Below are 144,179 nucleotides of genomic sequence, written 5' to 3'. Positions count from 1 at the left end.
TAAAAAATAAATTTTACTCACTATTCAAAGTAGGAATTTTTGGGACTTCTCAATGATGGGCAAAGATTGAAAGGGATTTCATTTAAAATACTTCAAAATTAGTCCTCGCCTAAATACCACTCTGCTTTTATATTACAAAATGATATTCCAAAGATCCAACTGTTACAAAGTGACTTACCCATTACTGTGAGCAAGCTTATGGACACAGAAATATAGGCATGAAAGCTCTTCACTGCTCAATAGCCAAATTCATGCCTGGAAGTCAACCAAACTTTACCAGGGAAATGATTAGACAGAAAGAAGTAAAATTCCAAAACTGTAATAACAACAATTATAAATCTACATATTCTTTTACTTCTTTATTTTTAAAGGAAAGGGAGTTTCCTACTTTTCTGGAGGGATACAGTCTTCACAGAATGGGAGGCATGACATGGCAGAAGAAACACTAAGCTAGTTGATAATATTTTTATTCACACATGGAAACAGTGAGGGGAAACACGCCCCAACCTCTCCTAAAAATTGCCACCCACTAGAAATCAGGGGTAAACATGAGCTTTGAAAGGACATTTCTAATTCAACCATCAATGCATAGGTAGACAGAGTTAGAGAAACAATGTCTCTGGGTCATATCCTTGGGTTCTAGATCATAGTGTTCTTTGTTTTTTCTTCCTGTATACCAAAATGTGGATTGCATTGTTCTGCCTCTCCTCCCTTCATGCTAGATAAATAGAATCTGTGAAACTATGTGCCAAAAATAAAATTGTTCTCCCTAGTTTCTGTCACAGCAACAGGAAAAAGCAGCAAATATAGCTAACGATCTAACATATTTGGTTTCCTTTATATCTCCTGAGGTTTTCATAAACACAGAACACTAAAGGTAACAAAATTCATAGCCACAAAGAGCTACACTGATTCTAGGTTAAAGTGTACACATTAATTTGAGGCAGGTAAGTTAGAAAAATTAAGAAAGGGTATACAAATATGTAGACACAGAAAAACTGGAAGAAATAAGCATATTGATGCCTGCTTTCCAGAACTTGGGAGACAGAAGAAGGAGAATCTCAAGTTTGAGCTACTTGTCTCAAAAACACACTATCAACAACAAAAATAGAAGTGATACAGCCTGTGGAATAAAGGCTCACCTTAAGTCCTGTCTTCTGAGGATGTACATGCTATTCTCATACTAAAGAGATAAACCGCCAGTTCATTTCCATAGCTGAACAAAAGAACTTGGCAAATTCAACAGTATAGCCTACCAAAATAAGCCAACAAATTATTGAAACTTTCTTAATAAGGAAGCAAGTTCTTCTCAATAAAATGCTCAATATATTTTTGTTCATTTGTTTGCTTTCATTTTTTGAAAAACAGTATTTTTCCCATATAATATATCCTTATTACAGTTTCTCCTTCCTCTAATTCAAGATGCTCCCCATCTCTACCCCCAGCCTGATGTATCTCTTTTCTGTCTTTCCTTAGATAAAAGACTTTCAAAAGATAATAATTAATATTAATATAATTAAAACAATACAAAAAATTAACACGTCAAAATGGGACAAAGAAACAGAGGGCATAGGACCCAAGAAAAGGCACAAGAAACAAACCAACTCATTTACACACTAAGGAATCCCAAAAAACACTAAACTAAAAACCATAATACATATACAAAAAGACCTGTGCAAAACCTGCACATGCTGTCTCAGTCTCTATGAATTCATATTTGGGTTGATCATGTTGATTTAGAAGGCTTTGTTCTCCTGGTGTTCTCATCCACTCTGACACACACACAGACACACACACACAGACACACACACACACACACACACACACACACACACACACACACACACACATATATATATATATATATATATATATATATATATATATATATATATATATAGCATGTTTTGTGCCACTATTGCCTAAAAACACTTTTCAGGCAAGACAGATTATAATGAAAGAGTTTGTGGCTGGTTTGATGTCTACATTTTCCCTTTAGTAGCCTGAAAACTACCTTCCTGTAGCAAAGATGTCCCTAGGTGTATAGGTTTATGTCCGGGTCTTCAATTCGATTTCATTGGTAAAGGTGTCTACTTTTACCAATGTCCAGTGTCATGTTGTTTTTATTGAGTGATACCTCCAGCAGTTCTTTTATTGTTCAGGATTGTTTTACCTAAGTTTTCAGTGTCTTCATAGGAAGTCAATTGTCCTTTCAAAATCTATGATCCCAAGAAATCTAGTTGCAGATTGCTAAACACAGTTGATATGGTGGGAAGTATAGACCATGTGTTAATGGGATATCAGAGGCCACTTGCAGTTAGGAATTGTGGACCAACTTCTAGGAGGAGTAAACCAACTGTGTGTGAACTCGAGTTTGGGATTAAATGTGAAAAAGCAGATTCTGGCCAGAAGAGGCAAGATGACTCAGCATCTGTGCCTTCCCCCTCCCCAGATCACACTTACCTGGTATGCAATTGTTTTTCCACTCTCAGAGCTTTGGGGACACTTGGTGGAAATGCAGAGGGCTGGTGTATTTTTGTCAATGCATGTGCACACTGGCAGCAAACCTCTGGTGTCAGAGGGCTTCCAAGTAGGCAGTAGTTCTGCTTGCCTGGCCAGAAGAGCTAGAAGATGATTCATCTAATTTCAACTTACTGAATGTGAATACCAAAAACACTATGGGAATTTAGTACATCCCAACAGGAGTCATGGTCTTTTGCCTGGTTGTTTTGTCCTGTCTTGTCTTACTTTGTGCTTAATGTTATTTTATAGTTTCTATGGTTTCGATTAATATATTTTCCCACTTTCCTTGCATTTTCTATTTTCCCCATCCCCCCTTTCTTAACCACTGAAAGATAAATAATTTTACCTTTAATAATTCTTGAATGCCTAAGTTATCTTTAATGTTTTCTACCTTTCTTAAAGAGTAGTAGATATTTCTAATAGTGTTTATTACAATTAGATGCTTAATTTTCTTGTCCGTTATTGTTTCCATATTCACTTGGCTTGTGCTCCACCAACCACAATGATTAAAACATGCTGAGAAGACAGCTCGCAAAATTCTGCAAGAAATATCCATCTTTAGGGGTGTGCAGATTATGTCATAGAAATGCAAGAAATACAAAAGTACAAAGCAATGTGATTCCTTCAAAGGTTAAAAGCCCCTTAACATCTGCAACAAAAAACTGAAATGTCTTAAATGTCACATAAAGATTCATTGCCCTAGTTTTAAGGATCTGTGACATCAAAGATGAATCATATGAGAGATAAGTTAAGACAAGAAGCTTATTCAAGAGATTCGATGAGAAGTTCCAGAGACAGAAATTCTAGAAAGATGTGTGTGTATGTGTGTGTGTGTGTGTGTGAGAGAGAGAGAGAGAGAGAGGAAGAGAGAGAGAGAGAGGAAGAGAGAGAGAGAGAGAGAGAGAGAGAGAGAGAGAGAGAGAAATAGCAGAAATTCCCCAAACAGTAGTAAGCATAAACAATATACTAGTCTAGGCAAAAGAAAGGATATCAGAGATTGAGAAAAGGTTAGGAATTGCTGCATTCAGAAATTAATAAACAAAATAAGCAATCATTGCTTATTCAATACAACATAACAATAAGGTACAAAAAAGAACAAAAATAGAAACAAAGAGGTCAATATCCACATTTTTCAGATAATATTACTCCATGTATAATAAATTCAACAAAAATATACTCATTCTGACAACATTTGCAACATACAATGTCAACATAAAAATCACTGAATACCCTATAAACCAATGATAAACATAGGCAAAGCTAATTCAAGAAATAATCTCTTTTTCAAAATTGCTTCAATAAAATGAAAAGAAATAAAATCTCTAACTAAAAGCTCTTTCAAAGATGTTAAAGAGTTTTAAGATATCAGATATAAAACAATGAAAAAAAACTTGTAGAAATGCAGCACTGACAGCCTCTCAAGTTCACAACTTCCCAAAATAAATTGCTAAAATAATCATATTATCTGTGGTTTCAGTTGGGTCTTCATCAAAACTCCAATGACATCTTTATACATAAAAAAAACAAAAAAACCCACTGTAATTTTGAAAGTCATTCATTAAAAATCTCTGAATATGGGGTTGGAGATTTAGCTCAGTGGTAGAGCGCTTGCCTAGCAAGCACAAGGCCCTGGGTTCGGTCCCCAGCTCCGAAAAAAAGAAAAAAGAAAAAAAATCTCTGAATATTAAATACTACCAGAAGCAGAAAGAGAATTGCTGGATGTACCACAGTATCTGACTTCGAGCTCTGCTGCGGAACTGTAGGAGCAAGCATGGCATGCTACGGGCAACAACAGAAGAGAAATCACACAGTCATGGCCATCTGATTTTTTTCAAACATGTCAAAAGCATATGCTGGAAAAGAACCAGCCTTTTTACAAGTAGTGCTAGGAAAACTGGTTATTTATATGTAGAAGACTGAATCTAGGTCCCTATCTCTCATCCTGCTAAAAAAAAATCAAATTTGATTAAAGAACCCAATAGAATACCTAAAACATTGGACATAGGAGAAACCCTATAGAATAGAAGTGCAGACAATGAAATTTAGGTGGTACTCTGATCTCTCAGGAAGTAATAGCACAAATTCATAAATAAGAATTCAATCTTCTTTTTTCACTCTTCTGTGTATATGGATGTTTGCTCTGCATGTATGTCTGTGCGCCTAAAGCATGTAAGGCCCTCAGAGGCAAGAAGAAGGAGATAAATCCGACTTGACTGGAGTTACAGATGATTGTGGAAGGTTTTGTGGGTGCTGGGTATTGAACCTGTGTCTTCTAGGATAGTAACAAGTGATTTTGACCAGTGAGGCACCATTCCAGCTTGGATTGCCTTAATATTAAAAACCTTGAACAGTAGAAGAATTAATCCGTACAATAAAGACACCAAACAAAATAGAAGAAAAACCTTGCTATTTGTCTAGTAGGGTTAATAACATCCAGAGGTTGTAAAGAACTCGGGAGATGAAATTACTAAAATTTAGAACAAAGAATGCAATACTAAGTGGACAAAGGAACTGAGCAGATACTTTCCAAATGAAGAGCAAATAGCAAGAAAAATCCAGTATCTTCGGCTTCAATGAACTTAAAATTAAGAATGAATCCAAGTCACCAGATTAGCATGACAGTCTCTAAAATGAAAATGCCTTTGGTCCAGAGTATGGGTTGTCTTTATAGTGGTGGTAGAAAGCAAACTGGTCTACCAGCCATGAAAATCAGCATGAAGGTTCCTCAAAAATATAAAAATAAAACTACTATATAACCCAGTGAGCCACTGGGTATTTGATGAAAAAGAAATCAAATGAGCTTGTTTTGAAGACACTTGCATACTTCTGTTAAGCTCTGGACTATTCACAGTAGCCACATTATTGAGTTAGTGTAACTGCCCTCAGCAAACTGATAGATAAAGAAATCATAGAATCAACCCAAGATGGAGTTTTATTTTGCCATAAAACCAAGTGAAATTATTTAATTTAAAGGAAAACTAATTGTACTGAAGTTAATCAGGAGAACAGGAATTTCTTGCCAGATCAAATATTACATGTATTCTCTCATGTCAGAGTTAGAAGTGGAAGGATGAAAACAATAAAGAACTATTAGGAGAATGGAGCAGTTGCTAGCTCTTCTAGAGGACCCGGGTCCTGACACTCTATTCTCAGAGCATTCTATGCATTCTTCTGGCCTCCAAGAGCCCTATGCTCACACAGTGCACACATACGAGTTGGTAAAACACGGGTACATGCTCAAACATTTTTGATAGGAAATATTAGAGACGTTGAAGAGGAAAAAGATGAAAAAGTGATCAAAGGTAAATATGATTAGAACACATTGTGCACATTGTCTAAATGTTATAATGATGCATATTAATTTGTATAACTAACATTTCCTAGTATTTCCTATATTGAATATGTATCCAATATTATGTGTATATTCCACATGTATGCATATATATATGCATATATATATATTCACACACACACATGAACCATATAAATGGATAGCTTGTCTGGATATGTATATACCATATTAAACCACTAGAGGCCAGCATAGCACTTAGACTAAATACATTTTTTTGTTTTTTGTTTTTTGTTTTTTCTATTCTTTTCTTTAAGTCTTGTTGTCAGTCAAACTGTAAAAGTAGCTATTTAAATTTTCAGTCTTCTATTCCCAAGTTGAAAAAAAGTTGCCTCTTGGAGAAACTCAACTCTGTCTAGTCCTTTCCCACTTGTAATCTTATGCTTTGCCTTACATTGGTTATGACAAGACACAAACGCCTGTTCATGTTGCACTGCTAGAAACCTGTTTGTTTTCTAATGAGACAGAAAGAGACAGTAGATGTGGGTTTCATGGTAGGTTTGGAGAAACTTGGAGAGGTAAAGGGGTTGGGAATTATAATCAGGATATATTATATGAGAAAAAACTACTTTCAATAAAAAATACTTTCTAAACAAAGATTTGATTCATAGTGTAGAAGTCACTAGAGGAAAGAAAATAAGTTTATATTTAAGATAATGGTGGTGTCAATATAATTGTTATAAAAAGAAAATCTAACAACAGTATAGAGGTAAATCAAAAGAATTTTAATATTTAACATTGACCAAACTCACGTTGTGTCCCGGAATTTTACAAAAACTTTCGTGAATTAAGATTTTTAATGTGCAAAAAAACTGAGGGATGAGATACATAGGCAACCTTGGCTCTGATGGGAATCTCGGCAATGAAATGGAGTGGGCAGTACAGCACAAAACTGATTTTTAAGCCAAGGTTGCATTCTCTAGTGATCAATAGAGAACCTGGCAGTGCGACACAGAGGGGAGATAAAGACACCTCACACCAAGACCATAGGTAGAAGAGGTGGGAAGGGAAATTGAAAAGACACTAAGCTTAGATCAAGAGGACATTGCCACACATTGTAAACAGACCCAACAGGACAGACAGGCTGAATTAACTCTGAGAAGGTCAGCTTATTATAGGCCACGTTAATAGATACATATTCCATTGACTAAAGTAAACATAAGAGGGAATATGGCCCAGGAAGGTGAGAAATAATGCGATCGCTTATGTTCTAGTAATTAGTTGTGTTTTATTAGCATTTAAAAACAGAGGAAAGAAATGGAGGAAGATTCTACTTTGATTTGAGTAGGAAATGCACGGGATTCCCACAAATGCATAGTCATTTTAGGAATATTTACTGACTGGCGACTATATGCTAGACACTGACTTTCGTTGTGGAGAGACAGATTGACAATCAAAATCCATCTTGAGGAATAAACAAATATCAGAGTTGACAAGACATGATAAAACTCCTTTGCAAATACATAAAGCGCAGAGAAGAGTCAGCTGGGAATACTGGGCCAGATAAATTATTAATCATTAGCTTTGTTCCCAGCTGTGGTGACTCTTGTCAGCCAGTGTCCTATGGCAGCACCTGTGCTGCTTAATGAGTTGTCATGAGGGTCATTACAAATGTTCTAGACATCACTGTGATGTTTTGTTTATCTCAGTGTACTTAATATATTACCTTTTCTGCATGCGTTAAACATGGAAAGATTTGAAATGATTTTCAAAGGTTCTCCAGCCTTTGTCATAAACCCTGTCCATCACTTCATTTTCCTCATCTCTCTGCCCATTTCATCATTAAATATCAAAGAAAATTCTAACATCTTAAGTTTCACTTCATATATATAAATCAATACTTAATATAGATTTAAATTTCTTAACCTAACATTTTTATTGATTATCTGGGAGCTACGCATCATACACACCAATCACACTCACTTCCCAGTCCTTTTTGGTCCACTTCCTTACCCTTGTGACACCACCCCACCCAGAAAAGTAGAAATAAAAATAAGAATCAAGAAAAACAAATCCAGTTTGGGTTCTCTTTATACTCACTGGGGCGAAGCCAAACTCTCCATGGCCTGCCCCTTAAATAGAAACTGAGTCCTTTCCCTCCCACACTTACTCCAAAAGGTCATCAGTTATGTAGATCCACTCTTAAGCATTCCCCATTACACTTTTTAAGAGTTCTGTTCTGGAGGATGGAGAGATGACTCTGTGGTTAAGAGCACTGAGTGCTCTTCCTGAGGTCCTGACTTCAGTTCCCAGCAACCACATGGTGGCTCACAACCACCTGTAATTGGATCTGATGTCCACTTCCGGTGGGTTCTGACAGCAACAGTATACTCACATATATTAAACAAACAAACAAATAAATAAATCTTTTTTTTTAAAGTTCTATTGTGATCTGGCTTCTGGTTGAGACTATTACTTTTGGTGGCACAGGAAGCTGAGGTAGCACTAGTGGTTGTTACTGAAGCCTCTGTCTCTCGCTCTCAGCTGTGCATCTGCGGCCATCTATATCACAGCAACAGCAGCCTTGCTCTTCACAGTCTGCAGGAGCATGGATCATTGGCCTCAGCACGGTTTCTGTCAGCAGCACCAATCATTAACAGCACTCCTGATTGTGTGAGGATCATGAACCCACCAGAAAAGGAAGTCCATCAGAGGCAGCCCAGACCATAGCCATCAGCTTGGTCTTGGCTAGAAGCACAGAACACTCAGATCAACATGGCACACAGATGGCAACATAGCTTCAGAGGGGAGCCTAGATAATAGCACGGGCCACAGACAACATGGATCCTGTCTGAAGTTGGACAAAAGACCCAGACATTGCACTCTGCAGCAATATAGGCCATTGCCTCAGGTGACAGCACTGCCCATCTATATCAATATGACGCCCTGCAGGAGCAGAGTCCAAGAATATCCATGTGACTTCAGGCTGAAGCAGAGATTCTGGACATTTGCATGGCTCTCTGTGGTAACAGGAGTCACAGGCATGAATGCTGTCAGCAATTCCAAGGTAGTGGCTTCTGTCACCCAATTTGAAGTTTTAAAATGTCATGTGAGCAGCAATTGATCTTAAAAGCACCATATTTTCTTCAATTGAGAATTCTTTGCTTAGCTCTGTACCTAAAGAGATGTTCAACATCTTCAGGGAACAACCCTGAGATTCCACCTCACACCAGTCAGAATGACTAAGATCAAAACAAAGCTGACAGCAGATGATGGTGAGGATGTAGAGAAAAAATACTCTCTCCCATTGCTGGTGGAATTGCAAGCTGGTACAACCACTCTGGAAATCAGTCTGGCTGTTCCTCAGAAAATTGGAGTGGAGTACTACTTAGCTATTAAAAACAATGAAATTCTTTGTTATTTTTTACTTTTTAATGTATCTGAGTACACTGTAGCTGTGTTCAGACACAACAGAAGAGAGCATCAGATCCCATTATAGTTATGAGCTGCTATGTGTTTGCTGGGAATTGAACTCAGGACCTCTGGAAGAGCAGTCAGTGCTCTTAACCACTGAGCCATCTCTCCAGTCCCCTAACAATGAAATTCTTAGGCAAATGGATGGAACTAGAAAATATCATCCTGAGTGAAGTAACCCAGTAAGAAAAGAACACACATGGTTTGCACTCACTGATAAGTGGATATTAGCCCAAAAGCTTGGAATACTCAAGAAACAATTCACAAACCACATGAAGCTCAAGAAGAAGGAAGACCAAAGTGTGAATGCTTCAGTCCTTCTTAGAGGGGGAAATAAAAATACTCAAGGGAGAAAATATGGAGACAAAGTGTGGAGCAGAAACTGAAGGAAAAGCCATCCAGAGACTGCCCTACCTGAACCCAACTGGAATTTCTCAATGTTACTCTTACATATAGGCTCAAGAACTATGTAGAAGAGGGGGATGAAAAAGCCTGATGTCCAGGAAGTCTACTTTAAGTCTTCTATATATGGCAGGCTGAAATGATGAATTTTTAACAATAAGGCTGCCTAAACAAGACCTGAACAATGACAACACCGAATGGCTTTCAAACATGAATGGCTGGAATCATACAAGGCCCCCACCTCTTGATGGAGACCTATAAGTCATTAATGCCTGCAGAGAGAAAGAGGAGCAGTCCTCTTCAAGACCAAGGTCCCTTAGGTTATTCAAAACCAACTGGAGAGTCATAAACATATAGTATAGATACATATGCATGCACATCATATACATGTACTTTACATACACATACCTATACATCATATACATGTACATGCATATGTATACACTTGTGCATACAGATACACATACACACATAAACATGTAAGTATACATATACATGAACAATAACGAATAACCTGGGCTGGTTTTGTGTGTGTGTGTGTGTGTGTGTGTGTGTGTGTGTGTGTGTGTGTGTGTAACAGTTGTAATCTATGAAGAAAAGATGAAAAGCTCATGTATTTGGGATGTACTAGCAAAGACATGAGAGGTGTTGGTGTGGGGACAGAGGGGGGGTTGAAATGCTTTAAATAAAGCATCGATATAGGAAATTCTCAAAGAACGTTTAAATGAGGTAACCGGCAATACATAAGAAAGTAAATTTCGCAATTACAGTGACAAATTATCTTTCTGTTTCTAAAGCTACCTTCGGGAAGTAACTTGGACAGTGTTCATTTTCCTCACTTGAACATTTATTTTATAGTTGCAGGATTTTAGAATATTACCAAATCAAACAGTGGGACAGTCATTACTGAGCATGAATGAGTCTGTACTTAAACACAAGAACAATCAATCTCCTGCTGCTTCCCAGCGCACAGGCAGCAGTGGACCATCAGAGGATCTAGCTTTCAGCTCCCACTTGCATATTTTCCCCCAGAATCATAAGGAAAATCATTGCTTCTTAACTATCAACTTCTCTTGCTAAAAGAACCTTTTTCTAAACAACTCTTGGTATAAAGGTTTTCAGGATTTTTTTATGTTCCTTTTTCTTTTATTGGGTTTTTTATTTAGATTTTAAATGTTATCATCCCATCCCCCTCTCCCTGCTTCTATGAATATGCTGCCTCACCCACCCACTCCCTCCTGCCTCCCCACCCTGGCATTACCCTACACTGGGGCTTCAAACCCTCATAGGACCAAGGGCCTCTCCTCCCACTGATGTCCAACAAGGTTATCTTCTGCTACATATGTGGTTGGAGCCATAGATCCATCCCTGTGTACTCTTGGGATGGTTGTTTAGTCCCTGGGAGCTCTGGGGAGTCTGGTAGGTTGATATTGTTGTTGTTCTCATGGGGTTGCAAACCCCTTCAGCTCCTTCAGTCCTTTCTCTAACTCCTCCAATGGGGACCCAGTTCTTAGTTCAATGGTTGTCTGCAAGCATCCACCTCTGTATTTGTCAGGCTCTGGCAGAGCCTCTGAGAAGACAGCTATATCAGGCTCCTGTCAGCATGCACTTCTGGTCATTCGCAATATGGTCTGGGTTTGGTGTTTGTGTATGGGATAGATCCGCCAGATGGGACAGACTCTGGATGGTCTTTCCTTCAGTCTCTGCTCTACACTTTGTCTCCATATTTCCTCCTGTGACTATTTTTGTTCCCCATTCTTAGACAATCTGAAGCATCCACACTTTGGTCATCCTTTTTCTTGAACTTCATGTGGTCTATGTATTGTATCTTGGGTATTCTGAGCTTCTGGGCTAATATCCACTATCAGGGTTTGCATACCATGTGTGTTCTTTTGTCAGAGGGTTGCCTCACTCAGGATGATAATTTTTTCCATCCATTTGTAAGTCAAAACAACTCTGAAATGCCACCTCATACCAGTGAGAATGGCTAAGATCAAAAACTCAGATGACAGCAGATGCTGGTGAGGATTTGGAGAAAGAGAAACACTCCTCCATTATTGCTGGGATTGCAAACTGGTACAACACTCTGGAAATCAGTCTGGAGGTTCCTCAGAATATTGGGCATAGTCCTACCTGAGGACCCAGCTTTACCACTCCTGGGCATATACCCGAAAGATGCTCCAACATATAACAAAGACACGTGCTCCACTATGTTCATAGCAGCCTTATTTATAATAGCCAGAAGCTGGAAAGAACCCAGATGCCCTTCAACTGAGGAATGAACACAGAAAATGTGGTACATCTATACAATGGAGTACTACTCAGCTATCAAAAACAATGACTTCATGAAATTCTTAAAAGTACCTTTTAATGTGTGATGCAAAATACTCTAGTGGCTTGTGGAAAGGATACCACACCAGCAAATCCATTCGGATCTTTTTATATTTTCATTAGGTAGCATGAAGTTCTAAAGAACCAAGATGGTGGCAGAGTGTCTATTGTCTGTGTCATGGACAATTAATTCTCCTTCCTTTCTTTCTTTTCCTTTGAGCCAACCAAGCAGAACCCCTACCACCCACCTGGCACATGCTTAGAAATAGCTCCCTAGTAGGAGCTCCCAGGGAATCTCCCCACAAGCCACTTGTTATTCCTGTTTTGTTGCCGGGTACACATTTGAAGAAATGTTGCTTCCTACATTGTAAAACATCCAGATATTTTAGCTTGGTTTTCTTGACTTCAGGTTAGCTTGTAACAGCATCTCTCCCCACAAATTCTATACCCTAGTCAATAAACTCGCCCTTTCCTGTGTTTCTTCCAACCCTGGTTGTCAGTATATCCACAGCATGACTTCAGATGGCAGAAGTAGATGATACGGGCTCACTTTACTTTAAAAACTAGGCTCATAAAAGATGTTAAAAGAAAAAGAAAAACTGAAGAAATCAGAATTCTTGAATGTTCAGAGCACAGATGACTGGAATAGTGGTGCTTTAGGTGGAGTATGATTGTGTACTCCTCCTCCTCTCCCCTGTTCTGTGTGAGTGTGTGTGTGTGTGTGTGTGTGTGTGTGTGTGTGTGTGTGTGTGTGTCGAAGCCTCCTATCCCTTGGGTGGCACTGCTGTAAGATGCTGTGACGCTTTCGCAGCTGAGCTTTATGAGCCGTCTTTGGACTTTGTAGCTGAGATGACTGTGGAAACTGCCTGTTCTTATTTATTGGTTCATGAGGTATTTATTCTGCCATCTACTCCCACTACGCTGTGCCAATCCCAAAGCAAAAAAGACACTTGGTCTTGAACTAGATCCTTCAAATGAATGATCAATCATCTCACGACTTTAGTCCGCACTAGTGTTCAATGGTTGTTTGTGAACCTGAAGGATAGTAGTTAGCATTCCGAATCTGCTGATTTCCCCATATTTCATTTGTTAATGAAAATACCAGCCTGTCCATCTGATGTCTGGACAGGCTTAACTCAAATACTAGTTAAATTCAAGTCAACCTGAACTGTTAATTCAAATAGATCACTGACCTAGTAATGGTTCTAGGATAATAATTAACAAGAAACTTTTTTCAATAGTGTAAGCGAACAAAATTTCCAAAATATTACTAAGAGCTATATAAATAAAATGTTTATCTGGTTAACATATGGTTTTATTTACAATAGTCTTTCATTCTTGAATAATTGCATTCAATACTCATTTTGAAGTTGGTATGAAGCCATGACAAAGAGGGCTAAGTATTTGGCAACACAAAGCCACACAATTTATCAATATTTGGTAAAGCACAAACAGCATTTATAAAGACCAGATGGTCTTTGCAACATGAAATTTTAACTAATGGATATCATTTGTATATGAATTATAGAGTGAGAAATTGGAGTATAATCAACTCTAATTTTAGGAGAAAGAGACAATTTTCTTATCCCCTTTCTGGTCATGAAGTGCAAGATTATGTAACTGTCATGTACCTTTATGTGAGTGTACAAAAATATACCATAACAACTACCATAAAATGCAGATGGTAAAGTATTTATAGATATTAAAATATTTGAGTTCTTTCTTTTCTATATTATGAACTTGAGGTTAAGAAAACTGATACGACAGAATTGTACAACTGCAGGTCTGTCTTCCTCTGTGAACTTCCACCTTGAAAAGAGTATTTCCTCAAACTATCACAGTCTCTGTGAGTTTATATATTTATCTGCCCTGTTGTGTCTGAAAAAACTTTTCTTAGTGCCATGAGTTCCCTTGCCTCCACTTCTGCATAGTTCCCTGAGTCCTGTGAAGACACCCATTTATAACTAAGTGTTCCAAAGTCTCTCGGTCTCTGCACATTGTCCAGTTGGGGTCTCTGTTTTAATCTACCTCAGAAGAAGCTTCTCTGGTGATGGCTAAAATCGACACTGATCTGTGAGTATAGCAGAATGTCATTAGCAGTCATTTTATTGCTATGTTCCTTTAGGAGGCCAGTAGTATTTGGGTTTTGTTTTGTTTTGTTTTGTTGTAGGTCCCTGGCCTATCTAGTCTCAAAGCATTAGCCACTTTAGTGGTGTTAGCTAAGGCTTCAATCTTAGGAAGTGGGCCTTAAATCTAATTTAAAGTGTTTTGTTTCTCCCATGATGTTTGTGCCATGGTCATATCAGTGGGCACATTTTATAGGAAGATCAACTTTTATTACCCACAGTGCTTGTAGCTAGGAGATATTCATTATTACTGTCTCTTCGGTAGCAGGCAGAGTACCTTTGAGCACGTAAACGTTACCCAGCATAGTAATTGAGACTCTAGTTGAGAACCAGTTCAATTTCCTACTGTTCAGTGACATAAGCAAGTGCTGGCAAAGATTCTGGCAAAGGGGAGCATGAACATTTGTTAGTACATGTTTAAGCTGGTATAGTCACTACAGAAATCAGTGTGGAGATTCCCCAAAAAGCTGAAAATTGATACAGCTTAAAAATCCTACCTCATGCATATTCCATTCTTATGGATATACACAAAGGACTCCACATATGTTTTTTTGGATATTTTATTTACATTTCAAATGTTATCCCCTTCCCTGGTTTCCCCTCTGCAAACCCCCTACCTCATACCCCCTCACCCCTTTTCTTTCTTTCTTTTTTTTTCTTTATTAACTTGAGTATTTCTTATTTACATTTCGATTGTTATTCCCTTTCCCGGTTTCTGGGCCAACATCCCCCTAACCCCTCCCCCCCTTCTATATGGGTGTTCCCCTCCCCATCCTCCCCCCATTGCCGCCCTCCCCCCAACAATCACGTTCACTGGGGGTTCAGTCTTAGCAGGACCCAGGGCTTCCCCTTCCACTGGTGCTCTTACTAGGATATTCATTGCTACCTATGGGGTCAGAGTCCAGGGTCAGTCCATGTATAGTCTTTGGGTAGTGGCTTAGTCCCTGGAAGCTCTGGTTGCTTGGCATTGTTGTACATATGGGGTCTCGAGCCCCTTCAAGCTCTTCCAGTCCTTTCTCTGATTCCTTCAATGGGGATCCCGTTCTCAGTTCAGTGGTTTGCTGCTGGCATTCGCCTCTGTATTTGCTGTATTCTGGCTGTGTCTCTCAGGAGAGATCTACATCCGGTTCCTGTCGGCCTGCACTTCTTTGCTTCATCCATCTTGTCTAATTGGGTGGCTGTATATGTATGGGCCACATGTGGGGCAGGCTCTGAATGGGTGTTTCTTCTGCCTCTGTTTTAATCTTTGCCTCCCTATTCCCTGCCAAGGGTATTCTTGTTCCCCTTTTAAAGAAGGAGTGAAGCATTCGCATTTTGATCATTCCCTCTTGAGTTTGATGTGTTCTGTGCATCTACCTCACCCCTTTTCTATGAGGGTGTTCCCTCACCCACCCACAAAATCCTTCTTCACTGGCCTGGCATTCTCCTACATTTGGGCATTGAGCCTTTGCAGGAGGAAGAACCTCTCCTCCCATTGATGCACTATAAGGCTATCCTCTGCGACATATGCAGCTGGAGCCATGCAAATCCATTCAGCTTCTTCAGTCCTTTTCCTAACTCCTCTATTCGAGTCCCTGTGGTGTTCAGTCCAATGGTTGGCTGCCATAATCCACATCTATATTTGTGATGCTCTGGCAAAGCCTCTCTGGAGATAGCTGTATTAGGCTCCTGTCAGCCAGCACTTCTTGGCATCAGCAATAGTGTCTGGGTTTGGTGTCTATATATGGTATGGATCCCCAGGTGGGGCAGTCTCTAGATGGCCTTTCCTTCAATTTCCGCTCTATACTTGGTCTCCATTATTTCCTTTAGACAGGAGCAATTATGGGTTAAAAATTTGGAAATGAGGGGGTGGCCCCATCCTCCAATGGGGAGGGGGTTTGCCTAACCTCTGGATAAGGTCTCTACAGATTCCCCCCTGCCCCTTTGTTGGGCATTTCAGCTAATCTCTTCCCTGTTGGGTCCTGCGAGGCTGTTGCTTATCTGGCATCTGTATCTTTCTGTTGGCTACCCCCAGTTCCCCATTCCCCATTGCTACACACCTCTGTTTAATTTCCTGATCCTCTGAATATCATCCCTGTCTCCTCCCATACCTGATCCTGTGCCCTTTCCCACCCCCTCCTGTCTTCCTCCCAGCCCCTCAGGACTTCACATCTTCTTACATAGATACTTGCTCGTCCACGCTCATTGATGGCCTCTTTTTTTCCAGATTTTTTATTGGATATTTTCAGAAAAGCCTAGATATCTATCAGCTCATGAATGAAAATGAAATATGGTGCATTTATACAATGGAATATTTTACAGCTGTTCAAAAAAATAAATTTATAAAAATTTCAGGTCAATGGATGGAGACAGAAATAATCATCATGAGCTAGGTAACCCAAACCCGAAAGATAAATACTGCATATTTTTTCTTATATGTAGATGCTAGCTTCTAGCCTTTCGACATGTGTTTCTATCTGAATAACCACAGAGCGTAGGTACCTAGTAGAGGATCAGAGAGAGGAGGAGGGAATCTTCCAAAGAAGGGGACATAGAATATAATGTTCTGAAGAGATAAGGGGAAGCAGAAATAGGAAGACTGGGTTAAAAGGGGAAGGGTAATGCTGGGTAAAGGAAAAAATATGAAGAAGGACAACTACCAGTAAAGGTTTTTGGAAAGCCATATGAAAACCAACTACTGTAAAAGATTCATAAAATATATACATGTCTGAAATTAATTTAAATGGAGTCACCATATAATGAAAGAGATAATGCCCCACTTAAGAATTTTATGTCACTTTATAAGACTTCCAGCACCAGGAATGGGTTGTATTTTGCCGAATCATTGGCCAAAGGGCCCAATAGATGCCTGCAAAATCAGCTGTTACCTAGGCTATTGTTTCCTTGTCACAGCCCGATGCAAAGCCCTACTAATAAACACATTTAAAATTTTAATATCAGTAATATTTTAAATTTTAAATCATACTTATGTATTGATCTGTTTTCAGGAACTATGCTGGGGAATTGTTCAATTTTCTCTGTAAATTAGCATCAAATTAGAAATGCTGACAAGTAGTAATATCCAGACTTTGAGAGTGATTACAATGGGTGCATTGTTACAATGAGTGCCCTGTCTTACAATACATACATTGTCAGACAATGAGACATGAGTTTCCAAAACCATTTGTTAACAAAATAAACCCAGAGACATATTTTCACATGCTTGCTGAGGATATAATGGAGTGAAAGGCAACAGCTGTGTTTCCATGCTGGTATAAACAGTTATTAATAAAATTAACAAAGCCACTCTGTGAGCACACGCCTTTACTGTCAGCACTCAGAAGGCAGAAGTAGGTGGATCTCTGAGTGTGATGCCAGCATGTTCAATAGAGAGAGTTCCAGGATGGTCAAAACTGCAAGGAGAAAAAATTTCTCAAACTCCTCCCTGCACAAGAAAAAGACTGAATAGGTATTATTAACTTCTCATTTCAAAATAAGTAACAGAGGAGACAGGATGTTTAAAACTGAAGCTCATGTTGTATTCTCTTTATAAGCTGTGCTTTGTGAATCAAAGTTCAATTCTTGAAAACGTAAAGGGAGAGGGAATGTGCATAAGCAATAGAATCTCAGAATGCTTTAAATAGTGCTACCAAGAGACATAGGACGAAAAAGATTATAGGAGGCAGAATAGCAGAAAGAGATATTAACACAGATTTGTAGGATTGCTGGGTTAGAGACAAGAACAGTTTCAAAGGCCCCAGTGTATTTAGAATAAAGTAAAACCTCACCCAGAATGATAGACAAATTCCCCAGTTGAATCTTAATGTATTGGTTCACAGGGTGATCTGTAAGAAGAAAAAAAAAAGGTTTTCTAATTATCTGGGGTGGGGGGAGAAAACACTTAATCTTCCCCTTAGTCCTTAATCATGGGTTTACAAGACCAATTAAATTAAAATGTATACATTCAATAGAGATGCATTTGTAAGAAGGGCTGTCAAGAGATTTAAAGTACCTGGAACTTGTCATTGCCTAAGTGCCACTGGGTTTCGCTTTTACACATACTTCCAACACTGGGGTAGATCCAAACAAGGATTCCTCCAGAAGCTTCTCTGTCTGTAACATCCAACAGCCCCTCTATGTGGACTCTGGCATTACTCAATAACTGGTTCTCAGGGCTCTACGTCTCTCTTTAGGGAAAATGTAGCCCTGGGACAGAAAGGTCTCATCAATGTGCGTCAATAGGCTCTGCATGTTAAACAAAAGCCACCTACATTCCGATGAGACTTGCAATCATTTCTTCTGAGTCCATTCTCTAAGAAAGAGCTCAAAAAAATGAATGCCTCTAATGCAACTTCTTAAAGAACTCTTAACAAAATACCATTCCTTTTTTATTAAAGTACACAACACAATCTGAGTTTACTTTTAGCCCATGAAACTAGTTCTCTACTGTCAGTAACTACATTATTTTTTCTTCTTCAGGACTCAGATCAACTATTACTTCCTATGTTGTCATTTAACTACCATTGTTAACTATAGAGTATAGTTTCATTCAATGACTTTTAGAGCTCTTGTACTTCCTCATATTACTCTCCATTTACATATTCATAAAAGGACAGTAAGACATTCAAGCTTTCTATATTTCCTTATGACCCAATATGTAGTATAGACATTCATTAATTCATTAAATTATTTAGCGAATCAATATTGTAAATCAGATGAGTAGAGAGTATTGTAGTGAAGGCAGGGGAATGGCAAGTTTGAAACCAGTTTGAGCTACATGAAAGAGTTTGTCACAGAAAGGGAGTGATAAATACAGATAAATAAATATAAATGGTGCTCTAAATTTGTCTGTTGCTTATACCTAAGCAGCTCAAAGTCCTTCATGCATGCAGAGATTGGTATTAAATATTTTCACACACTTTTACTCCATGATTATCACCCTGCCCTGTACCTCATCACCAAACCCCATCTTATGGAGCAATGCTTTCTGTGTCCTTCAATGCTTCCCTGCTTTATTTCAAAACACTTTAAACTATGCATTCCTTTGGGTTGCCCCTAGATGCTATGCAGCTTCTTGAGAAGACATCAATTTCCTTGCCCAACTATGAATACTATGATCTATACCAACCTTCTAGCTATAAGACATCCAATATGCACTAGTGGCACTGAGTAGGGAGGGAGCCAACCACTCTGATTAGATTTAAGTCTTGCTCCACAAAAGGAAATACATGCGTTTCCAAAAGGCATTGCATGAAAGGTCCTAGGCCCTGGTAGAAGGAAAGTACTGAATACTTTTATTTAGCTAAATTGACATAGTGTTGAAGTGTCTTCTAAGTATTATGTTTATACTCATAGACAACATTCTGGAACACACACACACATGCACACACACACATGATGTATATGTATGTATTATATACATATAAACTATGAAAGTAATATAACAATGATTTTTTAGAAATAATATATTTTAACCAAGCTTGTTGTACTTACATGAAGTTTTAAGCATTGTAACTCATTTCTTATTAATCTCTCTTTTCCACTGTGTATTTAGTTCTTCCTGATCTGAGTGAACATTCATCTTCCCTCCACCCAGGTTTTCCAAGTGGAAAAACAATTAATCTATAAAATGCATAGTAGTTAGTCTTCCTAGACACTCTGAAGCCTCTCTACCCCAGAGAATCCCTACATGGAAGAGTGTCAAGAAGCACCTGTGTAAGAATCCAGCGAAAATTACTTTTACTACAAAATAACAGCTCGGGGTCCTTCTGCTTCTTATTCTGTAAGTGAATGTTAAGACTAGAGAGGCAAACAAATTCATGGAATTGAGAATTTTAACTACTTGAAATAAATATCACTAAATTCAATCTTTCCAAGTCACAAATGACTGCAAAGTGCCAATAATCAAGTGACTTGAGGATCCAAAAGCACAGCAATGATGCGTTAGACTTCAGGCCAGCAGCACCTTCCCAAGTCAGTGCACTTCCTACCTCTGGAACACAGCACAAGCCAGTACACTTCCCAAGTCAGTGTACTTTCTACTTTTGGAACATATCACAACCCTTTCATTCCTTAGTATATGTATTTGTGTCTATATTTTTGTCTATAAGTATATTTTTATACATTTACACATCTTCACCTTTGATGTTCTTTTTAGAAATTTCTCATTAACTTTCTTCTAAGTAATCTCTATAAAATGGATTTAGAAACATTTCAGCTCTTCAAATGTAGCTCCAACTGTTCTTGCCTCATAAATTGATATTTGGAGTCTTCTTTCCACAATTGGTACTCAATGTACCGAAAGAAACAACCAGAGAAAATACATCTATCTTTGTGCTTTGTATAAATCTCCTCTCCAGTATGACAGACTCTAGAAGAAGTAGGACCCTGTTTTTAGAGGAAGTATAGACATTGTGTTTCGAAATTACATGTGCCTTCTGTATGTAGGCTAAGTGAAGAACCAGGGTAAGGTGTTCACCTTGTTTTATCAAAGTGAACCCAAAAGGTTAGTGGACATTGCACAAAGATGCTGGATGCTGAACAATGTGCAGTTGTTGATAACAAATGAGTATGATCAGAATACTATAGACTATCTAGTGTGTATCACAGAAAAGTTAGAGTAGTTAAGCTAAAGGCTACCAGTCAGTGAAATATATTACACTATTAGAAAGAAGAAAATGTGCTTATTTCAACTGAAGAAAAAGGAAGTCATTGGTAAATCTTTATAGTCTCTCATGTTTACAAATATTAAGATAACACTATTGAGGTATCATGTTCAACATGACAAATGACATTCACAGAAAATTCATGGTTGCTTAATTATAAAGGACTAAATGTCTATCCTAAGATCACATAGACAACAAAGATGCCCACATTCTCTACTACTCCATTATTACTCCGGACATTCCAATTGAACAACTAACACCATACACCACAAAAATCAATCCCAGATTGATCAGGAAGTGAAATATCAAAAGGGAAACTCTTGAAGCACATAAAAAAATTGCTGTGAATATTGGTTTAGCAACAGATTCTAAGACACGCCAAAAACAAAAGCAAGAAAAGAAAAGTCTAAAAGTAAACAAGAAGTTCATCAAATTAAGTCATTTATTCACCAGAAGATATAACTCACCTTGTATGAATATGAAGGAATAACCTTGTAGGAAAAAACAAAATATTTACATTTGCATCTAAATACAAAACTGTGTGAAACTATCAAATAACAAATAAAAGAAGATTTTTATTAAAATTAATTATTTCAGTCCATAAAATGGGAGAGAAATATGCAACTTTCAGGAACCTGATCTCATAATTAGGAATTGGATCTCCTGCTGATACAGTATACATGTATATATATATATATATATATATATATATATATATATATATATATATATATATATCACCTTTATATATTTACAGGTATAAGACTCAGGGTGCTGAGCAGACCCTTTGAATACACGTGACATGAGCAGCTAGAAGACCTGTAAATATACATTCGGTCCCTATTTCCTTTTATATAGCACACAGTCTAGTTTTTCCAGGGGGATTTTAAGTTCATTAGAGGTAGTCATTATAATTGGCTTCATTTACTGGCACAGAAAGGACTTGTTCACAGACTGTTTTACCCTCTTCCGTTCTAGGTTACTCTCAGGCTTCATTTTAAATGGAAGATACACCCTAGACATTTAAATGTAGGGCATGGCTGCTTTCTACCTCTTGGAGTGAAGCAGGGTTCAGTCTTCCTGAGGGGATTTCTGAAACATGAGCCCTTTGAAGGCAGGCCAGTCCTGCTTTCTCTATTCTTCCTCTTCTTCCTGCTGTCACCATTGATCTCTTTTGTGCCTTCTTAATTCACAGGATTCTCTGTCTCACTCCAGGGACTCAGACTTTGTAGTTTAAGGAGTAAATGATAAAAAAATAATTTTAACAATAAAAATCAAGCAACCATCATATTGACTGTCATAGGTGTGAAATGCCAATGGCACACTACGTGAGAATGCTTTCCTAGGCCATGTGTTTCAATGGTTAGGCTGCAATAAAATGCAACAAATAAATACATTTTCACTGTGCTGATGTCTTTATAGGAAACTCTTACTCATAACGGCAAATCGGGAGCTTGGTTGGTCTTACATCTCCAAATTAAAGCTCTCTCAGAAATATTATATTTCACTAATTAAATCTAAACAATTAAGGAACTCATCTATAAGATAGAATGGATATTTATATTATTTCAATAGAATAGCCAAAACCTATTTCTAAAGCAAACAACCAACAGAGTGAATGCTTCAACCTACCAGTGTTATAGTCTCTGATAGAAAGAGAAGATAAGCATCACTGACTGTTTTTCCTCAGAAGCAAATGCCTAAAGATCTCTGATATCTTAACAGCGTGGCGAGAGGATTTCAGAGTGGTTATCTTAGCACTGGGAATCACAGTGATGACTGCTTCTGTTTCCCGCATAACCCAATCTGGCATCCAATTCCTGATCCTCCTCCCCAGTCTTGCAATTGCAATCATGTGCCACTGTGCACAGAAGCACTGCAAGCTGAGAGTTTGATGAACCTTGGTTACTTAGTATGGATGAGGAGGTGTAGCTCTACATGGTGAATGTGCATCTGGATCAACAGCTGTGGGCCAGCATCGCCAACCTGATGTGCAGTCATTCGCCTATACCTACTCTGCCAAGTATTGACATTGCAGTGCCATGGCAACACATGTGTCTACTGTGTACCAAGCTCTGTGCTAGATCCCAGCAACAGAAAAATAAAAACGAAGCAGGAACAGAAGGAATCTAGTAGGAATTCATGCCTTGTCACACTGAGGTGAGTATAGGTTTAATTGGATTAACGTATTAAAGGAAATAACTAGTAACTGACGTAGGGTAATTTGTAAAATGCCATAAAGGTAACATCAAAGAGGTATGTATATGTACTTTCCCTGTTGTGTAATGAACACGAGAATACAACAAAATGCACATATGTCTGCTCAGTTATACAGAAAGTCACGCACAAAGAGTAAACCAAAGAGTTAGGAGAATGATTAGCCACAGGAAGACATGAAAACTGAATGGAAATGTTTACATAACAAACAGATCAAGATTCTAACACATATAAAATGTATCACACACTTTGTCAATGAACTCAACTTCAAATAACCTTACAGTTACACTGAAGGAGATGGGAAGAAGCGCATGAATACTGAACAACATAAGCAACAGCGTGATTGATAACACTAGTAAGGTAGATCCCAGTAAATTAAATGAGTATGCAGACTCCACATGGACATGACATAATGGTGTGAGAAGAGAGACAGCCCCTCTGAGGAGTTAATGGGTAATTAATAGCTGTAAAAGGAGTGACTTGGGTAATAATGGGACATCTGTGATGTATCACAGCAGCTCCGGATGACAGACATTATTGATAGAGCTAAAATTGGTGTGGAGAAAATGAAGGTTGAAATGAATTACGTGAGCAATCTGAAATTACAGACTCCTGAAAGGCCTAGTGCATGCAAATACTGTTATTTCACAACTATCAAAGTTAGTGTCGCTGAACGAAGGAAAGATTTCTCATACTCCATGCCACGGCACACGAAGAAGCACAAGAGACTACAGTGCTGTTCACATAACCTCAACTGTACGACCTTGGCTCTCCGCAAGAATTCAAAAGCCTAATCATGAAGGGCATACTACATAACCCACACGTAAAATGCCATAAAAATGATAAGAGATCCTAGATGTGCAAACATAAAGAAATAAATCTATTCACTTCAGTAAGTGATCCTGGACTTGCATCAGGAAACAATTCACAGTGTGTTAACATAAATTAGTCACGAATTTTACAGCAATGTTAATCTTTTAGTGCATGGACTAAACATGTTAAAGATTCTTCGCATAGCCTCACACATTCCGCCCTTACTTTTCATATGAGACACCTAAACGTAGCCAGTTTGAAGGAACTAAAATTAAGCTCTGAGTTAGTGATAATGCTTCAGGGTTGAATTAAAGTAAGAAGTAAAAGCACATCCCCCTGGTGTCATTACACCAAAAGCAAATCCAAATTAGAATTCTGTATTCCATGTTCCTTTCTGTTGTATGAAATTATGCTTGCCCAAAGGCTGTGTTGTGAGTGTGTGTGTGTGTGTGTGTGTGTGTGTGTGTCCCTAATAAAGAGCTTTGCTCTGTATTCATGGAACAGCACATAAAGCATTCGATGGAGGGAGGATTAAGGGAGAATGTACAGAAATCTTAAAATTAGAATTTTACTGGGGATTAAGTTACCGAGTCCAACTGACCCAGGTAACAAACAAGATTTAAAAACATCCTGGTTCATCAAGCAATATCCAAATGTCATGGTCATCATTTATTGGAAACTCATTCTACAAGATTGTTTCAACTTTTATTTTACTGCTTTCAGCAAATTCTATACATGTTTTACTTCTTGCATGAAAAAGTGCATGCATTCAGGTTACAAGCAAGTATATGCTAGTTAACCTCAGTTGTACAAGCTGGATACATGTGAAGTGAAAGGCAAGTCGTTACCTTGTTCTCTCAAAGTCAGATTAAACAAATGGCCCAAGTTACAGTGAAGTAAAGACTCAAGGGACCCAAGATGTCCTCCTTACTGGCTGTGAGGGCCAACAACATTTCCAGTCCCTTGTAATGGAAGAGATATTCCCATTCTGTTGCCTTGCCCCATTTTGACTTCAATAATTTACCATGGTCATATAAAATGTTAACACTCGGCAAAGTTAGGTAAAGATTTCCTGAGTCTTGTGTGGTCATTGTCTTTGGAGCCTCTTAAATTTCCTTAGGAAGAAAAATACTTGGCTTAGGAATATTAGAAATTTGACATGAAGGATAAGAATTAGGGATGTTCACTTCTCACACTCATAATGTATGCACTGGCAAACAATAAAACTGGGCTAGTCCAGGCAACATAATGACTATTACAAGTGAGGTGCAAACTTATGAAGCCAGAAACCGATAATGCCATAGACCACCCTCACTTACAAGACCCTAAGAGTGCACTTTTTCAATTTTAAAATCAATTTCTACTTAAAGCACTCAGACACAAAGAGGTTTTAATTTTAAGATGCAGTGTATCTTCTGTTGAAATTTTCTAATTGTTTAAATGTTGACTGTTTTATAGATTAAACCTGCCCATTGATCTCTCCATTCCATGTGCAGCGACTCTATCGTTTCTCATGGAACCTATCCCTTAGCTGACCCTGATGCCCTCGAGTCGTGTCTTGCCTCATCTCATCTCTTCCTAGTTTGTTTATTTATTTTCTGGCATTTTGAATTATAGACATATAAATTTGATTTATCTCTGCATCACAGTTCATTTGTCAAATGTTTATGTTGAAACCTAGGAAGCACCATTTATGGTTTTATATGTAGAAAATTCAAACTCTGTTCCCAACCTCCTGATATTTATTCACCATGGTTTGCCACCCAGCTGCAGTTTCTTTCCATGCATCCTTTCCATCTCCATGTTCTATGACAGAGTCTCCATTGCTGCTATCCACAATATTTAATAACTTGCTACGAAGTAAGGTACTTGAACTTTTAAAAAGCCCTTCTAAGGCAATATTTATATATAATATATTCTTTATTAGCTGCATGTTTCTTTTTTTACACTTATGGTTACTTTAAGCACACTCAGTAACCTATAAGCTGCTTTGTGAGCTACTCTTAAAAAGATTACTATTTTAGTCAATATTTAGCTCTTGCCAATAAACTACAGATATTCAACATGACCATGACACTGAAATCCCCTCACAAATCATAGCATTTCAACAGTTTTGTGTTCTTACATGCTAAATGAGAACAATTCCAGCACTGAATTCATGAAGTTGATGGGAGAGAAGATGTAGATAACTATACTAAAAGTTTTTAGATCACATAGCAACAAGTATTCATGATCAATGTGGTAATTACAGCATGAGTGATGAACAGATTACCAACAATTACGTCTAAAAGCTCTACAAGTATGTCAAATATGCCTCTGAACTTGGCTTTCTGTGCTGAGCTCCCTTTGCCCATACTTCTACTGCATAAGTAAATATATTTAAAAACAGCCCAGTTGCTCGCTTCTGAGAGAACTTAAAATGCCCACTATGTACTCATGTCTTCAGCAAACTTGCAAATCTATGGCAACGCTTGTCTCCATACAAGTGTTTTATAAAGAAAGTAAGTGTCGCAACTTAAAATGGTGCCAATCACATGGGAGATGCTCAAGAGACTTTTCAAATAAGTATATTAGTAGATAAAGAAGAAAGATTGTTATAGTATTCCTTAGCATGTTTCCTAGATACCAAGTCATAAAGGTGTAGGTAAGCATAATGAAGTTTCTCCTTTCCTTAATGGTATAGAGATTGGTTACTACAAGGCCAGATGCTGCTGTGTGCTGATGCCATCTCTCGATGGCTTTCCATATCTATACGCATCCCAACGAGTGAAAATTAACCAGTGAAAATCTGCCTTTTGTTTTAATGATTAAGTGACAGTGAGACAAATTCTCTTCTGACATTCTGCTCTTTCACATTTGAAGTTTATATTAGGGATTAAGCAATTACTTAATATGTGTAAAGTTCTAAGTTATAGACATAAAATAAGAATAGAATAGAATAGGGCAGGATAAGACAGGATAGAAGAGGATAGGGCAGGATAAGACACGATAGGACAGGATAGGCAGGATAAGACAGGATAGGACAGGATAGGACATAGATGGGTTAGGACAAAGCAGTTCATGACAGATCAAAATAATATAAAAGAAATAAAATGAATGGCCTTGAGTGTCACCTTTCACAGTCAGCCAAAGTGTGGTCCCTAACATAATCTCAAGCTAAGGAAGAGGGTAGAGTGCTAAGTAACATAAACCTATATTATTGGTTGCAGCATTTCTTTGTCACTAACATTGAACACAACATTTGCACGTTAAATTTAAAAAAGAGGAAAAAAAACTATATAAAGGACATGGAGTGGGCTGGGGTCTGGGCTGAAGGGAAAGTTATCTTCAGGTTGACATTTCGAGCTTTAGTCACAAGAGGGCGAAATTGGATTTCACATAGACTGGAGCCCCACCCAGCATAATAAACCAGGTTTCTGTCAGTGAACAAGGGTGTAGCCAGAAACAGCACTGAATCTGCATTAGGAAGAAAACAATGGCAGTGCTGATCTTCGAAGGTTAAATGTTTGTTAACTTTGGTTTGTATTTTTATTTCTAGAGCCACAGAAAATTCACATAAAATCATCCATCAAGTGTGAAAAAGTCTTGGGTATAATTAGAGAAGCGCAATAATTAGAAAACACTGCAAGCCTGCTATGCTTACTTCTGTGCAGATGATTTTTCAAAGTTAGTTTTAATTGTACATACTTATGAGTACACTTAAATAGTGTGATATTTCAGTGTGTGTATACAATTATAACTATCAAATTATAGTATGAATATATCTATCACTAAAAGTTGTTAAATAAAGCATTTCAGAAAGATTTTACTAAGAAGTCATCCTTCATCCAAGAAGAAATCGTTGGTTTAGGAAGTCATCATGAGGAATTTCTAGGTAACAGGGTGTTCTGGCTTCCATTTGGTTGCTGTGAATAAAACTAAGACAAAAAGCAAATTAGGGGATGAAAGGGTCCTCCTCATCAGTTACATTTCATCACCAATGGAAATCAAGGCAGAAATTTTTAAGAATCTGAAGCAAAATCCATTTAGATCACTGTGTGCGGGTTCCCTTGAAACTACAAGCTTTAGCTTTCTTATGCAGCAGTCAGCTCCCCAGGGAATGGCAGGGCAGGTGACAGTGAGCAGAGCTCTCCTGCACTAAGGAGCGATCAAGACTGGAAGACCAATCTGACTGCAGGCTGTGTCAAATCTTAAAGGCAGCTAAAACAAGGGTCAACTATTTGGTTTGGCATGTCAGTAGGGGCCAAAATTGTCATTTTTTTTGTGGTCTTACATAAAGTTAGAACAAAGGGAAGATTAGTGTGGCGCTTAAAGAATGACCCAAAGTCGGGGGTTAGGGATTTAGCTCAGTGGTAGAGTGCTTGCCTAGCAAGCGCAAGGCCCTGGGTTCAGTCCCCAGCTCCGAAAAAAAGAAAAAAGAAAAAAAAAAAAAAGAATGACCCAAAGTCTTAAAGTTGTCCACCTTGGGAGGAATTTGTTACACTGACTCTGCATACAGTAGCCAGGCAAACTCTGTGGAAGAGACCCTAAGCCAACAGAGCAGCTCTGCTAAATAGACAAGTGGAGCTGGAGAAACCCTGGCTGATACCTTTGACAACTAGTCATGTTTAGATTTATAATCAACAACCCTGACAAACTCTAAACGCAGATCAGTTCCTTCCCCCTGGCCTACTACAGATCTCCTCTTGGCTCACAAATGTTTCACCCTCAGAAGTTTCAGCCTTTCTTTTGATCCTGGGGAACAGAGATGAGTCTCCAAGCTTTACGCAGACTCCAAGTTTTACAAGCACCAAGTCCACTGACAAGTCTGGGCCCGTCGGATACTGCCTGCTCTGGAGTCTTTCCTCATTTGAGAGGAAATGAATGTTTGTGCACTAATCCAAAGTCAAATCCAATTCTATTCACTGGATCTCTTTCCATGACTCCCCCTCACACACACACACACACACACACACACACACACACACACACACACACACACACACAGAGAGAGAGAGAGAGAGAGAGAGAGAGAGAGGTTCTTTCCTAGAGAGTGCTTTTTTGCCTGCTGAGTCTGTACTTTCCTCTGCACTAGATGTTCTCATCAGCATGCAAAAATGTCCACCTACAAACAAACTTTTCTGTTTCCAATTCTGATTTTTTTTTCCGGAGCTGAGGACCAAACCCGGGGCCTTGCACTTACTAAGCAAGCCCTCTACCACTGAGCTAAATCCCCAACCCCTCCAATTCTGATTTTAATTATGACTCCACTCCTCTGGTCCTTTTCATTCTAGTGACGTCACATTCCCAGGCGAAGGCATGTGTTTTAAAACTACCTGCAACAGTGAAGTCAGGGGAGATAAGCTAAGATTCCAGATGAAACATTGTGAGGTAGTTAATGTCTTTGAAGCAGCCATTCCCTGAAGAATTACACGGATGGGACACTCCAATCAAGCTAAACATTACTCTCAGCTTTAACCAGGGATCAAATTCTCTTCTCAATTATCACAGTAGACGCACAGATCTCTCTGTGACCACTCTAGGTGGTGAGGATAAGTGGCACTCAGCCCTAACAACATCACGTATACTACCCCTTTTGAGTTTCTGGGAACTGCATGGATGGGAGGGAGAGACGAAGAATAAAGAGTGAGGAGAAGTTGAGACAGGAAACACTCTCTTGTGAACATGGCACAGCCATTACAACCATGACCCACAGCATTGGGATAGTGGGCAGCATTGGGGTGGCTGTCGTTGGCCTGTCTTAAAGAACCATGAATGAGGTATACAGGGCCTTAGCTTGCTCAGATAAACTGCTTGTTACTGGTAGATTCTGGGGAGGAGCCACCATTGTCTTCAACTGGGCACTCACAAGGGAGCCTATGGTAATCAATGGATAGTTCCAAACCCACATTTACACAAACAGCCCAAGTTAAACTCAATGAGTCACAAAGCAAAACAAAACATGAAAAAACAACTTTATGAAATGAAGGTGCTGATAGAGATGGAAGGGATGGAAGGAAGTTTTTGAAAGAAACTGGAGTACATTTTATATATATATATATATTAAAATATTAAAAATAAAAATTTTAGATATATAATTTAATACTTTATTATGAAAGAAAAGTTATTATTAAAGTATACTTTTCCTTAAATAGCTTCTTTAATTTAAAAAAAAAGCAAAGAGTGTTTTGACTCGTGAATTTATAATGATTTTTAAAGCTTATTTGAGAATCATTCTCTATTGTACAACCAATCACATTTCTAAGTATATGTGAGAGGGACCAGTAAAGAAACTGCCAACAATATAACTCCTCCACAATATTGCTAAAGATTTTATTGTAGACACGAGAGAAAACACCAAGAGCAGCTGGAAGAATGCAGAGTAAAGAGAAAGAACAACAGATTGGACATGGTCAGGACCAGGGGAGCAGGAGGCTGGGAGGGAATAGTAGAGAGAGTAAGAGAACAAGAGAGAGAGTAGACCAAGCAAGAGAGAGTAAGGGAACACAAGTAGGATATAGTCAGTTTATAAGAAGTGTGAGTGTCTTAGTTAGGGTTTCCATTACTCAGAACAGACTCCATGACCAAGGCAACTCCTATGAAGGACAACATTTAACTGGAGCTGGCTTACAGCTTCAGAGATTCAGTCCATTATCATCATGGCAGGACTCACTGCAGCATTCAGGAAGACAGGTGCTGGAGAAGGAGCTGAGAGTCCTGCATCTTGATTAGAAAGCAACCAATTACCCTTCTCTTTCTTCTTTTTTTTTTAATTGGATATTTTTTATTTACATTTCAAATGTTATCCCCTTTCCCGGTTTCCTGTCCATAAACCCCCTATCCCATCCTGCCTCCCCTTTCTTCTGTGAGGGTGTCCCCCTACCCAACCATCAACCTCTTCCCACCTCTCCGCTCTGACATTCTCCTACACTGGGGGTTCTAGCCTTGGCAGGACCAAGGGCTGCCTCCTCCCATTGGTACAACAAGGCCATTCTCTGCTACATATGCAGCTGGAGCAATGGATCTGTCCATGTATACTCTTTGGATGGTGATTTAGTCCCTGGAGTTCTGGCTGGTTGGTATTGTTGTTCTAATGGGGTTGCAAACCCCTTCAGCTCCTTCACCCTTAGAAGGCATCCAAAAGAGATTGTCTTTCAGGCAGCTAGGAGCGAGGTCTCAAAGCCCACCCCAACAGTGACATACTTCCTCCAAGAAGACCACACCTCCTAATGGTGCCATTCCCTGAGCCAAGCATATTCAAACCACCACAGTGAGTGGCTACTGAAAGGGCGTCCTCTGAACTCAATAGAGTGTATGGTAGAGGGGAACGTGAGAAGAGCTAGTATGATAAAGGTATAACAGGTATTTATAAGGGAGCCTGGAGGCCAGCATGAGTTTTAATAGTGCCAATAGGTGCCTCAGGTAGTGCTATATCTATCCTTCGGCCAGAGGTAAGGGAAAGGATTCCTTCTGGTAGATGGGACCTATTTCACAAGAACTCGAAGAATGCTAGTTTTAATGAACCACCAGAAATCTTCCTATAGAACAGGTTGAGCTCTTTTCTGGATATGTGAACCATTGGACATAATATTAAGCATTTCACTTAAGCAAATACTCATTTCACATTGAAACACAGATTCCAACTTCAATCTCATAATGTGGTATATAGGTATTATATAGATACTCCTTACCAGGAAAATGTGGGGAAAATTATAGAGAAGACAGGAGATGGTAGCCAAGGAAAAAACACTCTGTAGGCTCGTTACCCTTTTAATTCCATATTTCTCTTGTATCAGCTTGTGTGTGTTGATGTAACAGTACCTAGTATCATATAAGTGACAATGTTCTTATAACTTGCATCAGAGCTCTTGGACAAACAGGGCATTTTGATCTCCCTTGGTTCATATTATTAGATAAAACTCTTCTAAAAGTTCATAGAATTAGGTATCTTATAATACATTATTTCTTCTGTATAGCTATAATGGTTTCTGTCCCTTAGCCTTACTATACTTAAATTTCATATAATATTCTTTTTAACCTTATTAAAAGAGTAGAGTTCTTATCATAAAATTAGAGGTAGTCTGTAGAGCAAATCACAACCAAAACCTGACCACACTGTAAAGCAAGTCACAGTCCAGACCTAGCCACACTATAGAGCAAATCACAATGAAAAACCTTGCCATATTCCCAGCAATTAAGAGTGAATAAGTAAAAGTACTTTGCTGTGAGTATCTTCCTCGTCCCCTTCTAGTAAGTCATAGTTACAGTCAACAATATCACAAGCACTTACTTCCTTTCCTCCCATTAAATTATTTACTTGTTCACATTTCATCCCAGTCGCTGCACCCCTCCCAGTCCCTCTGCATATAGTCTCTCCCACCATCCCTCTTCCCCTTCTCTTCTGAGAGGGTGGAGCTCCTTCCGAGAGTTTATACCCCACTAAGGCACATCAAGTCTATGCAGGGATAGCCACATCCTTGCCTATTGAGGCCAGACAAGGCAGCCCAGCCAAGGGAATGCCTCCACAGGGAAGCAACAGAATCAGGGTAAGCCCATGCTCCAAATGTGGGGGACCTACTTGAAAGCCAAGCTGCACATCTGCTACATATGTGCAGGGAGCCTAAGTCCAGCCTGTGTATGCTCTTTGGTTGGTTGTTCAGTCTTTGAGGTCCTCTCTGGGCCCAGGTTAGTTGACTTTGTTAGTTTCCTGTGGAGTTCCTATCCCTCTTTGAGCCTTCAATCATTTTTGTGAAAATTCCCAAGCTCTGTCCAACACTTGGCTGTGGATCTCTACATCTGTTTCAGTCAGCGTCTGTCTGGAGCCTCTCAGAACAGTCATGCTAGGCTCCTGTCTGCAAGCATAACTGCATCATTTACAGTGTCAGGGATTGGTGCTTGCCCATGGAGTAAGATTCAACTTGGGTCCATTATTTGTGGGCAATTCCCTCAGTCTTTGTTTCATTTTTGTCCCTGCATTTCTTATAGACAGGACAAATTTTGGCTTAAGTTTTGTGGGTGGGTTAATGTCCTTTTCCTCCTCTGGGGGTCATGGTGATTATAGGAAGTGTCATTTTCAAGTCCCAAATCCCCACTGCTATGAGTCTCATCTAAAGTCACTTCCATAGACTCCTCAGATCTTCTTCTACCCCATGTCTCTGACATGCCCTGGACCCCTATGGAGTATAGAGAGCAGAAGATCTGGCTGTCAATGGAGTGACAGATGTTGGGACCAAGTCCCTCTCAATTATAAATCTGAGAAACTAATGTCTGTTAAATTGTTAATGGCTGCTAATGAAATACTCGCTTACCCTTTTGATAACATATTTGCATATAAATGAATCTTTCTGGATGGACTCCATTAACCCCAAGGAGATGTTCTGAATGCTGTCAAGTCTCTAGGTCTCCTTTCTCATTGTCTCTTGCTGATATCAATAGGCTGTTTGATCTCTAATTTAGGGACATCATAAAGAAAGCAAAGACCCTTGACCACTAAATCAAGAGATGGAGTCCAGCTTCTAAAGAATGAAGTTCACTGAAAACTGAGAGTAAAAGCAAATGAAAAGGACTCTTTCACCCCACTAATCAAATGAAACTACGTGGCATGAACAGAAGGTCCTAGTGTGTCATCTACCGAGCTTCTATAGGGCTTGATTAACTGACCAGAACTTCTGTGAGGTGAACATTGCAAATCCAGAACCCAGAGGCAGTCTTTAGCTATCACATTGCCTTCCTCTGAATCTGACCTAAGGTCTTTGTGACAATTAGGCAAATCCTTTGAAATTTACAGTCATACACCTACCTTTTATCAACCAAAAGACTAAGAATACCATCAGAGGCCCATAGCTGAAGTCTCTCTACTTTGCTTTAACCAATGGGTCCTAATTACGTTAGTGTTGCTGTGACAAACACAATAACCAAAATCAACATGAAGACAAAGGACTATGTCTGCTTACACTGCCAGCTAAAAGTCCATCACAGAGAACAGAGAAGGCCGGGGCTCAAGGCAAGAACCCTAAGGCAGGAACTGAAGCAAGGACCCTGAAGGGCACTGCTTACTGGCTTACTCTAACATGCTCAGCTGGCTTTCTTTTCTGTCCTGGGGCCACCTGTCTAAAATGTCACTACCTATAGTGAGCTAGGCTCTCCCACATCAATCAGCAAATAGAAAAATGCCCGAAGACAGGGAACAGACCATTCTGATGGAGATAATCCTTCATATGAAGTTCCTGCTTCCCAGTGGATTCTGTCAGGTTGATAAAGCATAAACATCTTACCTAGCTGTTGAATGTTTCTATTGATGCATTTGAAAAGTGCACCAATTCATGACATTCATTGTCTTCTTACTAGACAACGTCGTTAAATTATTGCCATGCTCAAATTGGGTGTTGGGTAGTCTATATCTGTGCTTCTAGGTTCTACTGTATTTGGTCCCAAATTAAATTTCTCCCACTCCTTTGAGATGAGGACTGTTTGAGGGTGTGACTGTTTGATGTCGCTCTGGTTTTTTGGTTGGTTTGCATAGACTTTAGTGAGTGCCCATTCTCAAGAACGCAGATGTTAACACTGTGCATTGAGATAATATATTCGTATCTATTTTTCTTTTTGACGTCTATTTCCCTGAACCTCTCACCCTGCTGTTGTATGGAAGCATTAAATCCTACCACTTAATGCCTACTTTTGTCTTTTCTTTGGCAGCGTCTGCACACTCATTGCATTTCTTTAAATAAATAAACAAACAAACAAACAAATGGATAAATAAATAAACAAATGGATAAATAAATAAATAAATAAATAAATAAATAAATAATGTCTGGCCCTATGGAGAAAACTTGTTCTTGCCTCTCCAAGGTAAGGATCAGAATACAGGTCTCCAGAAACCAGATAAAGAAGGGCAGGATATTATACCTGACCTCAGTTCTCCTAAGCAAGATAGGAAGCAGAGATGGGAATACCCCCAGAAGCTCCCTTACAGGACAGTATCCAACAGACAATACCAAGATCCCACTGCCTCAGGAAAATGTAGAGATTGAAGACAAAACCAGAAATTTTTTTCTAGAATTTCATGTTTATAACACAAAAAGCACCTCCACTCACAGGTGGGAACAGAAAGATGGGAAAAGGGCGAGATAGAGACAGAAACACACACACACACACACACACACACACACACACAGAGAGAGAGAGAGAGAGAGAGAGAGAGAGAGAGAGAGAAAGAGAGAGAGAGAGAGAGAGAGAGAGAGAGAGAGAGAGAGAGAGAGAACAAAGTCAGGCTGTAAAAACCTTTGCAAAAATCATCTCTGATTTTTGGAGCTCTTCACACATACCCTTTTCCCCATTGAGTTTGTATCTTATTTTCCAGCAAAGCTATCATCTCAGCTATAAATTATACAATTATAGAGAAAGCTACTAACTTTTAAGTACAGTAGCCAAAGTATTTAAGAAACAGTATCATGGTAGAGAAATGAGCAGTTATTGAGTATCTGTCAGCAGCATTTAGTAGAATCAGGAATGGTGATGTGCACCTTTAATCCTAGCACTAAGAAGGCAGAGGCAAAAAGGTCTCTGAGACTTCAACACCAGCAGTGTCCAAATAAATGGTTCCCAGAGACTCAGTGCCAAGTAGAGAGATCCTGTGCAAAAATAAACAAAAATCCCACATATAGTAGTAGCATTTAAGTGTTTTGAGTTATATCAAAGTGTATTAAGCTATACACATTAAGACTTAGAGATATAAATTAATAATTCTAAGACTGTTATATGTAATGCCACCCTGGAACTCAACAGTTAAATATATAACAGTAGATGGTAGCATCATATCTCTCAGTGTTGGAATGGGCATGCACAAGAAAGCAAGGGAATAGGTTACAATGATCATTATGAGAACAGAGTAATCTGAGACATTCGTATGTCTCAATTAGTTTATAGACATTTAGACACATGTACATGGTACATACAGAAATGTTTATTGGTATGTATACACACAGTTAGTACACATACACAGACTTTACTCTTTTGCATGGATGGCCTAATTAAGACACCACTGCCTGGAAACAAACTTGGTGTCTGTAGTTCAGTCTCTGTTACCATTCTTCAAAAAATGGAAATAGGGCTCCTTGAAGAAATGACCAATTGCGGTTCTAGGCAGTTCTGAGCCTGGAACAATTTGAAAACCCAAGGAATTGTTTCACACACAATGTGACTAACAGTAAAGAATCGTTAAACACAAGAACACAGGAGACAGGTAGGATAGACGAATACAGCCACCTGCTGACAAGGCTCTCAATGGAATATTTTAAACTATAAATAAGGAAACATTAGACTATTACCGAAATCATAAAGTCCATATCGCCATTAACCAATTGGATTAAATGATACATGAAGACACACAGATAAAGTTAATCTGGAGGGGATTCCCACATACTCACTGTTTATGCACAGAGTCTTCACATAGGTTGAACACAGCTCCCTATATGGTTGGCCTTCACATGGTGACTATTTTCCAACAGTAGTGACGGGCTTTACAACTTGACAACAGACCTGACTGTCTCTGTCAGCTCATCAAGGTGAATACCAACAGTCATATCATTGTGGCAATGTGTAGTCTTGAGATAACAGTGCTAAAGACACTTCACCTCTATGGTCACAGTACTCATAACCCCAGGAAACTGAGAGTTAGCTGGGACTAATCATAAGAGACTTAACAGGTGAGTAGAATGTAGCACCTTGGACAGAGGTGTAGTAAAGAGTCGAAGTCACTACAAGAACTAGAGAAGCCTGTATAATGGCAGCCCTTAGTCAATGCCTGAGTGTCCTTATTAATTGTAAGGAAGCTGATGTCATGTTCAGGGTAGAGCATCTTGGGAGTAGGATGTATGGAAATCTGGACTAATTCCTCAGTTCACCTACACATCAACCCTGTGCTAAAAAAAAGTGGCATCTTTTAAAGACTGAAAAGTACCAATATGTTGATATAGCTATAAAAATACATTGAGCGATTATTTATTATTTCTGCTAGTGATAACAGGCTTTCATTGCTGTGAAGAGAGTATGACCAAGGCAAATCTTATAAAGAAAATCATTAGTTAGGGCTGGCTTACAGTGTCAGAGGTTTAGTCTATTATCCTCATGGTGGGAAGCATGGCAGTGTGCAGGCAGACGCTGTGCTAGAGGAGCAGAGGTTCTGTATCTTGATCTGAAGGCAGCAGAAGGTGACTGATCCCAAAGGTGGCCTCCATAGTAAAACTCTCCCTATAAGAAGGCCATGCCCACTCCAACAAGGACACACCTCCCAATAGTGCCACTCTGTATGGACCAATGCATGAGACTCTGGGGGTTGTACCTATTCAAACCACCACACCGTTATTGTGGTTTCTTCCCACATTTCTGTTTAAAGCACACATCCAATGCTAGTGTCAGCTACATATTAGTGAGACTAAAGATGTTATTTCTCAGCTTTATTCTGCAATTGTGACCTAGAGGCATATACCTCTACGATGCAAGTTAAGAAATCAGACATGTGTGATTGGATGAAGAGTTTAATCTTATGAAAACAAGTCCCAGAGATGCACTGAGCACTGTCCCACATTTCAAGTGCATACATCCTGCACCCAAAACTCAGAATTATTAATTTTGTTTTGTGTTAATTCTGGTGGCTCCACTACTGCCTCTGCTCTGGAATTGATAGAGGGGTCGAAAGGTTTTTCTTTGCGTTTCTTTTTTGCCCTTATGCAAGTCAGTGCAAGATGCTGGACAGATTCCCAAGGTAATACTGCCAACCTCCAATGATGCTCAGGAGGAAGGCCAAGATACAAGGAATGAGGAATATCACCCTGCAGAACGCTAGTGATAAGGAAACTCCCTGCTTGGAAATGACTTTCTTGGAAAAGCACCAAAAAGAGAAAATCCTAAACTGCCCTTTGCCCTTTACACTACCAAATCCCTAAACCGTTGGTTTAGTCAGTAACTTGGAAGGAAGCAAAAGGGGAAGCTTGGAGGGAGAGATAACAACCTTAATAGCTGGCGCCAATTTAAACAAGCAAGGACAAGAGGCTTGTGTGCATCCATGCTTAGTTTGTCCCCTAGGGAAATTCTGAGAAATCCGTTGGGAGTTCAGCCATCTGCAGATGTGAAATTTGCCTCTTGGTTTTTCAAAGATTATCGCTTTCATCAAGGCAGTCTGGATAAAAAGCGAGGGCTGTGGGGTGCAAGGCGCTTGGGAGAAAGGTGGGAAGCACATCTATCTGTCCACTAGCAAACAGCTCTAAAATCCTGACATGACCCCTCTCCATGTCCTTGGGTGATTTCTCTGTTTTCCCTCTCTTCACTGGGTTGGAAGAACCCCATTCTATCACAATAGCAAGAAAAGGAGAGGTCCACAGCGTTCAGCGTTCATACCTGTTTTTACTGTTTGCTTGTGTGTGTGTGTGTGTGTGTGTGTGTGTGTGTGTGTGTGTTAAAAGCAAATGAATCGTGTTTTGAGGGTTTGTAAAAAGACCGGATGCCCATTTTAATGTTTTCGGAATATTTGACTGTTTATCTCAATAGACAATCATCCTCAAATTCGGCGAAATGAACAGTACTGATAAGGAAGATGGAGAGGGTGGGAAACCCACACATTCAGATGGAGCTATCCATGCAGCCGCAGTGACAGGGGAGCACAGAGAGCAAGGACGCTCTGCAAAGGAAGTCTGTCTGCCCTTTCTGTTTTGTTGCACAATCCGGTAATGCCGCGGGTGTAAAATCGGTCAGAGAAAATCAAACTCCATCCTGGGGAGCAGCGTCTTTCGGGTGCAGCTGGCAGACTCAGTTCCTGGAAACCAAAGAGGCGAGTCTCCCCCCCGCGGATCGCAAGCAATGTGCTGCTCCGGCGGGCGATGACTTCATGCAGCCGGCTTGGAGTAGCCAGCCGAGGCTGCAGCTGCAGGTGGGGCGGGGGCCTTGCGAGCCCAGAGAGCCCAGCACACGCGGCCGGGCGGGCGGGACTGCTGCCGGGGGCAGCCGGGACGCGCCTCTCCATCCCGAAGGTAAGTCGCTGGTCCGCGCTATCGGATCCGAGCCAGCTCTCCGCCTGGTTGGGGACCAGCTTTGTAGGACCCGGGAAAGAAGGTCTATCCCCGCTGCATTCTGCTGTGGGAAATGGAGCAAGGGAGTGAAAGGTTGATTAGCCTTGAACTGAGACGGGAAAAGAGGTGTTCCGATGAAACAAAGGGGCTTTTTAGACTCCAGCTCTTAAAGGTGATCAGCCATTTCCGTAGCAGGTTGGTTTAGATACTGATGAGTATTAGAAATGTAAAACCGTCTGAATGCCCATTTAACCTTTGTGTCTTCTACTTTCCCTCAATCATTCCCTGGTTTGGGAGACGCGTGTCCTTGAAAGCAGTTCTCCACTCCATGTCCTCCTTGCTTCTCTGCCATCCCTGGTGTGATACCAGGGTGTTTCTTTTCTCATCTCAATGTCATGACACCTGCTTGCTTCAATACAGTGCCTTTGGGAGTCAGGGTGTAAGGAAAACTTCTCTCCCCTCCCGAGTTCTGCTTGATGTGGGCTGCACTTGGCAACTTTTCCCTTTATTTTACATCTTTCCTGTCAATCCGCTGCTCATTGAGTTTCAGAGATGCTGTATCTCATAATCTCTTTACCTTCTTCACGTCCATGACTGACTTCATCAAGGACCCAACAAGGGCATTGCCTCACACAGACTTCCTTATTGGGTATTCCCTTAACATACCGTCTGTAGTTGTGCATTTGAAATAAAATGTCCTGCTTTCAGCTCAGGACCGACATGGTTTTCTTTAAGTGCTTTTCTTGCCATCACGTCGTCACCCTGGTTGGCTAACGAAAGGCTTGCTTGAGTGGAATAACAGAATACATTGGGTTGTGCGGGCTGCTCTCTGCATACATGGGTACAGAAAAACTGAACAACAGTCTCTCCAGTTCTTTTAAATATTTCTAGTTCAGCCGAGGTGTAAGAAATTAGCTGTCAGAGTTTGGGGTAACGGTTCCAAAAACCGAGTAGTGGGTATGCCCCAGGATTCCTCAATAACCTCAAACTGGGACTTTCCCATTGGCAGACAGAAAGCCTGGGAATCTGCCCAATCCCAAGCTTGGATTATCTGAGCATCCCCAGGTTTGTCTCCTCATGTACAGGACCCTCATACCCTCACACAACATGAACTTCCCCACCCACAACCCCCCACTCCCAGCTCAAGTCCTTATTCTCAGCTGGGGACATAAGTCTGAGTAATATGAAGCAGTTAAGATGGCTGTTTCGGGTGCTGAAAATGTGTGCCTAAACAAGAGAGCAGTTTCGGGAAGGAGGATTGTATGGAGCATATGAGCCAACATTCCATATAGGAGAAGAGCCGTCGTCTCTCCATGCTTGAAATTGGAAAGGCTGTTCGACTCAACAGCCATGCCGTTTTAGTCAGTCAAGGTAAAGCAGAGAAACCCAGGAGGGACTTTAACCTAGACATGACACCTATCACCTCTTCCAGTGTTACCCACCGATTCTCTGCTGCCGGGCTAATTCTACTGTGTTCACTAGGTGTGCTGCTGTTACTTTTATAATTACAAATTCTCTTTGGTGACATTCTCTCTAGGAAGATCTGAGTTTGCCCCTTTGTCTCCACCTTCATTAGCTGGGCAGAAGGAGGAGTTTCCCACCATGAAATAGACCACCCCAGGAACTGGCTCTGAGGTTTTCAGGAACTGGGGTCATTTCTCTGTGTGTTTATTGTTGACTGCATCTTGAATATGTTTTTGTTTCACGTTTTAAACACTTGAGATTCTATCGTTTTGATTCAATCACATTTTCTAATGAAAGAAACAAAGAATAAGGTTGTAAAAGTCCTCACTTCCTCACTGTCCTTAATTTTAAAATACGTAACAAATCAATTCTTTTTCTGAAAAATAACTAATGTTTATATATACATGTCTATTATTATTTTTAATAAATTGGCAATTATGTAATGATCACTTGATCCTACAGGAACACAAACAAGAGCTATATGATTTGGTTAAAAGAGAGATGCCTGAGACCATCCTGATGGTGGCTAAAAATTCAAGGCTGTGTTATTTGCTTTCTAAGAAAACTGAAATATCTGGCAAGAAATTGCTTCAGGATCAAGGGGACGCTGCTTAGCGAGCTGGCAGGATGCCTGCCAATGTTTTCACAGGCGAAACTAATCCACCATGTGAAGGCCTGAGTTAAAGGCACCTAAAGACATCCATTTCATTCAGGCACAACTGGGGAGGAGGTGACACATGAGAACTCCTGATATGAACCTGGTTGTGTTTAAACTATTTTGAGAAATATAAGTTCAGAGCTCTAAGCAGAGATGTGTATATGTGTCCACAAACAAATGTGCATACACATACACATGTACACACATACACATGTACACACATACACATACATACACACATATTTACACTCACACATGTACATGCACATACATACATACATTCACACATATACACACACATAAACATTTGCATGTACTCACATATATACATGTGCACACACATATACATATGTACATGCACAGAAACATGCACACATGTATGCATATTCACACATATACAGAGAAACATGCATACATACACACATGCACACACATACACAAGGAACATACACACATATTCACACATACACAGGAAAACACCCATTTGCACATGCACACACATATGCACACACATGTACACATATATACAGATACATATACATACACAGGAACACACACAGAGACACACATGCTCTCACACACACTCACATAGATGGTGCTTTCACTGAGATCGAGTTTTTATCATGTTTCCTTTAGTCCACATGTTGAGAGAGGGAGACGAAGAGAGAGCGAGAGAGAGTTAGTTGATTAGCTGGTGATCAGAAATGAAGGAGGGATAGAGAATGGAATGGTTCACGGGATCAAGTGTTAAATGAGCTGCAAGTGTTCATGTAGGTCTGACAAGATGGAATTTATGCCAGTCAGTTGCTTTCCAACCACAGAAACATTGTGTGTTGAGTGGGCAGGATTATCAGAAGCTTGGCAGGCACCAATTGAGAGATCAGAGGTGACTCCTCATGACAAAGGAGTATGAGTGGTGTTTCACTGCTGCCAGTAGCTGCCACTGAGACAGCCTTACATAGAAATGATGAAGAACAGAAAAGACAGAGGAAGAAATGTCATATCTTTTTTTATCCAGTGCCTCCACTGTGACTGAGTAGGGAAAATGGGATCATATTAGAACTCTGGTCTACTCTGGGTGAAAGTATGAGACCCTGCCTTAAACCAACGCCAAAAGCTACTTTGAACATTACCAGTGGTGCCTTGATTGATAAAGCTCTCCAATACTTCCCTCCTTTCTGTAGTTATGATAACTAATCCCTAACACACAGGGTGATCGCTCATCCGACTTCTCTCTAACCCTCTGAAGCTCATCCATGCCAGCTAAACATAAACTCACTTCCGGTGCCTTCCTCCTGATATTAGACCTCCACGTTTTTACCAGTTAACCATCCTGCATGTTTTGAAGTATGTCCATAGATGCCACTGCCTCTTGTGTGAAGCCTTTTCTGATAAGATATGCTTTCTTCTCCTTTGTCTAAATCCCTATAGTTCTTTCTGTCTTAAACCATTGTGTGAATGTGCACTGTGTCCTTATCAAGAGCAGACATGAAAGAAAGAAAGAAAGAAAGAAAGAAAGAAAGAAAGAAAGAAAGAAAGAAAGAAAGAAAGAGAGGAAGGAAGGAAGGAAGGAAGGGAGGGAGGGAGGGAGGGAGGGAGGGAGAGAGAGAGAGAGAGAGAGAGACAGACAGACAGACCGACCAACAAGAAGGACATGGGCTAAAATCAGCGTATTACCTCAACCAACTGTGCAGCACCCTTCTATGTGCATTCGTGGCAAATGTTCATGGAATTTTCATGACGAAAGGAGTCAGAACTCTGTGCTGACAAGTGTGCAGTTGAGCATGGCCAGAGCTGACAGCTGCAGTCCATTTTGAAACACACACGTTAATCATCAAAAAAACGTGTATCTCCTTTATGTGTAATTTATTCTTAATATTGCTGTGTTCAGGAATTTGTCAGTGAAGGAAACGATAATAAATTATGCGCATCTGACAAACAGCTTACAGTCTAATGAGCTACATACCACGTTGGACAGAAATGCACTGACATTCTTAGCAGTACTGTAAAGAGGCTGGAGCCAGCTGGCATAGCCGCTCCTGATTCAAACAGGTGTGATAAAAACAATAGTAACCTAGACAAAATTCAAGAAGGGGAGGTTAAGTCTCAAAGGACTCCCTCAGATGTCACTTCTTTTACATTCCCCTAAATCGCCTGGTTTCTAGCCAAAATATAATAATTGCAGAAGAGCAAACACCGAATGTAATTTTTAAATCTTTACACTACCTGCACTCATGATATATTTATATTTTATAGTATATTTTATAATTTTTTAAAATGGTGCAAAGTGTGCACACATATAGGAAACTAGAACATATATATATGTATATATGTGTGTGTATATACATAGTATATGTTTTATGAGTTTTAAAATTAGTGTAGTAATTTAATTATGTAAAATTTGAAATCAATGTAACACATCAACTTACCATTTTAAACTAGTTTAATTACATACATTCATGATGTTGTACAAATGCCATGCTACCCATTCTCAGAAGCTTTTTGTCACCCTGAGCAGATTTTTTTGTGTGTTAAATAGTAATCTGTCATTCTCTGTACTATCAGCCACCTAGTAAGCTCTGCATTCTGTGCCCATAAGTTTGTCTATTTTGTGTCAGAAAAAGTGGAAACATTACACCAGTTGTCTTATTATGTCTGGCTTTTATATTTAATATGGTGCTTTCAGAATTCATCCGTTCCATTATGTGTCAGGACTTCACTCCAATTGAAAACTATTTTATCTATACTTGGACTACAGTCTGCAATTTTTTAGGTGCAGATCACTTTCAGTATACTGTACTGCTAACTTGCATCAAGTGTTGCAGCAGTCTTGTAGTATTTACTAAATCTGTATGCGTATGCCATAATTTATTCAGTCAAAAAAGTTGATAAGTATGTATTAAGTCCAAAATTGTCTTGTGGTTGCAAGCCATGGGTATGTGTTTATGGACACAGCGGTTTATGTGAATATAACATAAAAGTTAATAATTTTTATATTTGGTGGAAGTATGCCTGAACATGGATGTTTGACTTTCTAAGCTAATTTTAAAAATTCTGACCGTCTGTAGAGGGCATTTATGTTTACTCTCGAGCCATTGCAAGGACGCTTACAAGTGAGCCTAATTAATGAAACAGTGTAGCACAATCTGAAGGAGGAGGTAGTCTCACATTTTGTCATTTGTGGTTTGCAAAGAGAAACAAACACTCTATATAAATATTGGGAGATTTCAAGTCTCACATATTTTGTCATTTCAAACTAGTGCCAGTGCCGCGCAGATGCCGTGTCTTGTAGAAGGGATGGATTGGTGTACAATGATCTGGAGCAGCATTCTTTTGTTTCAAGATGTGGAAATGGATCAGTGTGTCTAGCCTAATGTAAGGCAAGCTCCGTTTTTTAAGCTCAGATACATGTGCCTGCTTTATGGGAACTCGTCAGCCTTTTCTGTTTCTCTCTGGTGCTTCCTTTTAGTTTTAGTGTTTGCAAGATGGAAAGCATAAGAGGAAAGATGGACGTAACTACTCAATGCATGAGGATATTTCCTTCCTCACGTGCAGGGCGGGAGAAATACCACAATGCAAAGATGAAGACATGAGTGCTTTGTCATGTATTTAAAACTCATGGGTTGCAAGAGTTTGTATTTAATGGGCAAAATCGTTCCACAATGTTGTTGCCCCTAGACGTGTGCCAGTAGTAAATTCTGAATGTTTCTCCCCCGTTTTTTGCTACCACTTAGGGTCTTAGTTGTCAAATGAAATTTGTGTTTTAACTCACTGGCTGACAAGACGAGCTACAGTAAGTTGCTTTTCCTCTGTCAACTTGTTTTCTAAAATTAAAAACAGGAAACCTAGAATAGTTGCGATTATTTAAACAATAACTTAATAAGGTAGGTGTGGTGGTGTCTGCTCGTAACCCGCTTCGTCCAGCAAGAGGGCTGCTTCTTGCCTGTTTCGTACTGTGAGATCTGGCCTTGAAAGCAAACAGAAACAGTAGAAAAACAAAATTCACTGTAATCTCTGATAACGGTAGTAGTGGGAGTGAGTAAATACCTTCCATTTTTACTACTTTTGTGAGATGTTTATAAGGATAGCTTGTAACCGCATCGCTTCCTAAGCATCGCCCTGACATAAGTCGAACTGAGTTGGAAATGCCTGAGCCTCCCTGGATGCTACTTCAAAGCAGTGGGCTCTGATCTGACAGTGCTGTGGGAATTAGGCTTAGCTTCTATTTTTGACTTTTGAGCAGCTGATTGGATAACCTGACACACGCGCTTGGCATCTCCTGTCCTCTCTGAATTATGCTCCATGTCCCCTCACACTTCTCAGTGACTCATTATCAGAAGTGACGGTGAGGGTTCGATAGGAGGGTGTTGACTTCAGAAGCCAAGCACCATGAAGAAATGGAAGTGCCTCTTTCCTGCACCGTCACCGCTGCTGTTTGCTTTTTCCAGTGACAGTGTTGAATCCCCAAGGGAAAGAAGGACGGCTTTAACCCATAAACACTCTTAATGGCCGTCTCTTCCCCTTCTACTCTCGAAGCGTCTGAGAGACTGCTGCGCGTGTCTGGGGAAGAGGCGAATCTTTTCTCAAACCAATTTCTATTTAATTGTTCTTGAGAATTTTGGATAGCGCTCTTTGATTAATGTGTAAAAATTGTTGACATTTTATATAGCTAATCAAAATAGTTAAATTACGAAAAGGGAAAATTAACCGGTAACTTTATGGTACATCATCACTAAGAGCTGCTTTTCATTTGTTTCGTAGTTGAATATTTGAAGCTCACAAATTTTATATTCACAGAGTGGTTCATTGCTAGGTTCAGCTAATTAGGTTTAATGAACAACAACTTTTAACTAATATTTTTAAAATGCAATACCTGAAGCACAAATTCTCTGGTACGATGACTATCAAGGGAATCCTCGAAGAGCAGATTTCAATTTTGGTTGTTGTCGCATGGCTCTCTTTTATTTACATAGAGAATTTATTTCTGCTTAATAAAACAAGTATGAAAAACACCAAGAGTTCTAAGTATTATATAACATGAAAATCATTGCTCGAAATTAATGTTGCAGGTTGAGAGAGGGCTCAACCATTAAGGTTGCCTGTTGCTCTTTGAGAAGACCCGAGTTTGTTTCCCAGCATCCTCACGCAGAAATATACAACTACCAGACTCAGGAGATCAGGTGTTCCCTTGTGGCCTTCAGAGGCACCTGTACTCACATCATATATCAACATTCAGAATCATACACATACGATTTACTAAAAACAAAAACTTAAGTGAGATGTCTGTGGTGATTGGCAGCTCCAGCTGCATTTGCAGCTATTCACTGTGATTGAGGGTCTCTTCGAGTTTTTCCGTGGCTAGAATATCATCACCTTCCATGAAAAGCGTAAGCCATTAGTGACTATCTCCTCAATTCAGAGCTAATAAATGGGCACCGTAAGCTATTCATCAAAGGCTTGACGTGGTGCATGGCCTCATTCTAAAGTGTGGTCTTGAGAACAAGGAAAACATCTCTAGGAAAGATACACACATTTCTGCATTTGTACCTTTATTGCAGATTAATTGAAGTGTTATGTGTGTGTTGCAAACTAATATTTTTAGTCAGTTATCGTGAATAGATATTTGTAGATTATGTATGTGTGTATCATGGCGTTATTATTTCAGATATTTGATTACTACAAAGTTAATTTCATTTAGAAGTTGGATAATACATGTTTTCAGAATTAAATCTTACCAGAAAAACTCAAAAAACCAAAACTTTTTCTTGCATTTTAAGATCACATGTTATACCTTCTTTTAATTATAGGCATTTATTTAAATGTTTAATCAAACATTCATTTGCAGGAGGAAAAGGCCTGAAAAGTGTGGTTTTTCAGCTTGAACAACAGACTAATTTAATTTATATTTTCATCAATTAAGTGTTATCAGTCCCTGTCATCAGACTTTCTCGTTTGAGTAATACCTTGTCCAATGCAAAGGATCTTTCCTGTATGTTTGCATTTCTAAACGTTTTCACAGTGCCTTTTGGAGTGTTAACTTCTGAACAGAGTTTTAGAGCCCGGACCCATATGCAGACAGTGCATATCATCAATCAGCAATGGTAGTTTAGGAATGTTAGTTCAACTATAAAGTATTAACATGTTGAAAGTGCTACAACTTAGGGGTCAGACAAATTTGAAGGTTACTGATGTTACTGTAAGGATTTCTCAGAATTGCTGCTTGTCCATGCTTAAAGCAAGAAAGGATCAGTGTACTTTCATCTGCTTTAACAGATTTAACATCCATACGTTGCTTTTAGAACAAAGAGGGAGTTTACTTGTACAGATGCATTGAATAGATGACCATTATTAAAACTGAGGCAAAGATGCTAAATGGTGAGTGTTTCCATCAATGTCTCAAATAACAAGGCTGAAAACAGTGAACCTAACAGGGGAAAGTGGATTACTCCTCATCCCTGAATAAATACAAGCAGTTGTGTTTTAGAAGTATTATATAATCCTCAAAGCATTTCAGTGTCCACTCTCTCATTGGACCATACCAACTCCCTAATGCTGGGAGAACAAGAATCACGCTCATGTTTCAGAGAGAGAACCTGAAGCTCATGAAGGCTAGGGACATGCCACTTTAAGGAGTATCTATATGAACAGCAGTGCAAAATTCAAACTCACTTCAAGACATGCTCTCCTCCCTGCTAGAGTATGTAAGATATGAATATAAAAATGAGAATTCAGGTTCAGTCTGCTACTGATTACGGATTCCTTGGCCGTCCTCATTGCAAATCTGCACCAGGAAGCCCTCTCCGAAGGTATTTGCATCAAGCCAAGGATGGATCTGTTTGGCATCCATCCTCTCAGTTGTAGTTCACTCCTCTACCCCACCCCCGAAAATATCCTAGCTGCTGTGCCTTGGGACTATGAACTACTTCCCCAGAATATACTATGCATAGCAGTTGAAGGTTGGAATTTGAATAAGCAAACATGAGCACTAATGATGGTTCCGATTTGAATAAAATTCCGATGCAGTTTGCACTTGTATAGTTCTTCCATTACTGAGACTGTATGTTTATTTATATATGTGCACATTCTCTAAGTCCAACTTAAGGCTAATTTTCTAGACTTTAGTATTATTTCTGAACCTAATTGCAACATAAAACTGTATAATACCCTGTATTAAAAGGTGTCCAAATGAGACAGAAAACCCTCTCCTATAACTAAACTACATCACCCAAATTCAATTCATTTTGACAGTTAATAATTAAGACACTTGTTTATGAGATTTGAATTGTTTAACGCTTCTGAAACATCAGCACTCTAACACAATTTTTAAAGTAATCTAGAACCTGCTGGGTATTCTTTCAACTCCTACAAAAAAGCATGAAAGTAAATACATTAATATTTTGAACTTTGGTCAAGAGTTTTTTTTTTAAGTTAGTCACTTACTGTTATTGAGATTCCAAATGTGGTTTTAGTACCTGTTTATTCTGTTGTTGTTGTTGTTGTTGTTGTTGTTGTTGTTCTCCTGTATCAGTTTCTGCAATGGTTTCCTATGTGCCATCATTAGTTACTGAGGCAGAACCTTTACTACCTATTGTTTCTTGGTTTCTTTAACGTCTGATACTGAAAACCCAGGGTGCACATTGGTTATTAAAATGTCAGGGTTTGGAGATTTAAGCTTTCAGTTGTAGTAAAAGCTAGAAACTAGAAGAATGGGCGTGGGGAAATGGGTCAGCTGATATGTACTGCCTTTGCAGAGAGTCCGAGTGCTGCTCTCAGTCTCTCTTTTGGGCTACCCTTAAATGAGTGTTCCTTCAGGTGAGATCGGACCTTCTTCTTTAGCCTACGCAGTCCCTGGCACTCACAAGCACACGCAGACAGACACACGCTTCAAAATAAATCTTTAAAAGTAAGATAGAGGAATAATCCATTATTCCTCCATTTAGCCTGTCATCTGCTCACACTGTTTCCTCTTCTGATTGTGCTGTCCAGTCAGGGAAGGAACAGCAGTTTGCTGATCGCGTGCTGAATTTCTGCTCATGGCAATGCCAGAGGAACACATTATCATTCCTGTTTCACAGAAGGACCAACCAGACAGAGGGTGATATTGAGCACATTGTCCATGGCTGCCCAAGAAATGCAGGATTCAAGCTAGGGGGTCTGTTGTGAGAGTCCACATTCTCAAGCACAATATTCCCACCTCTTCCCTTTGTTCTCCTGTTCCTCAAGCATCAAACCGGAGTGAGGAGAAATCAAAAGCCTGCGCATTTGTTTCTGCTACATGCTAGAAAGTTCAACTTAAGATTTGCAGAGACTTAATAGAATAAATACCTCTGCATTTATTAGCATAATACCTCTATTAATACTATCAGATGGAGACAACATGTAAATTTCCAATCATCACCACAAGTGAAAACTCATGACAGCCTCATTTTGTAATATGAATACTTATAGTAACTTTGGCAGCAATAATTCTATGATTTCTTAAAATTATTATCTGATACATTTCTGCCTTTAACTCTCAACTTAGTTCTTTCTGTAAATACTTTTGGTAAAAAGGCACAGATATTGGTGAGCATTTTCCTTTTGTTTTTGAGGTGGATTTTGCTACATGTACATAGCCTGTCTTAAGAGTGTCAGTTGCTGGGATGAGATGCCAGAAAGGCAACATTGAGAAGAAAGATTTATTTGCCTTACATAACCTCACAGTCCATTGTGGAATGTCAAGACAAGAACTCAAGCTAGCTGGGAACTTGAAGGCAGGAGTTTATGCCAAGGCAACAGAGCAGGGCTATGTACTGGCCTACTGCTCAACCTGCTTTCTTATAGAACCTAGGCCCTCCATCTTAGGAGTTCTTCCACCCACATCGATCACTAATTAAGAAAGTGTTCTACAGGGTTGCCTATAGTCCAAATTTACCAGCCAGTTGCTCAATTAAGGTCCCCTTCTCTCAGATGACTTAAGCTTGTGTCATGACATAAAATTGGCCAGCACATAACCAACATTTTGAACTTAATATGTATCTCAGTCAGGCCTTGAACTTTCTGTGAAGTCTAAGTTGATATCAATATTTTTATCTTCCTACCTTATCCTTTTGCATTATTAGGATTATTATAGACTTACATTACCATTCTCTGCTTTCCAGTAAGGTTTGTAATTAGGTTTGCATCATTGGGCGAATTGAGGAAAATGTATAGCTTTTATTAGAAGGGAAGTAAATTTGTCTAATGCTAAACCTACTTGTGTATAACTTGATGCATAGCTACACTTCCATTAAAGAAGGCTGTGAAATCAAAGTGTTCACTATTACATAAGGATAGTGTGTGCATTAAGGTCCCAGGCATGGTTTCCTTTTTCTTCCTCATCTACTGCCTCAGCTGTGAGAGCAAGTACAGCAAATGTTTTGGCTATCAGACCTGTCTGTTCTCTTTCCACACAGCAGCATGGTGGGCTTCATACCGCAGTACAATAGAGGTTTATCTTGTACCGGCTGATTGATTCCATGGAAGAGAATACAAACCTTGCATTTCCTCAACTCAACATCTAATTTTATACAGAGATTCAGAAAGTGATAACTTGTCTACAGCAAGACACTACCAACCCTCTGGATTGAGAGTTTTCAGAGGCTGTCTGTCTTTGATAGGAGGTAATTGCAGTTCTGTTAACATGTACTCTGGGCTAGTTTCCTGTTATTTGCAGTTTGAACCTGTTTTTGTCTTCCTGTACTGCAGCCTAGAACAGTTGTGGGCTTTATTCAAGATAACTTAAGAGTTTTGTTATGTTAGGCATCGGGAACTCAATGTACCGATAGCTCACAATAAATTGTTAATGGTAGTATACATGCTGCACTTCAGCTTACAAGCAAGATGTTTAGAGAAGTGTTCTCAAGTCAAGAGCCAACCAGGAAAAAAGTACAGAAATCTCAGTTGAGTGTGTGTGTGTGTGTGTTTGCATTTTAATGTATCTTATTATTTTTTAGTTATGTATGAGTATATGCATGTATGTGAACCACATGCGTGCCTGGTGCCCATGGAATCAGCACAAGACATCTGATTCCCTGGAACTGAAGGTATAGATGGTTGTGAGCCACCATGCATGCAATGCTAAGGATCAAACTTGGGTCCTTTGCAAGAGCAACAAGTGCTTTTAACCAGAGCCAATTCTCCAGACCATGTTTGACATTTGGGGGGGGGGGTAGAAAAAAATCTTACAGAAAAATTTCTACGTTACTGATACGTGAACACTTTAGCTGAGCTTTATTGTATTAAAAACCAGCACCACTTTTATTTTTCAAGTAGAAGATTTGAGAAACTAAGCAGCAATAATGATGGGAATTCTTTCATGTGGTAGACGTTTTCATGTCTGAATTTCAGTTTTGTTTCCTGACCCTAAAACTGCATGAAAACCTTCTAAGGTGTTTCATGTACTTCAGGAATGTACATAAAAATCAGGAAAATCTTGATTCTGTAATTCTGTGTTTTGTCACTAGGAAGAGTGACTGGGTAGGACCCCCGAATGCATATTTCAATCGTGATTCTGAAGCTATTTCTTTTGATGGTCAGGAAATGTTAGTGCTGCACTGTCTACAGTAACTGGGAACATGGTCAAGTTGCTGTCAGTAATGAGCTTGAAGACATTCACATTATTTAAACTATCTATTCTCCTGCACATTAACAAATTACTTCCAACTCTGAAAATTGTATAGACCATGCATCTAAGAAGAGAAGGATATGGGAGAACTTTAGGGAGGAGAAATCATGATCAGAGTATATTGTATGAAAAAGATTGAATAAAGCCTAAAAGGAAGTGATTACTAATCACATTTTCTGTCAGGGTATGGATAACTTGGGTTCAAAGAATTGGGAAATTGACTTAGCCCTTCTGGGACTCCAGTGTTCTGTTTTTATGTCTTACTTTTCAAATGATCTCAATTCTGTATTCCTGTATGACTAGAACTAATAAGGAATTAAGCGACATCACTAACAAAAAAACAAAACAAAACAAAACAAAACAAAAAAAAACCATAACTGCATGATTAGGCAAGATGGGTCTTCTATTTGTGAAAGCATTCTTTGGGATTTGTCTTGCTGAGCATCATTCTCCAGCTTTGAGTGGGAACAGTGACATCAGAGTGGACATCATTCAGTACATGTCTGTGGGAGCCACAAGGAGTAATGCTTTCCCCCAGCCATTGATTTTCTATAGGCCAAGCCAAGATAAGTAAAATTTCTGTCAAAAGACCATCAGTAAACATTAGTGATGATGAGTGTGGGCTATTGACTGTTTAAAAAAAATATGAGCATCACTTTGATTGCTTGTCAAGCATTTGACATCTGAGGACAAAAAATACTCTTTGAAATGATGAGCATTTTGTTTTATTAGTTGTCCTTATGAGAAATAATCCATCAAGTGGAGAACCCGTGTATAGGAGAGCTGCCAAAACATCAGATTGATTTCTGCTAAAGAGTCTTTATGGTCACTGTATGCTTCAAACTGTGGTTGACTTCAGTCCATTGTAAAATACCGACAGTAAATGTCCAATATAAAAATCTACTTGAATTTGCTTTCCTGAATATTCTTGGCATTTTCTTGCATTGTCTCACCTTTCCTGGGGATGATGGAAAAGAGCTAGGTGTCAGCTTTAGTATGAGTCACAGCCATGATGAGAGCTGGGAAAAGCAGGATTTGTGGAGAATGACTGATGCCGTACCTCACTTTTTTTCTGACAAATTCCTATAAAGTTCTTTTGTTGTCAGTCTGTAAAGTCTGACTAACAATGGCAGAGTGAGACTGTGGAAGAAGAGCATTGTGGGAGAGACTCGGGCACTGACACTGACCCAAGTTTCACTCTCCATGCTGTCCACGACATCTTTCTAGAAGATAATAACTGGAAGCCCGGGGGTTATCCTACGATTAGCACAGCGTAGTGCTACTGTCCTGCGTAAATTTGTTATGAGATTGTCCTACAGTGTCACTCCTAACCTTTGGGCAAATTCAAGTTTCAACCTTTAACCACTTTCAGCTAGGTATTTTTCTATGCAAAACAAATGGTTATTTTTCTTCTTGATCACTAAAAAATATCAGGAAACACAAGAGCCTGTTAAAATTGATAATATTAAGTCCCATATAGTTTTCACTTAGATGGGTTTTCATATACATAGCTAAAATTAGGAGTATTTATTTTTCTATAAGTTGATATGTAGCAAGCATAATTGCCACATGACATCTTTCTGCTGGTAAGTATTTACATGTTAGTTATAATTAGAAATTAATTTAAAATAAATGAACACATGCAATATGTGATAAAACTAAATTGTGGAGTAAGTTCATCTGCCATCAGGAGCATGATGGGATATGAAAGTAGCAAGGGAAGCCATGCTGTCTGAGTCAGACGGCAGAGATGATAAACATGAGCTTCTTTAAAAGAGCTACAAATGGATGTGGTTCTGAAATGGGAAACAGCAAAGACTAGAGGGAAGAAGCTGAATGCAGATTATTACTCAGTAAATCATCACCCAAATCTATGTGTTTTGAACTTTGAAACAGTTTTAAGTAGTTTATATGAACCCAAACATTATTTTTATCCCCTCACAAATATTTATATAGTATACTGATAGATGATTACAAAAAATATTACAACTCTACAGTGAGAAGAAAATACTTCTTTATTTAACCCATCATATCTGGATATATAAGAAATATGCATGTTCACTCTCCCTCTCCTTTCCTCTCCCCCTCCTTTCCTCATTCTCTCTCTCTCTCTCTCTCTCTCTCTCTCTCTCTCTCTCTCTCTCTCACACACACACACACACACACACACACACACCCCACACACACAACTTTTCACAACTTAGCCCAACCCTGGGATTTCATCTAACCCTCACAATCAGTTCTTCCTGATAATAGTTGTAAGTGCTGTCTTCTGTTCTCTATACCAATATCCTGGTACATGATAAACTGTGAGTACCATGCAGAACTCAGTAGCCCTCAGCATCCGGAAGTCTGGTCATGCCAGACGTGGGCAGCCCACAGAGCATGGCCCACCACATCCATGATGTTGTCCCTTCTCTTTCTCAGATGGCTCAGAATCCATCAGCTTAGTTTCCTTCAACCTTTAGTCAACCTCACTGTGAGTGTCATTCTCTGATGGTGATTTCCTAAGGGGAAAATACTCTGCATTCACCCATTTGTTTCTTGGATGGAGTAAAAAAGCAATAAATAAGCAAACAAACATAAGTAAGATAGCCACAAAACTTCAATGAAATCTCTTTGTGAAAATTTTAGGCTTAGAAGGGACATCCCCATAAGAACAACAATACCAACCAACAAGAACTCCCAGGGACTAAACCACCATGCAAAGTGTACACATGGACAGACCCATGGCTCCAGCTGCATATGTAGCAGAGGATGGCCTTGTTGGGCAACAGAGGGAGGAGAAGCACTTGGTCCTGCCAAGGCTGGAACCCCAGTATAGGGGAATGTCAGGGCTGGGAGGCAGGAAGGAGTGGGTGGTTGGGTGGGGGAAGGGGAATAATGTTTGAAATGTAAATAAAAATTCCAATTAAAAAAAAAGGTTAGCCTTTTGTCTAAACTCATCAAATACCTTATGCCTACTATCAGAAAATTAAATATACCCTTGACCCTACAGAGTTGTTATCCACAAATAAAGAAGAATGTCTGAAGAGCCACGTACAACATTCAACCCCACAATGCTGATTCCTGACTAAATTTTTCCCCACTCATGCCGAGTGACATGCTGTTTCAAATATGCATGCTGTATCCCACCTCCGATACACTTTTCATTATATATTGACCTCACTAAATAAATAATATATTTTGAAATTTTTTCTCTTCTTCTCAGCTAGTGTGCAAATTCCCTGTGGACCAAGTGTGGATTTTTATGACTAGTTTTTAACTGCAGTACCTGCTCACACATGTTGGGCCATAAATGCTACTGATACTCAATAAGCACTGCGAGACTGCGGGGGATCTCGAGTGAGGAAGGATGAAGAGGAGGTGAAAAGAGATGTAGGAAATGAAGAGATGAAAGGAAAGAGGGGTGCAGGGAGAACGGTGCAATGTTCTTATTATGTCATAAAATACAAATTTTAGTTGACAGTATGCATTTCCTTCATTCCCCTAAAATGGGCATTAATTATGCTGTCATCATAATTCCCATTACCAAGTCCTCCAAAACACTGTTCCCTTTCTACCATTTTTGCTGCAGTGTCTGCCTTGAGTTTCTCTTCCTGAAATGCTGCACTGTCCTTTACAGTCTTACAGTTGCTTTCAAATATAAATGAGAGGTCCTATTCTAAAGAATTTCTTTAGATACACTTGTGCTTTCTCTGTGTAGACTCCCTGCCCTGATTGTCATGTTGCCACTGAACCCACTCTGTATTATTGCGTCTGGTAAATATGTGATCCCAGCTCTACAGTGGAGTACTCAGAGTCAATAACTGTTTCCTCTTTCTAGAATAAATGACTTGCGCGTGACAGTTGTTCACAGATACTGAACTAATCAATGAACCAACTATCCACTCTTGCCCTCAAGACAAGGTGCTCTGAATTTCTTTCAAAATTTACAAAACTGAGGAATATGCAATAATGAATGCTCGCACAGGTCAAAAGCAAGGGCGATCAGCCAGCATAAATATCAACGGCTTTGCCATTCGGTTTTTATGTGCGCTGTCACAACTGTTCTGCAGCCTTCTTGCTGTATCCAGAAGGCACTGTGACCTTGGAGTCAGCCACTACCTTTGGCTCTCACACTGTTTCTACTCTCCCTTCCCAAGTACTCCCTGAGCCTTAGGAGCAAGAGTGCTTGATAGGTTTCTCATTCAGATGTGATCATTCCACAGTCTCTTCTTAGTCTCTGCACCTTGATCACTTGATTGTCTGTGTTAATCACCAACTTAGACAAATAACAGCTTCTGCGACGAGGGTGAGAGATGCACTGATCTACAGGTAAAAGGGACAGTCATTAGGATTCGGTTTTAAACTATTTTTAGGAGAATAATTGCAGTAGGTTTCTCCCTAGGTCATACGGCTTTTCTAGCCATGGGTTCATGGCCTGATAATGGTGCCAGATTTGTGTGGGTTTCATCTGTGGCGCAGGGTGTAACTACATTCAGAGAGGGTTTGGTTGTTCCCAAGATGTTTGTGCGACTAGTGTACCAGTGGGCATGTCTTGCCCATTCATCACTGTGGCTTGCAGGATCTACAAGGGAAAGCTGGTGATTACTTTCTTCTCTAATAACATGAATAGCATTTTTCAGCATTGAAAGGTAGCCAGTAAGATGAAGCTTCCAGGCCAATCCCATCTTTATTTCTCTATGCTCTCTGATTCATATATGTGTCATTCTCAGCAATATGGTCTTATTGTCAAGCACTGGAAACAAAGAACCACAAAATATATAAAAGCCCAGGCTAGACCAAATCCCAGCCTGCAAATTGGAATTGGATACAAAATCCCACATCTAGCTATTAGTAATTGTTAGCTACCAACGGAGAGAGCTTTCCCTAAGAATGTGGAGACTCCTGGTAAGTCAAGCACACTCTAGATGAACATCAGCACTAATCATCCTTGGTAGCTTTTTGGTAATGTCGGGCAGATACGGAGGGGAGGATAAATCTGAAAGGGGAACGAATATACTCAAAATATTATATTCAACTGAAAGAACTATAATAATAAAGTCATAGCTAACTAGAGTAACTCTGAAGGAAGAAAAAAGGCTTTCAAACTCACTATGGAGTGATTCTGGCTTTAATACTACTGTGAAAAAAATCATTGAATATCCCATGTTAATGAACTGTTAAGAATCTGTGGGTCATTTGATAGCATACCATGATAAAAATCTTTACATATTTTGTTTCTGAAATTCCCTTCCTGTGGTGTAGTCTAGGGTATCATCTTAACCTTCCCTTGCATGTGACAAAGATCATTGAGTCAAAGCTTGCCTGAAAGCTTATAGCCTAGGAGACAGGCTCACCTGTACACGAGTTAGGCTGACACTGACTCATCCCAGCAGGAAGATCTAATTCAAAACCGAGAAAACTTGAGAGGGGAATGAATATAATCAAAACACATCATAATCAACAAAGGCATAGCTAAGAAGAATAATTCTCAAGGAAGGAAAGAGGCTTTCCTCGTGGAGTCTTGTGAATGACAGTGCTTGCTGGGGTAGACAGGTAGTATGCTTGCTTCTACTAATCTATGAATGAATTGAATGTTTCCTCATGTAAGTTATGTGAACTAAAAATAGCAGGCCACAATTATTTGTAAACAGTGAAGAAACAACACTAGTATAAAGAAACAAATATTAAGCCAAAAAATCAACTATAAATAAATTAATTAAATGTAGCATACAACATGTGAAAGAGAAGTTAATGAAATCCATTTTAATAAGCAACAGAAATAATTTTTATAAATAGTAATATCTGCACTATACCAAAAAAAAAGAAAGAAAGCAGCAAATGACAAAACTTTGACTATAATAATTCTGTTATCCAGTGCTGAAATCTAAGTTAAAAATGAGAACTTCACCTTAGATTAAAGGAATGTTTATTAATTCTTTTGAGAATTTTGTGCAGTGTATTTATTTTGATCATACTCATCGTCTGTGCTACTTCTCCCATTTGTCCCAGATCAATTCTAATACTCCATAGTCTCTTTCTATAGTTGACATTGATACATGTATACAATTATATATTGCATACATACAACACACACACACACACACACACACATACACACACACACACACACAACTGGCTGAGTCCTTTTAATGTTGCTCAGCTCATAATGTTTTTGACCAGCTATGTAGGAGACTCATCTCTGGGGGAAACTGATTCTCACTCTCTCGATGGCTATTAATAGCCCATAGCTTTTCACTAAGGGTTAGAGTCCTGGGAGATTTCTCCCATCCAGTTGTCATGTCACCTGGGGTTCTCTTCATTTGGGTCTTTCTTAGGCTACCATACTGTTGAGATTTTCAGCTTTTCTGCCTGATACAGAAGTTATAACTTGACAGCCAATGCGCTGGTTCTCTGGCTTTCACAATCTCTCTACCTCATCTTCTGGAGGTTCAGAAGTTGGTGTGTAGTGTTAGCAAAATTCAAAATCAAAGAACTGCCATGACATTCCTTATCATCAACCTGGGAACTGTTTTCCACTGTGAAAATAGATGTGAATTGTTTCTTAAGGGGATTGCTGCTTTGTTTCATTCTGTCTTTGTTTCTGCTAACGACACTGTTATTTCATTGTCTATTTAATAAGCCACGACCTGGCTATGCAGGCATTTTTACCATTCTAAACCTGCCACATCTATGTCACCTTCTCTCGTTTAATTTTCCTGTGCTAATTGAGCTGGTATGAGTTCAGATGTCTGTGGTCCTTTTCAGGCCATGTACTCTACCAGGCATTTGATTTCCCAGGCAGAAGGTACAAAACGCTGTAACAGCTAACAGATAAGTTAAACATTACTACATTATCCTAATCATTCCTGGAATATTAAAAAGAATGGATAGGGATACTGCAGTTGTCTCTCCTAAAGTCAGTGTCTTGATGACACTTAAGATTTCTTAAATGAAGTTAGCCTTGAACTTTCACAGTCATTGCTTGCAAGTAATTCCCTGAGGAATTATCTTTATACTTATCTTTATTCTTTATACTCTCTCCACAGATAAGGTCTCACATTGCAGAAGCCAATATTTTATGCTTTACATGTTTTTATAGCGATTAATACAACAGTACACTGAGCTCTAACTCCCTGGTCATTATCTAACATACAACATGAAAAAGTTACAAATGGATGAATGTTTTTGAAATTCATAAAGCAAATTGACCTTGAAAAATAATATGGGAATCAGCATTGAAAATCTACTGGAATATTTATTTTTTAAATATACAAACCCAGAAATCAAACCCTTCATTGCACTCAGTGGTTGGGCAGGCAAAGTAAACATGTATTGTGGTACTAGAGGAAAGACACATTAATACACACTATGACTTTCACTTACACATTCTAATTTCTTTCTCATAAATGCTATTAAAGCTAATCAGCCATTTAATTGCTCTTATTAAACCTTGTGGCAAAACTTTAAAGAAGAAAAAGAGAAGAGATTTTCATAAAAACCTGACGTGTGGACTTATTTACAATCAAAATATAAATTTAGATTATGTAGTTACTAACAGGGACCAGATTAACTTTAATTGTATCCACTGCACATCACGGATTATTTAATCTTAATATCTACAATTGTATTGTGTGGAAAATGCTTCCCAGTTGGGTACAGTAAAGAAACAGTAGGACAATGTTATCTCACCACTGTCGTTATGTAGAAGCATGCGTCACTGGAAGACAGGAAGGAAGGAAGGAAGGAAGGAAGGAAGGAAGGAAGGAAGGAAGGGAGGGAGGGAGGGAGGGAGGGAGGGAGGGAGGGAGGGACGCAGGGAGAGGGAGGGAGGGAGGGAGGGAGGGAGGGAATGACAGAAGTGGAGAAAGGTGGTAGAACACTTGCCTAGCAAGTGCAAGGCCCTGGGTTCGGTCCTCAGCTCCAGAAAAAAAAGAAAAAAAAAGAAGTGGAGAAAGGATAGGGAGGGAGAGGGAGGGGAGGAAGGAATACCATCACGCATCTGTAAAATGGAAATAGCCACATTAAAGTATCCCCCTAATGTGATTTCTCTAGTTCAACACTGAGAAAGCCTGTTTTCCCCATCTCTGGAGAAATTTTTGGAAAAATCTTTGAAACCCTTAGAAAATGACACCTAACAAGCAAACCCAGATTACTTTGGGTAATTTCTGTAGAATATTAATTGTGGGCTATGGTAGAAATATCATTGTCATAGCAACCACTGAAGATTTTATAGGAAAGGAAAGGCTTGGTTTTCTTTTCCTTTTATTTATTTTTTCTTTTTTAAAGGAGATGACTGAAAAGATAACTTTTGAAATAGTTCTGACACGGTCTAAGATAATACAGAACGTTTAATAAATGTTAACTCACAATTGATAAACCTTTCTATTGAATTGGCTCCATTGTTTTTGTTAAATTGAATTGCCCTCCTACATGACAATTAGTTTCATGCCCAAACTTGCCACAGGGTCTCCCGTGTTCAGTTCCACTCTGTTGGCACTAAGGCTAAGAACATAGATTATTTCAGGAGCCTAGGTTTGCTATGGATTATAAAATCGGTACTATTAACCAGCTCCGGGATGCTTCTTGTAATATACTGAGAATTTCTTCAATAGTGGAAATCTATGTCTTTTCTGCTATAAGAACCAATAAAGTAAAACTGCTAATTTTATGATTGCCACAATTGGTTTCCTTGGAAACCCCTGGAAAGAGCTGCATTCATTGTCTTAGAAAGTGTGCTCGATTGCCAGTACATTCGAAGGGTGACACTTTGTCATCATGTCCAAATTAGTATCCTAATCACAAGGTCCTACAGTCAAAGAGGAAGAGTGTCACTGATTACTACCCAGAATTGTTGTTAGCTTGAGGTCAACTTTTATAGATGCGAGCTTTTTCGTGAATAGCAATATATCCAAAAGAGTGGATCTCCTTGTGTGGTGTACAAATCTCCCATGTAACAAGGGAAGCAAAGGAATGAAACAATAGAGTCCTAGGACCTTGGGCTAGGGAGCTGCAACCCTCTATCAGAGTGTTTTACGAAGTTCACTGAAATTAAAACGGGCAGGGGACCAAATATGGACAATGAAAGATAGATCTCATCACTGAAGCCAGCCCCTGATTGTTGTTACAAGTAATTTCCCATCACTTGGCTTCCAAAGCCAGTAAAAGTCCCCATATATTTTCTGGGTCTTTGTTCATTTTGTTTCCTTTGGTTTGTTCACTGCAGCTAGTGGTAATGAACACAGCTGCTCATGTTATTAGTAACAGAACTTTTGACTTTCAAATTTCTCTTCGAAAGCATGTGACAAGAAAGGTAAGCTCAGGTGTCTTAATTTAATAGAATCTATGAATATTTTATCCCGTTTATGCCTTCCCCAACTCCTCTCCCACATCCTTCTCAGCATCCTGCCCATTTAGCTTCATGTACTCTCTGTCTCTCTGTCTCTCCATCTAACTCTCTCTCTCTCTCTCAAATAAACTTCCTAGAGCAAAAAACAGACAAAAAGGAAAAGAAAAACAACTGCACAACAACAACAAATCCAGTAAGACAAAAAAAATTGGCAAAATAAAGCAAAACTGAAAAGCCCACAAATAGAAATCACAAAGCTAACTTTCTGTTTTTGGTTTTGTTTTTTGGCTAACTCTCCCTGGCATGGGCCTGCCCTGGAGTATGGTTTATCTATCCAGTGATATTCCTTGGAAAAACCTAATTTCCCCTTTACCAGAAGATAACAATTGTAAATAGCTTCTTCTTTACAGATGAAATCCTGTGTCCTCTTCCCATGCTCAGTGCTGGGAATTGATCTGGCTAGACCCGGCCTGGTTCGGCACATCCCACCACAGGCTCTCCCTTTGTATCTGGAAGACACTGCTCTGTTAGAGTCATGCATTGCCTTTGGCTCTTAGAGTCTTTCTCCCTCTTCTTCCTCGTAGATCCTTGAGTCTCTGGGGGAAAGATTTGGTACAGACATCTCATATATAGAACTGCATGCTTCAAAGTCTCTCTACAGATTACCCAGCTGTCAGTCGCTATGTTAATTGCCATCTACTGACAGAAGACATTTCACAGTTAAGGGTATAAAGATGCTCTGATCTATGAGTAGAGCAATATGTCATTAGGAGTCTATTTTAGGTGGACATATAGGCTGTTTTTGAGATTGTAAGTAGAGCAGAAATTAACATGGATAGGTTGTAGAATCCATGGCTATGTTCTCAGGAGTGGTATATCTGGACATTGAGGGAGATCTATTCCAAGCTTCCTGAAGACCCTCCACAATGATTTCTACAGTGACTGTGCAAGTTTCCCAAAGTGTGTGTTTCTCTTCTTTGCCTTCTTCTCAGGTTGTGCTGATATATGTATTGTATGTATGTATATATGTGTGCATATATATATATATATATGTATGTACACATACACACACACACTGGGAAAAGATAAAATCTCAAAGTAGTCTTCATTTGCTAAGGATGTTGAACATTTCTCTAAGTGTTTCTCAATCATTTGTGTTACATCTTTTGAGAATATTCTGCTTAGTTCTGTGTCTCATTTAGAATTGGATTATTAATTTTCTGAATATTTATTTTTTATTCATTTACATGATCTAGATGCTATTCCTCTTTCTGATGTATCTATATTAGTAAAGAGATTTTCTCATTATTGAGGCTGTGGCTTTCTACAAAGGTTGATGTCCTTTACCATGTAGAAGCTTTCCAGCTTCATGATGTTCCAATTCATGTTTGTTGGTCTTAAGTCCTTTCTGTGCCAATGAGTTCCATTTTGAAAAGAAAAATTCAGGGAATATAGCACTCTAAATGAAACATGTTCATTCATCTATTCAAAATATACACTTCAATACTAATTTATGATTTAATAGGACAGTTCTAATACATTTTTATAAGTTGGAGGAGAAACTTCCTAGTTAGACAGAAAACTAATCATTACTCACAATTAAGCTTTGACTCAGGAAAGAAAATAAAAGCTGGCGAACAAGAAATATAAAGATTTGGCAACAAACAGCCAAATCTCTTAAGTATGAGAAGGTTTTGCCATTGAAAAAGGTGTGATTCACCTCTAAGAAAGATATATTGTGGGGTTGGGGATTTAGCTCAGTGGTAGAGCGCTTGCCTAGCAAATGCAAGGCCCTGGGTTCGGTCCCCAGCTCGGAAAAAAAAAAAAGAAAAAAAAAGATATATTGTATCTATAGTACAACTGAGAAAAATGTTAATGTATTAAAATGATCCTGTAAAATCTCTGGCCTTAAACCTTATGGAAGCTTGTTGCTAATTTAAGGCTTTCTAAATTTAAACTCATAATTTAAGTAATTAATAACCTTGAAAATTAATTAGGAAAGTGACTGGTGGGCATTTCTTAGTTTGATGTTTATTCTAATTTGCTTCACATAACTTCTGTTTCTTCATTCTTTTGAAAATCAGTCAATCAGTACAAATCCTCCAGCCTCAAATAGTAAAAGTCCCCTTGCTGGCAGAGTTCCTTGTTAACATGAATGCAATTAAAATGTGAAGAATTGTGGTTAGCTTTTATCTTTCATCTACAGAATGTCTACATTTCCTCCCGGTTTACTAAGCTCAGAATATCCTTGAACAGTATTTAAATCAGAAGTACACTTTAAAGTCCTTTTCTCATAAAATTATTTGAAGAATAAAAATAAATCCATAAGTGTCCTTGTAATTATGTTATAAGATATTATTGTGAAATAAATGATATTTTAAAAAATACCATATTACCCAGTATTATTTCTAAAAACGTGTATTAAGTCAGAAGGGTTAAACTCCAGGCGTAAAATATGTAATATATTTTGTTTGAAGATAATAACTTACTGCCAGAAATGTGAAAATATTGATAACACATCTAGCATTTATGTGGCTTCTGTAGAAACTCTACACATAATGCTTGAGGAGCAAGCATTTTAAACACCATGCACCAAAAATTTTCAACTGTTCTTCCCTCAAACCCTCCCTGGCATTTTTTTGTTATTTTCTTCCAGTTATTATAACTGGAGTGAAATAAACTAAAAATTTTGGGTTGATTTAATTAATCCCTAAGTATATTGAATATTTCCCTTTATAGTTCCTTCCAGAGAACTTTGAAGCAATGGTTTTCATTTGGCATGCAGGGATAGCCGTTCTCTTATATTTCCTTAACTCTAAAGGGTTATGTATTTATTTTTGTAACATGACACATTTGGCATGAATTGGAGAACATATTCATGACGAGAAATAGCCAGTAGCACCTGTGAACAATAAAAGTAAAACATCTGCCATAACTTTTATAAACAATAAAAAAATGATCATTTTTATTAAAGATTCAGGTTTATTCTTTAGCTTGGCTTCATAGGACGTTTTCACTACGCAGTCTTTCTTGGTGATGTCTTAATTTTAGAAACTGACATAATAATTGTTATCATTTTATAATCTACCATGAGAGTGGACTATTAGGGAAAAACTAGTTTTTCTTTTTCTTGAGTAAACCTGGACGTACTCTATCTAAGTCAAAAATAAAAGACAGATGATTTAATGGAGACCGTTCTTGTTAGACTCGATTACACTGCAGAGTGAAAAGGTTTTGTCAGCTGTCCTGGTGGTGAACTGCTGGAAGACACCAGTGCGCAGAGAGAGGCTCTGTTATGTGATCAGTTCATCTTTTTTAATTGGCTCAATCTAAATGGGGCTCCTCTGTCCCATAGAGACTGGAAAATTGGGCACCAGGTCAATATTTTTACAAGTTCTTTAATATGGGTGCTGCTGGCTAGTATCTCTTTAAGGTACTTGCAGTCAACTCATTTAAAAGATACTTACAGTCTGCCAAAGAAATCAGAATTCAAAGTTTGTCTAATATAAGTGCTACAGAAAGTGGGAAATTAAGGCCAACCCTCTGGGGGAAAAGTCATTTGACTAATTAACCTGAATGAGAAGGAAGCTTCAAGTCTTCTTGTCAGTCAAATATGGACAGCAAATACTCGCTAACCATGGAAAGAAGCTAGAGAAGACAAAAAGTGCCTCACCCACCCGCCCTGGAGTAGATGTAGATATTTCAGTCTTTGCTTACTGTGGTGCACAGGATGGTACTACTGTGCTGGATAGTTTTACATCAACTTGACACCAGTTCAGTTCATCTAAGAGGAGGGAGACTCGTTTAATAAAATGCCAGACCGAGCTGTAGGAAAAGCTGCAGGGCATTTATTAATTAGAGATTTAAAGTGGAGGGGCCCAGATCACCTTGCCTGGTGCCATCCCTGGGCTGGTGGTCTTAGGTTCTATAAGGAAGCAGGGTGGGTAAGCTATGGAGATCATGCCAGTAAGCAACACTTTTCCAATCCCTCGTCAGCTCCTTCCTCCACCTTCAAACCCTATTTGAGTTTCTGCACTGACTTGCTTCAAGGGTGAATGTGGAAGTGTAAGCCAAGTAAATCCTTTCCTCTCCACCTTGATTTCTGTTCATGGTGTTTTATTACAGCAGTAGAAATCCTAACTAAGAGAACCCCGTTACCTTACCTGGTCAAAGCACATATTTTTAAATATTTACTTACTCTAGATAAGCCTTCCTATAAAGTTCAAGCTTTCCTGGAAATGAGCTCCAAGTGTCTCAGCCTATCTACTGCCAGCATAACTGATGTGAGCCAGCCACACTAGCTTATTCCCTATTCTTGACCTTGAACCACAGACTTCATTAGACTAATGACCCTGCTCAAATTTGTAACCCCAGAATGGATAGTAATGACCCTTACCACTTAGCAAATCAACTAGTGCTGAAATAAACAGAACTTTAAAAAAGCAGAGAACACGGTAGGCACTGGCTATTACTATAGGAATAACAATATAGAATCTGGAAATTAAACCGTTAGTTTGGAATGGTGGGCTCTTTCAGCAATATGATCAGAGGCTGTATATTCTTGGAAGATGAATTTCCCCAGCAAATCCCAGAAACGTAGAGGTAGATCAAATTCAGAAATAGAAGTTCATTTTTAATTTATGCTGTGTGAACAAGGCCATGTTAAGATATAAAACTTAATCCATGACTGGTGAGGAAAATACTGAAATTTCTAATTTTAAGTGAGGAAACTGATATTTGGAGTAGCCTCGGAAAAAACACTGTCACTTTTATGAGATTGATGGTTAAAGCCAATTGATGTGGCTATCTTAAACCTAAATTGTAATTAAATTTGTATAAAATAGGAAAAAACATCAATCATATCTTTTACCTTCTGTTACTGTGTACCTGGATTCCTTGGAGATCTCTTTTAACTTTAAATTCTAAGAGATGCCCTAGAGAAATGACCATGCTCAAGATGTAAACAGAATCAGGATGTCACTACACATAAATTTAAAGGACGGGAATAAAGAGTTGTTCCAAAGTTTTGAAAGTGAGGCCAAGTTGAAAATCTGTCTGTCTCTTGGCAAATCATTATCAGTGTGAATCTGGTTGAATGGACACTTGAGAAAGTGAACAAGTTCTGCACCAAACATGTATCTGAGTATTTCGATTTTTTTCCCCAATCACCATGGTGAGGCTGGGTTATTTTTTCCAGATATACATTGAGAAGTCTCTTGACTCCTGTGCTAATAGAGATGATCTGTGTATATCACGCCAGGGAATATTAAGGCTGCGGGTAATAGATCCACTCAGTTAAACATACCATGTTCATGAATTGAGGAGGGACAGCTAGGAAAAGAGCAAGCAGACATTTATATTTTACATTTTAGTTTTGTCATCTGAAAGCTCATAAGTGCCACATACCAATTTATGATTTCTGTGAACTTATTTTAAAACAGTATGGATTAAAATTTTCTCTCAATGGCAAGCAACACAGTCATACATGCTCCCTGCTCCAGTTGTTAGAAGACGCATATGAAGACCAAGGTGTGTGTCTGCTTCAAGTGTGCGGTAGGACCCAGGTACAGGCCCTACATACTTTTTGGCTGGTGGTTCGCTCTCTGTGAGCCACCATTGGCCAGGGTAGTTGGCTGTCTTCTTGTGTGGTCCCAACCCCTGTGCTCACTCTATTCCCCATTTCTCTCTCTCTGTGTGTGTGTCTGTCTCTGTCTCTGTCTCTCTGTCTCTCTGTCTCTCTGTCTCTCTGTCTCTCTGTCTCTCTCTCTCTCTCTCTCTCTCTCTCTCTCTCTCTCTCTCTCTCTCTGTCTCCCCCCACCTCTCTCTCTGATTTAAAACTTACAGAAATTCACCTGTCTGCCTCCTGTGTGCTAGGATTAAGGACATGTGCCACCACCTCTGGTCTTTAAATTCTATTTTTAATACATGTAAGCAGACATAAAATATTTTAATTGCATGAGTGAGAAAGTAGTCCCTTTACCCGGTGTTAGTTGGTGTTGACTATAATCTCAGATATAGCTCTAAAATCCAAACATCTCGATTTGAAGAGTACATTCTTCCTTTGCCAAATGTCATTTTAACAAAGATTATAAAGAAAATAAATGTTTCCAAAGTATTGCACCATAGCAGAAAGACAGAGGTATTTAAATTTGGGCATTGGATCATTGATGAACATTTTGTGCTCCTTATTGTAATTTTTGCAGTTTGTGCTTAGCCATTAGAAATAGACTATTAGAAATTTATCAGCACAAAAAGCATTCTGCCAAGAGTCGAGTGATGCTACTCAGAAGAGACATGACAATACCAGGAAGAATGATTTTTTTACCTTGGTCTATTTTTCATTAATCAATGTATTTATTCATTTTACATTCTGATTGCAGTCTTGTTCTCCCAGTCCAACCCTTACTGCTCCTCTCCCCAATCCCCTCTGAGAAGGGGGATGTCCCTTCTTGAGTACTAAACCCCACCTGGAACCTCAAATCTTTGCAGAAGTAGGCACATCCACTCCTACTGAGGCCAGAGAATACAGCCCTGGAAGGAGAACAGGATCCAAAAGCAAGTAACAATCAGGGACAGCACATACTCCAGTTGTTGGGGGATCATCATGGAGACCAAGATACACATCTGCTACATATGTGTGGGAAGCCTCTGTCCAGTCCTTGTATACTTTTTAATTGGTTAAAGATATCAAGGAACAAAACAAAATCATTTTATGTCTTAATTATATGCTAGGGTTACTAAACAGAACAAGGTCACCACTGTGTTTTCAAAACCTGGGCAGCGAAAAGAAAGTGGAAAAAGCAGCCTCCATACTGTGAGGAAAAAGGAAAGCTAGTGTAAGGTTAAAAACGTATGAGTATCAGGATGATGTGTAAGGCCATATTTACACAGAAACCACTTCTATCCACCCATAAGAACATATAGACTCACTAATACTACTAATACATTGAAAAGAACCAATACCTTCTGTGAGATTCAATTGCCAAAAGGGTCATATTGAATCAATAAGAATGACTGCATGAAAACATTGTCCAGGTCTGTCCATTGCCTAGCATGGCACTGATGTAGAAGGAATTTGTTTCACAGTCCTCATACAGGCAATGTTACTGTCAAGAAGATGGGAATGCTTGCTCAAGAAGACAAAATGCTGTAGAAAGTTGTTTAAGCTGTTTCATGTATAAAGCCGAAATGAAAAAGAAAAGACAAAATCTAAGATTTAATTTTGTGTTTGTCAGTTATAAATTAAAGTAAACAGATTGGCACACATTTATCCAGTTACCAAAAGATATAAAAATGGCATCTGAATACAGATAGTGTTCCCTCCAGTACAACCTCTAAGAGAATGGTATTCTACCAGTTACATGAACCAAGATTTAGTAGCTTTTGGTTATCTTTCATGGAAAATAAAGTTATTTTTCAACATTTCTTCTCATATTGTAGTAGGTTATTAGAAGGAATGTTAAATTTCTTTGGAGGAAAAGTGGCATTTCTTGATGTAAGGCAGCTCCCCGACCTTTCTGATGGCTATGAAAGTGAACACAAGTTTTCCCACAAAGGTGTCCCCTAGCCACAAAGAGGATGACTCGAAAAATTCTGAAATCAAAAAAAGCAATAGTTTTCAACCCTTTAATATCACTAAAAATTAAAATGTACCTCTCACAAATTTCATATTCCTTCCAAGTAACTTTAAGGTGAAAGTTATGATTCTGTAAGAATTTATTTAGGGAGTTACTACAATAGGCTTCATGCGTTTCTGTGTTTTATGTCGACAACATTTAAATATGAGCACTGAATTTTTATTTCTTCATCAACTAGAAAACTGTCATGTAACCAAAAGACCCTGGGGGAAACAGACTTTGCCAGAGGCTCTTCTTCTCTGTTAGCTATGGCAATGATCACCTAGGCTGACCCAGTAATGACAACACATTACCACATTTTCCCAACTATGAACCGACTACAGTTCACTGGCTGTGTTACTGCCAATGCGACTACTCTTCTTAGATGTGGAGATCATAACTTTCACACATATTGTTCTCATTAGAATATATCCCATGTGCAGAACCTGTTAGAATCAGACACTACCTACTATGATCAGGGAAGAGGAACTGACTGTGATAGCATTAGTGTTGCAGCTGCTTAGCAGCCATGCTGTAGGGATAATAAACCAACGGATAGAAACAATGACACCTCGGTTTCAGAGAGCTGCACATAAATTAGCCCAACAGGACGCTAACCAACTTCCTAGGTACTTAACATGTGATACATACACAGGTCATGAACATATTAATATAAGTGGACATCTGGACAAGCATGGGTCATTCATGCCAATTATACATTTTGCTTGATTTAGTATCAACAGATAGAGACCAGAATTACAGCCCAAGTGTCATACCTAGTTTGGGGTAAAGTGAGGAATTATAGATCTCTGTCAGATGCTCAAAGAAAAGCAGATTTTCACATCTCATCAGGAAATACATGCATCTTTTCCACTCAAATATTATTTTAATTGCTTAATATTCTTACAGTCCTCTTCAGTGATCAAGTAGAAAACTGAGGACTAGGGAGCTCTGAGCAACTGATGAGGGAGAAGAAAATAAGCCAAGGCCAGGTCAGGAGCAGAACCCCTTATTCCAGTCTCTGAACCACCTCATGCTGTAAACGATCAAGAGTTCATTGGTTCCCTTTACCTCAGATCATCTGCCTGATGCCTTCTCACAGACCATGAAATCATCCTCTGCTAACCTTGTGGTGTGTGTAGACCTCTCGCTGAAATAACTGTCATGTGGATTATTCCTAATCCTACATCTGGAGTACAGGCTGTCTTTGTACCTCAGGGATACTAACCCTTGAACCCTTAACAGTGTTTAGGAGCCTGCTGGATAAACAGTCGTCCTGTCACATTTATAAAAAAAATGTAGATCTACATTACTCTTTAATAAAGAAACTGATGTGTTTACCATCATAAATCTAGGTGATACTTGCTTCCAAAGCATTCATTAAATATAAATTATACAAATATAAAGTGTCTTGTTAACACCACTAGTGACATTAGCATTGGGTATTCAGTTTTCTCGAGTCACTGTTTTTATTTTCTTTGAACTCTATTTAAGACATGTTTAGATCTTCTTGAATCTTTGACAAAGCTACCTCCACTGTTTTTGTGACTGAATGATTGAGCTCACAATAAAAAAGTCTTAAGCATGTGAACAGTAACAACTGAAATGATACATTATTTACTAACGTGAAACCCAATCCATCACTGGGAAGGCAGCTCAAAGTGCAAGAAAAAGATTAATCTATAAGTAACTAAAAGTTGTCTAATACAACTGTGAAGAAAAAAACATGACGACGTGAAAAATAACCTTCGTTGCTATCAAGGAAGCGCAGAATGTGCAGCTTATGAAACACTGAGAAATTGTGTTCCAATAATCTGGAAGGGCATGTGAAATAGTTATATGTTGTTTACGCATATCCCTGTGTCATGGCGCTTGCCCTTGTTGAGATAGCAACCTGGCTCAGGAAAAGTATCAATACTTCATAGCTAGAATAAGTGGAAAGACTCAAGGCAATCTGATTCCCAAGGAAGCCTTTCTCCTCCTTCTTTATTGCACTGAAAACTGATAAGCTACCTCAGCCAGGAAAGTGCACAGATCCCGTGAGATGTAATATGTCATGACAAACTCTCTACATATGGCCATTGTTGGGTGGCTTCTGCTGGAAGATCTTCTGAAAATTCACGATCCCCTTAGTGAATGGGCTTTGAATAGTTTCTCCTGATGATGTTTCTAAATTGTACATATTAAAACTATTTTGGTTTAAGGCCAAAATAAATAAAATTATAGTTTACTATAATTTAATATATAATTTTACTATATATTTATCTTAGTGCTGGTGTTATAGTATATACTGTATCTTCACAGGCCAAGGTAAGCTGAGAGATGCCACAGTCTCTGTTCTACTAAGAGCATTTTTAATAGTTAAAGTAGAAAGCTTAAGAAGCATAAGGACAAATAAAACGAAACAGAGAGCTAGGAAAAGAAACAGTGTCTTATACCACATTCTCATGCTGCTTCAATAGCCTAACTCAGCCCGAGGTCCCAAGTTCTTAAACTGTAGGCCTACCCAATGGAGGGGACGCATAACAAAATATAGGAGGTTTTGAAATGATTAACACCTAAAATTTAATTCAATGAATTAAAATTAATTACTTAATGAAAGTGTTTCCAGCAGGATTTCCATGTTTCTTCGCAAAGCACTAATGCAGTCGTGGCCCTACACACACTTGGAACACTGTGTACTGTGCATGGTGTCACACTGCAGAGTTATCGGGAAATACGTCCTGTGCCCCTTAGATTCAAGAGCACTGTGTGCTATGGATTAGAGTCTTTTCTGTGCACAGGAACTTTCCTGATCTGTTAGAAATACAATGGTTTACAGAAACCAGATTATCCATATTTTTCTGCTGTCATTTTTAATGCATGGAGGCACCTGAATCTTGAATTATGCTATGTCAAATTTTTCAACTTACAAATAATGTCACTTACTGCTTAGAGGTTCAAAATAAATCCTCAGGTGCACTTTGTCTTTGGGTTAGGTTAGAATTTCCAGTAATTTCTGAAATGGTCCTAAATGTTCTCCTGCCATCTTGGACCACATATTTATATGACATAGGATTCTCAGCATTAATGATTATGCAAGACAAAAAAATCATAAACTCCAAAAACCATCAAGTATGTTCTAAGTCTCTAAGTACCTAATGTTTTGCTAATATTTGGTTATCTATATAAGAATGAACAAGTATATGCTCTACAAATTTTCTTTCTAAATCTGGGTGCCTTTACTATGTTAAAACTTCATGCCACAAGCCATCGTGGAAATAAAAGGGTTTATATCATTTTGCAACTGGTAACCCACGATCTAGACAAGTCAGGATGGGGATTGGAGGCAGGAACTCATGAGCCAATGGAGGTGTGATGCTTGCTAGATTTCTCCCATTGACTTGCTGAGTCTGCTTTCTTTTATCATCCAGACCACTATCCCGTGGGTGGTACTGCCCTAAGTGAACTGTGCCCTCCCTTGTCACCAGAACTGATAGGACTTCTAACCAAGAGCATTCCACATGAACAGCCTTTTGTCATGTAGTCAGCATGTACTGGGCAACCTTGTGCCTTGTGAGTCAGAACCCTTACAGTTCTGATCTGCTGTCTGACCCAAGAGAAATCATCTAAACCTTTTTAAAGTGTCAGATTTCTTTATCTGAAAAATGGGACAGCAAGTATTCCTCTCTCACATATTTCTGAATAGTTAATGTAAAGTAAGATAATGCATGGTTAGTTTTAGCACAGTTCCGGCTCCTGTGAGACCTGTTACTTTTATTGTTATTTTCTTTGTGTCCTGCCCTCAGCTCAGTAGTTTATCTCAACGTACATTACTTCTTCAGAAAGTCCTTGCTGTACTGAGTTGGTTGAAGGATTTTTACAATGTAATAGGGCAGTCGGTCCCCTTGCTAATTTCTCTCCCCACCCCAAAGGGAGAAACCACATGTCAGACTACTGCTTTCGCTCTGAACATCTTGTCTATCCCTTAGTTGTAAAATAATTTCACTGAGTTCCCACATTTTTAAGCCGTTCTCATTTGAAAATGGTTGGTTTACCCTAATGTGTCCCAGGAACTCAGAGTCACCTGTTCAAATAAGACTGATTGTTATAATTAATGAATGTTATTATTTTGAAGCTTAAAGATTTTTATTTTCATTTACCATATGCACACAGGGCCTCAACTCCTCTTTATACTCTAGGTATCCAGTGTTATTTTCTTGAGGGCTGACATTTACTTCCTAGCTTACTTTGTATCTTTTTCATTGGATATCTGCTTACAAGGAAAGGCCCCGTCCTCCCTTCTTTACAGCTCTTCCTTCTAAGACACCAAAGCTACACAGGACCAGAATGCTCAGGAAACGCAAATGTTGGACAAGTGAATAAATATGAAAAGGTATAGATGAAGTAATTTATACATGCTACAATCATGTCTCTTTTAAAAGAACAGAATAATCATAAAACATGTTAATTCAATAAGAATCAATCATGTAGTTGCCATATAATTTTCAGCATAAAGGAACCCATTACTTTGGATGCTTTTGAAGTAACTTGCTAAGTTTACTCACTTAAAGGCATACTCACTCAGCCAAGAGGCATAAGGAATTACTGGTCATATGACCTTTTATATATAATTCCTCAGTTTCCTCATCTGTGATATGGAAATAACAATAAGACATAGTATTATAAGGAGGATAAACATTTATTGAACATAAAACTCTTACATTAGTTTCAGGCACTTGACAAATATTACAAAATTACTGACTATAGCATTACTGTCCTGAAGGTTAAATGTTAAGAATAATGTTTCAGTGTCACATATTCCATTGAAGGTCAATGAAGCTAGGAGAATATTTAGAAGTCAGATTAAAAGAGACCAGGCAAAGTATGAAAGAAATACACCACACTAACATTTTGGAATTTTGCTTGCTTTCATTTTTTGAAAAAGGAAAAGCCCAGTGTGAGCTCATAGAGCTTTTTATTGTTTCTGATTACACAAGATCCCTGGTGACCTTCACAAGTGAAATTTCAGAGCACATTGCAATGTCCGGGATGAGGAAGCCAGATGGAAGCACTTAAAGAGAAAAAGGGATGGCAGGGTGTGGAAGTAACGTATCCGATCATCTCAAGAAGCCCAGCTATGGAACAGAAAAGGCTGCGGTATGAGGAGGAAGAGAAGGTTTATGTTGCGTGCACCATTTTAATATCTGGGAGAAGTTATTCATTTAGAAAAAAGCCTGAGTTTTGATGAGACTCATTCATAAGGCATAAGAATTCAGAAGGAAGAATTGTGCGGTCATTGGTGAGATGAAGGAAACAGAGGAAAGAAGTGCACACTGCGTACTGTAGAGAGCCCTTCACCTTTAACTCTGAGCGCGAAGGGAATTCAAAGATCACTGCCAGTGCTGATAAGACTTGGCAGTAGGTCATTTGTTCGCATCTGTTTTCTTTTTCTTTTTGAGGCAAGTCATTATTTGCGAGAGAGCAAAGTGCCAAGGACCAGGGGAAGCATGATCACAGGATGAAGGGGTTTTCTTAATCTTTCAAGCCAATGAGAGAAAGCTTTCGAGTGAATTAGAAGGGCAGTACTAGGCTTCAGAATCTATCAGAGGCAGGTAATTGTTAACTTACTGAGCTATCAATTTGCCCTGTTAGTTTTTCTTCAGATACCTGGGCAGAACTCAAAAAGAGAAGTAGTACAAAGTGAGAAAATACAAGCTTTAAAAAGAAAAATGCAGTTAATATTTTCAAGGCGAGCTATAATGTTTAATCTCTGTAGTTATCAAAAATTTTAAAATGTAGACTATGACATTGAAGTTTATGAATTTATCAGAACAAAAATCATAGTGCCCTATGTTGACCAAGATCTTTATAACGCAAGTTGAAATGAGTGCATGCAAAGCAGTTTAGCCATGTCTAAAACAATGAAAAATTGCATAACATTTCATAAAATAATTCTAATTCTGGAAGCCTAGTCTAATAAGTTAATTGTGTTTAAAAATATTATATCATTAGCAGTGTCCTTTGTCATAACAAAAATTTTAAAACCACAATTAATCAATAAGAAAGTGATTTAGTAAAGTTTTATCTACTTAGTAGGTAACTTATTCAGTAGAAAAGTAGACAGCTGTTATAAGCACAATAAGACTATGTACATCAATGCATTGTTATTGCAAGGCCACACATGGATTATGCTATTATCCATGTGTTCTCCATCAATCAATTAACACACCACATAGCATTAATCCTTATATTTCACATTTTCTTAGACTTTCCTTATTTAAAGACTGAAATGTTTGGAAAATGATGATTGGGTATTTTGTAGGCTGCCCCATGGCTGGAATTTGTCTAACACTTTCCTTATGATTAGATAGGATTCCATAGGATGTCCTCCATAATTCTTGGGCATTTGAATATGTGCTCCTCATTAAGGTGTGGCCTTAAGGTACCCATGGGTACCTCAGGTTCAGTGCCCAGTGAGCTTCTGGGAATTGTGTCTTTGCCTCGCATTCTAGTAAAGAACTAGTATGAGATTACATATTCACGTACTGAGTTGGGTTTACAAGCATTCTAGAGGTTGAAAATCAGGTCTTCATGGTTGCGCAGCAAATAAATGCTTTACCTCTGAGCAATTACTCAGCTTAATTTTGTTATTAAATCACTGTCCTAATGTCTTAGTTTGCAAAAATGCCAAGATTATCTTTTGTCTCTTTTGCTATAGTCTGCCTATTATAGACTTGGCCACTTCCTCAAGAATCTCGATTGCTCATAGCAAAGGAAACTAGACATACCAACATCTCTGTACTAGTTATGTTGTGCCCCTGAAGTGTTGGCACATCTAAACATCCATTGGTTGAGAGAACAATAACAACACAGACTGCTCTAGCTTATTTTTCCTTTAGAGGTCACCTGATTGGTCATGTGATCGTGTCTAATAGACTAATTTCTAGAGGGCATATTGTATATTATTGACCTTCACCATATGATCTGAAAGCAGAACTTTTTCATATCAGTAGAAGTCCAGATTCTGGTTATGACAAAACCACATAACCACAAAACCATATTATTCCAAGGTATTCCCACTAAGTCGTGAACTTATCAAATAATTACAGGAGATACAGCAATGCAAGGTGCACATTATCAGGACCTTGAGATTTGGAGTGTTATATGGTTCATAGTTTCTTATTGTCTCCTTTATAGCCCAGAAAGGTATGTGTAGGGTTTTTTTTTTCCTGTTGCCCACACAGAAGAGAAAAGCCAAAGTGTATAGCAGGGGCTTATTAATAACTCTACCTTGGCAAAGCTCTCTCTCTCTTTTTTAAAGATTTATTTGTTTTATATAATACACTGTACACTGTCATCATCTTAAGACACACCAGAAGAGGGCGTCAAATACCATCACAGTTGTTTGTGAGCCACCATGTGGTTGCTGGGAATTGAACTCAGGACCTCTGGAAGAGCAGTCAGTGCTCCCAACCACTGAGCCAACTCTCCAGCCCAGCAATGCTCTTACTATTCCAAAAAAATATTAAGGCAAAAACGTCAGCCATTGTTCAGGCTTCTATTTCAGTCAAGTAATTGATTTTGTTCTCCAGGTCACTTCTCTCCTACCTATGCACTAGCCAAAGTCAACCTCTCCAGAGGGTTACCGTAGTGAGGCCCACTGCTTAGCAAATCTTCTTTCCTTTATCGTCCAGAAGGACACTAAAAACATTGAAGTTGAATATGGCCATTTAAACTGGACATACCACATGCAGTCATAAAGTCCAACAAGAAGCTTAGCATCATTGGTGCTTCACATCAAGAGCAAGATGTCCCAAGTTAAATCTCTATGCCACGAGCTCTTGTGTGAAGCTGAACCTTTATCTGCAGGTAGACTCCAAATGTAGTAAAATGCTGTGAAAAGGCATAGCAGATCCTGCGCATCTCCCTTCTCTGTCAGAAATCCTATTAAGAATCTTACCTTCTGCTCCACTTAAATAAAAACCAAGTTTATGTATGCTACCACTACGTTCAAAGAGGTGCTGGCTAGGATGAAGGGTGAGCTGAATATCTCTTCCAAGTAGACAGTTAATGTGACTCATCGACCAAATTATTTAGATGGATGTCAGGGGGACCCAATGGAAATCTGTGTATGCTTTCCCATTCAGTCATCACTCAATATAGAGTAACATCTTGCTAAAAATATAATGATAACAAGATAAAGCACAATGTGGGGTCATGCAATACTCAAAACCTCTTCAAATACACTTGAAAACCATCCATCATACCCCAATCCAAAACATCCCGTATACCTGAAGAGTGTAAAGATGGATCGGTAAACTGTGGTTTGATTTATAATTCAGATTCTAGACGTATCTGATAAATGTTTAACATAGTTATGTTTTTCTTAAAATTCATGAAAAAAGAAAATGTGAGCAAAAATTGAAGTTATTAAAAATAAAGTCCAGCAGACATGATAAAAATAAAATTACAATAACAAAAATTAAACTACTCATTAAACATCAAGAGTAAAGGAGTTATGACATAATCAATCTGTCATATTTGAGAACAAAAGAATAGAATTTACCATTACTGAAAACCAAAGAAACCAAGGGTCTCATAATCTCAGAGACCCATGGAGCATTATGAAAAGTGCTAATATCTGTGTCATCAGACGTCTAGTGTGAAAAGGGAGCAAGCAAGGCACAAGGCTTTAAGAAATAGTAAACAACATGTTCAAATTGCCAGAATGTGAGTCCCAAGTAGCACAAGCATATGATAGATATTCAAATGGACACAATTGTTAAAATTCTAGGGAGGAAAACACAAAAGACTTAGAAAGACAGAAAGTTACACATTTTATCAACTCAATTGACAACAGATCTCAAATCAGAAACTACATAAGCCTTAAGTGTTTGCATAATGTATTTGAAGTATTGAAAAGAAGAAAATGGCCAGGGATTCAGCTTAGTCATCAAGAGCGTCCAGCAAGAACCACTTTAAAATCTGGTGTAGTACTTCACATTTGTAATCCCAGCACGTGAGAGGTGGAAGGAAATACAGTCATTTCTGGCTACTAAAAAAAGAGTTTGATACCAGCCTGGGCTACAAGAACCCCTGCCCTTAAAGAGAGTAGAGAAAGAGAAGAAAAAAGGAAGGAAGGAAGGAAGGTGGGAAGGAAGGAAGGAGAAAAGGAAGGAAGGAGAGAAGGAAGGAAGGCAGAAAGGAAGAAGGGAGGGAGAGAAGGGGGGAATGAGGAAGGGAGGAAGGGAAAAGGGAGGAAAAGCAAGGAAGGAAAGGGGGACGGAGGTGTAAGGAATAGAAGAAATTGCCACTTATTTTATTTCTAATTTGACCTTGTTTGACTTTTCTTAACCTGCCATTAGCTACCTTTTCTATATCCGAGATTGCAATCACATTTTTAAGACAGTTGGGCTACAAAATTAATTTTCAAAGTAACAGTGATCTTTCTAAATTGCACACAAATCTTTAATGCACAGTGATTATAGTACATAAACCAAATTTTATGCACTATAACACAATGGTTCCAGTTAAAAACTAGTCAATGGATGATCATATTGAGAACTAAATCTCGACACCTTTGCCCTCAGGCATAAGCCATCCCTTAGCCGGTGCTGCCTTTGCATTGATGTCTTTTTTTAACACAATTCTGAACTCATTCGACCTCTTGTGTATAACCTTCTTTTCTTTCCTGTACCAAGTCTTTTTATTTATCCTGCTAGCATATATTTGTCTTCTCTTGGCTTCAAAAACTCATTCTTTCTTCCTACTTCACACACTATGCAAGGCTGCATGTGTAAGAGGTTCTGTTAGAATTCCTTCTATTTTACAGATTTATAGCAATTTCAGGGATTAAAATCTACCTGTGCCTCTTTAGTGCATTCCACAATAATTCGTCCTGCAATTGTTGATTAAAATTGGGTCTTCAATGCATAAAATTAAAATTCTTACTATAACAATGCTATGTAGCTAAGTAACGGGCATATGTGGTGAGGGTTAACTAATGTATATTGAGTATGAGGAATTAATGGTCAACTTAAAATCTTGTTTGAATCTCTTCACAATGATTCTATCAAATATACTTGTGATTTACAAAACATTAAGGTATTGAGACTATACACTTGATTCAATAGGGAAATTTTTAATGATACATCAATATTTGAATATTCCTCAAAGTGTGTAAGATTATCCATCTGGCTTGAGAGCCAGTCACAAGACCTTTTGATGGTGTTGATGTCTGATCCAATCTTGTAGCATGTAACTTTTCAATAAATACTCATTGCGTCATAATACTATCCATAATTGAAGGAAGGGTAGAAAGCTTAGCAATCCATGTTTTTAATGTGAGTTTAACCCAGTTATAGAGGTGATTTGAGATATATCTCTATCAGCTTTCTTCCCCATATAGTGGAATAACAGTGAGTAATATTCTAAAGACTCTCAGAACGCCTCTGAAGGACTAACAGCTACATACACGAGTGACTTATTCAGATCCATGACTCGATTTGCTTTCTTCCAGACCCTTTCCCCAAGTTTCTATCCTATTCTTTAGATTAGTGGGATAACTTACTCCACAGAATGTATGCACATTTGATGTCTTATCTCGAATTCAGTTGCTGGGAGTGCAAACTAATAAATCGCAAACTCCTTTTGACTGATAGTGCTGTCTTACAGGACAATAAATGGCAGTATTGCAAAGGGATGTTGTAAAATATGTCATTCTTTGTAGGTCATACAGACCTCAAATCAACACCAACTTGAATTTACAAAGAAACATTTTTTATATGAATGACTTATGGGTAGAACAAAGTAGAAATAATGTCACTTGTATTCTACTCATGGAGGCTTGACATTTGTGGGCAGGTGGTATCTAACAGGTATGACTGTAATCTAAGAAGCTTGCTTCATTAGTCATCAGGAAGTTGCTATTATTAGTTTGCATGTTTGCCCTCAAGACATTAGGGTTTCATTTGTTTTAGCTTACTGTAATATCCATCCGCCTTTGTTACTAATACTTAATGGACATATTCTACCTTCACCACCTTATTTAAAAATCTACACACAGGCACACACACACGAGAGAGAGAGAGAGAGAGAGAGAGAGAGAGAGAGAGAGAGAGAGAGAGAGAGAGAGAGAGAAACTGTGTGTGACTGAATTTGAAAAGGCATTAAAGGTGTCTGGGAAATGGCCTTCAAAGGGGTTCTTATGCTTGTTTTATGAATAATTAGATGTAGCAAAATTTTTGAAATTGTGAATGAAAAATGCTACATGGAAATCTAGTGATGAAGCTAAATTAGTAAAATAAAGTAAAAAACTAATTAGAAAATGTGAACCCTTTGTGCTAATTTTGTTTCCCAACTTACAAAGGATACTGAGCCTTCTAGAAACATTTTGCTTGTTCTGAAGTCTCAAAATGTAATCTGTGGCATTGTTGTAGAGTTATTTATTTCAAACTTATAAAATATATCCTTTCTTATAATTAAAAGATATTGAAGATCCTTATCTAACATGGTAAAAAATGAAATCTATAGATACAGATCATTAATATTTCACTGAACACCTACTTTTCAGCTTCCTGAATACCAAGACCTGATGTGTCCAAGAGGCCGTTTCTAGTAGAAACCTGAAGAACATCTCTAAGAAAGAATAATCCAATGAATTGAGAACAAGAAGGTTTCTAATCAGGTAGGAATGCATGATCACCTCAGTAGCTTTTTTAAAATGATGGGTGTCTGACTTGTCCTAGGAGGGTTTGCTTTCAATTCCCTTGGAGGTCAAAGTGTTTACCAGAGAGTTCCTTGGAGGGAAGCAAATACAATAACAGCATGATGTTTTCCCCCTTTTTAGCTCATTGTTACTATGTGCACTTAGGTATCTCAGGCCACTTATCTCAGGAGGCTTCAAATGCAGAGTGGTAGATTAACCCATTCCATTTTCTCTCATAAGATAAGTCGTTTTCCTATGGTGTCTCCATGAGCCTACAGTTCTTTTTTTTTTTTTTTTTTCAATCAAAATCAAGGGCCTTGATAAAATCAGGCGAGTAACTGTTCTGGTAGAGTTTGTAGGGAAAACAACTTGGTTCTTTCTGCTGTGCCTCTAGACTTAGTTTTGATGCTGTGTGGAGTTGGAAGGAAGGAGGATGGGGCATGTCAAAGAGAAGTTTTCATGTAGTTGTATATGTCAGAATCCCACACCCAAATTACTTTTTATTGGTTATTTTATTTATTTACATTTCAAATGTTGTCCTCCCTCCTGGTTTCCCCTCCACAACCTCTCCATCCCATCCCTCTCCCCTTTGCCTCTATTAGGGTACACCCCACCTGGCCACCCATTCCTGCCTCACCACTCTAGCATCCCTTCAAGCTGGGGTATGAAGCCTCTATCAAACCTCTATCAAACCATCTCCCTCCCCATTGATGCCAGATAAGGCCATCCTCTGCTACATAGGTGGATGGAGCCATAGGTCCCTCCATGTGTACTCTTTGGTTGGTGGTTTAGTCCCTGGGAGGTCGGGGTGGTCGGGTTAGTTGATATTGTTTCCTTTGGGGATATAATCCCCTTCAGCTCCTTCAATCTTTCCCCTAATTCTTCCATTGAGGCCCCTGGGCTCAGTCCCATGGTTAGCTGTAAGTGTCAGTGTCTGTATTGATCAGGGTTTGGCACAGTCTCTTAGGGGACAGCAAGCACTTCTTGGCATCAGCAATAGTGTCGGGGGTTTGGTGTCTGCAGATGGGATGGATCCCTAGGTAGGGCAGTCTCTGGATGGCCTTTCCTTCAGTCTCTGCTCCATTATTTGTTCATACAACTCCTTTAGATAGGAACAATTCTGGGTTAAATTTTTTGAGAAAGGTGGTGTCCCCATCCCTCAACTGGAGGCTGTTCCGTTCTACTGGAGGTTGTATCTCAGCTTTTTTGGGTATTTTGACTAATGTCATCCCACTGGGTCCTGGGAACCTCTTCCTTCCCTGGCACCAGGGACGTTTTAGCAATTACCCTCAATTTCTTGATCCCCCACTGCTCTGTTCAATTTCCTGACCCTCTGTACTTCTCTCTCTTTCCATACCCCCTCAGGGGGATCCTAACCCCCCCCTTTTTTCCACTCTCTCTCATCTCTCCCTCTCAGGTCCCTCTCTTTACCTCCTGTGATTATTTTCTTTCCCCTTCTAAGCAGGATTGAAACATCCACACTTTGCTCTTCCTTCTTCTGAAGGTTCATATGGTCTGTGAGTTGTATCATGGGAATTCAGAGCTTTAGGGCTAATATCCATTTATCACTGAGTATATACCATGTGTTTTCTTTTGTGTCTGAGTTACCACACTCAGGATGATATTTTATTTTTTATTTGCAATTTGAGATGAGCGTTTTGGGCACTGAGCCTTCGTATTTTATGAGCCAAAAAAAGCAATGATGTCAATATCAAGGACTATGTTTTCTCATGTGCAATTAAGGACTCAATTTCTAGCATCACACATGACCTTTAGTTAGCATTTAAAAGACACATGATGGTACCCAAATCCTGTGGTGGGTAAAAGCTGGACTCTCAGAATTGCAGACAATCCTGAGAGGTCAGAGGAGACAACTACTTCTGTTGACATTCTGGCCCAAGAGGAACCTACCTAACACCCGCTGGTTACAAGAACGTAGGAACAGTCAGAGGCAGGACCCTTCCACTTTCTGCCTGTGCCCAGAGCTGAAAGCCAGTCTCCAGGAGCACTGACACACCTGAGAGCAAGATAAGATAAACTCTTCTGCTCCAAGCAATCTGCCTGGAGGCTTCGGGATACACAAACCCAGGAACAGCTAGCTCTCTGTTCCTAGATTCGAAGAAAACCGGTCTACAAGTGCTGACACACAGGCTTACAGGAGGATCAAGCTACTGTCAGAGACAGCAAGACAAGCTAACACCAGAGACAACCTGATGGCAAGAGGCAAGCATAGTAACCTCAGCAACAGATGAAGACTACGTGGCATCATCGGAGCCCAGTTCTCCCACCAAAACAAATACTGGATATTCAAACACACCTGAAAAGCAAGATTTGGATTTAAAAATCACATCTCATGATGATGATAGAGGACTTTAAAAAGGACAGATCATGGAAACAGAAGCTAAACAGAGACATAGAGAAACTAACAGAAGTTATGAACTAAATGGATTTAACAGATATTTATAGAACATTTCATCCTCAAACCAAAGAATATACCTTACTCTCAGCACCTCATGGTACTTTCTCCAGGATTAACCATATAATTGGTCACAAAACAGGAAATAACTCCCTTAAAGAAATACAGGACAACAGATGTAAAGAAGTAGAAGCCCTTAAAGTGGAAACACAAAAATCCCTTGAAGAATTACAGGAAAACACAACCAAACAGGTGAAAGACTTGAACAAAACCATCCAGGATTTAAAAATGGAAATAGAAACAAACAATAACGAAATCACAAAGGGAGACAACCCTGAAGATAGAAAACCTAGGAAAGAGATCAGGATTCATAAACGCAAGCATCACCAACAGAATACAAGAAAAGAGAGAATCTCAGGGGCAGAAGATACCATAGAAAACATCGACAACAACCATCAAAACACAAAATGCTCCTAACCCAAAACATCCAGGAAATCCTGGACACAATTAGAAAATCAAACCTAAGGATAATAGGTGTAGAAGAGAACGAAGACTCCCAAATTTATAGAAGAAAACTTCCCTAACCTTAAAAAAGAGATGCCCATAAACATACAAGAAGCCTACAGAACACAAAATAGATTGGGCCAGAAAAAGAAATTTGTCCCTTCACGTAATAGTCAAAACATCAAAAGCAGAAAAGAAAGAAATAATATTAAAAGCAGAAAGGGGAAAGGGTCAAGTAACTTATAAAGGCAAACCTATCAGATTACAGAAGACTTTTTAATAGAGACCATGAAAGCTAGAAGATCCTGGACAGATCTACTAAGAGAAGACAAATGCCAGCCCAGGTTACTGTATCCTGCAAAACTCTCAATGAACACAGATGGAGAAACCAAGATATTCCATGACAAAACCAAATTTGCACAATATCTTTCTACAAATCCAGCCCTACAAAGGATAATAGATGGAAAACTTCAACACCAGGAGAAAATCTACACCCTAGAAAAAGCAAGAAATTAAACTTCTTTCAACTAACCAAAAAGAAGAGAGCCACACAAACATAATTCCACCTCCAACAACAAAAATAAGAGGAAACAACAATCACTACTCCTTAATCTCTCTTAACATCAATGGACTCAGTTCCCCAATAAAAACACATAGACTAAGAGAATAGATCTGTAAAGAGGACCCTGCATTCTGCTGCATACAGGAAACACACCTCAGTGAGAAAGACAGACACTACCTCAGAGGAAAAGGCTGGAAAACAATTTTCCAAGCAAATGGTCCCAAGAAACAAGTTGGAGTAGCCATTCTAATATTAAATAAAATCAACTTTCAAGCAAAAGTTATTAAAAAAAATAAGGTTGGACAATTCGTATTCATCAAAGAAAAAATCCACCAAGATGAACTGTCAATCCTGAATATCTAAGCTCCAAATACAAGGGCACCTACATTCGTAAAAGAAACCTTACTAAACTCAAAGCACACATTGCACCTCACACAATAATAGTGGCGATTTCAACACCCCACTCTCATCAATGGACAGATCATGGAAACAGAAACTAAACAGAGACACAGAGAAACTAACAGAAGTTATGAACTAAATGGATTTAACAGATATTTATAGAACATTTCATCCTCAAACCAAAGAATATACCTCACTCTCAGCACCTCATGGAACTTTCTCCAGGATTAGCCATATAATTGGTCACAAAACAGACCTCAACAGATACAAGAAGATACTTAGCAGTGCTAAGAGGAAAACTAAGCTCTGAGTGCCTTCAAAAATCTGATGACTTTCTGAATTTCCTCAGATTCTGTTGTTATGTCTCCCATTTCATTTCTGATTTTGTTAATTTGGATGCTCTCTCTGTGCCCTGTGATTTGTTTGGCTAAGGCTTTATCTATCTTGTTGATTTTCTCAAAGAACCAGCTTTTGGTTCTGTTGACTCTTTCTATGGTCCTTTTTTTTCCTACTTGGTTGACAGCCCTGAGTTTGATTATTTCCTGCCTTCTACTCCTCCTGGGTGTATTTGTTTCTTTTTTGTTCTAGAGCTTTTAGGTGTGCTCCTGCTGACTGGCTTTCAGCTTAGGTCTGTCTTATAAACCCACCATTATATTTTCAATACTCTTACATGCATTTTAAAGTCAATATTGTATTTCTAAAATTCATACATTTTAACTTCTATTCTCCCACCAATATTATAGTATTTCCTTGTGTAGAGATAAGCATGTGTTTATGATCATACAGCAAATGTAAGGATTATTTTGGCCCTACTTTAAATAATGTTTAATAGTCATTTACGTCAGTGTGCTCTAATGATCTTACCATTATGACCTTATTTAACCTGAAGTACCACTTTAAGGACAGAGCTCTAAATATTATCACATTGAATCAGCAGCTGCAATGTGCAGATTTGTAGTAAACCATTCAGTCCATTACAATCTAATGTGATTTCATTTCCAATGAGTAGAAAAATTCCTCCTTGGCTTCATTGTAAACATGCTTTCCTGTATGTGAAAGTTCAGGAAATATTTTCTACCAGTGTTTGGATTTTTTTACATTTACTTCTTACTGTTTTCAAATACAGACACACAATAATATATGGTACATAATAACTTCACCTGGACTGCTCTTTAGTGGAAAAAATAATGTCTTGAGATACAAACATTAAAAAAAACAAATTACATTAAAAGAAATTACATTACAATAACATCAAAAAACAAAATTATCTTTTAATATTGTAGCTTTTTATATACTCAAACGCTCTTTTCTGATATTATGTTGTAGAGATATTATTTATTTTTTGGTCTATTCTTCAAGTTCTAGTGTTTGTCTGTCTGTTTTAAAGATAGTTGCTATGCAAAATAATTCTGTTTAATTCAGTTTTATGAATCATTAATCTTTTGGGGACTAAGCCATTCAGCATCCAGCAGTTTTCAAGAGTTTATTTAAATTATGTTTGTGTGTGTGTAAGTGGTAAATCTCATCAGCTGATAAAAAGGGGCAGGAAGGGAAAAGACGAGAGACGGCTAAGACTGAGTTAGGAGTGGAGAAATTAACCAGTCTTACTGATTGAGACTTCCAAGCAGCCACATTATGGATGAGCAGCCACATTGTGGATGAGCAGCTACATTGTAGGCAAAAAAAAAATCTTTGAAGAAAGAGTGAGAAAGCCCAGAGTGCATGCCTATATTTTGACCAGGATAAATGGATAGAATATTAATAAAAGAAAGAAAGAGAATTATGCTTTTCTTAGTAACAGAAAAAAGTACACAAATCCAAAATGCTATGTGACTGAAGCTCTGAGAGCTACTGCTCTGACAGGGGGGCTTTTGCAAAGGATGGATACATATTTCATCTAGGGGCTAATTCGTTCTTAATTTGTCTGTGGGAGAGTATTTCTTGAGAGTTAACTCCTAGCCAACTGATCTACATGTTCAGCAGGATTAACTCTTAAAAGGAGAAGATAATGATATTTTCTATTTTTAGTAATTTAGACTGTGAACTCATCACTCTGGACCAGGCATAAAACTTAGATCCTCCTCTTTTGACCACAAGGAATTATCTTTGACTAATGGACCTCAGCAAAGCCTAGATATCATAAACATTTCATATAAAAATCTAAATCTGAAGGAGGTACTTCTTTTCTAGTGAGATCAGGAAAACAGGAGGTGGCAATTCATCCTAGATGTATACAAGACTTCTAATCCTAGCCGCATCACTTTCTAAAGAGTTCAGACCATAAGGTCATCGAGGAACCAGATGAGGGACCAAACCCACAAATACTTAAAATATTTCTCATATCCACCTAGAAAATTTCTGGTTTGTGGCCAAGGACACTGATCAAGATCTCCTATCCCTAAACTGCCTGCTGGGTTCTATTTGTAGAGATCAGCAGCTGTCTCTGAAGATAACCTTTCTGATGTAACCCTGACTGCTGTTAGGGAATTTGGGGGAGGCCTGATCTGGCTTCTTCCCGTTGACTGAGGTCATTTCCTGTGGTGGTCGTTTCATCTCTCTAGCAAGCCTATCTAAAAGAAGGAAGATGCTTAGATATGTAGTCTCATTTGTGTAACAAGCAAGTGTACTTAGGAAAGGCGCAACTGAGGGACAGCACATAGATGGAATTAGGTTGTGATAAATAGCACTGTCTGACTATGGATTGACTGTGAACAGAAAGGCAAGAAGGTAAGTCCATACAGTGCCATGCTGAATAGATTGCAATTAATGTTAAATAACTTTGAACCATTTCCACCATAAAATGCAAAGATGCTATTCCAAAGATGATTTGTTGGAAGGATAGTGTTTGGCACTATCTAATTTCGAAATACAATCAAGGGAAATAGTAGCAGAAGTATCAAGAATCTGTACACAATTTTATCGACTCTTAGGAAGAGCATGAGAAACCCTTCATTTATTTGGCCAGTTGAAGGTCTCTCCACAGAGACCAGCTGGGCACAGAATACACCCCTGGATCCTTTATACTTTTATTTAGTTCTCTGTTTCCTCGGTTGTGCAATCTTGTGGGATAATTCAGTGTCACTGGCCATTTCATTTCTCATGCAGGGGAGTTTATCTCTTAGACAGAGGACCAAGGAAGCACTGAGTCTGGCTTTTTGTCATTTCAGGTACTGCCACTGTGCTCTCTCTCTCTTTCACCTTTGGTTCCATTGGAACAGGATCCCAGATCTCAAACCCTTTCCTACCATCAGAGACTGCCCCTGTAAAGAGCACTGTTCCTCAGGCTAGAGGTAAACGTCTCTAAAGCGTGTTTCTGGAACACAGTTCTCTACACTCACTGCTCATGAGTTTTATGTCACTGTGATTTCATTGCATCAAAGTGAAGATGTTTATGGATCATGAATTCATCCTCCTAGATTTAACTGCTCACCCCATCTCAGACTCATAACTATTTTGACTGCGTCTCTGCTCTGCACATCACTTACATCAATGTAAACAAACACGCTGTGCATTTTACTCTTTCGTGCGTCTCTATAGCACAGTGGTTCTCAACCTGTGACCCCTTTGGGAGTCAGTCAACCCTCTCACAGTTGTTACCTAAGACCATTGGAAAGACCATTGGAAAGCACTGATATTTATATTATGATTTATAACACCAGCAAAATTATAGTTATGAAGTAGCAATGAAAATAATTTGGGGGTTGGTGGGTCACCACAATATGAGGAACTGTGTAAAGGGTCTGTATTAGGAAGTGTGAAAAACACTGATTTAACATTTTGAAATAGGGTCCTACTTAGTTAGCTAAGTTGGACTTTAATTTACAATCCTCCTGCCTCAGCCTCCAGAGTTTCTGGGAATAAAAGCATATACCACCACATCTGCTGACTGTTTTACATTTATCTATCATTTTCTCTCTAGTGTTTCCACTCTCTGCCACTAATCCAATTACTGAAACCAAAACCGTTGGCTTTGTCCTTAACATTGTCACTAATTCAAAGTTCCTACATCTGGATTATCAACTTGGAAAGACTATAGAATCTAGTCTGAACCCATCTACCTCTCACTAGTTTTATTGAAATGCAGGTCATCATTGCTCACCTAGGGCAATAGGCAATATTTTCCATGATCTCCCACCTTCCTCCCTTGTGCTCTGTAATGAACGAAAGCTCCCCAATAATCTGAATAGATATGGAAAGAGGTGACATCATTGTTCAAAAGCTGCTTGATCAGAGTTAAAACAGAAATTGTACATGTTTTTATGATGAGCATGGCTCTATTCAGCGTTTCTGTAGCCTCAGTCTCCAAATTCATTTCTTCCTGCTTCCTGCTTCCTCAAACCTAGTATATTTTCCCCCTGGAAGGTTTTTTTTTCCAACATTATGATCTTTGCATTTGCTTTGGCTGAGGACTAGAAGATCTGTAAGGTTCCAACAAACTAGATTTCAGAAAGCATTTGCATTTTATTTTGTGAAGAAATTTGGGATAAGGAATTTTTGGAAACTAAAGATATATTTGTACATTATTCACACTTATAGAAATTCATCACTTGGTTAGATTAGAAGTGCGAATGTATATCTCAAAAAAGAGGTACAAATGGTAAAAGCGTGTTTTAAACATTGAACTATATGGGCTTACAGACATGAGCACTGTATAATGTATCTATATGACCGATACAGTTGACCAGTGGGCTGCATGGAAGATCAAAAGATGATCTATAGTCTACATGGCAAAAGGGAAGAAGATAAAACATGAATGGGCCCAGATACTACCTCAAGCACATGTGGCTGTTAACTATGTACATCAGTTCAGAGAGTAGATAGCAGCCAAGTAGTACTATGTATTTTTTAAGCTACTGAGTATTAAGTATTTAGGTAGCTTGGGGAGAAGGTTAGGGCATTTGAGAGACATAAAAGCATCACATGTGGAAGTCACCACAGTGGACAACACTTGATAGATACTCAAAGTCTTTAGCAAGATAAGTGGTTGAACTGAAGTGAGAGTGGTCACAGTAAAAATTTGCTTATATAATTATTGATCCATTAAGGAAAGATATCAGGGATCGTGATACTCAGTGTTTCTCTCTACCTGAGGAGTAAGTGTGAAAAGAAAACAAAAACCTACAATGAACTATATGATATTCTACAGTAATGAATATTAAAGTGAATTGTATCTTTCAATGTAAATGGATGAGTAATAAACAGACAGGAAATATGTGAGAATAAGCATATGTGTTTTCACACACACACACACACACACACACACACACACACACACACACACAGTCTCAAAGATCTGTCAGTCAGAGAGAGTCTGGCAGCTTCTTCCCAGCAGCAGTGACACATAATATCCCAGTTCTAGTTTCTTAATCAGCTTTTCGTTTGCAAGAATCAGGGATCCTTAAGGAAATGGGTAATTCAGAGCCAGGTAAAGGAAAATAGAAAATTATTCTAGAATATACTGTTGTTCAAAGAGGGATAGAAGATGTCAGTTATTGGTAAATATCACACCAGTTTGGCAACACTGAAGCATTTATATGAAGGATAAATTATGTACAATTATGTGTACATCTTTATGCAAGATAAATTAGAATCAGGACAGGTCTGAAAATAACTAATGCCCAACATGGCACTTTTCATAAAAGTTTGTCTACACTGAGCTAAGTTATGGAGTTAATTATAATTCTTATATTTATAAAAGGACAAAAAAGATAAAGAAGCAAATAACTTTATAGTGAGAAAGGCGGGTACAGTTATTAGTGAAGTTAAAGTTAATGTGTAAGTAAGATAAAACTCAAAGATCTGCCAGCATTGTGTACTCTGTTGTCACGGTAACAAAGCAGTTCCATAGGATGGCATTTTCTCAGACCACTCATTGATAAATTCAAACTGAATTCTACAAACAAAACTGTAAAGAATCCCTCTCCCCAAAAAGGTTTACAGATTAAAGAGAGTTTGCGGGAAGGAGCATTAAATCCTTAATCTGCATCCTGAGGTGAACTTTTTGATTGGAGGGTGTTATTGGATTAAGGAACAGCCCTCAAAAGGACTTGTGGTTTGCATCTTGGCACTGTGTCAAAGAGTCCCATAAGCATTCTGAGCATCATGGCTTTATTGTTGATATCTATTCACAGGAAATACTGAAGTATTTCCATTGGATGGGGCCTGGTGTTGGTAACTTTCTCTCACTGTTTGGGAAACATGCCACTTGTTACTTTGATTCAACTTTTTTTTACTCATTTGATGTTTAAAAAAATTACTAGCAACAATGAATCACTAATTTCAGCTAAACACTGGTCTGGACTCTAGGAGAGTTGGACTGTTGGTATTGAGTTCTAGGTCTGCTGTGGGCCTGCTCATCTCTTGTTAACATCTTATAATCCTGGCACTATTTCATTAGGTGGTTGTTTTTTCCTGATGGTATTCTCATTTCGCTTTGCCTGTGATTTGTCAATCATGGCTGGAAGAGTGAAGTTATCTCTATTACAGTAAGTCCAAAAAGATTCATAAGACTAAAAATAAATACTTGTGGGATTTATAAACATTCAAATTGGAGTTAGCTGAGATAACATTGAGAAGGGAAACAAATTATTAGGACTCCACACTCAGAAAAACTCAAGACAGTCGAACATGTCTGTCAAATGATACAACTGTATATCCAAACAGAATTATGAGTTTTGGAATTGTATATGGCATCTGACCATGAAACTATTGGTGTGTCTGTGTCTCTATGTGTGCATGTGCATACATACATACACACACATGTACATATACCACACACATGCACACACACATATATATATAAAATATTGAGAAATCAGCGAAATTTTAATGTGTAGCATGCATATATATATGCACACATATACTAAATATACATGATATATATATATATATATCCAGCTTACAATTTATTCTTAAATCAAGACTTACGAGAGATAATAAACAACTTTTCAATTCCCTGAAGGCTGGGCAGTTATTAGTTAAAATAAATCTGCTGGCCTACTGGCCTACACCTAGTTATAAATAGCAGTAAGACATGAGAACACCCAGAATGCCAAATGGGCCTTCTAAATATAACTCACCCTTCCTCCAAAGACTTCGAGAAGAATGCAGTCTTTTGTGAAAACATGGCCTTTATAAAGAGCACATGGAGGCTAAGGTCAGCAACTGTTAGACCAAGAAAACATTTGAAATATTCCCTTAGTCTGCGAACCCATATGTTGGAGGCATAAAAACTGAAGCCCGACTAAATTAATTATTTTACCCAGTATCAAATCATACACAAGCAATAATAACACGCAAGCCTGTGTCCTGTCCTCCACTGAACGTGACATAAGCTAGAAGGCAAGAACTACTCATTGCCATGGTACTCAGGGACGAGGTAGGTCCCGTTCTCTACCACTTGTCCCTCTTGCCACTTTTGGAGGATGATAACTGTAATCTGCCAGCCTCAGCTGTCGCCAGTTTTCTAAATTGTTCTGCCTTGTACAGGTCACTCCAGAAATGCCACCTCCATCTTGAAAACAGATAAGACTTGTTTTTTTTCTGTGAATAACTCTGCCTGGTGTTTGCTGACTGAGCTGCTGCACAGCACAAAGTACAGAAACATCTTCGGACAAATGTGCCGAGAGTGAAAGGTAGAAAGCTGGGCAGCGGAGATGACTTGCTGAGGAGAGAAGAGGGAGACAAGAAAGCAGAAATTTAACGTGGCTTCAATGATGAATATTTAGCTAGACATTCACCAGTACAGTACAACACGTTCCGATTTCAATTGCAAAGAAATTTCTGTTGTTGGCTTTAACACGGAAGCAGAGAGACGACAATGTCCCAGAATCTGCATGCATGTCTATCTTAAAAGTTTCTGAAAAGCTCCCTTGAAAACATGATGCTCAATCTGCACAATAAAGCCAAGATTGTCATGCAGTCTTGTAATGCAGCTATAACAGAGGCTTGGGCACTTCCGGATAGCTCAGTAGATAAAAGGCTTGCTCCCAAACCAGAAAGTCTAAGTTCCATCCCTGGAACCCAAATTCCTGAAAGTTGTCATCTGATCTCCATGTGAGCATCGTGATAATAGGAATATAATTTCCACACTCCTCAATAAATCAAAAAAAGAACAATGATAGATGGATGATGACTGGATGGATAGATAGATAGATAGATAGATAGATAGATAGATAGATAGATAGATAGATAGATAGATAGATGAGAAATATGATGCATACATACATACATGACTGATAGGTGATAGATAGATAGATAGATAGATAGATAGATAGATAGATAGATAGATAGGAAGGAAAGACAGAGGCAGGAGAATTGCAAATGCAAGGGCTGTAGTCTACCAGAAGTGTTCAAGTCCATCCTAGAAAATCCACTGAATTCCTGACTCAAAATAAATACTAAAAAGAAATCTTATAGCTATGGATCAGTAATAGATTTCTGACCTAACATGTACAAATCCTTATATTTAATCACCAGTACTGCAAAAAATATGGAGATAATATAGTCAAGTGATTGTGACAATCTGTGAAACATCACTGTTCAGTCAGTTGTTAGTTTAACAAAGTTCGTGTTTTATTTGTTAATTATTCCTCTTTTCAACATAAATCTTCTTAGATTACTAATATAATGTGAATCTTACCTTTCAAGTATTTTGTTTAGTGAAGGCTCTCATTTGAAAGTGTCTTTCGAGCTGAACACACACCTGCAGTCCCAGGACTTGGGAGGTAAAGGCAGGAACAGGGTGGGTTTAGTGTCACTGCTATGCTGTGGTCACAGAGCAGCTGGGCTGGACCACACCTAATTCTGTAGGAAGAAGGAAGGGAAGGAGGAAGTGAGATGCAAAGGTTAGACAGAGAGCAACGGAGAGTCTATAGATTTACATGTCAATATCTGATATAGTGGATGCATTCTCAAGGCCCATATTAATGCTTTTTATTTATTTTTAATATTCTGTTAATTTTAAGTAGTTTAAATAATTCTGCTATTCTTCAGCAAATACTCTTCTCCCTCTTTCTTTCACACTTAGACTAGAGTTTCACACTAGAGTTCAGGAAGGCTAATATATAGAAAAAGAAAGACTATGTTGTGTGCGTATGTCATTAATAAAAGGATTTTAGAAACAGTAATATTCCAGTATACAGTGAAGTGAAGCAATTCATCATAGTCTTGAGTGATGAGGGGGGTTCATAACACTGTATGTAAAGCAGTGTCTGCAAAGCACATAATTGGCAGGGATTATATACATATTTAATATATGCTAAATGCAGTCATAGAAAGTGTTATTTTCAACTGAAAAAGGCACGTTGATATGTATAAGCACAATTTCAACTGGAATATTCAGATATCACACAAAAAGTACTTGCTTGCACCAGAAGAGCTCATATTGATGTATGAAATGTGTGTGGTTTTAGTTAATGCATTTCCACTCATTCAGAAAAGAAAAAAAAATGTAGCATTGTGATGTCATGGCATGCCATTCTTAGACTTAAAACTGCTGTTCCTCTCCCATTTACCAAATATTGCCATCTGCTTATTTATCCTAGTTAAAACTCCAGACACAGTCCAAGTTTCTCATTCCAGAGCCAGCAATTTCAAGCATCCCACTATGGCGGATACTAATCATGTCCTCTGTAGCAGACACTTCTTCTCAGCGTGCCTTGCTTTCTAAACCTTGCCTCGGGGCTGGCAGCTCCACCTTAGACAGACTGATAGAGACAGGCCTAATTCTTAACAGCAGAGATCTAGTGAAGCATTTCTCTGAAGAACAGACTAAAATTCTTTAACAGCCATAGCAGAAGCAAAATTTTGAAGACAAAGTATATATTTAGTTAGCTATAATTCAAAACATGTAAATGTCATAAGCATCATATTTGCATGAACTAACGAACGAAAGAGGTCCTCTCTGTCTAATTCTCTTTCAGTTACATTCTCTACAAATCAATCCTTATTGCCTGACTCTAATCATCCTTCATTGTTTCATTTTCCTTTTCCTTTTTCAAGCCTTTCTTAGTCACAGAAGATTTGACTTTTGGAGGTTCCAAACAACATGTACCAAATACAGCAAATATCATGTATAAGTAATTGTGCTGGCTAATTCCATGTCAACTAGAAACAAGCTAGTCACTGGATACAGAGGAGTTGAGACTGAGAAATGCCTCTGAAAGACTGGGCTTTGATGACTGATGGAGGATTGGTCAGCCCATTTTGTATAAGGCCCCTCTTGGCTGGAGATCCATGATTCTAAAAGAAAGCAGGCTGAACAAATCATGTGGAACAAACCAGTAAGCACTACCCCTCAATGGCCTATGTATCAATTCCTGCTTCTGTTCCTGCCATGTTTGATTTCCTGTTGTGGCTTTCATCAGTGATGAACTACAATGTGGACGTATAAACCATTTCATCACCAACTTGCTTTTTAGTGACTTTTTTTTCATCACTGCAATAGAAACCGTAACTAAGACTAACTAACTCTACATGAGAACTAGCAGGCACCCCATTAGATGAACCACATCAATATTAGTGTTGAAATTATTAAACATTTTCTCACTTTCTCATATTTTGTTTAAATTTTGAAAACATTTTCTCAGGTATGATTTAATTTTCTCATAGATCCTTCTCAAAATCATAGTTACTGTTAATTATGTTTTTAGTTCCTTAAAGCTAAACAACCTTCATGACAATACATCTTGATTATAAAGAGCATCCAAAATGCATGCATACATATATATTCTAGACCAGAAATGTGAGGTTTGGAGTAAGAAGGTTTTATAGACCAAACATAAAAATCAAAAAGGATATAGTGGTTCTAATTAACATTAATATTAGTCAAATGACACGATTGAAAAATTCACATTCCGTAATGATTTAAATAATGATCAGTTTGTGAAATACTGTGTGGAAATGGCTACATATTCATAAAGAAATATTGAAGGCAAGCTCTAAATATAAAATGAAATAAGCTTAGCTTAGCATGCCCCAAAAGCATTATTAGAAAAGTATCCCTATCCAATAAATTTGATCTTTATTTGACTCCTTTTTTGATTTTAAAAATGGAAAAGTAAATTAATAAATTAATTTTTCAAACCTGTCAGTGTCACAACATACTTTTCTATTTTAAGACCATATATTATCATTTCTTTATTTATTGTATAAGTATGTATACACATGAATGCCAGAGGATAGCTTGCCAAATAGTTTCTGTCCCTCCATCACGTGGAACTCGGGAATGCAGCTCAGGTAAGACAGCAGACTTCCTGGCAACTGCCCTAAAGCAGCAAACCATCCTTCTAGCCCCTGGTTTTCTAAAGCTAAGCGTTTATCAGAAATACATACTGGGAAACACTTTAACTTAATGTGAAAGTAAGCAATTTAAAAGCATCTGTACTTCTTAAAATAACGCAGAGCTGGTGAAGGAAGTAAGACCATTATTTAGAAAGATTTACATAAGGAAGACCATTGCTAGCCTTGGGCTCTAAAAGCAGTTATGGTTTTGAAGTGGGTAGATCCAGGCTTCCATCCTTAGTGTTTTACTGACTGTAAGATACTAGTGAAGTCAGTTAACAGAACCTTCTGCTTCCGTTTCTTCATTTGTAATGCACAATAAATATTACCTAGAGATAAACCAGCAGTATTTCTGCTGCTAATTAACCCCCCTCAGCAGTAATATTACAGGGATCGTATCACAGGTCTTTGGAAGATTGAATAAATGATGTAGAAATCTCTAACAGGAGTATAAAATAAATCACTAGAAGTAGTCAACTCTGTTACCCAAAAGACATTGGAAACAAGCCATTTGCGAGATGACTTCTCTCCCAGAAGTCCAGCTGAGACAAGACTGTCCATCTGGATGAAAGATTCTCCATCAATGATAGGTTCTTGCTCTTGTCATTTCTCCCTTTACCTAACTGAGGTGTCTTCATATGTGTTGAACCTATAAGCCACATACATTCATTTGCAACATTAGTATAAAGTATTTATTAAAAGTAAGAATCTAGCCAGAATACAGCAAATACAGAGGCGAATGCCAGCAGCAAACCACTGAACTGAGAATAGGTCCCCCGTTGAAGGAATCAGAGAAAGAACTGGAAGAGCTTGAAGGGGCTCGAGACCCCATATGTACAACAATGCCAAGCAACCAGAGCTTCCAGGGACTAAGCCACTACCCAAAGACTATACATGGACTGACCCTGGACTCTGACCCCATAGGTAGCAATGAATATCCTAGTAAGAGCACCAGTGGAAGGGGAAGCCCTGGGTCCTGCTAAGACTGAACCCCCAGTGAACTAGACTGGTGGGGGGAGGGCGGCAATGGGGGGAGGGTTGGGAGGGGAAAACCCATAAGGAAGGGGAGGGGGGAGGGGGATGTTTGCCCGGATACCGGGAAAGGGAATAACACTCGAAATGTATATAAGAAATACTCAAGTTAATAAAAAAAAAAGTAAGAATCTTAGAAACAGATAACTGTTGGTGAAAAGAACTTAATTCAGACTGCTACGGATTGGCCAGAGCTTCCTGTGGCTGAGGTTACTGTTTAAATCCTGTTGTAAGTGGGAGCTCACTAAAGTAAGCATCCATGAATAACAGTTCATGTGTTGCTAGAGAAAAGGGAATTTAAGAAATTAATGAAAGAGGGCATGATCATCCCCTTCTAAGCTATCTGGCAAGATTGTCTGTAGAAAGTCAGAAAAGATGATATGAGTATGGTTTAAGAAAGTAAAAAGAAAAACAACATAGAAATTATCACCAGGAGTAAGGGGAAAGGAGGAAGTATTTGGTGAGCAAAAGTGTTTATGAGTACTCTTGAAGCCACTTAAATAGACTGAAAATACTTTCCAAAATAGATAGGGCTTCTGGTTTTGCTAACAGTTGTAAACTACATTCTCTTATTTTAAACTTTTGATTGGCTAAACATTATGAGGGCATTAAGACAATTAAATAGTAATGTAATCAACCAATTTAAGAACTTGTAAAAACAGATAAAATATATTCACAAAAGCAAAAGATAGGCTTACATTTATACTAATAGTGGGTAAGGTAAGGTGGGGAAACTCTTGCCCATGTTGACCAAATCAAAGCAGTGACATGTAACTTTACCAAGAACCCACACACTGTCACCACCAATTACTCAAACTGTTTTCGACAGATCACTGAGAGAGCATTAATTTTACCGCGTCCTGTTCTTGGAGTGCATTTATTTTCATTAGTTCACGTGGTAAAAGAGGGAGTCCCATGAAACACCGTTGTCAAGTATCGAAATACTTGGTTGTTTCTAGTAAATACCCGTGCAGTGTAGACTGGCCAGATTTATGAGAATACAGGTGGAATTAATAACAATTTTAGGTTGTATAATGAAAAATATAACTATTTGAAAATTTCTCCTAACTATATGCGCAGTGAAGCAATATACGCCAAAAGAGCTATGCTCTCTATCGTGTGTGCATCCACATGTGTGCCTACAAGAACCAAAGTTCCGCTCGTGACCCGCGGCAGATGGTAGAGACATTAGCAGCCGGGTGGAAAGCATTTGCTTGTGCTTTCCAGTCCCCCATTGTAAAAAACGTTACAGTTGTCAGAAAAGGCTGTTAAAATTCTCTCCATTTTTGGAAACCAAAAAGAAAACTCTTGATGAGGACAGACTTTCCTCATGTGACTCGATGGAGGCAGCATATTGTAATAGATCGAGTGCAGACTCAGATTTAAGAAGCCAGATGCCCCTTATTAAGCCAGACATTTATAAAAGCCGGAGTTACAAATGTAAAACTGTGCAGAATTTCTGTCCTCATTTTCTTTTGCTTTTGAAAACATATTTCCTTTCCAATACAAATGTTTATATAAATATGTATTAGGTTGATTGGTATCCTTCACAGAATTAATAAATACTTATATTTGACCAGTTCTTTCATTTTTCACATGGTAAATGTTAGCAGATTTGTTCCACGTAAATGAAAGCTCTTTAGAGTTTTTGACCACCGTTTGTAACACAGGGAAGTCTTAGAAAACACCGATGTATATTGAGTACTGAGTGCACAGGAAACTACACGTGATTTCATTATTTTAACATTTGCGAATTGTTGCCACTGAATTTGGGAGTGGAGCAAGACACATTTTTTCTGCTTCTGACATTTAAATCTCATTTTAAAAACTGCACTGTTCACGCCAGAGTCCTCAGTGTATGCTGGAGGCCGTCTCTCCATCCTCCTTCCAAGCCTGCGACTCCCATTTCATGTGTCCCATTTACAGAAGTAAAATTAGCATGTTCTTCAGTCACCATTTGGCTCATGACTCAATGTCACTATAAAAATCATCTTAGCAGCTTCGTAGGCTCAGTTTCTTCGAGGATACCCCGATGTGGAAAGCTTCAGTATAAGCTAGGAAGCGTAAGTACATGCGGTTGTGCAGCTCTTGAAACCTAACTAAACCTGTAATTTCTGCTAGAGGAAAGTCTGGTTTCTGTCTGTTTAAAATCGCACTATGATATTAGAAGAAATAAAGGGAATCAACTATGAACGTCCCCAAACCACTCATGTATGTTAGTTCAGAAAGTCCCCTTACATTTAATGCTTCCTGAGGACAACCTGATCACTTCCTTTATGCTGAGAGGGAGGGACCTTGCTCAGGGTAGGAGAGCATGATTATTACTTTTTTCATAAATGGTGACTGAATTGCGTTAAATATCATTTTTTGAAATTTAAACTTTAAAATTTAATCTATTATTTGGTAGCTCAATATTTAAAAATAAAATATCTTCCTCCCCCTACTCCAGACTTTAATTAAGATAACTTTATATTTGCATAACTGGTTATAGAAATGTATCATATTCTATGTCTATATACAATAAAATCATCATTAAAGTCTGGAAAATTCTAAACATAGCAACACAAATAGGAACTAAAGGCCATTATTACTGTATTTTCAAGGGTTTTCTCTTTATTTTATACAGTCAGAATGAATGCTAATTGCTCCTCTGCTAAACCTCTGTCAGCTGCTGGAATTTACTTGATGTTGTCTTCCTTCTTTCTTTCCTTCCTGTTTCTAGATATTGTTACTTATAACTTCCGGTGACAATTCTACAGAATTGCATAGCAAAAGTTCGTTCTCTGTGAGGTGATATGGTATTTGTAAAAGACATCTCTGTATCTGTAGTAGCTGAATCAATATACGGACTCATGCCCAAATACTTGATTTGGGTGAGGGAAGTCATTGTGTATGGGAAAACATGCACTTTGGGGAACCTAAGAGTAAAAACAAAACTAATAATGGGAAGACATGCATAGAATTCAAACCAGCTATGTATTTTGTCCATACATGTAACTCATTTCTTCTGCCCTGCATATGTTTATCTTGTGCTATCTGTAAGTCATTTTCTCTTATCATAAATCTATTGTTTATCCAAATGAAGTATTTTTAAATATTAATTTTATTTTAATAGCTAATATAATTATTAAGATGAGAACTGTAGCGAATTACCTAATGTTTAGTTTACAACTTATTTTAGATGTATAGTCTACACATAAAGGAATACAAAAGTATTTAAGAGGAGAGACTTCTACAAGAATAGTGCTTCTGCATCAGTTCTCACTGTCATAGACTTAATTCAAGTCCGATCTGTGGACAACCAGTTGAGGACAATTGCCACACACCTTTATAGTTTCCATACCCCTGTTTGTCCCAACATATGCCCATTAGCTAAGAGGGAACTAAATGAGAGTTCAAAGTTGTCAGTTCTGTTCACAGTGATACACTTTCCAGTGTCTTCTGTGTCTTATAATTCATACCTTCTGTTGGAAGTATAACCAATTATCTGCTTCATTCTGATACAGAAGATCTTCTTAAACTCAGCAATAGACCCACATATCATAACAGTCTGCAGAACAAAAGAGTAATAGGAAAAAGACAAGGAGCTTGTTCTATAAAATAAGACCTGCTTTTAAGCCATGGTCTGCATATGATTTAGTGGTCATTTAAAATATGAGACATTTTAAACTGAAAATGAGGTATTGATTCTTTTATCTTACTATTTTCTTTTTCCAGATGATGAATAATAACAGTTGTGTTCTTTCTTTTAAGTCACGCTTGGAAAATTTATTTTAAACAACACTCACTGAGAATAGAAACTATAAAATGTGTAATTCTATCACTCCATTTTTTCCTTAAATTACTATAGGTATATTCAGCAGGCTGATATTTTTATTTCACTTCTGAACCTTCATGGAAATGTAGAAACTAAGCATGTTGCTAATGCTGCAATAGCTAAAGACAATTTTCTTATAACTAATAAAATTTAATTATTGCAAGGTCAAAACATTATTACTGACTCAGAAACAGCCTCATAAAGATGTAAAAGGAGTGTGTTAGGAATTTATGAACCTACAAACTATGTTAGAAATGCACATTGTAAAAATTATAGCAAAACGCATTTTCTTATGTTTTAGTTAGCAAACAAATGAAAGGTCTGATTTTTGACATTCTAATGCATACTGCACTTGGTTTTCCTCACATCCTACCCTCCCCATTCCTCCCACTCCCGCTTTCTCTCCTATTCATTCCACAATTGAGAGAGTATATGGAACATTTCTTCCAGTTCATTAAGAAGTTCTCAACTTGTCATAGCTCGCTATCTATCTAGAAAGAGAGGTCACCATAATGCTGTCAGTGCTTTGTACGGACAAAATCCTGACTTACAAAGTGCTGTCAGAAGCTGGGGAAAGTGATAAAAGAGAAGATGAGTTTGGCTGAATTCTGAGGGCTCACTCTGTTTCACCAAGCAGATTTATTTGGAAACTGCATTCCAGGGGCAACAGATTTGAGCAAATACACCATCACAGATCTCTGCAAAACACTGTGCTATGTTCTCCAATACACCAAGCATGGCAGTGCGTGGTGAAGTAAAATCTGAAGAAGCAGAAGCCATTCCGCCTTAAAAGGAATTCTAATTCTTAGGATTTATAGACTATGGGTGAGGCTTTGGACAGTTTTCAGAATGGCCTATGATTGTTCTGGCAGCAGCATTTAAAATAGACTGTAAATGTAAGTGATTTTAAAAAATCACTATTGTGAAATAATTGGATATTGATTTCAAGGGTGAGAGATAAACAAAAATGCACTAAACATGGTGTAGAGTGTTATAGCAATTGGATGATGGTACAGGAGATGGTATTAAAGAAAATCAATAGCATGTCGCAAAAGAAAGGAAGGGAGGGAGGGAGGGAGGGAGGGAGGGAGGGAGGGAGGGAGGGAGGGAGGGAAGGAAGGAAAGAAAGGAAGGTAGGAAGGAAAACAATTTACCAGCAAAGAAAGACAACACTGAGAATAAGGTTTAGGAGAGTTTTAAGAAACATAAAGCTGGTGTCTGTATCTTTTTAGGAAAGAAAGGTGGAGTCATCACGGAAAACAGACAATCTTTGATGTGTAGTCTGGAAAGATCTGAGTCCTTCCCAAGGATCAGATCACAAGCAAAAGTCACCTAGAGGTGAATAAGAGAATCTGTGCAACTCTGAGTTCAGACTAATAATAGTCAGAAATGGCTAGGTGAGCCAACTGGCACAAATGTGTGACTTTTTCTGGTAACAGCCACCTGGTAATGAGATCAAAGAAAGTATGCTGGGCTGTTTTCTCAGCATGAAGCAAAGGTAGGAAGGCTATGATCAGAATAGAGCAAGGAGACTTCCGGGCGCTTACATGAAGAGGCATGAAGCAGTGCGCAGCTGAGTCCCATGGTACCGCACCTAGGAGACTGAAGTACAAGGAGCTGAAGGAATTAAAGGCAGGCTCCATGTGAAGGAACTCATTCACAAAGTGTGAGACGAAAGGAAGGTAGAGGCGACTGGACAGAGTAGAGGATTTCCAAATCCAAAGAAATGGAAATAAAGTAACCTTGAGTAACTATCATTACCATCTAGTCACTTGAAGTACATTAATTATCACATTAATAATTATGCAGTGCACCTCTTTACTAATTAATAACCAAGAACAAAATGGTTAAAGCTTTCTCTGCAATTCACTCCATGACTGAATGAACAGCAGAGCAACATCTGCACTCCAAAGTCTTCACCTTGGTGGAAGAAAATGTGTGGCATAGGCAGGCAATAAAGAGAAAGATTGGCCCATGGTTGTATACTTCTTAGTGAGCAGGTTCTGGTGCTTTACAGCTGCAGCTAGTTATCATAATTCTATGTCGTATAAGAGAAAACACACCTACTCATAACCAGAAAGCTAAAAGAGGAAGAGGAGGACCCAGGGTTCCAAAACTCTCTTCAAGGTTATGCTTTTAATGGTGCAACTCACTTCTATTAGATCTTGCCATGTCTGGTAGTAACATGGACTGGGTCTAAATGACTATGAGATAGATCTCATACTGCTAATCTGTTACATGTGGTTTAAACTTACTGACAGAGCCCTCTGGGAATGTATACAGCTTTCTTCTTCCAGATACACAGTGTCCTCTAGAATTCCCTATCACAAAGCAGGCTGGTCCACTAGCTTTTTGGCATGGAGCAAGGAAGACAGCAAACATCTAAGGACAATTAAATATGTTGTGAGTATATGTTTTTAGAGCTGGCCATTTGGTATCCTAAATCAGAGGGTTCCTCCCTAGGAAAGACTAATTCTCCATCTCCTGGAGGTCATCAGTGACCTGTAGCTCTTCATAGAGGAGTAGAAATAGTGAGAGTTTCCCTTCCTGTGTTGGTGTTTCAACTGGTTTTGTCATTGTTCAGGTTGTGATTAGGCATCCGTATTGAGTGAAGCTTTTTCTGTCATATATATAGAAGATATTATCCTACTGCAGAGGGGGTGGCCTGGTGGTCTGGCTCTTCAAATCTTTGTGTCCACTCTTCCACCATGTCCCCTCAGTGCAGATCTGGATGTTGTCTGTTGATCTCTCAGTTGGAGCGAGACACCCCAAATCAGTTCTCTGCATTTGACCAATTGGGACATTCTGCAGGGATCCCCATATTCTGTAAAAGTAAATCTCTTTGATTAGGGGTGAAAGTTACATATATTAAGGAATAATAAATGGACTCAGGTTGTATTTATATGTAAATATAACAACACTTAGTATTATTATATAATAATAATATAATAATATAGAAAAACATGAAGTTGAGAATGAACAAGTGGGGCATTGTAAGAGTCAGAGGGAGAGATAGAAATGATATAAATAGAATACATTTATTGAAATTAAAAATGAACTTAATTTAATTAAAAAGTCTCCATAATGACAGCTAGAAGATATACCATCTCAATAGAGGTTACTATTATCTAACAGTATAACAATGTCCATGTGGGGACTAGAAGGAAGACGTTCGTCCAGTGAGAGATTGCTCTGCTCTGCCTGGCAGTCTTCCAGTCTGCAACTCTAGCATGGCTGATTCAGCACAGTCTCCCTAGTTGTTCCTCCAGGTGTTGGAAGCTCCTTACATCATGTCACTTCTGCTCATTCTTCCAACTAACCACTCCAACAGTTTCTGATGGGTGTTGACAGTGACAATTTTATAATGGGTTGCTATCCATTTGTTTTGCTTTCTGTTGTTATTTCAATCTACCTTCTATTTGTTCTTTCTTCTCTATTTTTGCTTGCTACATACTTAATAAGCTCACTCACTTGAAACCAAAGTACATCTGTGTTAGATAATTTTCCATATAGACTTCTCCAACATATGGGCCTTTAGGGAACATTCATTACCTTAACTGTATCATTATTCAATTTTATGTATCAAGGATTGTGCTGGGGAACACACAATAAATTAAAGGGAACCTTTAATTTATTTTCCTCAGTCAAAATTGTATTTCAAGGAGTATGTCAGTCATCTAAAGCTATTCCAGGACACAAGAGTCCTCTTCCTGCACTACAGCAGTATTATTGATCAGCAGTGTTTGGAATTCCTGATGTAGGTGATACAGTATTGATCTGCAGTGTTTGAATTCCTGACGTAGGTGATATTAGGACACAAACTCTATCTGAATCCATTTCTCAGATAGTCTTAGCCTTTCTGTAATTAGTGTCCTGACTGCTCACTTGTGGACTGGATCACTTCACTCAACCCCTGCTTATTTCCAATTCAGTTCGATAGCAGAAATTTAACATATAATTTTAAAATAAAGTTCTCCATATAAGTCATGTATAAAGCTGTGGCATATGGGCTAAATCTGGCCCTATGCCCTTCTCATGACACTCTTACTGCGTTTGTTAAATGTATTGTTTGTGTCTCTTTTAGACTCTTAGTCAACATTGCCTAGTTGGAGTGGAGATCAAAGTACTGGATACTGAGTCCTGAGCACAAGAGGGTCCTGCTTTCCTTTGTTAAAGGTCTTACTTTTACATTTCATAGTCCTGGAGTGAAAAGTAGGACATCGTACACACCAAATATATGTTCTACCATAGGGCTATAACTCTAGCCCATTAGAATTTTGATTTTTTTAAAATAACTGTTATGTTGCTTTGTAATTATAATATAATTACACCATTTTCCCTCAGAGTTCTTCCCTCCAACTCCTCCCATAAGTCATCTAGTGCTCTCTCGCTTTCTCTCTCTCTCTCTCTCTCTCTCTCTCTCTCTCTCTGTCTCTCTCTCAATTCATGGCCTCTTTTCTTTAATTGTTACATATTTATACAAAAATGTATTAATACAACCTGCTCAGGCTGTACAGTGTTACCAATATGTATATTATCTTAGTGTTACCTATATGTATATTATCTTAGTGTTACCTATATGTATATTATCTTAGGACCAGACACTTGATATTGGATAGCCAGTTTAAATAATCTTCCCTGGAAAAGACTATTTCTCCTACTCTTAGCACTCCCCATCTGCCAATAATTCTTTGTCTAGGGTTGAGGCCTATGAACTTTCCCCTTTCTATATTACCATATCCATTGGTGTCCTTGTTGTTCAGGTCCTGTTTAGGAATGTGCTGTGGTTTGAATAAGTACGGCTTCCTAGGTTCATATATTTGAATGCTTAATCACCAGTGAATGGAACAATTTGAAATTATTAGAGATTGGGAGATGTGACCTTGTTGGAGGAAGTGTGTCCCTGGCTTTGAGTTTTCACAAGCCAGCACCAAACTCAGTGTCTCTTCTCTCTAACTATAGGTCAGGATATAGATTTCTCAGCTGCTTCTCTATTACCATGTCTACCAGCATGCCACCATGTTCCCCTCTCTGATAATAATGAAATAACCCCTCAAACTGTAAGCAAGCCTTAAATTAAATGTTTTTTTTATAAGAGTAACTTTAGCCATGGTGTCTCTTAACACCAATAAAACAGTGACTAAAACATGAAGCCATATTGATGAGACTTCATTGAAATATAACTTTTATGACGTTTCTAGTAAACTTGGCTCACACCAAACTTTATGCTTCCTTGGCTTCTACAATCCAACTCCCAGTCTCGTCAGTAGTGATCCTTGAGCCTTAAGTTTAGGAATTGGGTTCTGTTTGAGTCAACTGAGACTGGGTACCAGAATGTCTTTGCATTTTGATTGCTTTTGTTTTTCTGTAATGGCATGCATTTGTTGCAAAAGGAAATTTCTACAATAAGTCATGAATTATATTTATCTGTGAGTGTAAGAGTAAACATTTAGAATGCAGTTAAGAATTATGCTGGTTTAGTAGAGCCGCAGTTAGAGAGGTGTTGGTTACTGTGGGGGTGTGTGTACGACTATCGCACCCTTAGGGTATTTCTGGCATGCTGGTCATTCATAATGGTTTGACAAACGTTTCAGACAAGAATCAAAACACTACTTCTAACAATTGTTTCCTGTTCATTTTTAAGCCATTCATTAATCTCACTGTGTTAAACATTCAGCATTGACTCTTATTGCACTCACCTGTTTACTTTTCTTTCTCTTGTAGTCCCTGCTATGTGGATATTTGTTAGCAATGACTGATGTGGAAACTACGTATGCAGATTTTATTGCCTCAGGAAGAACAGGTAGAAGAAATGCAATACATGATATCCTGGTTTCCTCTGCAAGTGGCAACAGCAATGAATTAGCCTTGAAATTAGCAGGTCTTGATATCAACAAGACAGGTGAGTCACCCAATGTACACCTTTCCAGGAACATGGAATGATTTGGCATTTTCCTACCCAAGATTAGGGCACAAAAACAAAAAACAAAAAAAACAAACCAACCAACAAACAAACAAAACCAGCCACAACCAAAAATGCTTCCTTTGAAATTAAATGACACAGGTAAAAACAGTTCAGGCAAAATGAAAGTCTGGTTAGTTCCCCAATCCCACCATTTTTCAATGACTTCTCACTCAAAAATTAAAACCATAGTCCAAAAAATTCAATATCTACAAAACTTTCAAATTACTTATGGAAAAACCTTAACCAAGTTAGGACTCCTACCACGGATAACACTGGCTACCTCCTCCATTTCATACATACTTACAAAGATTCTCAAAGAATCATTTCAAAAGAGGTACCCTAGAACCATTTTTATTGAGACTGATAATCAAAAAGTTTGTTATAAAAGTGGTTCTTTATTATAGTGGTTTTTAAATTTTTGAGATTGGGTGGTTTTGTGGGAAAAAAATGTGTTTGGTCACCTGGCATTACTAGTGAAAAAGAAGAATACCTTAATACATTAAAATATTTGATAGTGTCTATTTTGAGTATTAAAATAAGTTCTTTAGTAGTTCCTCCAGCCATAGCTTCTTCAAGTTTATTAAGAAGACTAGCACAAAATAATGATTAAATATAAAAAAGAATTCATAATCAAGGAACCACAGTGTTATATACATAAGATCTCACTATTTTCTGACTGTATTTGGGACATTCAGTATGGCTTTACTCTGAGAGTATATTGCAAAAGTCTTCAGATTGTTGAGAAATGAGTAAGGTTATGTATGTGATTTTTAAAAGACAGAATTTTTTTTCAATTACTAAAAGTCAGTAGTCATAGAAACCATTTTAATTTTAGATTAATGACAAATGTTGACCACATGGCTTTGGGCTGCACAGACCTGCATATTCTAGGGCTCGTTGTTTCTCCACCATTATTGTATACACTTAATTCTCAATGCCCTTTGAAGAAAGACTAGAGGACATTATTTCGTTTTACTGTCATGAAATGAGTAAATACATTTTTCTTGTGGTACAGAAATCTTGCTGATTTCTTTTAATAGATTTATATTTTAATCTTACATAAATATTCAATTTTAAGTGATTGCATGAATTTCAAGAAGTCTTAAAATTTGAGTCATAGAGTAGTTTCCTCTGTTTTGCCTGCTAGCTTTAAGACCTTTTTTATACAAGAGAAAATATTAGATTACCATAGGTAATTTCACTAATTCTGATATTTATATTCATAAATATAAAAAGTAAAATATTGCATTAAATACAATTTAATTATATAATTTGAAAAAAATCAAATACATTGCTGGTTATAGTGTATCTTGTTTTCTAAAGAACTCTGGATTCTATTTACAATGATCTAAGCCCGTGTAAATTTTTTAGTTTCTCTTCAAATCATGAAGTCTAGAACTAGGCAAACTGTTAACATCACTGACTTTATCATTCTCCATGCACAGAACAAATAATAATAATCAATATGAATATCTAAACTATAAAATGTGCATACCTAAAAGCAAACTTAATACACATATGTCTATTTTCTTACAATACATATTCAGCAACATCATTCTCTTTCATTAGTTTACAAACATCATTTAACCACATCTCTGTTTGCAATGTGATGTCAAATTCTAAGAAGAGTCCTCAAGCACCAGGAGGCTCCAATCCTCATGGGAGTTGGGTTTCTCATGTGGTATTTATACAATCACTTTCATCCTGCAGTATTCTACTGTCTGTCATCTGCCTAGATATGACTCCCTTCAGTTGGTTATCAAACATGGTTCCCATAATGGACTCCTTATTCTGTGCTTGAATATACCCTCACATCTGGGCCTTCTGCACATCTTGAAGGCTTCTCCAGGACTCTAGTAATAAAAAGCTAGTGTATGAAAAGTCATAAGTATTGTCTGATTATGGTTTGATAAAACTATGTTTAAAGATAAATTTCCTAAAATACTTAGAATTACTGGAGTTTAATGAATGAGGTATTTAGTTTGTAAATTCTAAGACTAGAGGATAAATGGAAACCAAAATGACTCCGTGAGTGAACACACTTGCTGCACAGACCTGATGACTATCATTCCATCCCAGATCCCTCAGTAAGAGGAAAGAACTTACTTCTCAAAGTTGTTCTCTGACTGCCACATGCATGGTGTGTCGAGTGTGTTCCAGGAGACAGAAAGACACTCAGATGCATGTATGCATGTGCACTCATGCACACATACACACACACACACACACACACACACACTCACACACACACGTACACACACATATACACACACACTTACATGCACACACACGTACACACACATATACACACACGCACTTACACGCACACACATACACACACTCACACGCGCACATATATACATCCACTTACACACACACTTACACACACATATACACACACTTACACGCACACACATACACACACTCACACACGCACACATATACACCCACGCATACACACAAACACACACACTAAATTCATACATTCATTAAAAATAATAAATAATAGGGCCAGGCATAATAATGTGCAATTCTAATTGTAGCTCTTTAGAGACGAAATAAAAGGTTAAGAAGTTAGAGGTCAACCAGGACTACATAGTACACACTGTTTCAAGCAAAAAAAGATAATCTTTTTTTTAGTATTATATACAGATGAGGGCAGCATGGCCAGTCCACCTACCTTTACCCATTTAATTATAATAAATTTTCAGAAACTATGAGCATGAATACGAATATGAAACTATGAGTTACTGCAACAGGACAAAATATTTTGTCTGCCAAGTCATATTGGTTGTAGTAGCCAAATGACAAATGTGGACATCTGGAGGACTGCCCAGAGTTTGCACATATGTTAATTGCCCCAAGATAGAGTGAAAATATTGTTGAATATTAGTATTTGTGAAGGCACTGACTGAGATCACAGTGGGTATAATGAATGAGGGACACTTGACTGACACTGTGCATATATTCTTAAGGACAGATCAGAAACCAGCAAACTGTTGGACAAGAGATTGACCAAATAGCAAAAAGTTATTTTATCTTCTGTGATTACTATCAATTATGAATTACCAGAACTTTTGAGAAATCAGGTGGATTATCTGAAATGTATTCTATTAATAACGGGAAAGGTACATTTTAAATATTTCTTCAATTTAGAGAGTAGGAACATAATCCTGAACCTCTGGTATCTGTAGATCGAAAAGCCACATTTAAGAGTGATGAGCTTGGACATGACATGCCCTTTCACAGAAGGATAGCTAGACATTCACAGATCACTTGTTTTTTCCTTTCATTCTGATGTCAAGACAGGCTTGAACACAAAAATTCGTTGATCATACACTTCTAAGAAAACACTCTCGTCTATCACCTTTTCAGACTTCAAACTGTCCAGCATTCTGAAAGCCAGTAACCACGAGCTTTGCTTTGCCCTCTCTTTTCATTGTCTCTTACAGAAGGTGAAGATGATGGACAGAGAAGCTCCACAGAACAGAGTGGCGAAGCCCAGGGAGAAGCAGCCAAGTCTGAAAGCTAACACTCCATTCTGACGGTCATCAACACCTGACGATGTGGCGAATCTCCTGGCATTGCTCGGATGAATTTGCGGCCATGGGTGAAACGGAGGAGAAGAAAATGGCCGTGATGAATGGCAAGAAGCCGTTGGTTGCCATGTCACGAATGGGGGCAGAGCCTGTGTCTGCACACAGCCTTTCCCCCACCTCTCTCATTAGCAATGGTTGAAATCACCTGGCCTGTGCTTGGATATCATTTTTGTATGGGTCCTTTCACTTGACCGTTTAATGAAATGCTTGTAGAGAGTAGCACTGACCTAGCTGATGATTCCTGTAGCATCTGGCCCCTCATGATGTCAGAGGATTTAATTGTGTCTAATTGAAAAGGGTTGGTTGAACCCCAGAGTTTCCATATCTCTGGCTGGAGTATTGGCTCACCAAAAGAACCATCCAGAGAGCACAGTTAGCATTATGTCTCTGTGTGTGAGTGCTGTGTTATTTACACCGTTTTGTATCGTACAGTATACCTGCTCAGCACTGCCCTTTGATTGCTTATGTAAAACAAAATGAAGTACATTGACTGTGAATTTTTATACCACTCATTTTTTTAAAGGGCTGCCTTTTTAATTTCCCATAGTGTTGTGGTGTGCACGGGGCAGAACCTGCTTTTGTAAAACACGACTTTCCTCTTGATGACTTCTGAGGGTTATATCCAACAGACTCACTGAGCCCCCTTTGCTTTATTATACAGGCATGTGGAAATATCCATTAATGTGAATATTGCCTGAGTTCAGTTTTAGTATCTACACAGACCAGTGTTCTGTCTGTCAATATTGATTTTATTTCCAAGTAAGTTCTTTCAGCTAACAACTTCATTTTTCATGATTAAGAATTTTTAAGAATTGACAAGGTAGACAAAGAAAGTCAGATAATGCAAAGAACTGGAAACATTGTGTTCTGTGGATCACTTTGGTCACATTGATGGGTACCACTGTTTAACTTGGGAGGACAGCTTGTGAAGGAAGTGTTCTCCTCAAAGCCTGTGGGCACCCGTCTATAAAGGAAAGTCCTTGGGATGTGTTCTCCCATGTCCCCTCTCAGCCCTTTCATAATGTTATTATGCACTTTTTAATGTTTGTAAAATTTTACTAATAATTTGTGTGAATTACTTTGAGATATAATAATTATCACCCAACCACACTTTTACTGACGCTGTTGATGGACTATGCTGTGTTTTGACATCACGATTCTTGTATGGGGAATGTCTGTGGCCTATGTAACCCCCTCTGGTCAGTATTATGAAGCCAACTATCTTTGGTAATAAATAAGGATCCAGTTAGATGCCCAGGGTTAATCTGGGGCATCTTATTGGCAAATAACAGATGAAAGAAGGCCTTCGCAACAGAAGAGCCCCTAAGTGTCCTAGAGTGCAGGCATAGCTGCAGTTCCAGGTTAAGTAGGGAGCAGTGATTCAGCAGGCAGACTATGGGTGTGGTAGGAACTCAACCTGAGTCTGTAGTCACAGACAAAGTAGACAGGAAGTCTGCCCATATCTTCCTATAGTGCATTCATTACTGACTGGGAATACATGAATCTCATTAGTCCCCAACTGGAAGTTTTCCAGAAAAACAAGCAATGTATGTCTTTCTGGATATATAACAGTAAATACATTCAATATGAGAGGCCTTGCTTTGATCTAACTCATTGGAGGCTAGCTAAAATTGAAACAAATCTACCTATTGGTAGAATCAAAGCTGTGAACCTGTGGTTTATTTGAGACAACCTCTGATAATCTATTAACAATATCCAACAGTTTCAATGTCCTTGTTGAACTATCCTGGTACCTTTCTCGTGAATAGGAAGTTCATTCTTAAAGTTGTAGAATTCCAAATTGGTTTTACGTGCATTTTGTAAAGTGTTGAACCAGTGCTGAGTCCATCCCTGTGTGATATACTATTACTAATGCATGTGGTGCCATGCTTGTCTTCAAATATAGAAGTAGTGCTAAATGGGGAAGTCGTATGGAGCTTCTGATTTCCTTTGACCTCTTACTACTACTTTGTGTCCTGTATTCAATCCCAGAGGGATTCTCTGGCTGGGAAGGGAAAAAAAAAAATCAACATTCTAAATTTTCCACATTGCATAAATTTTGATTGGCAACATATATAGACTCTCCTGATTTTCATTTAATACCTGTTATTTGCAAGTAAATAATAATAATAGGGAAGTGATCTGTAAAGACAAATGGAAGAGTAGGTAGCCCGAGCAAAGGGTGTTATTTAACTATCCCAACGAAGTCACTTCAGGACACTTTCTTTTCACCTTTTGAAACACACCATTTAGACTTTAATCTTGCTCCCCTTTCACACATTAGGAAGTAAACACAAATAACAACAAGTTTTTGCAAGATTAAAAAACTAATTTGAGCATATATGTATTTATCGACAGAATTGTGAATCCACAGGTTATAAAATTAAAGCTAATTATACAGTATGTTTCTCTGTATGGAAAACTAGAAATACACTCATTCAGCTTGCATGTTACAGAGAAGGAGAATAAGTTTCAAAAATGGACTGACCTTTCTTGCGTTTGTACACATGTCTTTGGGGCAAAGACAGATGTGGCAAAGCCTACTTTTGTGGCTTTCCACTTAAATATTCAATTATAGCTTATTTTGAGAGTTTACTTCTGGTATGTAAACTGTAAATTTACATGCTATGTTTATGCTACATATGTGAACAAATATTCTTGCTTTTCATTTAGTTACCTAGAAACACAGAATTTTCCATTTTTAACACATTAACAATGAATGAGAAGCTGTTGAATTTGTTGAGTTTAACTTTTTTTTTTAACTGAGAATATTTTATGTCAGTACATATTCATCCTGAGCTCACAGAAATGCTTTCTGCCCTGTAACAGAAATCACGATCTTCATTTTTCAGGGAATACTAACATAGCCCGTCGATAGCCTACCACTGAGTCTTCCGCACACATGACAGCATGGAACCAATGTAGATTTTAAAAATGACATCTTTATCCTTCTCAGAGGAATAAGAAAAAATGTAACTGTTGGGCAGCAAGCTTCTGAATGAGACCTGCCGTAGTAAGGGGGAAAGTATAGTCGTTAAATTAAACCAAGAAAGGATCCATAATGATGTCTTAGAGGCCCGGAACTGTTCCTTCATTGACTGGCGACAGCCTGGGAAGTCATCTGTGAGCTTCTATGACTTTTGTATTTAGCAATGTTGCATGCTCCAATAATTGATATTAAAAGCAACACTTGTTTTCTGAAATGCAGTCTATGAAGACTTATTATTTACTGCATACTCTGTACTGATGCTGAAGAAAAGATTTCAAAACAGGATGTGGAAGGGAAACTCCCAAGTCTGAGCCATCTTGTGGTGCATGTCCCCAAGCTTCTTGGTTTCACTTCCCTGTCCTTTACCCTAGAAACTTCTGATCCATTTTACTGTAGTAGCCCAGTTCCTCACTGTAGCCTGCCAGAGCCATCTGCTAAAATGTCAATTGGAGCTGAAATGTCAACATCACCACCTATGCTTCTGGTTTGGTTACTTGAGAGAGAGTATTCAAACATGCTAAGTTTTTAAAACAGTCTCCAGTAACCCCCCCCACTCCCTCACACACACATAGATAATCCACTATACTGGTTTTCCCTAAATTAACTTCTTATATGATTTTTGCAACTTTCCTTCCCTCCTACCCACACCCTTATGTGAGAATTTCTCCAGTCAGGAGTCTAAGGCCTGAGGCATCCACATATTGCCCACTCCACTGCCAGGATTGGGATGAGTCAGCCATGACAGGGATTGTCACAGATACTCCTGTTTTCACTACATTGTGGATGACATTTGGTGTTAGGGGGTATTTGAGTAGACCTTTCTTTATCTTGGTGGTATTCTCTTATAGTTATTATATTCTTATCACATGCAGGTAGAAAAGACCAAAAGGAAACCAATGTGGGATTCAAGTGAACTCAGCCATCCATCAGTCAGGATCAGAAGTCCCTAGGACAAAGGGCCTTGTAAATATTTAAATTTGTCTTACTCAAGACACAAGAACAAAACACACCTGTGAAACACTCTCCCTGGGTACTTCTCATGTCTTTCTAATTTAGGATGTTAAGTGTGGAAATCTAATTTAACTTCAAACTGGATAAGGGTTGAGAATTCAACTGCTATTGAGATGTAAGTCTCCCTAATAGATAACATTTAGAAAAATATCATTCAGAATTCACTAGACAACAGAATTTGAAATTATACAGTAGAGAGGCATAATTATGAACAATGAAATTATACAAGTTGGAAGACATGAGAATTATGTTCCCCACTGGAGTTAGCAACCTTCCCACATCTCTTCCCTAGCCCTACTTAGAAAGGTTTTTTCCCTCCAATTCTGCTTTTTTTTCCTTCTTTTTGGAATTTACTTTGTACATCATCCCATTTAAAATGCATAATTTAAGAGAATTGATATATCAGGATAATGGGAGGACAAGCAACTCTTGTGTTGGAAAGGTCAATGCCATAATTGTTCTCTATGAGATATGAAGTAGATCTTGAAGTTGGCAGCAATATGTCCTTACTGTGGTATTTTAGTCAACACATATTGTTGGGAGCTAATAAAGGGGATTACACAGGTGCTGAATGGGTTTCTAAATGAGGTGTCAAAGACTTGAGTAAATAGATTTCTAAAAAAAAAAACTAGAAAAGGAGACAAAGAGATTCTTTATATGTTCTGAGCTAAATAATTTTTAATATTACTAAATGTAGTAAGTAAACATCAGTGATAATTTTCAATAATCCCTGGGTTTTAGATGAAGTTCTTTAATACACACATACACACACACACACACACACACACACACACACACACACACACACACACAGTCAATACACCTTGTAACCCTAAGGTTCATTAAAATAAATTCAGTTACAACAAATGAGAACAAAAGTGCATTACATTAATTTATAAGTGGGTGACTACAATATAATAGCAGTAAGAGAGAAATGTGGGACTTGCAAAGTAGATTCCTGAGGAGAAATTTTACTCAAAAGGAAACAAAACAAGGTCTATGTGCTAGAATTATTTCTTAAGACAAGATTTCATTAAAAGAAAGTTGTTTCCATTTTAAGATGACAAAAGATCTAGAGTAATGTTCACAGGTAGGAAGGTGGGGGTAGATCACAGTGTGTACTTGTTAAGTATGGGGAGAGGAACTGGGTCAAGTGGAGAAGTAGAACATAAGACTCTAGTAGGAAAGCATAGAAGATTGAAAAGCAGTTAAACATGGCAGATTGAGAATGTGTCTGATATAGTCTCTCCAGGAAATGGAGCAGAGGAGAGAGCACAGAAATCAGGGCACTCCAGGAACTCTGGACCACTGAACAGCCCACACCAAGTCTTCACAGCTAAGAAAGAAGTCTCCTTGTGGGTGTTAAATATCTTTCAGATAAGCTCAATGCTAGAGATGGAAGTTGTCTTAAGACTTAATTCAAAGGTAAGAATTCACAGTTTTAAGGGCCAAAGAAATTTTAGAAGGAAATAGAACACAGCTGAGCTTTTCTTTTCTTTTTTCTTTTCTTTCCTTTCCTTTTCTGTTCTTTCCCTTCTTTCTTTATGTCTGTATGTCATCTTTCTATCTTCCTTCCTTCCTTTCCTTCTTTATTTCATTAAGTAATTTACTTTACATCCTGATTGTTGCAGCTTCTTTTTTCTTTATTTTTTATTTTTAATGTTTTTAAAGCCCAATTATTATCCCCCCTCCCAATCAACCCTCAGATGTTCCTCATCAAATTCTTCCTTCCCAGTCTCCAAGAGGATGTTCCCATACCCCAACACCTGCACCCTGCCAAGTCTCCACATTTTCTGGGGCCTCAAGTCTCTCAAGGGGTAGGTGCATCTTCTATCATTGAGGCCAAACCAGACAGTCTTCTGCTATATATATGTCGGGGGCTCAGACTACCTAGTGCATGCTGCCTGGTTGGTAACGCAGTATATGAGAGATTTCAGGGGTCCAGGTTTGCTGAGACTGCTGGTCTTACTATGAGGTTGCCCTCTTTCTCAGCTTCTTCCAGCCTTTCTCTTATTCAACTACAGGGGTCCCTGACTTCAGACCATTGGTTGGGTGTAAGTATCTGCTTCTGTCTCAGTCCTGATTGTTGGGCCTCCTGGAGGGCAGCCATGCTAGGCTCCTTTCTGTAAGTACATCATAGAATCAGTAATAGTGTCACCGCTTGAGATGGGTCCCAATTTGGGCCTGTCACTGGACCTCCTTCCCCTCCATCTCTTCTCCATTTTTGTCCCTGCAGTTCTTTTAGACAGTAACAATTCTGGGTCAGAGTTTTTGACTGTGGGATGGCAACCCCTGATGCCCTGTCTTTCTACTGGAGGTAGACTCTACAAGTTCCCTGTTCACACTGTTGGGCATTTCATCTAGGGTTCCTCACTGAGTTGTGAGATTCTTTTACCTCCCAGGTTTCTGGTACATTCTAGAGGGTTCCCTCACCTCCCAACTTCTGGGGTGCATATTTCCATTCATTCTGCTGGCCCTTGGGGCTCAATTCCTGGTTTTCCCCAATAACTGATTATTTTCCCCTTTTCCCCTGCTCCTCCCACTTCCCTCTCCAACCCATTTCCCTCCCTCCCTCTGTCCTAAACAGAGAATTCACGACAGAAGAATCCAAATGACTGAGAAACACTGAAAGCAATGTTCAAAGTCCTTAGTGATCAGGGAAATGCAAATCAAAATGACCCTGAGATTCCACCATACACCAATCAGAAGGGCTAAGATCAAAAACTCAAGTGACAGCACATGTTGGTGAGAATGTGGAGAAAGAGGAACATTCTTCCATTGCTGGTGGTATTGCAAACTAGTACAACCACTCTAGAAAGCAGTGTGGAGGTTTCTCAAAAAATTGGAAGTACCTGAAGACCCAGCTATGCCACTCCTGGGCATGTACCCAAAAGATGCCCCACCATGCCACAGGGGTACGTGTTCCACTACGTTCATGGCAGCCTTATTTATGATAGCCAGAAGTGGGAAACAACCCAGATGTCCCACAACAGAAGACTGGAGACAGAAAATGGTTCATTTACACAATGGAATACTACTCAGCTATTAAGAATGAGGACATGATGAGTTTTGCAGGCAAATGGATGAAACTAGAAAATATCCTGAGTTAAGTAACTCAGACCCAAAAGGACATGTATGGTAAGTACACACTAATAGGTGGATATTAAACAAAAAAAGTACAGAATATCCAGGATACAATCCACAGAACTCAAGAAGGTTAACAAGCCAAAGGGCATGTGGGGATGTTTCAATCCCACTTGGGAGGGAGAAGAAAGCTGATTGAACTCCCTCCTCTCTTCTGAGCCTTCCCTTTCACCACACACCACCCTCCATCTTTCTCCCAGAAGAGGGAAGGCCCCCAGTGGATATCAAATAGCCTTGATAGACAGTTGCAGTAGGACTAGGGGCATCCCCTATTGTGGCAGGACAAGGCAGTCCAGTTAAGGAAAGAGAACCAAGGTAGACAACAGAGTCAGAGCCCCTGCTTTTTCTGTTATGGGTCCCATATAAAGACCAAGCTACATAACTCTTAGGAATGTTAAAAGCACCGAGGTCAGTCCCATGCATGTTCTTTGGTTTTCAGTTCAGTCTCTGTGAGCTCTTATGTGGCCAGGTTAGTTGATTCTTTTCTTGTAGTGTCTTTGTCCCCTCTGGTTCCTTCAATTCTTCCTCCCACTCTTCCTCTCTTCCGCTGGATTTCCTGAGCTCCACCTAATATTTGGCTAAAGGTCTCTGCATCAGTTTCCATCAGTTGCTGGGCAAAACCTCTCTGATGACAGTTATACTAGGCTCCTGTCTGCAAATATATCAGAATATCATTGATAATGTCAGGAGTGGGTTTCCTCTCAATGCGTGGACCAGTCATTGATTGGCCAGTCCCTTAATTTCTGCTCTATCTTTATCCGTGAACATCTTATAGATGGAACAAATTGTGGATCTAAGGTTTTGTGGTTGGGTAGATATCCTAACTTCTTCATTGGAAGTCTTGCCTAGTTAAAGGAGATGGGACTTCCTTACTTTCTATCCATGCCCTAATCCACATTTTCTTTTTTAAAGGGATCACATTCCTCTGCTAACAACATGTATTTCACAGGAATTACTTTCCCCATAGGAATGAAGTAGAGGTCTTGTCCCTTTCCTTCAGTTAATTGTATATTCTGACTGTGGATGATAGGCTCTATTTTATTATCGTTACTCATCAAAATTACTCTAAAATAAGAATATACATATATCCACATATATAGAGTAATATACATATGCATGTATATTATACACCCATATATAACATACATATACATATACATACACATGAACATGGACATACATATACATATACAAAAGTTGGTTATCAAGTAAATATACTTAGTTCCACCCCACAAATTCATATGATAGGAAGAGAAATGCCACCTGCAAGTTGTCTTCTTTCTGTTCAGCAAATGCATAACATGGCAAACACACACACACAAAGAAATAACATAATTATATTAGTACACAAAAATGCTAATTTCATTATAAATAAATGATCTAGGACTCATACAAGTCACATAATGTCCCAAGGAAATGTAGTTTGGGAATCTAAACCAGGAATAAAATTTAAGTCAATGTTCTAGGTTGACAATAACTCTGCTTTCAACTAAACAAAATCTTTCCAAATGAGCAACCATAAAGGCCAAACATATAACTTTACATTCTCAAGAGTTTAAATTAAAAATAGAAAGAAAACTTTAAAAATAACCTGATATATTTTAAATTGTCATTTCTTAAATCGTATGTTTGTCAATACTGAGTGCTCAAACTCCAAAATGTATTTCAGAAATATTATATGTTAAACCAGTCCACCCAAATGTGATCTAGGTGCCATCATTCACAGTATATTATCATAGGTCATGATCTACTTTGTATGAATTCAAAATGAAAGCTTTTCCCTTTGAGGGAGAGAAGCTATGTATGTTGGTCCAGTTTTCAGTGACCCCAAAGACAGACTTTACATCAGAATCTTTTGGAAACCTTTTAGGCATACGAAAAGCTGAAATCAATCTGTACAGATTATAATTTAGTTGTAATGTGAATCCCAGGTATGTATCAGTACTTTTAAATTTTTTATTAAACTATAATTAATATTTAAAGGTGAGCATATGTTTGTAATTATCTGTATTTTTCTAGAATAAACAGAGTCAAGCAAATATCATCAAGATCAAGAATCCAAATATACCAACACCTAGAATGCTCATCACATTTCTTTTTATTAGCCACCTGTGGAAAAAACTATATCCCATTTGACTGATAAAATGATTCACACCCATCTGTCTTTCCAACACTAAATCAATATAGCCTATCAACTAACACAGCAACATTCTTTTCAGATGGTCTTTCTGTAGAGTATTACTAATATTATTTCAGGCCAACGTGACCCATCTCCCAATTACATCCCACCACTTTGTATAAATATGCTCCAGAGAGCATAGGTCCTTCAGAGTATTCTATCTCTAGGTCCATCCAGATTTAAATTTCATTCTATCTCATTCTGAGTCCTGTGTGACCTTGGAAGAGACTGTAAGACATGGTTAGCACCCCTGGAGCAGATCCAGCAGGGTATGGGCCTTCATGACTATTGACAGTTCTTGGTGTGAGGCTTATTTGTATAATAATATACATAACATATTTTATGTTCCTCCTTCAGGAGATATTCTGCCAAGATTAATGACTCCATAATAATTAGAAGCACCAACAGGTCTGTTGGGCAAGTGTGTATCTTAACAAGATAATAAATGTTGTGGTCTTCAGGATAGCCCTTAAGACTGTTAGAAAGAACTCTGAAAACACATGTTCAAAATATATAATTTATCAACTATGCAAAATATAAGACTATGAGGGGCTTCATGGACCTAAAAGAACAGGGACAGCTGAACTCTGTATGAGCCAACTTGTCAAAAAGATATTAAGGATGTAGATGAAGAGATTTAGGGAGTGTTGATCTCAGAGTGGGATCCCACCCAGCTAATTTATTGTCTGCTTACAAAAGCAGGCAGATCTCTGAATCCATTGCTCTGTATTTAAAGAAAATTTTACTTGCTGTCTTTTTCTAAGAATCAGATGGCTAAAGTCGTAGAATGCTGATTCATGGGATAATCAAAAGGGAAACTGAGTAAACAATTGAATTGATAAGTAAATAAGAAAGTGGGCTTTGTTCTATCTGAGAGAGCTGAGCTAGATGAACTGTCTGAAGACCTGTCTCAAGCAAAACACAAGCATCAGTTTACATCCACCTCACTAACTTTAACTTATTTCTTTCGCTGCTACCAAACACCCTTCCTCAAAACTACTCCCAAGCAGAGGCTGGTCCTTGACAATTCCAGGTTATCAGATGGCTTCTCCCTGGTACAATCTTGCTGATAGATTATCAGGTGGCCTCTGCCCTTGATCACCAAGATTCCATCTTTTACTTCCCATTTAATTATCTATGCATCTCATAGGTGAGAATATGGTGAAACCAGTAACAGATTTCAATTTACGTTTTTATTGAAATTAGATTTGTCTTGTATACTTACATGCCAATTATAGTTTACTCTCCTTACACTCTTCCAAGCTCCATCCCCCTTCCCTAGATCCACCCCCTCTCTGTTTGCTTTTCAGAAAAAAGCAGGCCTCCAATAGATGATAGCCAAACCTGACAAAACAAAACACATAAGAAAAGGCAAACACCCTATTATGGTGGCTGAACAAGGTAACCCAATAGGAGGAAAGAGTCTCAGGAGCGGGCAAATAGTCGAAGACACCCACCCCCATTGCTAGGTGTCTCACAAAAGCAACAAGCTAAAAGCCACAACATATCCACAGATTACCTGGTACAAACTCATGCACGCGTCATATTTGTAACAGTAGTAAAATTACAGTTCTAAGTAGCAACAAAAATATTTTTATGACTGGGGTTTACCAACAAAAATAATTTTATGACTGGGGTTTACCACAACTAAGGAAATATATCAAAAGCTCACAGCATGAGTAAGGTTGAAAACCACTAGACAGAGTGTAGAGATGAAGTCTTCATGCAGGCATCAGCTTGAACTTACACATTCAGTGAACTGTGTATATGTTGTCCTAATGGGCCCCCTGCTCAGACTTCAAATTTTTACTGTGCAAGATTAAACAGAATTCCTAAGTCTACTTATTTTCTTTATTATAGTTTTGCAACATTCACTCCAACTTATTTTCTTTCAACTTTTTGATCCCATCAACTGTGTTCTGAAGAAACAGCATTTGCTTATCTTGTTGGCTATCTGCCTTCATCATATTCAAGGCATTGAAAAACATTCACTAAGCAAATTCAGTCTTAGTGTCTTCAATGGATTTTCCCCCCGGTAGCAAATTTAGGACATAATCATCCATTATAATGTATCATAACTGTAGTCAGCAAGATAAAACAGAAAAAAAATGACTTGAATTCCAGAGCCCCTCGCTATAATCCTAAGCAAACAAATTTTAGATATACTGAATACACAAGATATTGGGCCATCATTTATTGGAATGGAATTTCATTTCTCTGCTCTCAGACAGCATTCTGTTGTGTCTCTAGCCCATAAGAGAATATTTTGAATGAATCTGACTCTGCAAAGATAGCACTTGCAATTGAGAAATGGAAAATGTAGCTATCTGTTCCTTCCCTTCTTGGTTCAATCTGACACTATCCACTGGCAGTTGCTTTCTTTTTTTTTTTTTTTTTTTTTTTTTTTTTTGGTTCTTTTTTTCGGAGCTGGGGACCAAACCCAGGGCCTTGTGCTTCCTAGGCAAGCAGTTGCTGTCTTTCTTGATTTGTCTTCTTTCAACCCAGCCCACCTGCCTCTCACTGTCAGATTTTATGGTTGGACCAGGGACAGAGATGTAAGATGAGAGGATCAAGTAGGGAGATAAGGAGGAGAATGTAGAGATAGAGAATCAGGAGAGAAAGAGAGAGAGAGAGAGAGAGAGAGAGAGAGAGACAAACAGACATAGACACAGACACAGACACAGACAGACAGACAAAATTGAAGGGTTTTTGAGGTATTTGAGGCATTTGAGGGGCATTTGGAAACCCGGTATAATAGAAGCTTTCTAAAATATATTAAGGTGATCCTAAAGAGTCACAACTGGACATCTCTTGTCACCAAGCAAAGCTTTTAGTACTGGAACTAGGTTTCATCTAATTGAGTTATTTGCCAAAGGGGTCCCATGGAAATCCCCAAGCAATGCAGGGTATTTCAAAGGCAATAGGTTGTTCTTCACAAACTGACAGCAAGGCCTATTGCTGAGGACAACACCAACACAACTCACTGAACATGGAAAGGGAGAGCTGGGGCCTACATAGAATTTAATCCCATGTGGCTTTGGTATGGAAGAATACTCTGCATCCTACCTAAAGAGTGACATAAACACGAATCCAGCTTTAAACTTTTCATCTAAATCTGTCCTGCCTGTAAAACATGCTAGGACAATGGTGGTACAAACCTTGTGGGAGTAACCAACCAATGCGTGATTTGAACTGACTTAAGGTCCACTCCATGAGATGGAACCCATATATGACACTGCTTCGGTGACAAAGAACCAGAGACTAGATAGTTCAGAGAAATATGGTAAAACCAAATACTACCAGCCAAAATAAATAAATAAATATATAAATCAGCAAATAAAAAAGACTCCTAATGATACTCCGCTATAATCAAAGACCATGCTCAGCCATCATCAGCAAAGTATTGTCCTGCAGCAGATGAGAACAAATACATAGACTCACATCCAGACATTACACAGAAGACACAACTCTAATTGTGATGTCTTCATCAAATCCCTCCCCTTGGACCTCAGGGATCCTCTTATAAGAGGAGATCGAGAACACCAGGAGAAGGTAATCTGAACCAGCTGAGCAAAATTCACATGAACACACAGAGACTGAGACAGCGTGCAGAGAGCGGACATGGACCAGCAGCAGGTTCATAGATTTCAGTGTCACATTCATATGAGCCTCCTAAGGTTGTGAAGGGGTGGGACTCTTATTTTTGTCCCTACTATTGGGATTTTTTTTCTTTTGTTTTGCCTTATCCAACTTCAATCTGATAGGTTTTGTTTTATTTGATTTTGTTAAGTTTTGTTTTAATCTCTTAGAAGCTTTTCTTTTTTTTAATGAGAGACAGAATAGCCAGGGATCTGGACGGGAGGGGAGATGAGGAGAAATTGGCAGGAGTTGAGGAAAGAGGAGATGGTAATCAGAATGAAAAAACAATCTATTTTTGATTAAAGGGGAAAATAAAAAAACGAATTAAAAATAAAAAATATTAGCATCACACCTTTCTTGAATCATGCCATTAAGATTTAGGAACTGCACAGCTGATTTTAAAGCATGTGCCCAGAAACCTGTCTACTAATTAACTCAATATATGACTTTGGACAAATAACTATTCTGAATCTGGTTTGCAAACAAAAATTAGTAACTTTGGAATATTGATTAGAGTCTCTAAGAATACTAAAGGCTGAAGTTTTTAAAGAAATTTGACATTAGTTAATTCATGTTAAACCTGACACAGAGTCCTTAGCTCATAACACAAACATCAATTACTAACATTTAATCATTGTGTCCACACGCAGCTATAACTTTAAATGATGTTGGCATAGAAAACAGCTTTTATCCCTTAAGAAGTAAGACTGCCCAACTGCATTTATTGAAGAAATGTGAATGATTTTATTCTAAGTACTACATTTTTCGTAATGTTGGCTACCCAATAATTAAACCCTGAAACTGACTATGGAATTCAGGGAAATAAGTACTTAAGTTAGAAATGTCCTCTGGTCTGTCATAAGAAGGCCAAAGGTGGAGGAGTATTTTACAATTAGGAGATAGAAGGGGTACATAATACCAGGGATATCTAAGAACCAATGCAAGTTCAGCCCGATCTCTTCTTAACAAGAATTTTTTTTCATTTTTATTGATTATTATATTTATTGACATTTTAAATGTTATCCCCCTTAACAGTTTTCCCTCCACGAACTCCCTATGCTCTCCTCCTCCCCTGCCTCTAGGAGGGTGCTCTCCCACCCATCCACCCACTCCTGCCTCAGCATCCTAGCATTCCCCTACACTAGAACATCTAGCCTCCCCAGGACCGAGGGGCTCCCCTCCCAGTGGTCTGATAAGGACATCCTGTGCTAAATACCCAGCTGGAGCCATGGGTCCCTCCTTGTGTTCTCTTTCATTGGTTGTTTAGTTCCTGGAAGCTTTTTTGGGGGGGAGGGCGTCTGGCTGGTCGATATTGCTGTTCTTCCTATGGGGTTGCAAACCTCATTCTGTAGGTTGATGTCAAGGCAATACATGATTGGACAGTAGACAGTCGGGCAGGGACAAAGTTTTTGTAAGGAGAGAGATCAAGATGGAGGAGGATGGTTCAGATTTATCTGAGCTAGATCAATTTTATCCTGTCTAGGTGGGCTGTTCACATCTTTATCAATCGGCAGTGAATTTATTGTGTGGATGAATTGTGGACTGAGAATTTAACATGTAAATCTAATTGCTAAATTACAAGTTTCTGGAACTTTGATTTTAGTGGGCTAAAGAAAACAGTGTGTGAAAGAAATAGCTGAGAGGCAGTTGGAGCCTGTAGATGTGGTTCTGCTGCCCATGTGTGAGGTGTGTGTGTGTGTGTGTGTGTGTGTGTCAGGCATAGTAACTACCAGCTAGGGGACTGCACAGAGAGGGCAGCTAAAAGGGAGACAACTAAGAGTGTCAGAGTAGTAATCGGAGCAAGCAGATCTGGTTTGTGGGAACTGATAGCAAACATTCATCATTAATTTTTACTGTAACACCATTCAGCTCCTTCAGTCCTTGCGCTAAGTTTTCCATTGGGTCCGAATGCTTAGTCTGATGGTTGGCTGTATGCATCCATATCTGTATTGGTCAGGCTCTGGCAGAGGCTTTCAGGAGACAGCTATACCAGGCTCCTGTCAGCAAGCACATCTTGGCATCACAAATAGTGTCTGGGTTTGGTGTCTGCAAATGGGATGGATCCCTAGGTGGGGCAGTCACTGGATAGCCTTCTGTCTCAGCTCCACTCTTTGTCCCTGCATTTCCTTTTGACAGGAGGAATTCCAGATTAATATTTTTGAGGTGGGTGGGTGACCAAATCCCCAACCAAGGACCATGCCTATTCACTGGATATGGTCTCTACAGATTATATATCCCCTTTATTGGATATTTAGGCTAATGTCCTCCCTGTTGGGTCTTGGGAACCTCTTGTGTCCCTGACATCTGGGACTTTATAGTGGCTACTCCCAGTTTCCCTCCCCCACTGCTACTCTCCTCCTTTCAAATTTCTGACATTCTATACTTCTCCATCTCCTCAGGTTCTGAAACAGCCCCCGTCCCCAATCTTCTCTCCCTCCCAGATTCTTCTCTCCCTCTACTTTCTGGAGATTATTTTCTTCCCCCTTGTGAATAAGACTGTAGGATCCACACTTTGGTGTGATCTTCTTTCTTCTCGGGTTTCCCATGTGTGGCTATTTTGTCAAAGAGAACTTCAAACCAATTTCCCTCATGAATACTGATGCAAAAATACTCAATAAAATTCTTGCAAACCAAATCCAAAAACACTTCAAAATGATTATTCAGCATGATCCAGTAGGCTTCATCTCAGAGATGCAGAGATAGGTCAATATTGAGAAACCCATCAACATAATCCACTATATAAACAAACTCAAAGAAATAACTACATGATCACCTCATTATATTCTTAAAAAGCCTTTGACAAAATACAACACACCATCATGCTAAGAGTATTGGAAGAATAGGAATTCAAGGTCCAAACCTAAATATAACAAAAGCAATATACAGCAAGCCAATAGCCAACATCAAATTAAATGGAGAGAAACGACACAAAATCAGGGATAGGACAGGCTGCCCACTTTCCCCCTATCTATTCTTAACAAGTCTCATCTTTTCAGGTTCACAATATCAGTAGTTAGCAGAGGGTACCTATTCTCTCTCAATACTGTGGAGTATAAGGCTATCAACACTGGCATTGGAAGGAAGAGGAAAATCAATGGACAGTTTAATTTGATAACATTTCCTTTCCTCTCAAACTTCAAACACTTTTTCCCATTTTTTCTGTTTTTGTTTGTTTGCTTGCTTGCTTGAGATAGGGTTCCTCTATGTGACCTTGGGTGTCCTGCAACTTACTCTGGACCAGGCTTTGAATTCAGAGATTGGCCTGCCTCTGTCCCCCAACTGCTGGGATTAAAGGCATGTACCACTACCAGGGCTACACAACCCATACTCTTGGTCCCCCTTAGTAAACCTGAGGCCAGACCCAGTCTTGGAAGAATTGAAACAAAATGAGACTGTAAATGCCTGTCCAACTAAAGAAATTTTCTGGTGTACTCTATTTCACTTGATCCCAGATTTCCAAAATTTCCCCTTAAAATATTCTCTAGAGGGAAATGAGAAATTTTGTTTTCTGGGGGTTGGGGGGGTGGGGGAGGCATCCCCTTGAATTCTAGACTGGTAGTTTTTTACCAAATTAGAATATCATAAAAGCTGTCTTTAAATATATCATTATTTATGTAACTAACATAATCAAGTACATGAAAGAAATGTTATTTTGGATATTAAAAAAATAAGAGAAGATAATCCTAAAGTCTATTTTTCGCCCATCATTTACAGGGATTATGATGTGTGCTGACTACTTTTATGTCAATTTGACACAAGCTAGGGTAATCAGAAAACAGGGAGCCTCATTGAGAAAAATTATTGGGCTATAATTAAAACATGTAGTAAATTTTTTTAATTAGAGATCGAAGGGGAAGGGCTCTGTCCATTGTGGGTAGTGTCATCCCTGGCTTGGTGGTCCTGGTTTATATAAGATAACAGACTGAGCAAGCCATGAAGAGCAAGCCAGTAAGCAGCACTCCTGAGTGATCTCAGCATCAGCTCCTGCCTCTAGAATCCTGCTCTGTTTGAGTTTCTGACTTAGCTCCTTTCATGGACTGTGATAGATCAGACAAATAAATCCTTTACTCCCTAAATTGCTTTGGTCATGATGTTTCTTGATAACAGCACAAGACTAAAACATGATGCTTATCAAACTGTTTGCTCAAGTAGAAAATCTATCTTCTTACATGTAGTTATAGCAGTAGTAAAGTAAAAAGCATCCTTCATTTAGCTGTAAACCAATTTCAAACAGCAGACATCCTGGTCCATCAAACAGTACTTCTAATGAATTGCCTTAAGTAAATATTTATGTGTTCAGATAAGAAGAGAAAGTTGATTAACAATAATTAAACCAGCATTTGTACTCAAGTAAAACTATGTAATATACACATTTTTTCTATACTTCCTTATTTCTATCATCAAATCTCTATTTGTATAAACATTTGATAGATGATAAGTAATGGATATCTGCCTCCTGGTGGCCATACACTTTAAAAAAAATCAGTACCCTTGTCTCTTAAAATGTAGTGAAAAGATTTTATTTTAGAAAATAACTCACTTTGAAGGATAGTGCAAAGTTGACTTTGTGCCAATAAAGGACAATTCAATAGCATCAGTCCCACAGGATTCTGTTTGAGGGACAACATTAATAATAACAAATACCTTTGGATTTACTCCACGTGTAAGTTGTAAATGTATGCATATATATGGTAAAGTGTTCTCAAAGAAACCATGAAGCAACTAAAAGTTTGAATTTTATTACAAACATCTTCCCTTAAAACTCCCAATCTTAGCCCAGTGGGATAGCTCACCATGATTTGCTCTAGCTAAGCAAATCAAAGTCTTGTACTCTCTCCTTATACAATGTCACCTTTGTCAATCAGACCTGGCCAATAAGTGCAGGGTTTATGTGTGTGTGTGTGTGTGTTTGTGTGTGTGTAAGTATCTGCTATTCAGTAGAATAAACCTCCTGGCACGTACCAAACATGATTTGATAGGAGCACAGTATTCCTTACCAGAAATAAAAGTTAGAAATGTTGAAGACTCATGGAGCCTGCACAGGTATGCACTGGGCCCTCTGCATACATGATGTAGTTGGGGAGTTTGTGGGACTCCTAACAGTGGGACTCTTTTTCCTGCTCTTAGGATCCTTTTCCTACTACTGGGTTGCCTTATCCATCCAAGCCATGACATGAAGGTTTGTGCCTATGTTTGTGCATATTCTTACAGCATCTTGTTAGGGCATGTTCAGTTGATATCACTGGAAGGCCTGCTCTTTTGTAAAGCAAAATGGAGGAGGAGTGGTTCTGAGGGAAAAGGAAAGGGGAGAAGGGGAAAATGAAAGGAATGGAGAGACGGGAGGCTGTGGTAAGAATGTATTGTATGAGAGAAGAACAAATAAAAATAAAATAAATATATAAATATAATTTTTTAAAAGAAATGCTGAAGACTTTTACTAACGTGATTATTTGAAAGTGTGAGTTTATGCAATATTTTAATTTATTAATAATATTTAATTACTCTATAGGAAAAATAGTAAAATAACTTTGTGCTTTTTGGAACTAATAAGTATAGCTTAAGGCATAGCAAAACACCTTTCAATACACAAATGCTAAAATTAATTTGCAAGTTTTTAACAGATTAATTAGCTCAAGATTAAGTTTTAAGCTCTTATATCGGTTTGACTAGAATATGAGAATTTTGTTGGGAGGCACAGACACTATGTTGTGTTCACACATCTAGCAGTGTTTGTCTGCTGGGGGAGGAGAACTGGCGAGGTGCACTTGGTATAGATGATCGACAGCGAACAACTTAACTGAAACCAAAGCATTGACCACATCAGTATTGCACAGGACTCGTGCAGACACTACTGGAGATGCTTCCTTTCCAACCCTACTACTCATTTGAGAAGACCCCCCACAGTTCTGCTTTTGTAGAATAATGCCTGTCTTAGCAACAAAAAATTTAGTTCACTGGTATATGAATGTGTTTGACTAAGGAAACACATTCATTTGCTTATTTTGTCCCTTCATTGGATATTTTTTATTTACATTTCAAATGTTATTCTCTTCTCCTGTTTCCCGGACATAAGCCCCTATCCCCTACCCCTTCCCTTCTTCTATAAGGGTGTTCCCCCTCCCCATCTGCCTCCCCTTCCCACCTTCCCAGCATTCCCCTACACTGGGGGTCCAATGACATTCATTTACTTATAGTGGAAATCTATGTTTAAATTTTCAAATGTCCTTAGAAAATTTAACAGTCCACGAGTAAATAGTAAAATGAATATCCACATAGCAATTGTCCCCCTCTGATGTTATTCATCTTCAGCATCCTTGTATGAACTTTCTCCTCTACAGTCCCACAATTCTCAGTCACGGTGTGATTTTGAGGAAAGACAGCTGCAACAGTAAATACACATTAAGAAAAGACATTGGTATCTCTAAAATGTAAGAACTATTTCATGCCCAATGATAACAGCTTTAGCACAGCTAAAGAAACAAAGTAATTTCTGTCTATGAAAAAGATGCTAACCAAATTTTTATTTCATAAATCCACAAACTAAAGTTATTAACAAACACTTGAAACTCTTTTATTAATATTGTTATTAATAACTTATAGACTTGCAGATTGCAGTAAATATCTGCTAAATATTTGCCTCCTGGTGGCCATAGGTTGGTATTTTGTTTTATTTTGTTTTTGTTTTGTTCAGTGGTGAAAACTGGAAAATAGAATTTACTCAGAATAGCAATAGTAGGAAAATGGATGAAGAGATCCAGTGACCCCACTCTATAGTGTATTTCTGGGGTCCTACAGTGAGATTAAAGCTTAAATAGAGGGGCTGGGGATTTAGCTCAGTGGTAGAGCGCTTACCTAGGAAGCGCAAGGCCCTGGGTTCGGTTCCCAGCTCCGAAAAAAAGAACCAAAAAAAAAAAAAAAGCTTAAATAGAGGACTAAGGATTACACATCTGTGCAATCTCAGTCAAGGTTTTATCCCACTCACCACTGACTCCACATTGTTTGGACTTTGGTATCATCCTGGGTTGTGACTCAGGTTATTAGAGCTATGTGAAACCTTTTAAACAGGAGACAAGTTTTCTCTCTGGCTACTGCCAGGTTTTATCTTTTCTTTCTCCCACCATGAGATTCCTAATGGAAAGTGTCATTTCTTAGGGTCCATTGTTGGAACAGCCTGGTAGACTAAGACACACATGTGTCTCTAAAATATCTTTACTCTTCCAGGCCAATTATTATTATCTACATTTTAACACCTCAATCTTGATGTGAAATATATCTATTTTTAAAACATTTATAATAAACAGAATGTAAGTGGAAACTAAGGTTAGAACACATTAAGTGTGAGGTAGCTATGAATAAGAAACATTTTATCTAATATTTGGTTTCTAATTACTTTTGGAAGAGTTGTCACAATCAACTCCATCTTGCTTCTTTGACAGAGGGTTTTGTCATGAAACTGGCCACAAATTTAAGACCCTATTTTAGCAGCTTCTCTAGGGCTGGGGCTACAGTAAAAGGTAACAGGCTAGGTATGATATTCTTTCATTTCCAACAACTTGCTCTTTTGCTGGAGAATAACATTCTCAGAGGATATAGCTGATCAACTGCCAGGTGATTTGTCTGAAGTCCCTTCTGTCTGTGCTGTGGGCAATGCCCCAGCATCTCAAAATTATTGGGTTCCTTTGTCAAGAGCTGCACTTCTTTTTATAGATGGTGGATAGGGTCTCTGGAGGCCCATCAGGATCTTTCTCAAGCAGGTACCAGTTGGATTCAGGAATCAGTAGCCAAGGGAAACTTCTCAGTCTCCTCAAGACTCTTAAAATGATGGCGGCAAGTGGAAAAGCACCTGGGCTATGTCCAGGGGTTTGTTTTATTTTATTTTAAATTACTTTACTTTTGGTCTCCAAAGATGGGCTCAAGAGCAATGAGCTCAGGATCTACTTTGGGGCACTTTGGTTGCTATGGTGTTGTGTTTTATGAAAAAGAAAGAACCAGGATATATTTAATAGAGGAGAGGTATGGTGACATCGAAGGGGATGCCTCTGTGGGCCTGTGATGAGGCATCACTTCCTCTTGAGGTACCAGGCATACAATAGATATAGTATGAAATAGAGTTTACTTAGGACATTGGGAGGAGAGTTGAGAAGGGAGTATAAATACAGAAATGCAGAGAGAGAGAGAGAGAGACAGAGACAGAGACAGAGACAGAGACAGAGAGAGTCAGAGAGACAGAGAGACAGAGAGACAGAGAGACAGAAAGACAGAGACAGAGGGAGAAGGCAGCCAGAAACAGGTGAAGAGAAGGGGGAGGGGGGAGGAAAGAGAGGGGACACAGTGGGTAAGAGAGTAAGGGAGAAAAGAGAGGACAAACAGAGCCTTTTATACTGAGTCAGTCATACTCAGCCATTGTCAGGTAATTGTGGGGTAGAACCTAAAAGGAATGTTATTAAAAACAATGACTTCATGAAATTCTTAGGCAAATGGACGGAACTAGAAAATACTATCTTGAGTGAGGTAATCCAGACACAAAAGAACACACATGGTATGTACTCACTGATAAGTGGATATTAGGAAAAAATCTCCGAATACCCACAATACAACTCACAGACTATATGAAGCTTAACAAGAAGGAAGGTTCAAGTGTGGATTCTTTAAACCCACTTAAAAGGAGGAACAACATTCTCACAAGAGGCCAAGAGGACCTGGATGCAAGGGGAGACAGGAGTAAAAAGGGGGGAGGGAGCAGAACCAGGTATGAGAAGAGACAGCAGAGAAGTCCAGAGGGCCAGGAGAAGAACTAGAAATAAGTAGCAGTGGGAGGTAGGGATGTTGGGGAACCACTAGAAAGTCCGAGAGGCCAGAGATGCAAGGTTCCCAGGACCCAATGGGGATGACATTAGCCAAAATACCCAACAACACAGAGATAGAACCTGAAGAGACCACCTCTAGTAGATAGACATGGCGCCCAGTAGAGGGATGGGACCACCCAACCACCCCAAAATTTTTAATCCCGAATTGCTCCTGTTTAAAGGAAATGTAGGGACAAAAATGGAGCAGAGGCTGAAGGAAAGGCCATCCAGAGACTGCTCCACCTGGGGACCCATCCCATATGCAAACACCAAACCTAGATACTATTGCTGATGCCAAAATGTGCTTTCTGACAGGAGCCTGATATAGCTGTCCCCTGAGAGGTTCTGCCAGAACCTGACTAATACTGATTTAGATACTCACAGCCAACCATTGGTCTAAGCCCATGGACCCCAGTGGAATGAAGGAGCTAAAGGGGATTGCAAGTCCATAGGAAAAACAGCAATATCAATTGCCTGGACCCCCCACCACCCCCACCCCGAGCTCTCTGGGACTAAACCACCAAACAAAGAGCACACATGGGGAGATCCACGGCTCCAACTACATATGTAGCAGAAGACTGCCTTATCTGAAATCAATGGGAGGGAAGGCTCTTGGTCCAGTGGAGGCTTTAATGCCCCAACGGACAGGGTTGGTAGAGGGGTAAGGCAGAAGTGGGTAGGTAGGTGGAGGAGCACCCTCATAGAGGCAAAAGGGAGGGGGATGGGATTGGGGGTTTTCAGAGGGGAAACCGAGAAGTGGGACAAAATTTGAAATGTAAATAATGAAATAACCAATTTGAAGAAGGAGAAGAACAAGGAGAAGAAGAAGAAGAACTGCTCAGCTAGCAATGGGAATGGCTAGAATCCCAGGGTGAGGTCTCTCTTAGCTGGTTTCTTACATAATTCACTCAGACCTTTGTGACTTGCCTAGGTTTTCTGGCTTTGTCTTTATCTTTCCCTCTATGAAAAACACCCAGCCATTTAAATTTAGTGCAAATTCTCCTTTTGTTATGGGGTTCTTGAGAGAAAACCTCCTGAGTGGCCTGAATAAGTCAAACAGAGTCTTTAACTGCCACCATGGCTGTCCCAAGCAGAGTAACAGAGAAAAGCCCCCACCTCCTGTTTCTCTGTTTTTTAAAGGGGAAAAAAAGCAATTATAAATACACAAAAGGGCAGCTGTGGACATCTGCACCAAGACTGTTTACAGAAGCAGAGAGAAAACAGTTAAAGGTCAGGCACTTGGCCTTTCAGGTCAGGCTCACTTGCATAAAATTAGGACTGATCCGGTTTATCTTGGGAATTTTTACTGGTCCAGAGACCCATTTGACCTGAAATAATTACAGCAGTTAAAGTATTCTTAGGAGTACTTTTATGAAATGGAATAACTATAGTTCAGTAGACCATTACACTTGGTCTGATACAGGAAATTCATTTACTTTATTATGGTTATAAACCCTGTATTGGAGTCTCATCTGAGTTTTCCACTGTCATGGTTCCATTAGGCAATGCAATAGTCATATGAAGTTGAAAAACAAAAAGGAAAGAAATGGGATAAGAGGACTGGGATCTAGGAAGGAATGCACAGGAAATTCAAGGGGTACAGTGATCCTCTGTGGTCTCAATGGTAATGGGAAATAAGTGTTCTGTGTGCCCAGCTGCCACCATTTTAGTTTATATACGGTTTCCAAGGGGAGCAAAACTTAGGTCTATTTCTTGAAACACAAGGAAAGAAGTTAGCTTTAGAACATTTTTCATTTTGAAAAGTAATAAAAAATTTCACGAAACAAACTGTAGAGTCCCTATCTGTGCCTTTGCAGCTCCTCCCATCAGTAACGTCTCCCAGAAATATGGTGAATATGATAACTAGGTACTATCCGGATATTGCTCAGATTTCTGTGTGTCCGTGCGTGCGTGCGTGCATGCGTGCGTGCGTGCGTGCGTGCGTGTGTGTGTGTGTGCGCGTGAGTGCGTGCGTGCGTGCGTGCGTGCGTGTATTTGTTTTTGTTTGTTTGTTTTGAGACAGGGTTTCTCGGTGTAGAACTACATGTCCTGAAACTTGCTCCATAGACCACCAGGTTGTCTTCAAACTCCAAGATTCACCTGTCTCTGCCTCTTAGTGCTGGGATTAAAGGCTTATACCACCATGCCTGGATCTCTTCGCTTTTTCTTCTGGCTTCTGTTTATTTGTTTTGTTCAAATATTAATCCTTCGCAATTGGCCTGTGCATCAACGAATGTGTTAAACGTGATGTAAAGGGGGTATTATCAATTGTTATGCATTGGAGCACTTTTAAAGTGAGCTGAATCGTCTCACTTCGCTCTAAGCATATGCCCTGTCATTTTCCTGTGATTTTTTAGTTGATAACTTTCAGTTTATACTTTCCTAATAAGTTGCCCTACTCTTCATAACTCAAAAATCCCAACACCCCCTAGATTGAACATATAACAACCTTTTCTCCTCAGGATTCTGCACTGAAAGCCCAGATGAGCAAAATTGTCCATCACCTCCACAGTGACAGTGCATGCTTTTTCACAATTACACCTATTAATTTCTTTTGGTCTTTCATAGGGAATTGTTTGTGGTCATAGCAGCTAATGCTAAGCAAATGGGACATGCCCTTGACCTGATCACTTTCACCATTACAAATATAGAAAGCTTAAATTTTGTGGAAAACTAGTGACAAATGAAGAATTTTAATGCAAGACTCACAGATTACCTGCTTTCTAAAAATTTAGCATAAAACCTATTTCTTTCATTATGGTCATCCTGCTTTCTGGTCCTTTTCACCTGTCATTCTGTGCTGACTTCACTCTCAAAGGAACACAAACAGCACCCCTCACATCGCTCATACCATCGTATGTTATCTGTGAACTGGAAAATGCAGTGTTCCCCTAGAGGCACAGTTGCTTCTTTTCAAGTGCCGGGGAGCACTGACGGATTCCAATGAAAGAATCTACATTTGCAAGCATTGCACATGTCAGCACTCTATTCAAGAGCAAGCCCGGGCAGAACTGTTTTTCATTCACTGAAAGAAAATCCCTCTGGGCCTTGAGCGGGCTTGTCTTGTGTGCTTATGGAAACCCACAGTGGCGATGCATTGCTGAGGACCAGGATCCTCCTGCTCTTCTTATCAGAATTAAACATGTCTCTTGGCTGTTCTACAGCTGTCTGGTCTATTAAATAAAACACCAAGTGGCAACTTTATATCCCAGATAGAATGTCAGGAAGGATTTTATGTCAATGAATGAATGAATGAACAAATGAATGAATAATAGGTACAGTGAAAGAACATCACTGATTTCATAGGAAAATAACAGCATCAAAAATCTGTGACTGAAAGTAGCATGGGGTTCGTGACAGAAATATGTCACAATGAAAACACATGCACACACACACACACACACACACACACACCTTTCTTTGAGAACAGAGATTAGTGTCCATATTTTTTTAAAAGATTTATCATCGTGAGTATTTTATCTTGAGGTCAAATAATATTAAGAGTCTATTTCAGTTTGAATTCTGATTAAACATGTCTAGTCATACCTCTGCAATTGCCAAAGTCTAGATATTTTGTGAGTCTTATAAACTACAAAACGTGGCTATAAAAAGCACCCTTAACCTAGTTTATTTGATAAACTGTGATGGATGTTTTCCCTTTAACCTCCCAAATGATACAGATAACAAGAGGCTACATTGAAGTGGCAGAAGGGATATTAGGTATATTATAAAAGGATGATGTTGAAAATGTGGAGACCTGAGTGTCTTGTGTGTTAACGTTCTTTGCTCTTGACTCTGATAACAGCCTTGACTATTGCGTGCCCTCACACCCTTTTATGAGATCAGGAGTTGGAGGCAAAAAAGATATTAGTTCATTTTTTCCAAAACTAGCAAAAGTGAATAGTATGTTGCACATTTAATTTACTACATTGGAAATGTTTTTTATGCAAGCCACAGAAAGAATTTCAGCAGATCTATTTTGCCGTTGTTCTGCCTATGTTATACACATGAGACATTAAGAGAGGCAACTGTGACCTTCATTTCCTCCACTCATTTCATTACTTCCATCAATGTACCTCAAGAACAGACTTAGAATCCAAGGAGGAATCTTAAAAATGAAGAAACAACAATAATTTTCATGAAAAGCTAATATGATATCCAATTTATGGTGTACTTTTTATTTGTGAAGAATCCAGACATTTGAGGTAGACGTGTTATGTTTTGACACTCCAAAGTAATAATTACTCTCTGCTTCCTACTGCTAGTCTATGAATACCCCTTCATGCATCTGTGTTCATTCATCTATCTTTCAACTGTTCCTTTGAGAGTAGCCACTGTTCTCTCTATCTAATTTTAATTCATTCTGTGAGAAAAGCAACTTCCCAATATATTACTTGGTATACAGTAAAGGTAATTTGGAAATGCTTTATTTTCTTATTTTAATTTAAAAATTATGCTTTCTTTCTTAACCTGTCTAATTTTGTTTGAGATAATGATTTCTGGTTCCATTCATGTTGTCATAGATGATAAGATGCCGTCCCCTTATGACAGGTTATTCCATTGAAAATATTACCGAAATGGATCCATATTTATCACTCTGCACAAAACTCAAGTCCTCAATGTAAAACCAGACACACTAAATCTAATAGAACAGAAATGGGAAATATTCTTTAACTCATTGGTACAGGAGAAAACTTCCTGAATGGAACACAAATGACCCAAGCACTAAAGTGAAGAAATAATAAATGGGACCACATGGAACTGGAAATGTTCTGTAAATCAAAGGACACTGTCATTAGGACAAAAGGACAGCCTGCAGATTGGGAAAAGATCTTCACTAACTCGACATCTAACAGAGGGCTAATATCCAAAATGTATGTAGAACTTAGGAAATTAAACACCAACACCCCAATTAAAAATGGGGTACAGAAGTAAACAGAGAAACTCTCAACACAGGAATCTAGAATGGCCAAGAAGCACTTAATGAAATGTTTAAAGTCCTTAGGAACCATGGAAACAGAAATCAAAACAACTCCGAGGTTCCGTCTTACACCCATCAGAATGGCTAAGATCACAACTCAAGGAGCAGCACATACTAGTGAGTATGTGGAACAAAGGCAGCACTCCTCCACTGCTGGAAGGAGTGGACACTTGTACAACCACTGTGGAAATCGTTTGTGGTTTCTCAAAAGACTGGGAATAGTTCTACCTCAAGATCCAGCTTTATTTTTAATAACCAGAAACTGGGAAAAGCCTAGATGTTCCTCAACTGAAGGGTGGATAGACAATGTGGTATGTCTACACAGTGGAATACTATTCAGCTATTAAAAAGGACAACATGGGCCGGAGGTCCCACGCCCGTGGATCCCGGCCCCCAGCAGCTCTCTGCTCCCAGACCCCGTGGGAAAGAGACCTCACCGCCTGGTCAGGTGGGCACTCCTGAGGCTGCAGAGCAGAAGAGACCACCAACACTGCCCACCCCTGCCCACATCCCTGGCCCAAGAGGAAACTGTATAAGGCCTCTGGGCTCCCGTAGGGGAGGGCCAGGAGCGGCAGGACCCCTGCCTGAGACACCGCCCGAACCTGTAGGAAACAGACTGGATAAACAGTTCTCTGCACCCAAATCCCATGGGAGAGAGAGCTAAACCTTCAGAGAGGCAGACAAGCCTGGGAAACCAGAAGAGACTGCTCTCTGTGCACACATCTCGGACGCCAGAGGAAAACACCAAAGGCCATCTGGAACCCTGGTGCACTGAAGCTCCCGGAAGGGGCGGCACAGGTCTTCCTGGTTGCTGCCACTGCAGAGAGCCCGTGGGCAGCACCCCATGAGCGAACTTGAGCCTCGGGACCACAGGTAAGACCAACTTTTCTGCTGCAAGAAAGCTGCCTGGTGAACTCAAGACACAGGCCCACAGGAACAGCTGAAGACCTGTAGAGAGGAAAAACTACACGCCCGAAAGCAGAACACTCTGTCCCCATAACTAACTGAAAGAGAGGAAAACAGGTCTACAGCACTCCTGACACACAGGCTTATAGGACAGTCTAGCCACTGTCAGAAATAGCAGAACAAAGTAACACTAGAGATAATCTGATGGCGAGAGGCAAGCGCAGGAACGCAAGCAACAGAAACCAAGACTACATGGCATCATCGGAGCCCAATTCTCCCACCAAAACAAACATGGAATATCCAAACACACCAGAAAAGCAAGATCTAGTTTCAAAATGATATTTGATCATGATGCTGGAGGACTTCAAGAAAGACGTGAAGAACTCCCTTAGACAACACGTAGAAGCCTACAGAGAGGAATCGCAAAAATCCCTGAAAGAATTCCAGGAAAACACAATCAAACAGTTGAAGGAATTAAAAATGGAAATAGAAGCAATCAAGAAAGAACACATGGAAACAACCCTGGATATAGAAAACCAAAAGAAGAGACAAGGAGCCGTAGATACAAGCATCACCAACAGAATACAAGAGATGGAAGAGAGAATCTCAGGAGCAGAAGATTCCATAGAAATCATTGACTCAACTGTCAAAGATAATGTAAAGTGGAAAAAGCTACTGGTCCAAAACATACAGGAAATCCAGGACTCAATGAGAAGATCAAACCTAAGGATAATAGGTATAGAAGAGAGTGAAGACTCCCAGCTCAAAGGACCAGTAAATATCTTCAACAAAATCATAGAAGAAAACTTCCCTAACCTAAAAAAAGAGATACCCATAGGCATACAAGAAGCCTACAGAACTCCAAATAGATTGGACCAGAAAAGAAACACCTCCCGTCACATAATTGTCAAAACACCAAACGCACAAAATAAAGAAAGAATATTAAAAGCAGTAAGGGAAAAAGGTCAAGTAACATATAAAGGGAGACCTATCAGAATCACACCAGACTTCTCGCCAGAAACTATGAAGGCCAGAAGATCCTGGACTGATGTCATACAGACCCTAAGAGAACACAAATGCCAGCCCAGGTTACTGTATCCAGCAAAACTCTCAATTAACATTGATGGAGAAACCAAGATATTCCATGACAAAACCAAATTTACACAATATCTTTCTACAAATCCAGCACTACAAAGGATAATAAATGGTAAAGCCCAACATAAGGAGGCAAGCTATACCCTAGAAGAAGCAAGAAACTAATCGTCTTGGCAACAAAACAAAGAGAATGAAAGCACACAAACATAACCTCACATCCAAATATGAATATAACGGGAAGCAATAATCACTATTCCTTAATATCTCTCAATATCAATGGCCTCAACTCCCCAATAAAAAGACATAGATTAACAAACTAGATACGCAACGAGGACCCTGCATTCTGCTGCCTACAGGAAACACACCTCAGAGACAAAGACAGACACTACCTCAGAGTGAAAGGCTGGAAAACAACTTTCCAAGCAAATGGTCAGAAGAAGCAAGCTGGAGTAGCCATTCTAATATCAAATAAAATCAATTTTCAACTAAAAGTCATCAAAAAAGATAAGGAAGGACACTTCATATTCATCAAAGGAAAAATCCACCAAGATGAACTCTCAATCCTAAATATCTATGCCCCAAATACAAGGGCACCTACATACGTAAAAGAAACCTTACTAAAGCTCAAAACACACATTGCACCTCACACAATAATAGTGGGAGATTTCGACACCCCACTCTCATCAATGGACAGATCATGGAAACAGAAATTAAACAGAGATGTAGACAGACTAAGAGAAGTCATGAGCCAAATGGACTTAACGGATATTTATAGAACATTCTATCCTAAAGCAAAAGGATATACCTTCTTCTCAGCTCCTCATGGTACTTTCTCCAAAATTGACCAAATAATTGGTCAAAAAAAGGACCTCAACAGGTACAGAAAGATAGAAATAATCCCATGCGTGCTATCGGACCACCACGGCCTAAAACTGGTCTTCAATAACAATCAAGAAAGACTGCCCACATATACTTGGAAATTGAACAATGCTCTACTCAATGATAACCTGGTCAAGGAAGAAATAAAGAAAGAAATTAAAAACTTTTTAGAATTTAATGAAAATGAAGGTACAACATACCCAAACTTATGGGACACAATGAAAGCTGTGCTAAGAGGAAAACTCATAGCGCTGAGTGCCTGCAGAAAGAAACAGGAAAGAGCATATGTCAGCAGCTTGACAGCACACCTAAAAGCTCTAGAACAAAAAGAAGCAAATACACCCAGGAGGAGTAGAAGGCAGGAAATAATCAAACTCAGAGCTGAAATCAACCAAGTAGAAACAAAAAGGACCATAGAAAAATCAACAGAACCAAAAGTTGGTTCTTTGAGAAAATCAACAAGATAGATAAACCCTTAGCCAGACTAACGAGAGGACACAGAGAGTGTGTCCAAATTAACAAAATCAGAAATGAAAAGGGAGACATAACAACAGATTCAGAGGAAATTCAAAAAATCATCAGATCTTACTATAAAAACCTATATTCAACAAAACTTGAAAATCTTCAGGAAATGGACAATTTCCCAGACAGATACCAGGTACCGAAGTTAAATCAGGAACAGATAAACCAGTTAAACAACCCCATAACTCCTAAGGAAATAGAAGCAGTCATTAAAGGTCTCCCAACCAAAAAGAGCCCAGGTCCAGACGGGTTTAGTGCAGAATTCTATCAAACCTTCATAGAAGACCTCATACCAATATTATCCAAACTATTCCACAAAATTGAAACAGATGGATCACTACCGAATACCTTCTACGAAGCCACAATTACTCTTATACCTAAACCACACAAAGACACAACAAAGAAAGAGAACTTCAGACCAATTTTCCTTATGAATATCAACGCAAAAATACTCAACAAAATTCTGGCAAACCGCATCCAAGAGCACATCAAAACAATCATCCACCATGACCAAGTAGGCTTCATCCCAGGCATGCAGGGATGGTTTAATATACGGAAAACCATCAACGTGATCCATTATATAAACAAACTGAAAGAACAAAACCACATGATCATTTCATTAGACGCTGAGAAAGCATTTGACAAAATTCAACACCCCTTCATGATAAAAGTCCTGGAAAGAATAGGAATTCAAGGCCCATACCTGAACATAGTAAAAGCCATATACAGCAAACCAGTTGCTAACATTAAACTAAATGGAAAGAAACTTGAAGCAATCCCACTAAAATCGGGGACTAGACAAGTCTGCCCACTCTCTCCCTACTTATTCAATATAGTTCTTGAAGTTCTAGCCAGAGCAATCAGACAACAAAAGGAGATCAAAGGGATACAGATCGGAAAAGAAGAGGTCAAAATATCACTATTTGCAGATGACATGATAGTATATTTAAGTGATCCCAAAAGTTCCACCAGAGAATTACTAAAGCTGATAAACAACTTCAGCAAAGTGGCTGGGTATAAAATTAACTCAAATAAATCAGTTGCCTTCCTCTATACAAAAGAGAAACAAGCCGAGAAAGAAATTAGGGAAACGACACCCTTCATAATAGACCCAAATAATATAAAGTACCTCGGTGTGACTTTAACCAAGCAAGTAAAAGATCTGTACAATAAGAACTTCAAGACACTGAGGAAAGAAATTGAAGAAGACCTCAGAAGATGGAAAGATCTCCCATGCTCATGGATTGGCAGGATTAATATAGTAAAAATGGCCATTTTACCAAAAGCAATCTACAGATTCAATGCAATCCCCATCAAAATACCAATCCAATTCTTCAAAGAGTTAGACAGAACAATTTGCAAATTCATCTGGAATAACAAAAAACCCAGGATAGCTAAAGCTATCCTCAACAATAAAAGGACTTCAGGGGGAATCAGTATCCCTGAACTCAAGCAGTATTACAGAGCAATAGTGATAAAAACTGCATGGTATTGGTACAGAGACAGACAGATAGACCAATGGAATAGAATTGAAGACCCAGAAATGAACCCACACACCTATGGTCACTTGATTTTTGACAAAGGAGCCAAAACCATCCAATGGAAAAAAGATAGCATTTTCAGCAAATGGTGCTGGTTCAACTGGAGGTCAACATGTAGAAGAATGCAGATCGATCCATGCTTATCACCCTGTACAAAGCTTAAGTCCAAGTGGATCAAGGATCTCCACATCAAACCAGACACACTCAAACTAATAGAAGAAAAACTAGGGAAGCATCTGGAACACATGGGCACTGGAAAAAATTTCCTGAACAAAACACCAATGGCTTATGCTCTAAGATCAAGAATCGACAAATGGGATCTCATAAAACTGCAAAGCTTCTGTAAGGCAAAGGACACTGTGGTTAGGACAAAACGGCAACCAACAGATTGGGAAAAGATCTTTACCAATCCTACAACAGATAGAGGCCTTATATCCAAATTATACAAAGAACTCAAGAAATTAGACCGCAGGGAAACAAATAACCCTATTAAAAAATGGGGTTTAGAGCTAAACAAAGAATTCACAGCTGAGGAATGCCAAATGGCTGAGAAACACCTAAAGTAATGTTCAACATCTTTAGTCATAAGGGAAATGCAAATCAAAACAACCCTGAGATTTCACCTCACACCAGTGAGAATGGCTATGATCAAAAACTCAGGGGACAACAGATGCTGGCGAGGATGTGGAGAAAGAGGAACACTCCTCCATTGTTGGTGGGATTGCAAACTGGTACAACCATTCTGGAAATCAGTCTGGAGGATCCTCAGAAAATTGGACATTGAACTGCCTGAGGATCCAGCTATACCTCTCTTGGGCATATACCCAAAAGATGCCGCAACATATAAAAAAGACACGTGCTCCACTATGTTCATTGCATCCTTATTTATAATAGCCAGAAGCTGGAAAGAACCCAGATGCCCTTCAACAGAGGAATGGATACAGAAAATGTGGTACATCTACACAATGGAATATTACTCAGCTATCAAAAACAATGAGTTTATGAAATTCGTAGGCAAATGGTTGGAACTGGAAAATGTCATCCTGAGTGAGCTAACCCAATCACAGAAAGACATACATGGTATGCACTCATTGATAAGTGGCTATTAGCCCAAATGCTTGAATTACCCTAGATACCTAGAACAAATGAAACTCAAGACGGATGATCAAAATGTGAATGCTTCACTCCTTCTTTAAAAGGGGAAGAAGAATACCCTTGGCAGGGAAGAGAGAGGCAAAGATTAAAACAGAGACTGAAGGAACACCCATTCAGAGCCTGCCCCACATGTGGCCCATACATATACAGCCACCCAATTAGACAAGATGGATGAAGCAAAGAAGTGCAGACCGACAGGAGCTGGATGTAGATCGCTCCTGAGAGACACAGCCAGAATACAGCAAATACAGAGGCGAATGCCAGCAGCAAACTACTGGACTGAGAATAGGACCCCCGTTGATGGAATCAGAGAAAGAACTGGAAGATCTTGAAGGGGCTCGAGACCCCATATGTACAACAATGCTAAGCAACCAGAGCTTCCAGGGACTAAGCCACTACCTAAAGACTATACATGGACTGACCCTGGACTCTGACCTCATAGGTAGCAATGAATATCCTAGTAAGAGCACCAGTGGAAGGAGAATCCCTGGGTCCTGCTAAGACTGAACTCCCAGTGAACTAGACTGGTGGGGGGAGGGCGGCAATGGGGGGAGGGCTGGGAGGGGAACACCCATAAGGAAGGGGAGGGGGGAGGGGGCTGTTTGCCCGGATACCGGGAAAGGGAATAACACTCGAAATGTATATAAGAAATACTCAAGTTAATAAAAAAAAATTAGCTATTGGGTTGGAGTGATGGCTCACCAGCTAGGAGAACTGGCTACTCCTGCAGATGACCTGGATTGCCTTAAGAACAACCTCATGGTAACTCCATTGTAACTCTAGTCTCTGACAGTTCGATGTTCTTTCCTTGTACCAGTGAGTCCAAGGTATGCCTGTGGTATGCATTTATATGTACAGGTGAAAATGTACATACCTAACATGAAATAGAAATAAATTTTAAAAATGGTTTAACGTAATTTGTGCTTATATATAAAAATAATGATTTATGTTGCTATAGACATTAAATGTCTACTATAAAATAGGTCATCAATCTCTTGACTGAATACAAATCGGAACTCAGATAAAATATAATTGATACTATTAAAGTAGAGATGTAAATAAATGATTAGTAAATCAGAACTTTAAAAGAGTTGTGTGGTCTAGTGTTTAACATGTGACAGAAAATATCTGAGGCTCTGGCACATTTGGTAGGGTACTTGTCTAGCAGAGTTGTAGTCTCTTTCAGGCCACCATATGTCATAAAGAACAGGTGTATGGTGCACATCTTTAATCCCAAAAATGTAGATGGAGACAGAAGGACTGAAAACTCAAGCCCATTTTATGTAATGATGGATATAATTTCTGGACCCCCGAGATCCCTCAGACACTGGACCACCAACCAGGCAGCAAACACCAGCTGATATGATGCCCCCAACACATATACAGCAGGGGACTGCTGGGTCTGGGTTCAATCAGAGAAGATGCACTAACCCTCAAGAGCATCCAGGC

General features: G+C 38.7%; 1 protein-coding gene across 3 annotated transcripts; it reads left to right on the top strand.

The window, feature by feature from the left end:
* The first annotated feature begins 38,709 nt into the window (after positions 1–38,709).
* Positions 38,710–113,046, top strand: Pkia (cAMP-dependent protein kinase inhibitor alpha). Of its 3 annotated transcripts, NM_053772.2 has the most exon segments (5): positions 38,710–38,821; positions 80,132–80,245; positions 87,315–87,437; positions 106,004–106,181; positions 109,697–111,139. In NM_053772.2, coding segments are annotated over 2 exon segments (231 nt in total). In that variant the 5' UTR covers positions 38,710–38,821; positions 80,132–80,245; positions 87,315–87,437; positions 106,004–106,030; the 3' UTR covers positions 109,777–111,139.
* The last annotated feature ends 31,133 nt before the right edge of the window (positions 113,047–144,179 follow it).

The sequence above is a fragment of the Rattus norvegicus genome, chromosome 2 (genome assembly GCF_021556685.1).
Source record: "Rattus norvegicus strain SHRSP/BbbUtx chromosome 2, alternate assembly SHRSP_T2T, whole genome shotgun sequence".
Lineage (NCBI taxonomy): Eukaryota > Metazoa > Chordata > Mammalia > Rodentia > Muridae > Rattus > Rattus norvegicus.
Note: the sequence above shows the minus strand (reverse complement) of the source record. Positions and strands in the feature narration are given on the sequence as shown.

Bases quoted from the DNA above. Each gene is read 5' to 3' on its own strand.
- Pkia (XM_087614352.1), top strand. From the start codon at position 106,031: ATGACTGATGTGGAAACTACGTATGCAGATTTTATTGCCTCAGGAAGA. The intron at 106,182-109,696 runs GTGAGTCACCCA...TGTCTCTTACAG, and splicing joins TCTTGATATCAACAAGACAG to AAGGTGAAGATGATGGACAG.